Source organism: Elgaria multicarinata, chromosome 4 (genome assembly GCF_023053635.1).
Source record: "Elgaria multicarinata webbii isolate HBS135686 ecotype San Diego chromosome 4, rElgMul1.1.pri, whole genome shotgun sequence".
Lineage (NCBI taxonomy): Eukaryota > Metazoa > Chordata > Lepidosauria > Squamata > Anguidae > Elgaria > Elgaria multicarinata.
The window spans coordinates 47,859,251-48,003,429 of record NC_086174.1 but is presented as its reverse complement, the minus strand read 5'-3'; the positions used below and the strand labels follow the sequence as shown (position 1 = coordinate 48,003,429).

At 44.0% G+C, this 144,179-nt stretch overlaps 4 protein-coding genes across 4 annotated transcripts; 1 reads left to right on the top strand and 3 right to left on the bottom strand.

Moving 5' to 3' along the window:
* Positions 1–22,338: 22,338 nt before the first annotated feature.
* On the bottom strand, positions 22,339–27,335 carry TCTE1 (t-complex-associated-testis-expressed 1). Its single transcript, XM_063125617.1, has 4 exons — positions 27,051–27,335; positions 26,221–26,789; positions 24,797–25,246; positions 22,339–22,604 (listed from the first exon to the last, which is right to left on the bottom strand). Exons 1-4 carry the CDS (start codon positions 27,232–27,234, stop codon positions 22,401–22,403), a joined length of 1,407 nt encoding a protein of 468 aa, XP_062981687.1. The 5' UTR covers positions 27,235–27,335; the 3' UTR covers positions 22,339–22,400.
* Positions 27,336–67,274: 39,939 nt separating this feature from the next.
* LOC134398159 (zinc finger protein 345-like) lies at positions 67,275–74,808 on the bottom strand. Its single transcript, XM_063125405.1, has 5 exons — positions 74,389–74,808; positions 74,084–74,204; positions 73,288–73,370; positions 72,917–73,043; positions 67,275–69,001 (listed from the first exon to the last, which is right to left on the bottom strand). The coding sequence occupies exons 1-5, from the start codon at positions 74,806–74,808 to the stop codon at positions 67,275–67,277; spliced, it is 2,478 nt and encodes an 825-aa protein (XP_062981475.1).
* A 5,420-nt stretch (positions 74,809–80,228) lies between these two features.
* On the top strand, positions 80,229–107,863 carry LOC134398158 (uncharacterized). The gene is made up of 18 exons (XM_063125404.1): positions 80,229–80,338; positions 81,624–81,680; positions 83,432–83,658; positions 84,924–85,079; positions 87,786–87,906; positions 88,417–88,570; positions 89,201–89,361; positions 91,424–91,469; positions 93,076–93,209; positions 93,766–93,820; positions 94,930–95,081; positions 95,392–95,549; positions 97,702–97,870; positions 98,807–98,878; positions 99,799–100,708; positions 102,517–102,712; positions 103,289–103,446; positions 106,894–107,863. Exons 1-18 carry the CDS (start codon positions 80,229–80,231, stop codon positions 107,008–107,010), a joined length of 3,153 nt encoding a protein of 1,050 aa, XP_062981474.1. The 3' UTR covers positions 107,011–107,863.
* A 2,169-nt stretch (positions 107,864–110,032) lies between these two features.
* AARS2 (alanyl-tRNA synthetase 2, mitochondrial) lies at positions 110,033–141,660 on the bottom strand. The gene is made up of 22 exons (XM_063124201.1): positions 141,433–141,660; positions 139,711–139,899; positions 139,045–139,190; positions 138,013–138,207; positions 137,390–137,534; positions 135,807–135,952; positions 134,398–134,506; positions 133,454–133,492; positions 132,240–132,351; positions 129,472–129,599; positions 128,063–128,204; positions 126,471–126,643; positions 125,049–125,162; positions 124,548–124,688; positions 117,847–117,984; positions 117,285–117,394; positions 116,593–116,701; positions 114,400–114,522; positions 113,512–113,622; positions 112,259–112,342; positions 111,561–111,671; positions 110,033–110,721 (listed from the first exon to the last, which is right to left on the bottom strand). Exons 1-22 carry the CDS (start codon positions 141,658–141,660, stop codon positions 110,557–110,559), a joined length of 2,958 nt encoding a protein of 985 aa, XP_062980271.1. The 3' UTR covers positions 110,033–110,556.
* Positions 141,661–144,179: the final 2,519 nt, after the last annotated feature.

The window sequence follows — 144,179 nt, the reverse complement described above, 5'->3', positions numbered from 1 at the left end:
CCTCCCCTGCTGAAAAGAACCTCGTTAGGGGGAGGGAAGGATTAGGTGCGGTATGGCAGAGTACGCGCTTCCCTTCTTCCAGTTTGAAGAAAGACACAGAGTCTGCTGGTCCAATTAATCACAAAGATAGGGTGACCATATGAAAAGGAGGACAGGGCTCCTGTATCTTTAACAGTTTTATTGAAAAGGGAATTTCAGCAGGTATCATTTATATTTATGGAGAACCTTGTGAAATTTCTTCTTCATCACACCAGTTAAAGCTGCAGGTGCCCTGCCCTCTTTTAAATCTGGTCACTTATAGCTCCTGCAGCTTTAAGTGTTGTGATGAAGAGGAAATTTCACAAGGTTCTCCATAAATATAAATGACACCTGCTGAAATTCCCTTTTCAATAAAACTGTTAAAGATACAGGAGCCCTGTCCTCCTTTTCATATGGTCACCCTAACAAATATAATTTCTAACAACCATCCACCACCACCGACTTCACCAACTACCCAACAACAATATGAACATTATCTACAGAATATACACACAGGGTTTCCAGCCTGACCTGCAACATCCCAGGTGCTGCTAATCAGCACACCCTGGCTGATGCAATTAGCTCCCTTCATTTCAGGAGCTTGGTTAACCCTTACCATTCAGGTCTGTAAAATCCTTTTTATTTAGAGTGAATACACTGACATGCAAGTGCGATATGGCTGCAGGAAAGCCAAATGCTATTTTGGGCTGCATTAATAGAAGTATAGCTTCCAAATCGCGTGAGGTACTGGTTCCTCTCTATTCGCCCCTGGTTAGGCCTCATCTAGAGTATTGCATCCAGTTCTTAGCACCACAATTCAAGAAGGACGCAGACAAGCTGGAGCGTGTTCAGAGGAGGGCAACCAGAATGATCAGGGGTCTGGAAACAAAGCCCTATGAGATGAAAGAACTGGGCATGTTTAACCTGGAGAAGAGAAGATTGAGGGGAGACATGATAGCACTCTTCAAATACTTAAAAGGTTGTCACACAGAGGAGGGCCAGGATCTCTTCTCGATCCTCCCAGAGTGCAGGACACAGAATAACGGGCTCAAGTTAAAGGAAGCCAGATTCCGGCTGGACATCAGGAAAAACTTCCTGACTGTTAGAGCAGTGCGACGGTGGAATCAGTTACCTAGGGAGGTTGTGGGCTCTCCCACACTAGAGGCATTCAAGAGGCAGCTGGACAACCATCTGTCGGGGATGCTTTAGGGTGGATTCCTGCTTTGAGCAGGGGGTTGGACTCGATGGCCTTGTAGGCCCTTTCCAACTCTGCTATTCTATGATTCTATGAAATCCCCCCCTTCCCACCCGCTGCAATCCTAATAATTATCACTTGCTTCTCCCCCCACCCCCCGTGCTATTTGCATTTCTTAAAATGTGCACATTAAATTCAAAGTTTGGGCCTCGGTGCAGTCATGAATGTCTGCCTATTGCTCTCCAGATGTCACCATTATAATAAATTCAACTGAGTTAAAGTGTTCCCTCTCACTTTTCACCATCTGGCTCTTCAGCAACATTGTCACCATAACGGTACCTTTTTGCTCCTTTCTCACTAAGAATTTTCTGTGGAGTGTGTGAGGGACATAAAGCTGTTGTAGGTGATATACACTGTTAGAGATAAAGTAGACCCAAGGGGGTAGACTAACTGGGTCACAACCTCACCTTTGAGCCTTTTAGACTTCCCCAAGGTCTAAGAAACAAGGAAAGCCTTTTCGTCTTCTGTAGCTCCCATCCTCAATTAGCCCAAGTGCATCTCTTGTCTGACGGTATGAATACAAATTCTGCAGGGGCAACTATGCCAGTATGATATAGCAAAAACAGCAGAGGCACCTTAAAGACTAAAATATATTGTGGCAGACACAGTATGTGAATGCAATAAGAACACAGTGTTTAGATGAGCCAAACTTGGTAGAATAAATGTTGAACATTTATAGAGATTTAGATCTGAGATTAATGTTGGGGGAAATATTTCATTTGAAATTTGCATATTAAAATTGAGATGCCAGAACATAAATTTTACATCTTCAGCATTGGAATTCTACTGTCTGAGTGGACTTTTAATTAGGAAGGGAGTATAGTTCCAGGCTTACTTTATGTATTTCTGAATACATGGACTTTGGAATTGGGTTTCAGGCACAGGGAGTAATTTTTGGAACTCAGACTGAAAATGAAATATTTGTTGTTTTTCACATTTAAGTGAAATTCAATTTCAGTTCTAGTGTGTAGATTGTGGCATGAGGGGAGAAAGATAGTCTAGAGTGGATAGGCTCAAATGTGAGGGTCAAAGAGGATATAGCCATCCGGAGATAGAGGTGTCCAGGCTTGTAATTTTTAAAAAAGCAGCCTTTATTGCTTAAAATTCTGTTTGTTGTCCCTTCCTAAAGGTCACTGAGTTGTATGTTATATTTGGCTTCATATAGGAACCGTAGCATGAGCTTTCAGGCAATGTATGGATCACTGTAATTTAGGGGTGGACAAACTTTATGTCCCTGATAACCAGTCACACACAAGTCACACACAAGTCACACTTCACACACACACACACACACACACACACACACACACTGGTCAGTCACCCACATTCATGGGGAGAACTGGCACATACAATCAAGGAGGTGTACATTGTGCTCCTGCAAGCCCCACCAGCTGTTTGGTGGGCTGTAGGAAGAGTGACTTTGATGCCATGATTGTAATGGGGAGGACTGTGCAGAGGGATGACCTTTCCTGAACAATTGTGTCCTCAGAATCAGCCAACCAATGTGATTATGATAGGGAAGAAGGCACATGGGAATGACCCTTCCTGCCCACCATCCTCCCCATCACAATCATGGTCCCAGCTGTCTGCCAAACAGCTGGCAGAGTATAATTTACTGCAGAATTCAGCAGAGGAAAATTCAGTATGGGGGCAAAATGTGGTGGAGGCTTGAGTTTTACCCATGCAGGCCACCCAGAAGACTTCCCAAGGAGATGTGCAGTCCATGGGCTGTAGGTTGCCCACTTGTGCTCCAAGTGCACAGAGAGTCTCTATGGCTGTGCAGGGAAACACGCCTGTGATAATAGTTAGGATCAAAATGCATGAATGTAGGATTTGAAGCGAGGGCATGACGACAGCCTGTATTAAAGTCACAGCTTGCACAGGGCAGCAGCTGTTGTGTCCTGTGTGACCGAAAACATTCTTTGTGGCTCTTATGAGAGTACAGACTCAGTGTAGCATCTGAAATTGCTGGCCTCACAATGTTCCGTCCACTTTGCAGAGTATTGTCTGATTTCCAGCTTATTTATGCCTGAGATGATGATTCATTTGGCAACAGGTTTGATGGCCTGATCTGCTCCTACAGTGACAGCCTGTTCCCTTGTATCTAACCTGAGCTCTCTCAGCTGCATCTTAATCTCATTATTTCTCTTTCATTGACTAAAGAGAGAGATTGCCCCTGCTCCTCTGCTTGGCTCCTAGATCTGGCTGTGCACAATCCTTGCTTGTCTCTCCAGCCTTGTTTTCACCAAACTCAAAATAATCTCATTCTTTTTCCTCCTGCCCTTCCCTGACTTGGTTTTTAATACACCAAACTTTTTTTTCCTATCCAGAGGGTATAGTTTGGATGTTTCTGCACTATAACTTTTCCACTGTTAAATTAGTGTGGTGACCACTAGACTGACCACCTATCCCTGGAGCATTCACACTTGCACAAATACACCTCCATGAAGTTAATTGGATACATGATTTTGCTTTTATTTCTGACACCTTGCAGTGTGGAGATCAGCTGGAAATGGTTAGTGTACTTGTCTGTTTCTGAGAACACTGTGGGCCTAAAATAGCATTTTCTTTCCTTTCTCTCTTAGTTTCTATTTAATTCTTTTAAAAGTCAGTAGTTAGTGAAGGGGCAGATGGAAAAGAAATGTAATTACTGTAAATCACCCCAGAGATCTACCAGTAGATCAAGATCTACTTTCTGCATGCCTCTAATGCCATGAATATTAATTTTTGAAAAAGTATAATAACTTTTGAAAGTTTGTCTTACAGTTTTTATAAATAGATGCAGCTTCTGATGCCTTCCAAGGATTCTTAGCAGCTACTTTTTAATATCTTAGAGGCTACATTGCCTCTCCTGGCATGTGGAGTTGAGGGGTCCATATGTGGAGTCTATTAAATATTGAAGCCCAGTGCTGTAATTAGCCATTTCCAGGCCTGGGATAAGTTTCTAATCCTTCATCCCACACTTCCCAGGCCCCAACACCAAAAGGCCTGCCTTATTTGTTGGAAGGTCTCAAATATGTATAACAACTAAAGAAGTTAAAAATATAAAGCAGGAATTATGACTAGATTTACTCCCATGGGGACTTAATTGTTATTGGCTGTGATTCTTACTTATTTATAATGGGTACAGCTCAGAAACTGTGATAGCAGCTGGCTGCTGCAGTTCAGTCAGCAGAAGCTGAACAGAGTCACTTGCATCTGATTCTCTACCCACTCATCAGCCCTATTAAATAATTGACTGTGCTGTACTGTGTTTTGCGGCAGCAACCGAGCCAATGACAATCTTTGTCTGTCCCCCTACCCCCACTAAGCCACCCAGCAAGCTGGCTTTTCATCTGCCCCATGGGATGCATGTCTGAATTTTTCAACAGAAAAATATGTTACTTAAGTTAACATTATTTTAACAAATTGTAAACATATTATGTAAACTTTAGGATCTATTTTGCATCACCCCCATCCAAAGTGCACCTGCAACAGCTACCTCTGTTATCCCAGACTGTTGATGAAAGCTGCTATTTAGGTTTTATTCTTTTAAGAAATGAGCAGGAGAAGAGATATGCATTCACCTGTTCAAGAGCTATTACAACTATAGGTATTGTACCTATTCATTTCACCACATGATTTTTTTCCTATTTCCCTGCCACTATGATAACTTGAAAACAAAGATAAAATTGAGTTTATAAATTAAAATTAAAATTTGCTGCTCTTCATCCCCACAAAAGTTGAACTTTGTGTTCTACAGTGACACAAATTCTAATGTATTACAAAGTTCAGGATCTCCAGGCAAAGTCAATCAGCAAAATCTCATTTCCCCTCCCTGAAACCTGAGTTTCACCACCCCAGTCTTAAATATCACATGACATTAATTGCTGGGTGAAAACTTAATATATAAAATAATATAACTTAACACTTAATTTTAACTTAAATTTAAATTTTACACTTAAATTAACACTTAATTTTAATTTTAATTTTACTGTTCTAACTCTGTATTTTAATCTTATATCAATTTTGCTGCGTGATTTTATCCTGGTTGTGCTTTTGATACTGTATTTTGTATTTGTGTTTTTAACCTGTTGGTAGTTTTATTATGGTTTTAATTTTTGTGAACCGCCCAGAGAGCTTCGGCTATTGGGCGATATAAAAATGTAATAAATAAATAAATAAATTGACAATGTTGAAGTTAAGATAGGCACTGAATTTTATACTTCAGTGAATATTTGCTTTGATCCTACTTGGAAAAAGCATTTGAGATTCCACATTTGGAACTAGCAAACGACGCTGACATGTTGAGTATGGTTACCTGAGCAATAGTGAAATAAGAAGGGATCCTTTTGTAAAAAGTGCAACCTTATCCTGTATCACTGGGTGAACCAATTGCATGACTTCTCTCCTCTGTGCCTGGCACTCCATTTGCTGCATCAGACATTGATATTCTGAGCCTAGAAAAAGCAACGTGTTTAGGGCATCGCTGCATTTTCTTGTCACTGGATCAGCAGCAGCCCCTGCAGTAGATTAAATATTGTGCGTAGGGAAGTTATGTGAATGTGTCCCCCAGTGATTTTGCAGGCTCGGTCACTTTGTGTCACGTGGAGGCCAAAAGTGTGAAAGCAAGATGACAACGAACAGCAACCAGGCTAGAAATAGCAAAAAGGGCTTTGTGAGATCCCTTTTTGTTTTCTTAACTGCAATATCCTTTGCCAATTCAGAAGAGACTACTGTCTTAAATATAAGGTTGGTTTCAGACTGGAAATCTCTTTTAATAGCACCTAGCAGGAACTGTTCCTTGAATCTTGTTGGAATTTATTTTGAAATTTCTAGCTTGACTTTCTACCCTAGGGAACCCAAGGCTAGCTTACAAACAAACCAATAAAACAGCCCATAAAGTTAAGTTAATGGGATAGAGAGAAGAAAATCCCATAGGGTTTGTACCCAGATTAGCAATACCATTTGACTCCCTCCTTTCCGAAATAAATACATTCTCGTGTTATCTCCTGTTCCTGTCGTGATTTAACAGAACTAGCAAATATTGTCTTCATCATTTCCAATGATTTCAGATTTCCAAAATCACAATATTTTAAAAATAGTAAAAATGGGAAACCATCTAGGCTTTCAGATACTAGATGATCTCGGTCCTTTGTATTTTTTTTTATTGCTGTGTTTTTGCAGTCATAACCACAAGAAATTTGCTTTCAAGACAGTTTGAAACAGAAGTCCCACTGAGTTTAACGGAACACACTTGTTTGCAAATGCACCTAGGTATAATTTCACTAAATAATTGCTATTTACATTTGAAAATTGAGGTAGTGAAACCCCCAAATCAAATTGGTAATGCTACTTTTCCCTGGGAAAAATTGTGGTATCTATAATGGGAACATATGGCCAGACTCAGGTTTGACAGAGCTTTGGGAAAGCTGCTCTCTGCCCCCTCCCCCATGCAACCCTGGTGGGCCCTAACCTCAGGGGAATGAAGATAGCAGGGGCTGCTGCCTTAGCTGCTTCAATCAGCACTGAGTGCCAAGCTGAGCACCATTGCTTGTCCTCACCACCTGAAGATTGCTCCCCACAAAAAATAAGCTGGGCACTCATCAGAGAAGCCCCAAATGAAGTTGCTGCAGCATCCATGGCCAATATCTTTGTTACCCCAGAATGCATTGGGGCCCAGATGTATTCTGGGGAAATAAGGATGGTGGTGGGAGCTACAGTCACTTATAATTCAGTTGGCAGGTTTGGTTAACACTTTAGTGCATGATGGCTTAATAAGCGATGCACAGTAGCTCATTTTGGAAATAGTACACCATGCCCTACCACTTGACCAGGCGAATAAACAACTGTGCATAGCTTATTAAGCTTTTTCCTCCTACACTTTGTCCCGTTGCAATCCTCCCACCCAAACCGTGGCACATCACAGCAGGGGCTACAAGGAGCAAAATCCTGCTGTGTACCAAAAAGGGGGTGGCACAAAAAAACCCTTGGAATTTTGCAGGATTGGGACCAAACTTCATAGGCATCCTTACCTAGTCAGGAGGCACACGATTCATCTTCAAAACCCTGCGCAATTACACCCAGAGGAGGGTGCTGCAACTGCTTTGCTGTTTCCATTTCAGAGAGAACAGTGGCAGCAATCAGGACCACTCTTGCCATGTGACTCTCTAGGCAAGGAAATTAACCCACCGTGCCTAACAGATGGTATGATAACCCACCGTGGGTTAAATAACCCACTCTGCAGACCATGGCTTATTAGACTGGGTTATTTCAGGCAAATAAACCATCGTGGGTTAAAAAATTCCAACAAGATGACACAATAACCTATGTGGCTTATTTAACCCACCATTAATTAACCTATCGGGGGTTATCGTATTGTCCGAACCCAGTCAGTGTTATTCCTCAGAATGCCAAGCCGAAAGAAAAGAAAAGAATGTTCAAACAAGTTCTTAAAATGGGTTGACAAAGCTAACCTCCAGGACACATTGGCCTTGATTTGCCCCACTGTGGAGGGAGCTGTCACTAGACCAGATAGAAATCTACCTTTACCAAGCCAGACCATTGGTCCATCTAGCCTTACACTGCCAGGCAGTGGTTCTCTAGGGATCCAGACACAGATGTTTCCCAGCCCTCCCATTTTTTGCTACCTGTCCATCCATTGGACATGCCATTACACACTGTATTATTGGAAATAACTGGCTGAGACGGAGTTTAATCCAAGAGGCCCGGCTTGTCCAACTCTTCCAGCCCAAGTGGCTTCATTCTCCTTGGGCATGTTGCTCAGGGGAGGGGCACCTACGCATGATGATGTCATTCTCATCACCCCTTTCCCTCACCATGATCACCTTGACTGGGGAGCTTCTGCCACTTTCAGCTGAAACATCTTCTCAGCATTAAAGGAGAGAATGCATTGGAGTGGTGCACGGCCCACCTGAGTGAGAAGCTTGAGAGTAGAATGCAGCTGGGCTTGTGCTACTCTGAGGCTTCCCTTGCAGCTTGCAAGCACCCTTCCCAGTGCTGGAATGAATTAGAAGTGTCACCACTGCAGGCCTAAGTGGCACCACCGACTTAGGCCTGCAGCGGTGGGGAAGATGACCATTCCTGCAGTAGCTGGTTAGAAAAATGGAGAGATTTGCCATTAATTTCAGCTGTTGACTCCGAGATCATGAAAAGCAGCCCTTATATTTAAATTCACTTGACCATATCTTTGTAGATTAAGCCTCTATAGACCTTGTTCACAGACTCTATAGGCTTAGAGATTTGAGGGTTAGCATGAGGGTGTTCTGAAAGCCTGATGTACTGATTCAGGGCCTGTGAAGCCACATGGCACCCATATACACCTCCCTGAGGTGTCCACACAGCACACAGAGCAATCTTGAAATAATCTGCCCTGGGAAGGGCTGCATAAGACCTTGCCTGACTGTACCCATTCTTTCAGTGGGCATTGCTGATTTGACACTTTAGTGCTAAACCTGGGGCATGGGAAGACTCCTTCCAGACGCATGTCATGAGGGAGCTTGCTCACATACAGTTCCAGCATGGCTCAAAGGGACTCGTGGTTCAACTAAACACCAAAGGGCCACAAGAGCGCTCTGCCTAGTGAAGGCTTCCCCAGCCTGGTACTTTCCAGATGTGTTGAACTACAACCCCATCATCCCCCAGCCATCTATGCACTAGTGTATGCATCCGTTCATTTTCATAGACACCACCCACCTATGTAACATTTTTGGCATTCAGATTATGAATGCATTTTTACTTTTGTTGTTTAAGAGGTGTGTTTATAAAAGATAAGTAATTTTATTTATTTTTCTTTTATTGCCTGGCTTTAAGGAAATGATGGTAGAACACTGAATTATCTATTGAATTATCCTCTTGCTTGCGAAATAATAACCTTGGCCCTTCTCCTCTGGTGTTACTACCATGATGTTGCTTTTTCATTGCTCTTCACCTAATTCTTCACCGCTAAGCAGCACCTGCTACAGCATTCATTGTTTTGGTGTGTATATAGGAAAAGCTTACAAGACTGGACAGAGTTCATAGTACCACACAGAGCTCTACATTTAAATTCAGAACACATATTTGTAATTATTTGGCTTCTGTTTAAGCGATTTTTAATTGGAAAAAGAGAATGGACTTCTAACACAGTTCCATGACATTGCCAACAACAGCCCTAAAGATACCTGTGACATCAGGCCAGTATTTTATTTTATTGCAAGGGCACACATTAAGCTATAAAAATGTGCATACTTTGCATCTATTAATAATCAATAGAATTGCTACTGTTCCTTCAGTCGACAAAGTAACAAGTATTTTTGAAGAGAGAGGGGCTACGTTTCATGTGGCTTCTAATAGGCTGTATGTTGGATCCTAGTGTTATTCTACTTAAACCACGGGAAGTTCATAGTATCATGAAAACATTTCAATGTCTAAATACTTTTAACTCTGTAATAATTGATCTATTGGAACATTTGGAACATGAGGGACCTAACACCGGGATTTGCCACACGTTGTTTAAAAACTTAGAAGTGTCTGCTAAGTGTGTGAAGAAGCAGTTGCCTGTACCTCAGGGGTGGGGAACACCTTTAAGATGGGGTGTATGTGAATTGCCCCCCATAAGGTCCTCTGCAGACCAGACAATGTCAGTGTGCATGGCAATGCCCACTGACACCATGACCCCAGCCCCACCAATTTTGCCTTTGTAATTCTGAGAGAGGCATGGGTTCCATGCCTTTCTCAGCACAGATAAAGTACTGGGAAGAGAAGTCCAACTGGCCAAGTCGGGCAACTCCACATGGGAGGTGCAGGGAAAGATGACTCAGCTGGCATGGAGGAGGTTACATGTGTGCCTGCATCCCTACTGTTATCTCTTATCTGGGATTGGAGATAACAAGGATTCCCCGCATTTGCAAGGGGGATGGTGTGCAGGAGAATCAGACATAACAGTTTGGATTCCTCCAGGGGCAGGACTTAAAGGTCAAGCCCCATCCCCTGTAGGAGGACTGCCCTGGCCAGATGGGGAGCCTCGTCAGGCTGGAGATTCCCCACCCCTGCTGTATCTTCTGACCAGCATGGTAAGATAATAATTGCTCTGCATTCCTTCCAAGGTTTCCAATTGACTGCAAAGAGTAATGATAGTGCCGCTGGGATTCCTTTGTAGTTGGAGGCTAGAGATTTCCTCTCCATACAATGAGAAGAGCCATGCAGTATGCTTTTAACTGGTTAGTGTGGGTTTCCTGATTGTTTCCACTCTTGTAGCCCAATCCTATGCATGTTTATTTGGAAGTAAGTCCCACTGTGTTGAATGGTGTTTACTCAAAAGTAGGTGTTCATGGGCTTGCACTGTTAGGTGCATTTAATTACGAATGTGGCCTTCAAGCAATAGACTTTGGAGATACAATAATCTAATTCACCAACTTATTTTGTTTTCCTTCTTCCATAATGGAGTCTATGACCATACCATGAAGAAGAGGCATGCTCTGCCCAAGAGTTTAATCCTCCCAGTGCCACCTGAAAGAAAACAAGTTTGAGATGTACCATGCTAGGCTCAAGACATCTCTGAAGGATAGGTCTTCCTAGCCAAGATGTGGTTTCTCCATAGTTGAAGATCTGAGACAAATGTAAAAGAACTACTGCTTGTCATAGCTTTCTCTTCTCTTCCTCTGCTCACCTTGCCTGTCTTATGATGAAATTGCGTCACCATGGAGTCCCACAGGAAAAACAAATTCTTCTACGATCATTAAGAGTATCTTCTGACAAAACAACATTTACCCACCTAGGTCACATTTCAAGGAACTGCTGAGAATCTGTGAGTCCATTTTGCTGTTCAGTGGGCGCCTCTTTTAACAAGCACCCTTTAGCTATAAGCACAACCTTTTGCGTTTTTTGTTTTGCCTATTTTTTAAAAATAGCCACTCTAGATGTATGAGTACAGATGCCCTACCTACACATTATTGAAACTTTACAGATTTTCTGGATAACCCACTGTGATTTTATTTTTGTACACAGATTTGTAAAATTGTGGTTTGGGGTGGGGTGGGGTACCCACACATATACTTGGAAAATCTTTCACTTTTCATCAGCATGAGCTGCTGCTACTGCTGTCTTAGCCATTACTGGGGAGAAATATAACTAGAATGTGTCCAGATGATTTAGTATCTGTATCAGTTACATGGTTCAAATATTCCATAGTAGTGCCATCAGCTGATAGCTAATGAGTGCTGGTGTTGGACAGCATCCCATTAATCAATCAAGGTGAAAAATGCTTATTGGGGGGGGGGAAATGAGCCCTTAGACGCACAGACAAGTCTCCAGAGGCAAGAGCATCTTCATAGGACTAGGTGATAAAAGGTGTATTATTTCTCCTCCTAAAAATATGAGATTATTTTTGTGGTTTGCTTTTTCTTTCTCACTAAGCAACAGTGCTTCACTCATGTTGTGGGAAAATGCATAACAAGGTGTGTGAGTGATGTAAAAGAGCTTGCCTTTTATGGTTCTATAAACTGTCTTCCATGGTTTTTCTATCAGAGCTAGATGGAAAAACCAGGGCAAATGTGTGTGTGTGTGTGTGTATGTACATATATGTATGTATATACACATCAGAAACATATATCAACCCCAAAATTTAACAGGTTGAAAATGTTGGAACAAATTCCTTATAAAACATTAACTTTATCGTTTAAAAGATGTTTCCTAAAAAGCAGCATTTGGAATGTTTTGTCCAGCTCTATTAAATCACAAGATATCAACTGGAAAGGCAAGAAAATCCAGCAATTTAAATTTGCTGTCTTAGAGGCATTTCATATGGGTGCTGCAATGCAGAGTAGACATGCACAGCTGACATTTATTCTTGGTATGTGCAGAGGATAAAATATTCAGAGACACATTTGGTTTTTTAAAAAATCAACTTGTGCCTTGGTATAAGATCTTGAAGAATTGAGCCAGCTATTTCTCTTATTGCATCTGTTCATTCTTGTGAATGGAAATGCTCCCCGTTGTTTTGCTAAGGATGTGATCATTAAGATTTGCTCATACAGAGGATACTTCTGCGTTTGCTGCAAACAGGGGTGATGCTACAACAACAAAGACAAAAGATTTTTTATATATATTAGGGAATCTATAACAGTCTAAAACTGCAAAATAGTGGTTGATATTTGCCAGGATCCAATACCAAAGTTTCCTTGTCCAGTTATTTATTTATTTATTTATTTATTACATTTTTATACCGCCCAATAGCCGAAGCTCTCTGGGCGGTTCACAAAAATTAAAACCATCATAAAACAACCAACAAGTTAAAAAACACAAATACAAAATACAATATAAAAAGCACAACCAGGATAAAACCACGCAGCAAAATTGATATAAGGTTAAAATACAGAGTTAAAACAGTATAATTTAAGTTAAAATTAAGTGTTAAAATACTGAGTGAATAAAAAGGTCTTCAGCTGGCGACAAAAGGAGTACAGTGTAGGCGCCAGGCGGACCTCTCTGGGGAGCTCATTCCACAACCGGGGTGCCACAGCGGAGAAAGCCCTCCTAGTAAGAAAACATTTTCACTTTTTAAGATTCAATTTCAGGGTCATAATCCTAGAACAGTGACAAACAAGTCATAATCTAGATTGTATCTATGCATCTGTAAATTCATTGCACAAGTGTGGAATCTGTTATCTGATGTGAATGTTAGACATTCAGTGTCAGAATATGGTGATCTGCTTTCTTTTAAACTAGCAGTCTGAATCCATCATTGTTGTGAAGAAAAGCTTATACCGTATTTCTTCAATTGTAAGACGCCATCGATTGTAAGACGCACACTAATTTCAGTACCACCAACAGAAAAAAACACACACCTAAGACACACCCACGATTCTAAGATGCACACCGTTCTAAGATGCCAACTTACTTCATTTATTCTGAGAATAGAATTTTGGATTGCTTGTCCATTTGGTACACAGTATACACAAAACATAAATATTCTTTGTCAAGCTGGAGCACTACATGCTGGAAACTGTAGTCATTCCAACCTGCAGCAGCTTCTGAGGTGACACTGTCCATTCCCCCAAGTCAGCTTGCCCACAAGCTGCACTTTAACATTCTCTGATTTAAGTTGTTCTCTATTAATTTTATTATTTCTCCCATTTTTCACCTGCTCTTCCTCGAAGGATCCCAGAGTGGCATACATGGGTATTAACCAGTTTTGTCCTCACAAGAACCTTGTGAGGAACATTAGGCTGAGAGTGTGAGTGGCCTGAGGTTACCAAGTAAGTTGAAGGGTTTCAACGCCAGGTCTCCCTGGCCCAAGGCCAACATGAGCTGCACCCCATCTCTAAATCCCAGTGATGAACCTGATGGAAACATGCATGTAACTCTGCAGGAGTTACAGTTTATTTATTTAAAGCCTTTTTACCCCACTCTTCAATAAGCAAAGGCTCCCAGAGCAGCTTACATACAAGCAATAAAATAAGATAGTCCCTGCCCACACGCTTACTGTCTAAAAGACACAACACAAAAGGAAAAAGGGGAGGGGGGAAGATGGGAAAACACAGGCAACAAAGTTTAGTAGTATTTCTTACGATGACCAGCTGGAATGGAAGCAGTTCAGGAAGAGGAGGAGCCTGATGAAGAGGTGGTCTTTCAGCAGAGCTGATGGAATGGCCCTGCTTCTCTCATCTTCTGATATATCTTGATAGTATTTTGAATTCATGGCCACAGCAGAAAACGTACCATGTAAAATACCATGGTAAGATACCATGCATATGAAAAGAAAAAGGAACTGTGAAGCCATCCTTCTGAAAAGGACATTTGGTTGGCTGATGTGACGTAGAAGGGCTTCATCTTGATACTCTGCAGAAAGTACTATCACATGTTTTGCAGCCTGATTGTTTCAAGCGGAGGCTCTGCCAAGCATGACTACGGCTTCAAAAGGTTGGATTTTGTTTTTGTTTTCAAATGGTAAAAGTAGCTGCTAGAGAGAGAGGTAAGAATTGGATCAGGGCCACAGTACTGGCAGCCCAATGCTTTCTCTGTGCTATTTCCCCTATTGAAATTGCACGTTAAAGATATATGCTGTGTGCTGTATATACAAGGGAAAAAACCCATAGGTAAAGAGCTTCAGGGGACAATTAGGAGCAGCAAAATGACATGGGTGAAAAGGGTTAAATACTCTGCATTGAGCCCGAAGGCCGCAGCCCTAATCTGATCCCATGTGGGAGATCTGTCATTTCATCTAGCTTGGACCTCTATTTCCAATGAAGAAACACTCGGATAAGTAAACAGCAATTAATGGGGCCTAGAGGGCATTAAAACTAGTTACTATATTTTAGTAAAGCTGGACCCCAAGTGCAGACATGCTGGGGACCCAACCAGATAGGGCTGGTTACGAGAGAGTCTCTCATGATAGCAGAGACCCTGTATGCTTGCCAGAAAACCCCCTCCCCCAACTACTTCTGACCATGGGTGGTACATGTGTACTTCCAGTTACTGCCAGGGAACACTCCTGATAATAACAGAGTGCACAGGTACTAGCCATGTGCAAGGATGTAGCTGGTACTTGCGATGACAAGAGGGAAAGGAGCTATGCCCTCTCATCCCCTCTGAAGTGTGTGTGGGGAGTTTGTGTGCAGAAATCACCTCAAATCATTTTCCCTAGCACTCTTCAGGAAGGGCAAGAGCCCTCCCTTTCCTTCCAAAGTGGCTGAAGAAAAAAGACAACATTAGGCTGACTATATGAAAAGAAAGACAGGACTCCTGTATCTTTAACAGTTGTATTGAAAAGAGAATTTCAGCAGGTGTCATTGCGTTGCATGCAGCACCTGGTGAAATTCCCTCTTCATCACAACATTTAAAGCTGCAGGAGCTATACTAGAGTGACCAGATACAAAAGATGGCAAGGCTCCTGCAGCTTTAACTGTTTTAATGAAGAGAGAATTTCACCAGGTGCTGTATGCATACAAATGACACCTGCTGAAATTCCCATTTCAATTCAACTGTTAAAATTACAGGAGCCCTGTCCTCCTTTCCATGTGGTCACCCTAGACAACATTGAGTTCTGGAATAACTCCGAGCCCAAGTTCTCACTGGCCTGTTTTGCAGAAGCTTTGAAAAGGAAGGAATGGTTCAGCTTCCTTTTATCCCTGAAGGACTATTGGGAGGAATGATTTCTTTTGCAGTTCACCACCAAGAGAAATGTCCTTTGCCACTCTGGCCCTTTCTACACCTAAGGATTAACCCAGGAAAACGGAGGGATCATTCCTGCCTGCTCCCAGGATCCGTGTGTCATTTGCATGCACAGGGATGATCCCGGGACAATCCTGGGGGAAAAGGCAGGTGTAGAAACGGCCTCTGTTAGTTATTCCTCACCAACAAGGGTTGTACAGATGTTTCGAATCTCTCAAGAGCGGTTTCTGAGAAGCCAGATCATGAACAAGATGATAATCTTTGAACATTGTAAAGTGCTATAGAAATGGTTAATTATAGACCATATCACATGGCCTCTTGAAATTGAGGGGGGATTGTTTTATCTCTTGGGTGGTGTCAGAAGGCTTTCCCCTTCTCAACAAGGAGATATAACAATGCATACAAGGCTTGTTGTGAGGTAAATTGGCTTAGAAAAGTTGTGGATAGAAAGGGAGTAGTGGGTACTGGTAGGTGGAAGAAAGAGCGTGTGTATAGGCAATTAATAGGAAAGGATTCTGGGTCAGGGACTGGGGATGCAATCCCACAGCTAGATGCAACCCTTTTTCCTATCCAAAAATAACATGTTAGTCCTTCATCTTAAGAGCATTTCATTCCTTCACCAGTTCATTTAAATGCAGAAGCAGCATCCCTCCACTTAATTTTGTTACCATGGAAATGACTGGCAGGCCTTTGCTGTCTGTAGGTGAGCAGACAAACATAACAGGCCACTTGTCTTCCTTACCTTCCTGTGTCTGCTACTCTGTGTCACCTCCCTAGCAGAAAGGTGGGTCAAGGCACACTTATTGTTGTTGCAGCGGCAGCAGCAGAGATTCATCTTCTTCACAAGCTCTCTGCATGTAACAGAAGCATTGTGGTGCTTTTACATGCAGAGAACTTGTGAAGAAGACACCTTCCTGCAGCTGCAACATGTGTGGCCCGGTAGCGAATAGGCAGCCAGTGCAGTTCCCTCAGCAGAGGAGTTACATGCTGGAAAGGGGCAGCTCCAGACAGCAGCCGAGCTGCAGCATTCTGCACTAGCTCCAGCTTCCGGAGCAGCTTCAAGGGCAGCCCCACATAGAGCGCGTTGCAGTAATCCAATCTTGAGGTTACCAATGCCTGTACCACCGTGGTCAAGCTATCCCTGTCCAGGAGAGGCCGTAGTTGGTGAACCAACCGAAGATGGTAAAAGGCACTCCGAGCCATGGCGGCTACTTGAGCCTCCAACGACAGAAATGGCCCCAAACTACTGTTCTTTCAGAGGCAGTGCAACCCCATCCAGAACAGGCAATGAGCCTGTCTCCCGGACTTGGGAACCACTCACCCACAGGGCTTCCGTCTTGCCAGGATTCAGTCTGAGTTTATTGTCCATTACAAGCATGCTAGAGGGGCTGGGGGACACATGCAGAACGTCCTAAATGAAGTCTGCTCTTCTACAAACTAATAGCCAGCACAGGATTAAAATCAGCAACATGTGTCAGGACTTGTGCTAATATTACACTTTATACTTTGGTTGCTATATCTTGAACTAGAATTATAGAGTTGGAAAGGATCTCAAAAATCATCTAGTCCAACTCGCGGTCAGTTCAGGAAATCCACTACTAGAGCACCCTTGATTGCTGACCATCCAGTCTCTGCTAAAACCTCTTACAAGGTAGGTCCACTACTTTTTCAAGGCAGTTTGTTCCACTGTCAAATGCCATCAGAATATTCTTCCTAATATTTAGTCAAAATCCCCTTCCTTGTAACTGGACATTCTGGAGAATCTCTCTGCCGTTAGCTGGAACTTACCAGAGGATGGCTATGGGCTACTTCTAACATAATGAGCCTAACATACAACCAGTGTGCTCTGGAGAAATGTCATAATGTGTGCAGAAGCCCTTTTAACAGCACCAACCTTGCACATGCCAGATCAATGCCTGTGTTGTTTACAGGAAAAGCTAAGAGACAGAGGTAGTCATTACAGAGAAAATGGCCCTTCTATTACATGCATTCATTTCAGAAAAGTAGAGTTCACTGCTTTATATAGAATCTGCTTTCAGACCAGCAGAATCAAATGAAGGCTTGTACTTTCTGCCCTTATTTTGTTCTTCAGAATTTAAAGAAGCCACCATAGAAGATCTATAGAAGCCACTTTGTTAAGCCATCCCCTGCAGAGAAAGGATGGCAAATTGATAGCTCACTATGCCTTTGTTTCTTTGCCCTAGAGATACATAGACAAATCTAAATATTCCTGGAATGTAGAGCAGAAATACCTATTCTAGTTAGCAGTTGACAGTTATTTCTTCACCTGGCTAGTTGGCATTTTTTCAGCATTTCTTGAGGCCCACAATGTATACTGGCATCACAAAAAGCACTGGGACATTTTTTTTAAAAAAAATTCTGACAGCCATATTGTGATTTACGTTTGAAACAGACTAGCCATTTACAGATACTGCAGCTGATAGTTTTGTGATGGATGTCACAAATTCACCTGTGGCACCTCCATCATTGTTGAGCCAGAGATTCACCAATGTTTAGATTTGAGGATTGTTCAGAAGTGGTGTAAGACGTATCTATTTGGGATGGCTTTCAGGGGTTAGGACTAAGATAGGGCCTTTCAATGGTACTTATTTTATTGTTTTAAAAAGTTTTATGCTTTTAAATTTTTACTCAATATTAGCCTTCAAGATAAAGCTAGCTATAAATCTAAATAAGTACTTACATCAGCACTGTGAAGTAGGTTTTTTTTTAAATCGCATTTTATGGAGAGAGCAAATCAGGGAAGTACTGATTTCACTTGTGTCCACTAATGAATCTGTAGTGGAGTATGAATTTACATTGAGGCTCAAGCGACACTCCAGTCACAGGAAAAAACTGACTCATATTTTAAAAATGAACACAGAGGCTCAGAATAATTTAATGATACTGTATATTCTTAAAACCTGACACAAAGGTTTAGTCCAAAGCAAGCTTTCCCTTGCAACTAATGCTCACCTGCCTTTTTAAAATGTAAACTCTCTGGGTTAGGTAAATATACATGACACAGCATCAGCTCCAGGCAGTCTCAATGTTGGGAAATTTAGTGGATGATTTTGGCATGTTTCCTTTTTGTAACTATCCATCTGAAGCATATACTCTGAAATGCATAACCACACAGACCACTTCAGCCCTGTGATTTTATCTAGCTCAAATCTTCACCAGAGATGAACAAACAAGCACTGCATTTACTTGCACATTTCCTCCTCATGGTCTCAAATTTTTTTCCTCTGCACTATCCACTCTTTGGTAGCAGGTTGTTTTGTGATTGTCACTCACATTCGTTCTCAGATTCAGTCCAACCCTGAAGTAACAAGTCTCATCCACATTGCGAGGAGTTGCGCTTACCCTGCTTGAGAGCTCCGGGGTCTTGGGCCTTTCCCTGAGCGACTAAAAAACCCTCTCAATTCAGGTGTGTAATTTAAGTAATACATAATTTTGTAACTTTAATAACCCAACCTGCCTCAGCATCAAAAACTAAGTGGTTGATGACAAATCTCTGATGTTCTTAGATGTGTCTCAGGGGGATATTTTCTAGCTGCTGCTATTGGCATATTTCTTATGCTTGTGGAACCCCTGTAGTTCAAGCCACTGGAGAGTCCACACATAGGTTAGGAAGGGAGCAAACATTGATATGTAAGGACTATGGGGTGGTGCTGTCAACACCTTGAATACAGCTGCTGCTGCCACCTGAGATAACCTCACACAAGTATCCTTTCTGATCTATTATGGCTACAATATCAAGCAGCTAAAAGCCCCACTGGCCGAGGGGTATGCAGGCAGCAGAGCCATGGATGGACACTGATATCCATTGCACCGAACAAAGCAACAGTGGAAATATATCCAGTTCTGACAACCCTTTTCCGTGAGCACTGACACAGTTTTTACTTTTCAATATGTCAGTATGATCTAGCTCTGTTTGTCTGTCTCTCTATATGTACAAACAGTATATCACAATGTTGCCTTTTTGTTGGAAATATCAAAGTACAAAGATTGTAAACCAAATCGGTGTAATAAAAGTTCCAGATGATTCACAATGTCTGGTGTGTGTGTATGTCTGACTTTCTACACAGGGTTTGTAGAGGAGTCACATGAAAAGGGCAGCTAATGTGCTCTGGAAGCACGTCCACCATGCGGTCGCACATACCTAATCCTCTACAAGGCTGAGCTTGAGGGAAGCGTTCAAAGTCAGTAGATTGTGCATAGCACAGATTAGCTAATGCTTGTGACATCGCAACCACTCCTCCCTCCCCCAGAACAGTTTTACAATATTTTTACAATGTCTTCCATTTTTCAAATAAGGCAAGATTGAAGATTTTTATTTTTTTAAAAAAAAAGTTGGGGGGAGAAGACAACCATCCTAAAGCTTGGGGTTAGTGGTTGAGGCAAGACTGATAATCGAATCAGTGTTGGAACTGCTGGTAAATACATATGTCCAATATGCTGTGAAGGCCACAGGAAGCCAGATTCACAACATGGAAGGAAGAGGAAAAATGCAGCGAGTTCTATTTCAAGGTATGTTTGTAAGCAGCTATAGTTCTGGATTGGGATTGGGTTGAGAGAACAAATAAGGGGATGTTAAATGGATTGGCCATACCAATCTTTATGTTTTCAAAGAGTGTTCCGTTGACGGATCTGATACAAACGATGTATTATAGAGCTGTATGCTCGGTGGTTGTTTACCCAGAAGGTCAACAGAGGGTAAACTGAGCATTTTTTCTGTAATTATACAAGATGTTTTTATGTTGGCAGGTGCTTGGTGGATGAGGATAAGCAGAACATTACTATTTCAGCAGTTTTGTATAATTCACACATTTTTTTAATATTTCAAATAATGTAAGATACTTAGAATGTACAAAATAAACAAGGAAATAAATCTAAATATGCTCATAGTCACAAGGCAATTATACTTTATGGGAAAAGACTGATGCATTTTGAAGAATATTTGGTAAAACAATGTTACATAGAATAGCTCGCAAAAGGTGGATGGGCTTGAAATTGGTTGGCATTGTCACGTTCTTGTTTAGATAATAATTATTTAAAAAATGAATTATTAAAAATGGTGACACCAAAAATGATTAATGAGTTAATTTTTATGACAAGGAGCTTTGAAAGATAAGTGTTGTGAAGTTAAGATTTCAGTCCAAAACATTCTTACTAATGAGTAAGTCTCATTGAAGATAGTAGGACTCCCAAGTAAGCATATGTAGGATTGCATTCTTTTGAATTTTAGTGATCAAAATAAAAGCATTTTGAGTTTATAAATAGTAACCCTGACATGTAGAGCAGGACTTAAGATTGAGGAAAGACAAGGATGTGTAACAAAGAAAAGTTATGGTGTTTGGAATTGGGGACAAACTTTTTCCTAAGGAAAATTGGGATTGGTTTGGGGGAAAAGAAGTCAAGCAGATATACTAAGGAGACATACAATAAAGCACTTTCTGGAAATTTAAATGACTTCATTGCCATTTGTGCCAACTTACAGTAATAGCCAGAGAAAAAATTCTGATCATCTGCCTTGTTTTCCTGTTTAACTGATATATCTTAGTTTTCTTACCACTGTAGAGAAAAGCTTGAAAAAACAGGAGACTTTGGAGGTCAGATAGGGGACGTTTCCTTTCATGCTGAATATGAAAATCTTCCCATATCACATTATGACTGCCATTTTCAAGGGTGTTGCCTGCACTCCCCCTGACAGTCTCCACTTGACCATATTATTAAGAGACTTCTCAGGGGGTGGGGAGACAGCACTGCAAGAGACATATCTGGGGCTTAGAAGGTTTTGATGTTTATATTCAAAAGCAAATTGCATCCAGGAAACCATTTAAGTCACAGCAGATTCTGTCACTGGCTTCACAATAATCCACATTTTATAATAATCCACAGAGCGCTAGTAAAAATAAGGGGTCATCTTTCCAGTCACAAGGTTTAGTTGAGTTGTTCATTTGCTTAGAACAGTGTGTTAACTTATCAAAAGTATTTATGCTACTACAGAATTGAATGAATGGAACAAATATTCTGCTCCTCTCCTACACATTCCTGAAATAATGCCTGTTTTGTGATATATTAATAGCACATCCCCTTCCCAACTTTAGAAGTTGAGAGATATGATTGAGAGCTTCATATACATAATACATAATACATTTCACTGACCAATTTTTACAAAATAGGCTAAAATTGATATTGCAGGCTACGTTAGATTTACAGTGGGACAAAAGCCACATATCTGGTTGCCTGCAGAATTTGGGCCGGCAATAAGCTTTGAGGCTGCTGCAAGGATTCAGCACCATCAGTTGCAGGGTCAAGTGGACAGCTCCCTGCTTTCAATGACAAGGCTTGGTTGCACTGAGCAACATGAAGGCAGCAGGACTCAAACTAGGGTCAGATCAACAAGCAGGTTATAACACATTGAAAGCGGTATATGGAATGTGTCATGGGCCCCAACAGTTGTCAATACCATTATAAACAATTACAAAGCAGTAGTGTAGATCCTGCCTAAATCTTGTATCTTGATGGGGGGTATCAGATTTGAGTCTCCTTATTTAGCAACTTTCTATGTCTTGCTTATCGTCCCATTCAATAGCATTACATATCAGTTTCTAGAAAGGCAGACTGGATTATCTAGAATGGATTTTTAGAACTGCGTGTTTAGAGTACAAAGGGTTTGTAATCTAACATTTGAAACTGAGAAAGAGGTGGGAAATGGAAGCAGGACTAAATAGAGAAACAATATGTCGTTGTTTCAGTTGCACATGCTTTGACTTGCTCATAAGCTCAGTTACAGTAGGGGTTTGCATCTGGGATGTACCAAAGGCTTGACCAAAAAGTTGAGGGGGAATGAATTTGAGCCCAAGCCTAGTTAAGAAGAGATAACATCTGACCAGAACGCTCAACTAAAAAAATATGTTTAATCAGACATGGGTGAAGGTGATGACAAAAATACTGGGAATGTTAGACTAGCTCAGGATGTTTTTTCTTCCAGAGTATGTGAGCCATGTGTGGAACTTGAATGATGTATGCTTTTGAGACGAGCTAGTTCTTGGTTGGTCTTTATGGCCTGGTTAATGAGGTACTCACTCTCTTGTCCCACCTCTGCCAGTCTCAGGTCAAATTCCACTACAGTCTTGTTATCAGTCATGCCTTCCAGCAGCTGCTTTCCTCCATCCTGGAATTAATAAAGAGAGTTGGCTTAAGGCCAAACAAAGGTACACACTCACATACAACCCTCATGTTTGATCCACACAGTTCCTTGACTGGCTTTCAACTAGTCCTTAAGGAAGACAGGAGAAAGGGGCAAGTATGCTTCCTGCTCTCAAAAAATAAAACATCTGATTTCATCTTGTACAAAAATAAACGATATCAAACTGGAATGGTAAGGCTAAACTACATGTTACATATCAATGGGTAAAAAATAGCATGAAATCCCCACCTCCCCATTTTTATTTTTTGCCTTTAAAACACTTAATCCTTTTCCTAACCCACCAATTCAAATTGCTCCTGCAAGTAGCTATTCCCCCTCCCAAAGTTTCAAATGCATGTAGATTTCTCTGTTCACTAGCTAATAGGCACCCTCCATTGCAGAATTTTCCTCTTTCCAGATGTACTAAGCTGAAATCTACAGAGCTGAGTTTAAAAAAGAAAAACTCGCCCTCAAGCAGCAAGACATACATTTGTTTAAAGAGTAGCAAACCTGCCTTTGCCACTCTGAAAATATTGGCCCCATTCAGAAGACAACTTAAACCACGGCTTTAACCACAGTGAATAAGGCCATTACTTTTCTTCTCTCATACAGAAATGGTAGCCTTGGTAATGCTGCACCCATGTCAACAGCTCCCTACAATCTGGGGGTTTAAGAAAGTGCAGATCTGAGCCCCTCTCCTATATCCTATCACCTGGGGGGCCACAAGTTTGTTCCCACTTCATCTCGGACATCGGACTTAGATTGCCTCCCCAACAGTGCATGAAGGCAGCGATGAAGTCCTTGTCTGGAAGGTGGCCCTCAACTTTGTTGTTTGGAAATACCTCTGAAGCCAGGCACAGCTGCACTATATTTCAGGTTCCAAGCTCAGAAGGAACACAGTAGAGAGGACCCCTTTCGTACTGAGGTTCAGTGGTCTTCAGAGGATAGAGGGATGCTTATCATGGCAAGCAAATTTGTGTACCTCAAATGTCACTGATTCACCAACCTACTGCTGCTCAATGCCAAGTAGTCACACAATGGATGATGTGTCATGCTCTCAGTTATGAAGATGTCATTGTGACAGTGACATCTTCCTACCTCCTCATTACAATGTCAGGAGATGATAGAGTGTTTGCTTAGGAAAGACTAGATAGATGCCTCAGGCAATTCTGTAAAAATTTGGCATGCAAGGGGAAAGAGACAAAAGACCATTAACTCCCACACCCCCTGATGTTTCCATACAGTTCTAGTGGGAACAATACTGGCATGGCAAGAGGGAAGAAATGGCATCATCATGATGCATATGGTACTTGACAGATTTTTAACGTATGACATAGTCAGGAATAGTAGAGAACAAGGACTGAAGCAATAGCAAGCTAATAAATTGTGATGCTAGATGGGGATGATGGGAGTTGTATTCAAACATATGGAAGGCAGCAGGTTGGGGAAGGCTGCTCTAGAAGAGCAAGGCTTAACAGATCTTTCTAATGGTCTGAAAATCTCACATTAGCATTTAAAGTAAGTTCTGGGGGAAATTCACAGAAATTTGCCATTCTTAAGCCCATTAGTTGCATGGTGTGGTTGCCATGCTGCTGCAGAGGACTGGAAAAGATATAGTGGATATGGCAAAATGGGCTGATGAATATGCAGAAGCCCTTGAGCTTTTTAAAGCTATTCTTCAATCAGATCACAACTCTCTTTAAATATTAAAGGCTTGCATTCTCCAGAAAAGATTTTGCTTCGAGCATGCTGGGTTAAGAAAAATGAATGAAGTATGCTTGAATAACTTGTGACATAAACCAAGTAGTAAATCCTAACACCTGTAGCCCTACCTTACAGTTTCCAACTTCTCCAAAAACACAATTGAGGGAAATATTTAACTTAACTCCCAAAGGACCATTGGAGAGAGTACTGGATTTTGACCTTGGAACCTGTGTATCGTGCAACCTAAAGCAAGTTACCCACTCTCAGCGTTCCTGACCATTGGGCATTCTGGCTGGGGCCGAGGAGAAATGAAGCACTAAACATCTGGAGGGCACTATGTTGAGGAAGGCTATTGTAAGGATTACTGAGATAATGTTTGTAAGATGCTTTGAACATTCCAAAGTGCTATAAAAGTGCTCTGTACTAATCGTATGTATGTATTAAACTCCCATTTGAAAAGGGGGAATGCATACTAGCCCAATGTGATTGCAGGAGAGGTTGATGTGAGTCAGAGCTGTGTTCTGAGCCAAGACTTGAGAGAAAAGGGTGGCTGTTGGCTCCGACAACTCATTCCCACCCAAATGAAGAGTCGTCACTGTGTTGTTCACCAGGAGTGCATGGCAAATGGCTTGGCCTCCTTCATCCTCGATGCAGTTGAGACGCAGATTTAGGGATGTCAGGGTGGAATTCTTGGACAGGGCATGAGCAATAGCCTGGGCTCCTTGAACTCGGATCCTGTTATCACAAAGGTTAAGGGTTAACATCTTGCTGCGGTTAATCAGCTTGCCAACAGCTCGTGCTCCCCGGTCTGCAATCAGATTGTGGCATAAGTTTAGTTCTATCAGTGAGGGATGGTCTAATAGATGATGGATCAGCATCCGGGCTTTATCATCATCCACTTTGCTTCGGGACAGTTTGAAGACCTGCACAGAAAAATAAGATTTCATGCTTCAATAAAGAGAATCAAGGGATAGTGACTGATCAGAGCAAGAGACAACATAATTTCCATAGGGGCCACGAGCTAAGGGCTAGGGGCCATACACTACCAGGATTGTTTGTGATGTGTATGTGAGGATTTGGGGGTGCTTTCACTCATCCGATGCTATTTTTTGCAAGAACAGCAGGGCTCTACCATCAGCAAGGACCCTCACCTACCTTGCCTTTCTCATTTAGCTCTATCCCATACAGATGTCTACATCAGAAATATATATTGGGGTGGGGGGACATGTTGAAAAGGAACCTTAAGGCTGCAGTTTTAATGCAAACAACATTTAGGGCCAAACTAGACAAGTCATGGGAGAGCCATAACTGGATCTCTCATCATTTGTTTCTTCTCTTAAAAGGAAATGCGGAGGCCATTTTTTGGAGGGGGGTTGGGGCTGTGCTGCAGTGGGAAGAAGGTTGAACCCTATCTTCCATGCCATTTTCCTAATCCAGATTGCAGATCAGGATAGCAACACTGACGTATAGTTAAATCCACCCTCCCTCAGCACTGCAAACTCCATTCAATTCAGGAGGTGAAAGTGAGGGTGGGTCTCCCATGTTTTGTCTAGTTTGGCCCTTACTTTGAAGTAAGTTCCACTGAAACCCATGGGATTTAAATGCTCTTTATTCATTCCAGAAGAGGTGTAGAAGCTTATTTTCTGAGGCATCATCCCATTGTGCTGCTGTAATGTTTAAAGGCTTAGCACCATGGCATTCAACTCCAAAGAAGAGTGTTCAAAATTGGCATGCAAGCTTTCTGTAGCTATGGAAGTACTTATTTCATGTAATCAGGCTGGATATAGTTCTGAACAACTGGAATGAAATGAGAGTTAAATGTCATAGACTAGTTTAGGAACTGTAATTATACGCTTAAAGTCACAAAATATTATAAAATAATACTTGGAAAAATTACTTTTAGAGTCGGACACTTCTTAAGAGCATTGGCCAGTGAGCAGCAGTCCCTATAGGTGAACTCAAAAAGATTCCACTCAAAATTCATGCCGCAATCTTTTACACCATAAGATAGGTGCAGCTCTTCAAGTTGACAGAGTGCTGGAGTGAGCATACTCATATCAAAATGGTCCATGGAAGGTTCATCTATTCCAGCATCACTTTCATTATCAGACACATCTTCATCTTCTTTCTTCTGATCAAGTTTTACTGGTGGAAGGAACTGGTCAATCTCCAGCTTCCTCACATAGTCCTTGCAGAGTGGGATGATATTCAGGACTTCATTTGGGCTAGTGGTGTCTGGAATGTAGAACTTCAAAATTTTCTCCAAGTGACGTTCAAAAAACATTCGTTTCCAGCTGTTTCCATAACGGGACACATCACAAACTGTCCATCTCTCAGTGCAGCACCGTTTCCAATAGCCTTCATCACTAATCAGGTTAGCGGTCACAGTGAGGGGTAGACTTGTAGAGATCTTGTCCAGCACCTTCTTTTGGTGCTCAGGAAGGAGGCTATGCAAAATTGGATTCTCTAGTTGGAAAGAAGAGAAGTTAGTACTTACAGGAAAGTGTGGAGCCTGTTTGCCACCATTCGCTCCAAGACCTAGCACAGCAAAGGAATGTTGGAGACGGGCCAGAAGTTATCAAGAGTGATGGGATCCAGTGGTGGAGATGTCTGTACTTTCAAAAATGGCCTCACCACAGCTTTTAAAAGAATTGGGGCACAACCCTTCCCAAAGGAAGCAATTCCCACCTCCACAACCCAGTAGCTCCACTATGGCTGCTGACTTACTTTCAAAGTTGTTGATTATGCACTGGATGCAGAGCTCTGAGAGCTGTGGAACTATGGCAAGACTCCACTCGGGATCCTCAGCAATAATCCGTCGCATTCGCCGGGGGTTAGCTGCAGGGTTTGTTGTAGTTGCATGACTTGGGGGAGGGACTGCATTGGGGTCTCCAGAAACTGGCTCTTGCATCTTGCAATGCTAGGGTGATATTTCCCTCTCCCTTAATTAGAATGGAAGGAAGGTTCTCTGCAAGCTGGATAATCACTAAAGTTCTACAGCAACTGTTCCTAGAAAAGAAGTTTGGGGGAAAACACACGTCAGTGTCCCCTTCGGTACTAACATATTTGTTGTAAAGCAGCGATGGAGAACATCTAGTCTATGGACCTAGTGCACAAAAGCCAGGAAACCACCAAACTATCAGTGGTTATGGGAAATGGGGAGGCAGAGACAGGGGTATGGCATCTGGGGAATCCTGGAGGGCCAGACCTGAACACAATGAGGGTTGGATTTTGCCCCCAAGCTTGAGATTCCACACCCCTGATTTAAACCATGGTATAACCAATAATTAGCTCATCAATGCACAGCCAAACAATTAAGGCAGTTATCTTTTACTGGTAAGAATACTTAAGAACTAGAAATTATTTACATCAGATGTTTCCCCCCCTTTTCTTGAGTTCTTAAATATCTATTAAAGATGAAGAGGAAATGACTCACATGCAAATCATATGGATAAGCACAGTGAAGTGATGATTCTGCCTCAAAAAGCAAGTGTTTCAGTGGAGGAAGTTATATATGAAATCCAAACACATAAGAACAGAACCAGGGAGCCCTGATCCACTCTTCTTTCTCTAAACTAAACTGTTATTCTGCCCCAGCTCCCTTATTTCACTCTCAGGACCTATAGCTTCTAGGAATCATGCAGACAAGATAATCCCCAAGGTGCTGCTTGCACAGTAGCCTCCCAAATGCCAAAAGAAAGGCATAATAGCACAGTACAGTCCACGCACAGACTGGAGACGATACCTCTGATGCAGGGGATAGCCATACTGCAGAGTGCAACCGTTAAAAAAATCAGGCTAGATCTGGATGTAAATGAAGAAAATCTTTATGAGGCAAATGCAATGAACTGTAGGAGATAAATGAAACAGTCATTAAAAAATGCCCATGCTGGATCAGACCAAGGTTCACCTAATCCAGTATTCTGCTTCCAATAGCAGGCAGTCACCGCCTTCTGGGAAGCCCACAAGTGGAGTATGAAGACCTCCCCCACACCAGTAATGACTGGTACCCCTTGAGATTTCTGATGACTCCAATTCTGAATCAGAATTGAAACAGCTAGATCAGAGAATGGGGAGGGACTTCCACCAGAGCCCCAAGGTGCTAGGAAAGATTCTTCCCAAGGCCTTGACAAACACATGGGCCAGGCAGACTTGCTAACCCGCCACCATGAGAACTCTGGTTTCTGAGGAGGAGGAAGAGGGGTGTGACTTGAGGGACGCTAGAGCATGTTGCAAGTTGAAGGGGGCATAGTTAGGGATAGGGGCTAAGATGCTCTGCTAGGATAGCTACTCTTAGAAGCCAATGTAGAAAGGAGCCAACCTAAGGAAGGGGTGTGAGGCAGGTTTGACCATGAGTGTTCATGGGCAAATTGTGGGCAACTTCACTACCCTACAAATCATCTTTCCTAATAGAGATCTTAGATTAGTTGTTTAGAGCCTGGGGCAGTCTGAGAGCTTCCTTGAATCTGCATTGTAGAAAGGCTTGCCAGCATAGTAAAGCTGTAATAGCTGGAAGCTTTGAGTCTCTATGTTGTTGATTGTGAAGGTGGAGGATGATCAACTCTGACGCCTAGAACTATACTCCCTCTGAAAATAGAGGATACATTTCCACATCATGGCTAATAACTGTCAATAAAAATGAGATGGCACATTAATGTCAGTTTTTCTGCTGTTCGTGATGTGACAGTTCTGAGCATTGCCATTTTTACTAACAAGCCTCTTAGATATGTGTAGGGTAGTATGTTTGGGTTTGCTCCTATAAACTGGTACAACTGAATAGAAGGTCCAAGCCTTTCCTTTTACTGTACAGCACAGTGTGAGAACTGAGAGTGGAAATCGTTCCAGCCTCTGACCCAGCGTTCATCCTCAAGAGACCTACTGATAACCTCCTACAAAGAAACCTTCAGCTATGTAGGAGCCAGTGCCACAAACCTGCACACATCTATGGATTAGTACTTTGATCCTACACAGTACTTTCCTGTTACAAAGAGAGAAGCAGGTGGTGCTGTCGAGATCAAGCTCATTATTTCCTTCCCCTTCATGCGGCTGCTCAATTTTGCTTTTGAAGCATATATAAGCAGCAGTCCATGGTGTGCTGAAGCCCTGCTGTCTTTGAAACCTTTATAGCAGGCAGCAGGCTTTCACAATTCCCCAAGCCTACAAACTGTCTGGGGTAGTGCTGATAAAACAGTACGCTAAATTGCAAGAACGGAAATTTGCAAAATGCTAAGAAGAACTGGAGGAGCAAAGATAAATGATTCACATTGCATTGCAGATGTGTCTGCAAAAGCTTCCTTGACTGTATTCACAGCAAACTGCAAGTGCTATAGGAAAGCAATGGGCTAATATGATGATGGAGAATTGGAGTTACGGGGAGAGGCCAGAACAAATGGATACTTTGGTTTTTGCACAAATAATGAGACAAAACTGCCTAAGGGCTAACTCATATGAAATCCATCAGACTAGCTAATCCTAGAGAGAGCATGAAATCAGCTACGGTGGAGCCAAATTTCCTAGCTCCAAAAGCCACACAGAAAAACCTTCCAACAGCAAAATACAGCAGCCGTCACAACTGCAGTTTCTCCCTGCTACAACCCCTGAATCTCCCTTCCATTATCAAGGTAGCCCACTGCTGCACCTCAGTCAGTGGGGTTTCCACAGATCTGACTGCTGTAACTACAAGACACTACCACCAACTTGTCACTCCAATCTTTACCAATCCCAAAATGTGGATAAGAGAAAAGTGGTGGTGAATGAAGAATAAATGGCAGTTATCATGAAGCACTAAAACTCAAAAGCTTTCTGTGGTTCCCCAATAGTTCAATGGCTATTGGATACAAAGCTGCAGTTTCTGAGAGGCAAGAATGCAGAGTTTATTTCTGTAATGTTCCTTGAACAGTGTAACTGCATAAATTAATAATGACTAGGGTTCTAATGTTCCTTTATTGTGAGCAATTGGTTATTTCATAGTACAAATTTGCATATTCAGTGATGCATTTTCCTCAAAATAAACATTTAATGATCAAATGTTCTATAATGCAGGAATCCAGCCTTAGATAGATTTCAAGTAAATCTCTATTGAATTTAAAAAAAGAAATTAGTCTTAATAATTAAGCAACTGTGACTAAATTGCAGCTTTTACAAATGAAGAACTGTTCATTATATCCTCTAATACTTGTTGTATCTCATAGAGGCCATGACTGCAATCCAAAGAGCCATTTTAAGCTGGAAAAACATTTCAACACATGGACTGGGAAGTCTCATTTACAACTTTTCTAGGGAGCACTCTTGCAGTTTCCTTGAGTTTAAGAGTAGCTTACAGGCAGCATGGTGGGTAGCTTTCAGAAAGACACGATTTAGAAAAGTCCTGCGGTGTAGGCAGCTCACACCAAGTCCCTGTGAATTGCAAGTTATATCCTTAAATCCTGTGGATTCTGCAATTTTGTGATCACAGAAAGAAAACCCCCACATATATGGACAGCTATTGCAAAATGTGATGCTTTCCTTCAAAATTCTGACAAAATTTTATCAGTGGTGACAAAACATCAAGCTCCAGGATCCAGCAGTCACTACCAGCTACAATGGTACCCCAGAGTTGCTGAAAGGAAATATGGTTGCTGAAAGGAATCACCAGACTACATCAGGAGTAACATGAGGATAAAGACAACTGTCACTTTCTCATACAGCACCACAAACCTGAGTTAGTGTTAAGATTTCAGAATTCATGAAAACAGGAGATCTGAGCTGTGTGTACTGCAACAAGAAGAGGTAGGTTTCCACTGGCTTGGCAGAAAGCCAGAAGCCAGATCCTGAATCTTTAAAGAGGTACTTGGTAAAATTCATTTGAGAATTCCAGTGCTCTCTTTTCATCCTAGTCGAATTGGTGTGTATTTATTTGTTGGTCAGTATTAGTAATAATTATTTATGCCTTGGGGGCATGTTATAGACAAATCAGCCAAGTTATACCTTTAGTTTTATAAATACATAATAAACTTTAACAATTGCCATCTATTGCAAGTGTTTCTCTACTAGAAGCTCTTTTCAGAGTACCTATAAGCTGAATACACAGTATATGGCCACATTGAAAACTAGGGTGAAACTTGGACACACTGCTAAAACTTATTTTTGCTTTTATAAAGGATATGTGTCTTACTCTGCCCTGACTGAGAATTCAGTGTGATCACAAATGTAGCAGAACAAGGTTGCTATGGTGTGATAACTATTCCACAATGTGTTTGAGTCACCTCTATGATCAAATGTTTGGGAAGCTGTAAGGTGCCAAGTCTTGCAGTGAGTCATTTATCACACCGAATCAATTCACAGAAACTCCTGATGTGGTAATTACATATCACCATTGTTGCTCTATTTCTTGATTTTCTTATTCTGTCAGTACAGACATAAATCTCCTTATACTATGTTGGGTTCACATTCATCTATATTCATGGGTGAACAGACAACTATTTACCAAGCTATAACCTACCGCTTAGTAAACTAATTGTCTATATTGGCCTGCCAAACTGTGAAGAGCTTATCATTCCTCTGTTTCCCTAGCTTCACATATGGAAATGTAGTAAAAATTCTCATCTCACAGTAAAAATGAATAGATTACCAAATAGATGCTTACTGCAATATGTAACAATTTAAGAAGTGGCCTTCTGCATTCACTCATCATCCGTGGTGCTACTAGAGTTGAAGCCCTTGGAAAGATGCCCTCCAGGAGAGTCTTGCATACTTCTAGCTTGCTGTGCCTCCCTGGTTTCTCTCCCCCCCCCCCATGCGCAGTCTCTGTCTCTGCTCTTTTCCTTAGAATGTGTTTCTCTCATTCTCCCTCTTTCTCTCTCTGGCCTTTCTCTCCACCACCAGTGGATATGAGTTGCTGGGAAACACCTTTTCTTTTGCTCCTTTCTTTTCCTTTTTTCCTTCTTTTTTCAGAAGAGTTTGGAGCCACTACAGAGAAAAGCTGCACTCATGCTAAGGGATGGGAGAACCAGGATGTTCAAGCTTGCTAAAATTCTCTAAACTTATTTTGAAGCTTATTTTGTGAGGGCTTGTGGATTGCATTAAAAGTTCTCCATCTACTCCCCTCTCCCATTCAATCACTGAATATACAAACATACATACTATGAAAGAGAAAATGATCAAACCAAAAGAAAAAAACAGATGAAAAGAAATTCCATCACCCAATTTAGTACTATCATGTCCAGAAGAATAGACAAGCAACAGCGATTGTCATGGTGGGATATCTGCTACAACTTATGGGGCTGATGATAAAAATGCATTCTGCCTGTCTTACTATGGTTTGTCAGTAATACCTTGTTCTACTATCAGTCACTCCAGTGCAACCCTGGACACTTGCAAAGTTCTGCCTTTCCTCCATAGCATTTATACCCCAAATATCCCAGAGCAGAGGAAGCTCCCGCTCAGGTTCCCCTTTTGCAGTCTCTTGTTTCTAAAGATACTGCAAAAGCTTCCTTCAGTGGCTCCAGAGACTTTAGGACAGACTTCCCCAACTTGGTGCTCTACAGATGTGTTGGATGGCAACTCACTCATCCCCAGCCAATATGGCTATTCTACTAATTTCTCCCAAAGAGTTCGGGGGGGTGGGGGAATTTTGTTCAAAGAGGTTCTCACAGCTTCCACTCACTCCATGTATCACATTCTATTATCCAAAAGTTCTTGGCTGCCAGTGTCGTCGTCCCCAAAGTATTTCCCCTCATGCCACCTTTATTTGTTACATTTATATCCCATCTGTTCCTCCAAGGAACCCAAGGTGACATTCATGAACCACCCCCTCTCCACTTTTTCCTCACAACGACCATGTGAGGTAGGTTAGGCTGAGAGTCAGCGGCTGATCCAAAGTCACCAAGTGGGGACTTGAACCTGGTCTCCCTAGCCCCAGTCCAACACTCTAACCACTACACCACTCTTCAGTAATATTTAAAATATTTGCTGAGAAGGCTCCGCTTCCACTTTACATATGGAATAGTAATTGAACTCCAGTGATCGCAGCTATTGGGAATGATCTTCTAAAGGTACCCTTAATATACCTATAACCATCCCAGCTGGTTGGTGACTCACAGTCAGGGTGCCTAAGGATGGCATTTTCCTTCTGGAAGAAGAGGGTGTTCCAGCCGGTAGTAAATGCAGTAGAGGCTGGTGGCTTCGATGTCGGTGGGGCTATAAATCCACCCTGGGTTTCAGTCAGAAACAGTCAGAACTCTATCCTAGGTGGAAACTATTTTGGGGTTTGAGTTCAGCACCTTGAATAGCTCTGTTCTGGCTGGTTCAGACTGAAACCCAGAATGGATTCACAGCTCCACCGAAATCGGAGCCACCAGCCTCCACTGAGTAAATGTCAGCCAAAAAACTGCCGTTTCCCTTTCACGGAGGGCGCCCTTAAACTCCAACGGCTACCTACAAACATACACACTCCGCTGGCCCGAAAGTCTTACGGCTCCCGCCTCTCCCCTCACCGAGTAGACCCGACACATGGCGTCTCAGGCTGCATCCGCCCGCTTAGCAGCCCAGGCCGCAGAGTTGCTAGGGAAACGAGAAGCGTTGTCAAGGGCCGGACGAGCAGAACAGCCCTGCCCGCTTAGGGACAGGAGCTTAGCTCAGTCTCCAATCAACAGACGGGAACCGCCCATTTCCTTTTGGGGAGATGGGAGCGAGAAGAAACGCCCAAGGGCGGGGCTTAGGACCCGTATTGGTCCTTGCATTTGAGACAAACCGTCGCAGGGCAATGCAGACATAAGCTCCGCCCCTGGGGGTTTCCTCTCGCCCAATCCCATAAAAGGGAACGAGCGGCTCCTGTCTGTTGATTGGAGGCTGCGGAAAGCGCCCGCCCCTGAGAGGAGGGTGCTCTGGACACCACTTTGGGATGGTGATGCTTCCTCCATCCCAAAGGACGCGTCACCCGCGTTCGTTTGATCCTAAACAGCGCGGCAACGTCGGGCGCGAGAGCCACACAGTTTTTTGTTTCGCTCTGCAGTTTGCAAGACAGAGCCCTGCGCCCATTCATTCACCTGCTATAAATTAGGAACACTAGAAAGTTCTCATATTTCTAAGGCTGCACACCACTCAACGCACATGCTGGGAAGTAAACTTGCATAGGACTGGGCAGAGCGGAGATGTAAGTAGATAGATAGACCTTGGACTTAATGGTCTTATGTGGTTGGGTGGCGCTAAGACAGATACTTACAGTTCTGAAGAGCACCATAAACTTTTCTGTTCTCTCGCCCTCGCCCCCAACCATGCGTCTGCACCACTATTGCATGCTTTACTGCTGCTTGTACATTCCTGATATGCCAAAGTAAAAGACGGTTTGCCAACCCTGATTAAAAAATAAAAGAAAGAAATATTCTGAGCATGTGCAGTTACAGATTTATACTCATCTACACCTTAGCATGCCTAGAAAGGAAGAACTTCTCAGTGGGTGGGAAGAGAGAAGGGGCAGTCAAGTTGAAGTCCAACTACCTCCTACCATGTTCTGCCCACTAACATGATCAGATATAAGCAGGAATAAAAGCATTGAAAGGACAACGCTTTCTGCAGTGTGGAAGATGTGTCACAATTTCACATGCAGCAAAAAGTGGAGAAAGTAATCACAGGTTAGTACGAGAAAGCACTATCCTGTGTGGAAGCACCCTAGATGATGTATGTCCAATAGCTGCCAACTACCAACACTATTAATGCTCATTAAGCAAACATCAACAAGCAAAGAATGCACAACCCTACCTACCGTCATTGTGTATTTCCTCTTCACTTTTTATCCCCTTTTCTTTGTGTGTTATGTCTTTTTAGATTGTAAGTCTGCAGACAGGAACTATCTTGTTTACTGAGCCTTTTTAGCTGATGAATGGGAGGAAAAAAAACTTTAAATAAAATAAATATCCAGAGAGGATGTTTATTACAGTTTAAACTTTAATGAGAGTTTCCCTGGCTCAAGTCCATCTGAATATTATGGTTCTCTCTGACCTAGAAATTATTCCTCTAATCCCTGATATGTAATTGGCTTATTGTATTCGTGATTGCTGACAGGTATTCTGCATATCACGCCCAAAGGTATTTCATCATTATAACATCACATATTCCAAACTCGGCCTTTCAATTGAAAACCATTCCCATGTAAAAATTCCCATGTCTATTCTTATCTCTCCTCATTTAATGTTGCTTAGTATTTAGAAATGTGCACTTTAAGAGGTTAGGGGGTGTATAAAGGACTTCTATAAGGCCGTAACATTTAGCATTTGTATATTTTTGTTGTCACAATTCCTTTATTGTTTGTAGTAGCATAGATTTTCAAAAAATAAATAAAAGGTTGGAGCACTTGAATGCCTTGAATAATATGATGAACATAAATACTGCAGTTTGTGACACTCACAGCCATACACTTAATAAGCGACTCTGTTTTTTTATTCTTCCCTGCAATTTGTAAGCCTAACAGTCACCAAGAAAATTTCTTGCCTCCCTGGTTCTTCTCCCACTTCCTAAAACCTTTACATTCCACTATAGTCCGAGCTACTTCCTTCTTTCACAGCCTCACTATTGCATTCTCTCTCACCCTTAAATTCTAGGGGAAAAGAAAGAAAGAAAAGCGTGCTATTTATGTGGCCTTACAAAGGGATGGTTGAAGGAAGATCTGGATCTACTGGTAGACTTCTCAGTTACTGTTAATAGATTGACAAAGATTTTTGACTCCAGACTGCTGAGCAAGCGCAACAACAAAAAGCCTCCTTCCCACCCCAGTCTGGTACATCCGTGAATGGTGCCATGAAACCCTGGTGTTTTTGTGCAATTACGCTATACCAGACTGCCACCTAGTGGTTGTGTAGTGGAACATATAGAAAGGCAGAGAAAGAACTCCCCCAGGGGCGAAAAAAAACTGTGTGAAGGAGCTGATCATAAACCCACAAAGAATCTGGTAACAGAAGTCTTGGTACAGTAGCAAGTTAAAAGCCACATGTAGGAACGGCTTAGTCATGTAACTTGAGCCCATTATTCCATGTCTATCCCAGAGTGCAGGACGCAGAATAATGGACACAAGTTACAGGAAGCAAGATTGCGGCTGGATATCAGGAAAAGCTTCCTGACTGTTAGAGCAGTGCAACAATGGAACCAATTACCTAGGGAGGTAGTGGGCTGTCCCAAACTAGAGGCATTCAAGATGCAGCTGGACAGTCACTTGTCAGGTATGCTTTGAGGTGGAATCCTGCATTGAGCAGGGGGTTGGACTCAATGGCCTTATAGGCCCCTTCCAACTCTACTATTCTATGATTCTATGCTGAAATTAAGAAGGCATGGAGTCAGTGGGTGGGGTTTGTATGGAAGAACTGGGAGCTCTATTCAAATCTGGTATGTAAAACAAATTCCTGAGCTCAGAATGATCTAATTCTATGAATTATATCCAATATTAATTTCACTTAAATCCCATTTATTTCAGTGAATCTACTATAAGTAAGACTAACATCAGACACAATCCTATGTCTTTATCACTAGACACCAATTGATGGATCTTGGGATTCTAGTTTTAAAAAAGTAGATCTCAAAAGCCTAAAGTCTGCTCACCTCTGGCCTTACATATATAAAGGGTTTTGTGCTGCTACGTGTGTCATACACATTCAATCAGCCAGATGCCTGGGATAATCTGGGTCTGTATATTTTAAAAAAACTTTCTTTTCTCTGCCTTTCTATTTGTTCCACTACACAACCACTAGGTGGCAGTGTGGTATAGTGTAATTGCACAAAACACCAGGGTTTCATGGCACCATTCACGGATGTACCAGACTGGGGTGGGAAGGAGGCTTTTTGTTGTTGCGCTTGCTCAACAGTCTGGAGTAAAAAATCTTTGGCACAGGGAAGTGTAAACAGGCACCGGGTAGGGAGAAGCTAACAGTATAGAGTCAGAACAAACTCAATATTTGAAGGCTATAGGGAAAAGAAAAGTTTTTAGCTGAGTTTTAAAAGCAGTGATTGAGTTTGTAGTTCTCAAGTGTTCTGGAAGAGCGTTCCAGGCGTAAGGGGCAGCAGAAGAAAAAGGATGAAGCCGAGTAAGGGAAGTGGAGGTCCTTGGGCAGGCGAGAAGCATGGCATCAGAGGAGCGGAGAGCACGAGCGGGGCGATAGTGTGAGATGAGAGAGGAGAGATAGGCAGGAGCTAGACCGTGAAGAGCTTTGAAGGTCAGCAGGAGAAGTTTATATTGGATTCTGGAGTGAATTGGAAGCCAATGAAGAGATTTCAGAAGTGGAGTGACATGGTCAGAGCGGCAGGCCAAGAAGATGATCTTAGCGGCAGAGTGGTGGACAGAGACCAGCGGACTGTACAGCACCATGTACATTGATGGTGCTATATAAATAAATAATAATAATAATAATAATAATAATAATAATACTAACAGTCACTCAGAAGTCTACCAGTAGATCCAGATCTTCCTTCACCATCTCTTTATAAGCCCAAATAAATAGCATGCTTTTCTTTCTTTCTTTTCCCCTAGAATTGCTACAAACCTAAAAGCAGTGTAAAAACAGCTATTTGTTTCTGAAGCTGTCTCAGCTGATCTTAATTTATACCTGTGAAATTGACCAGGATGTTTGAATTCAGCAGGGTAATCGGGGGGAGCATAATAACTTCAGTGATGGAGCATCATCATGTATAAACAATCTTATTATCTAAGATTCATTCTGCAGAAATGAGCAGCAAGGCATTTTTAATAAGTCAGATGTATCATTGGGGGTGGGGTGGGACTTTTAAGAGAGAGAGAATGAAAGAGAAGGAGAGAGGAAGATACAAATGCCACAAGACATTCACCAGAAAAGTAGAGCATTTGGAAGGTATGGAAGGTCATATTTTTGGCCTAATCTCTTTGACAAGTTCTCCTTTAAGCAAAAAAAGGTAGCATAAGTAACAGTCAGATATACAACTTGAATAAGGAGACAGAAGAACCTGATGCAATATACCGTATCGGAATTAGGGAACATCTTTACCACCTATGTTGCTGCTGGTGCTGTGGAAAAAAAACAACAGATGGGAGGGCCATGAAGCAGCCAATACTGCATGGAAAAAATAATACTAAATTCCCCTGTCCTTGCTAGAAGCTGTCTCTGAACAAAGGAAATGCCCAGACATCTGTAGGTACCAACCTTTGCAATACTCTACATCTGAGGCTTGACTCCTGCATGACTCAGGCTTAAGAGCATGCAGGAATCACCTGGAGAATACATTATCATATAATTTGAGGCTATTGCTTGGTCAGACTGAATTTCTAATCCCTCTCTAGGAGTTGTCCATTCCCCATAAAAATACTTGCGTTGGTGAACTCTTCCTTTGTCTTTGAGGGGCTGGCAAAGACTCAAAATTAAACTCCCACATTGTGGAATCCCGAGTGTCTTCCACTTGCAACCTGTTTTGGTGACTTATTCTTAGGATTCAATTTCCAAATAAGTAAAGCCTTAGCTATTTAGTTATGTATTAAGGGCATCTATTCTAATAACAATGTTCAGGGCAGCTCTCAGCATATTGAAAGCAACCAAAATACATATCATAAAAAGTTTAAAGCACACGGTAAGAGACAGGGCATAGTAAATAAACATCTTCCAAAAAGGGTGGGGGGACGGCTCAATAACATTTCTTAACCTGGTAGGTAAACCATGGACAGAATAAAAAACAGGTGGTGGAAGAAGACTGCAAGAGATGTGACCAAACAAACCAAGAGAGTGAAGCCTCTGAAAACTCCCTGTCCAGCATCCCAACAGTCTTGCCTCTGCTTTTGGTGGGACATGGAGTAGTGCCTCCCCTGCAGATCTCAACAAAAACAGGCAGGCTCATATGAGAGCAATTAAAAATGCTTAGGATTCCATAGTTAAACTATGAACTTCACTACTACAAGATGTAGTGATGACCACCAATTTGCATAGCTTTAAAGGGGGGTTGGACAAATGTCTATGTTCACCAATTGTTGGGGGAACATGAATGGGATGTTGCGCTCATGGCCTGCTTGTGGGTTTCCTGTGGGCAGCCACTGTGTGAACAGAATGCTGGACTAGATTTACCCTTGGTCTGATCCAGCACAGCTCTTTTTATGTTCTTAGGATTGTAGCCTAACTAAACAATAATATAAGTAGGGGTGCCAGAGCAATAAAACATTTTTTAAGAAAATGTATATGGATGTGATTGTGTGGTCTGAGTCCCAGTTTTTAAGTGGCATGAAAGTAGGAAAGGGGGGTGGGGAGCTTAATATCTAGAACATGTTCCTTACACAAAACTCTAATGAATGTAAATCTGTTTGTCTCCAGAGAATGGGGAGAGCCTCATCACTTGGCATACTGGAAACGAGACTGGACACAGTCCTGGGAAGCAGACCAGAGGCAGAGTTGCATGTATAATGAGATAATGCAGCCACATAAATAGTCACAGAATGGCCTTTCACTTCGAATTTGCTACATTACCGTGCAGCATTTGATCTTGGTTTTTTTAAAAGAATATTGTCTCTTGGTTGTAAGATAACATTCCAAATATGTTGCTGATGGACAAGGATGCCTTCTTGCCCCTTCCCAAATCAGGCAGGCAAACTGAAGCAATCTCAGCTTGGACAAAGTACTGTCAATACCTGTTATCAGATGAATTAACCCTTATTTCTGATACTCAATCCTTCCTTTTCATATGGCTGTGAACGTGGGCAGCTTGTTAACTATTAAATTAGAGAATGAGAAATCAAGCAAATCTTAGATGGGGAACGTGGAGTTGCACAACTTCTGGAGGACAATTCCCATCAGCCCCAGGCAGCATGGGCACTTTTCAGGGATGATGGGAGTTGCATTCCCATAACTTATGGAGGGCCACAGTTCTTTGCCCTTGCTTTAGCCTTATTATATTGGCTATACCATAAGGCAGAGTGAGGCGTCTGCCTTACGTAGTTCATTGTAGATGTCAAGAAAGGGCAGAAAATTGTTGTTTTAAATTACTGCGTATTATTGTATGGTGTGTGTGTGTATGTGCTTTTACTATGGGTATCTTGACTTTGAGGGCGTAGGGCATTTCCTCAGGCAGCAAAAACTCTTAAATCAGCCCAGACTCTGCCCTTACCGTCATGTGAAAGTTGACCTCCTTGGATTTTAAATATACTTACAGAAGAAGGGTGTACAACCCTTTGGGCCCTGATGGCTACTGGGTTATGCTGGGGGGCAGGGGCAGCATATGTGCATGCATTTGTACATGCACATACACATGCATGCATGCACAAATGCAATTCTGAGTAATTTGGACATTTCCCCACCAATCATACAGCATATAGTTCAATTCTGTGCATGTCTGCTCAGAAGTAGGCCCCAGTGCAACAGCTTTTAGATGTGCAAAGTTCAGTTCAGGGCACACTCATATGCGATACCACAGCTAACATAGGTGACTGAAGGGATGCTGGGAGTTGTAAGAGTTTTTCTTTCTAAACATACACAGGATTGCAACATCTGTAACATCTAACATTTAAAGGGATTCAAACTCATTGAGTTTCCCTTCTTACCTCTGAAGAAAGCTTCTTTTCTCTGAACTTTCTGTGCTCATCCTTTCTGCTGCCTTTTCCCCAAAAGTCAGTGGGAGCCACACGCCCCCCCCCCCCGAGGGCAGTAGTCACTCAGTAAATATTTGTGGCTTATCTGTAAAAAATAAACGGTTTGGTGTTTTTTTGGCAGTTTTTCATTTGGATCATTTTGGTTTGTTTTTAAAGTGTGATATTGTATTTCTATTTTTAACTTTTAAAAATAGTTAATGATTTGTTATAAGGAATGGTCACATAGATACTACAGTGGTAGGGTGGCCATGCATCCTCCTTTACAGAGGGCAGTCCTCTATTTGAGGAGCTATCAGTCTTCTTTGAAAGTCCCAACTAATGGAAGGCTGTTCAGTCCAAGTCCAAATTTAAAGCTAAAGAACCAAAAGAAGGAAGAGTAGGGGCCTTGGAGTTTCCCGTCACCAGTTAGCACCAGGACAGCAGACTTAAGAGATGCACAGGTAACCTGCTCACACTCTTCCCCAATGCATAGTATTTCTATTAAAGTTATTGTAATTATTTCTAAATTTGTATGTATACATTAGGATATGGAAATATTATACAAATCTATGTCCTCTTTTCAGCAGCAGTTAAGTGGCTACCCTATACAGTGGTGACAGTGGCTTGTTCTAATATGACAACCATTATATGGCAATTGCTTGCAAGTTTTAATTGCCTTTGTATGGCAGCTGCTTTACATGGCAGGCTGTATGGAATAGTATAGCACTTGAATATTCCATCTCTCCCCGCTGTGTGATCTCCTTTCCACAAACCAGCTTCAAATATTCCTAGAAGTGGACCATTAAAAAACCCCATATACACTCTCGCTCCAGTGTAAGTTTTGCAGCTGAATGATAGATTCACATTGCTTCTGAAAATGGCTGTAAAGCTTTGATCCATTACAACTGCTGAATTCTTACAAGAATTCATATTCATTATTTCTTTTTTAAAATGCAAGGCCATAGCTGTCTATTTCTAACAATGTAAAGGGAGTTTCTGAGCATCTCTAAAAATGGCAGTAAAATAAAATGAAAAAAGCTTTTTTGAATCAGGAAAGGAGAAAATAACATGGCCTGCAAAACTGCACAGGCTTGCTGGAAGTCACACGGGGCGGCAACCGATCTTGCGCTTTGTTCCCTCCCAGTGCTTTCCATGCTGCCGGGATCCCAGCAGGATCTGTGCGTGTGCTGGTGACTATTAATAGACATGAAGGAAAATGAATCCTGTCTCCAACAGTTCGCTGGAATGAATGGTAATTAACCTTAATTAGATTGGATTTGGTTCCACCTCCCTCCTCCCCGCTCTTTAGCGAGGAAGAGAGATGATAGCACAGAAACTGTCCCATCTGCTGCTCATAATTGTTCTGCACAGAGTGGTGCCTAACAGCCAAGGAAAGGGGTTATCTCAGTGGGACCTCTTGCTAGCACTTACCTGCAGCTTCTCCTTGCAGGAAGGGACTTGGGGCTTCCCAGCTGGCAAGGTGGCCTTTAAAGGTACAGCAGCAGCTGGAGACGCAAATGAGTGCAAATAAGTCAGCAAGGACGAAAGCAGAGGGCATGCAGTACCAATTTGCACACACCTGTGGGAATCTGGGGGGGTCCTAAAAAGGTGTCCCAGGGTCCCTGTCAATCAGCACTGGATGCTCTGATTGACCAAATCTGTCGAAGCTGCAAATCTGATAATACATACTAGTTTGAAATAAATCCCTACTGACGTTTGTGAGACTTGCTTATGAATCACTAAATATGGGTAAAAAGGTGCATTGGGAAAGCATGGCCAAACCTGGCATATTTCTTTTAGCCTGGCCCTATGTATGTTCCACTGAGTTTAATGGGACTTCCTCTGAAGTAAGGTTGCTTCCAAATAAGTCTTTCAGGGTGCAAATCCTATGCATGTTTAGACAGAAAAAAGTCCTACTGGGAAATGCTGGGAGTTGTAGGATTTTTTTCTGTTTAAACATGCACCCTTATTTTATTTATTCATTTGTTTTATTTATATCCCACCTTTCCTCACAAAGTATTCAGGGCAGCTGACAACCTGTATAAAATACAGTCCACCACATAAACTCTAAAATAAAAAAGATATAAAAAAACCAATAAAACTGTCAACACAATCAATCAATTAAAAACAATAACCAAGACTACTTGCCTTATGTCCCCAAAGCCTGAAGAAATAATTAGGTCTTTAACTGGCACCTAAATGACAGACAACTCTCTACCAGGAAAGAGTTCTAGATAAGGGGTGATAGCACTGAAAAAGTCCTGTCATGTGTGGTAGCCCCATTGACTATATTATTCAAGGGCACCACAAGCAAAGTCTCTCTGGCTGATTTAAATTCCAGGTTGGTTGTCTTGTGAGGAGTACAGTCCTTCATGTACCTGGGTCCTGAGCTGTTTATGGCTTTAGTTAGACACTAAGGGTGGAATCCTATGCAAAAACCAGTTATACAGCTCCCAGCATTCCTGAGTCACAATGGCTGGCCAGGGAATGTTGGGAGTTATAGGGCCTTTTTCTGTCCAAACTTGCATAAGATTGCACTCTGTTACTAACACATTGAATTGGGAGGAGACAGTGTGATAGAACAGATACTTTGCATGCACAAGATCCCAGGTTCGATTCCCAGCTTCTCCAGGTAAGGCAAGGAAAGAATCCTGCCTGAAACCCTGGAAAGCCACAGCTGCCAGTCAGTGACCGACAATACTGGGCTAGATGGACCAATGGACTGATTCAGTATAAGACACCTTCCTATGTTCACTCGCAGCAGTGCAGAGATTTCAAATCTGGTGTGATTACGGTAGTCATGGAATTTTATTGGGGGTGGGACTCCACACAATGACTTTGTCTTGCATTAGTGAATATCCCTGATTTTCTCAAAGCTTCCTCAATGCTTTTTGGAAGTGCTATGTGTCATCCATCAGGAAGCACCTTGGTGTATATCTGCTCCTGGATTAAAAAATAACTTTGGTCATTTACTAACATTTTGCAGGTCATTCCCTAATTGCCAGGCAGCCTGAAGGAAAAAGCTTGTTGTGTTTTATCAAAACAGCAATTTAAAAATAATAATGAAAAGAAGGTTTAGACGCATTCTTCTCTAGCTTCATTCACTGTTGTATGCTACTGCCACAGCTGAGGGGGGAAATGAGAGGGGAGGGGGAGAGACAACCTCCACTGCTGTTAACAACTAGCCAATTCCACAATCCTGATGCCAAATCCCCCCAAAACTAGGAGAAATTGCTCCCTAAATTCACCACTGATAAGTGACCAGGGTTTGTCTTTTTTAACAAATTTGGAAACAATTTAGGTTCATCTCTACCCAAAAGAAATCCTGTACATATCCCAGAACAAGTGTCTTCTAGCTTGGGTAAAATTTGATTGCTTGCTGTAGATTTGGTTTATCCAACAATGATATGAGGTAGAAATAATTAGCCAGACTGCATTTCCACCCTTCTAAGGATCCAAAGCCTTCTGGGTATAGCATAGCACACAGTCTCTGCCTCTCCAGCATGTTTCACTTCAGTTCCAGTCATTCTTGGTATGACAAGTTGATACCAATGTTGACACGGGGAATCTATGATGTAATGTATGTGTCTGGCCAGCATGGGATCTTATTGACAGTGGCATAAAGCTGGAGTAACATCTTGAATGTCAATGAAGTGGATTTATCCTCTGATGAAAAGTGTGGTATTGTTGGTTGTTGCTGTTTTTTGTTTGTTTGTTTTGTTTTTTACTGCAGGCACTTGTGTTGCAAAAATAGCTCGTTCCCTGGTGTACCAAGTCCAATACAGCACACAAGGAGGAGAGGAGATGAAGTATGGGTCTAACAATGTTTATTCTGCAGAATAAGAGACACAAGGAGCTAATTGCTGCAAAGCATGTGCCTACCTCGCAAGGGAGGTAGCTAGGTTTTATACGCTATCTTCTCTGGTGTTACATACGTAGACACCATTTAACAGGAAATTTCTAGCTGGAAAAGAGAATACATTGCATTTTTCTTTTGGCAAGCCTCAATACAAAGAGATAGGTACTCACTGTTCCTTAAGAGAACATTAACTTGATTTTTGGTTATCTAGGAATGCTCCGGCCCAGATATTCCGTTAGCAACATTTCGTTAGCAACTACCATAGCAACTCTGCCTCAGAGAGGGCACTTTCCCAACATTTGAGATGGTTTCCACAATGTACTGATGGTAGCCCAGGTCAGTCCAACCTGGAGTGTAACCAGTGCTCAGTTCCAAGGACACTCAAAACCTGCCTGGAGGTTATACTCTCTGAAAAGAAAGACTTTGTTCAGTCTCCAAAAATTATTTGTTTTATTATTTATTTATTATTTGCAAATTGATGAGCTTCCTTTCAGCTCAGTTAGGGCCCCCAAAGCAGCTTATAGTTAAAACTTGCAATGAATAAAAAACTTATTTTTTAAAAAAAAAAAAACTTTAAAACAATGTAAAACTTTCAAAACTATTAAATTAAAAAACACAAGAAACGCCCAGCACCAACAGCAGAAATTCAGAGCAAATGTGTGTGTGCACCATTTGGGCATACATATATACATACATTTTATTATGCGGTCACAGACCCAATAGAAACAATACCCACAATCATTAATTTAAAACCATAAAATCACAGTCATTTGTTCATTATACGAACAGGCTAAAAGAGTTATTTAAAACATACACATGTTTAAAATATATAGGCATAGTTAGAACACCTGGTACAAAAGATAAGCAACAGCAGCATGGGATAGAAGTTACAATTAAGATGAAGTCGATTTGCGAGACCTTTGTATGGAGAAGAGGAACTTAGCCACTAACTCTGTTGTTAACTTGTTTGTACCTGCCAGAAAATATTCCAAATACTGTTTGGGTGTGCATTTTCTCATAAGAGGGCCAAGAAATCTATTTCTCTCCTCCCTGTGGAAGCTACATTGGAAAAAAACATGGTCTAGTGTTTCAACTGCTTTGTCACCACAGGGACACAAGCGGTCCTCATATGGGATGCCCTGATAACGCCCTTCCAAGATTGCAGAAGTAAGGCAGTTAAATCTAGCCCTTGTGAAAGCATGTCGGTACTTGGGGATGGTCAAATAGTCCAGATATCTAGCATATCTGGGAAATTCAAAAATTAGACCAGAGTGTATTGGAGAGCAGGATCTACGTGCCTTTCTCATAGCATATTGAAAATCTGTATCCTTAATCCGTTGTTCTACTATGGATTTTGCCAGAGTAATCTTGTGTATGTAGAAAATCCATTGATAGACCTAATATGCGCAATTTGACAGTAAAACCTTTAAACCATGAACTGGTAAAAACATCCCTTTGCAAAAGATAAAGATAGCTTTGGGATGAATTGGCATATACAACCTTTAGCCAATATCGAAAGGCAAGGGACCAAGCTCTGCCTTCTATAGATGCTAGGCCAGCCTCCAGGCGCAATCCAGCAGATGGCACACACTTCGGCATTCCAAAAAGTGAGTGCAAGAAGTTTGACAGAACACTCTCGGCAGTTGTATTAAATCCCTGGATCCATATTGGGATAGCGTACAACTGGGCCAGAATTTTAGCCTACAATACTTGTAGGGCAGCAGGAATAAATTGTCCCCCGTTGATATAAAAAAACCGAAAAACTGCCTTACTGATATTCTGGGCAGCTTGAACTGCAGACTGCCTATGGGTAGCCCAGGAAAGTGTGGAGGAAAACACAATACCCAGATACCTATACTTCTTAACTTGCTCTATGTGCTATCCCTCTATTAACCACTTTGTTGTTATACGCCTGGAAAATACCATAATTTTTGTTTTACTGAAGTTAACTGTGAGTAGATTATCCTTACAGTAAGTCATAAAAACTCGAAGTAAGCGTTTAAGGCCTATTTTGGACAATGCCATTAAAACAGTGTCATCTGCATACAACAATAAAGGGACTTTTGTCTCTGCCAGTTTTGGTGTATGAAAGTCAGATGCTAAACAGTTCCCCATCAAATCATTTAGATAAAGGTTGAACAATGTAGGGGCTAATATACAACCCTGGTGGACCCCCTTGTTGGCTAAAATAGGTTTTGTCAGGTTACCCTCCAAACCACACCTTACTTGGAGCGTGGTGCGTTGATATAAACATTTAATAAGGTGCAACAATCTTTTGTCTATGCTAGAATGTTGTAACTTAGTCCATAGTCTTTCTCTTGATATTGTATCAAAGGCAGATTTAAGATCTATAAAAGCAACAAACAGACCATTTCCATAAGAATTCATACATTTTTCTGCCAGATGCTTTAGAACTAAACAATGGTCAAGAGTTGATCTGCCCTTCCTAAAACCGGCTTGTTCTTCCCCCAGGATATTTTCCTCTTCTATCCAAGTGGTGAGCCTCATATTTAAGTAACTGGCATACAGCTTCCCCACAACTGACAGTAAACTAATAGGCCTATAATTGGATGGAACCTCCCTGTCACCTTTTTTAAATATTGGTATCACAACAGCATCCAGCCATTCTGAGGGGAACTGGCTAGAGTTGTTAATATGTGTAAAAAGATTGGCTAGAAGGGGAGCCCACCAATAGCTTGGCCTTCAGGATTTCAGAGGTTATTAAATCTAATCCTGGGGCCTTTCCTGGTTTAAGACATTTAATTAAAGCCTTTATTTCAAATAGGGAAACCGGGTCCCATTTTGGTAGGTAATTTGATTCCAGAGAAGAAAGCTTTTCAATTGACTGCTCCCTAGAGTCCATAAACATTTTGGAGAAATGGCTCTCCCAAATGTCAGCTGAAATATTACAGGTAATTGAGCCTGAAGCATCACCCAAGGCACCAGCGACCAGTGTCCAAAATAATTTGGGTTTGTTATTTAATGAGGAATCTATCAGAGCCTTCCACCCTAGTTGCACTGCTTGCCTCTTCTTTTGAGCCAGCAGTGTCTTATAGTATTTTTTGGACATCATTCAGGTTACTCAGTGGTGAGTAGAGTACACATGATACAAGGATACACAGATTATCTCATGTGTCTCCATGTGAACTGTTGTGTCCTTATTGTTTATTTGTAATATAAGGACCAGGAGTCAGGCTTGGAGCTTCAACTATACATCTTTATTACAAAGCTACTGGAACCCAACTGACAAAATGGTAAAAGGGGCTTACCTGGCAACTGCTTGCTGGCAGCCCCAAACAATCAAAACAGGAGCAATTGATAGTAGGCACAGCCAATCAATCAATCATAACAAATACATTACATGAACAAGTTATCATTGGAGTCTGAAGGTGGTTGTTCATAGATAGTAACTTCCTTGCTGAATCAGTTGGTAAGTCAGTGGCCTTTCCTCAGCATTGCTTCAACCTATACTTGCTTTGACATCAGCTCTTCTGCTTGTGAACAAGATGGCAAGTTGGGTCTCACCTGTCTCCTGTTCCCTACTGTTGATAAAGGGCTGAGTGTCAGTGAAGATAGGGTGACCATATGAAAAGGAGGACAGGGCTCCTGTATCTTGCATAGAAAAGGGAATTTCAGCAGGTGTCATTTGTATATATGGAAGACCTGGTGGAATTTCCTCTTCATCACAACAGTTAAAGTGCAGGAGCTACACTAGAGTGACCAGATTTAAAAGAGGGCAGGGCACCTGCAGCTTTAACTGTTGTGATGAAGAGGAAATTTCACCAGGTTCTCCATATATACAAATGACACCTGCTGAAATTTCCTTTTCAATACAACTGTTAAAGATACAGGAGCCCTGTCCTCCTTTTCATATGGTTGATGTCCCCAGGGAGAGGTTTCATCTCTCTAATGAATGTAATGTGCCAAGGGTTAAAGATGGCTTCTCTGCCAAAGGGTGGCTACATGTGGCTACATGCCAGATTTGCATTCCTTAATGGTGGACATCATGTCCTAGCAGACAAAGGGAAAAACTTTCGACCAATAGAGCATCCAATGTAACCTATGACTCGTTGAGATTGTGCACCTTAACTTGAAAATTGAATGTAACTCAACTTGCTAATCCAGAACTGACCAATAGAAGGGTTAGAAACAGACTAACACCCTCTTGTAGTCAGGGCTTATATATACTGTGAGATTCCTTTGTTCGGGGTGCCTCCATCTTGTGGAACCAGAGAGCACCCCCATACTGCAGTATCGGAAGTAAATGGATTAAGTGTATTCTCCAGCCTCGTGTGTTTGATTGGCTATTAACGTGCCGGGGAAGTGAGCCTTTCAATCCCTGGTTAAGGGACAACATGGTCACCCTAATGAAGATGCCACCGCTGTGCCTGCTTCTGCTGAGCAACATCCATTCAGCAGGAAGACACTCCAGCCCTTAGTGATCAGATAAGGCGGCTCTGTCCATCCACCCTGGCAAGGAGAACAGCAGCTAAGGTTGGAGTGATGAGGGCTGGATGCTGATGGGATATGACAGCCTGGGAGTTTGCGCTAAGAGTGCTGCTGAGTTGACACTGTCCTTGGTGCCCTTTTCCCTGTATCCTCAGCCCTTCCCATGGTAGCTGAGAATGATGACAGGCCCTTGGAGCCGCAAGCTACACATCACTGTCCTGACAAAGAGACTGCCTGTGACAGATCCACCTCCTGTCATTGCGTTAACCAGCTCTCTATTCCTCCACCGCCACCACTACAGAGCTAACAGGCAGTGCACAGCATTGCTCCAAGGGACTAAAGATCTGGGGAGAACCCCTCGTCCTCTCTGAGCATGGGCAGGGTGAAAGAACAAGCCCAAAGCCAGAAAAAGTCATTCTGCAAACAGTCTGTTCCTTGGCTAAGCACTCCTGATCCCATGAAGCAGATCTATTCAAACCATATAGTGTAAACATTATGGCAGGGGTGTAGAACTTCAGTCCTGGTGGGGGGCACATCCAACTCACCTGGGGTCCCACCCCAGCCCACCTGGGGTCCCATTTGGCCCTCCAGTCATCCCCAGCTAAGCAGGCCCCCATCCCTGACCCTATGCCCTTTCCCCCAAACACCAACTGTTTCGTGGTTTCCCAGCTTTTGTGCAGTTGTTTTTCCCTTCTAAAACTTTGGGATGCCTCTCTTAAGGCTTAGATATGGACAGTAAGAACTTTAAGCTAAAATATGCTGGTATTTGGGGGATTTAGCACTGCTCCCTTTGCCTTTGGCTCCGCCCACCATTGGAGCTCCATCACACCTTGGAAGAAACGCTGGCTACCATGGACACTAAGTTACTTCCTGTTTTCAAACAGGAAGTAAACAAGTTGCATGAGGGCCATCCAGTCCCTTCTTGTGAACACGCTGCTTCTCCCGCACACAGCAGGATTGAGCAGCAACTTCGGTTTAAAAAATATTTCTGAGCTTTTCTGGTTTTTCTTGCGGCACAAGGAAGACCAGAAGGGGCGGAAGGCATGCGAGAGGCAGACGACGTCATGTGAGTTATCTCCGAGGAATCTGTGAGTGCCCAGTAATTAGCGTGCAATAAAACGCTTGTCGGATGGAGCTTTTGGAATGAGGCTTCCAAGAGCTTCTCTGAAATTGAGTTCAGCCCTTGGACTGGAAGTGGTTCTGCACCCCTGTCTTAAAGTATAATTGTCTTAAGGTAAAATTGCTCATAGATGAATAAGGCAAAAACATGATGACTGGTAGAAGTGAGGTGTAGGTTGAGTTTTGTATCTTAGGTACAGAAGAATCCCTGATGTCATAAATCTATATTCTTCAGTACTATTCATATTCAGGCATTTATCATCACTTTTCTTCTTTTCCCTTTCCCTGGAGTTTGGGCTGTTTTAATAGGTATAAAGACTGTGAGTATGATCCATCAAGGACTCACAAGGTCCAGTTGCCCAGATGTTTAGGGCAGTCTCAGAGATGGAGGTTAGTATTATTCACCCTTAAATTTGCTTTTAGAGAACTTTGGCTATTGGGCTGTGTAGAAATGCAACAATAAATAAATAAATATGAAGAGTTTTAAAGTATTTTTTTAGTGTTTTTGTGTGTGTTTATTATTATTATTATTATTATTATTATTATTATTATTTATTAGTCCCTGCAATGTTGTTTATGCTGTTATCTCTGATATCATAGAATCGTAGAATCATAGAATAGCAGAGTTGGAAGGGGCCTACAAGGCCATCGAGCCCAACCCCCTGCTCAATGCCAGAATCCACCCTAAAGCATCCCTGACAGATGGTTGTCCAGCTGCCTCTTGAAGGCCTCTAGTGTGGGAGAGCCCACAACCTCCCTAGGTAACTGATTCCATTGTCATACTGCTCTAACAGGAAGTTTTTCCTGATGTCCAGCTGGAATCTGGGGGGAATCCGCATGTCGTTCCGAGATCGCTTCTAAGCGACCCCAGTGCGGCGTGAAAGCGATCGTGTAACTGGCCTTTGGAAGAGCCGACGAAGAGATGTCCTTCCCGCCGCCCCCACCGCCACCCGCAGACCTCCTCGCCGGCTGGGAAGGAGAGCTCAGGGGAAGAAGGTGGGGTGGAGAGCTTCTTCCGCTCTCAACTCCGCCTTCTTCAGCCGAGCTCTCCTCGCCGGTCGGCGAGGAAGTCTGTGGGTGGCGGCGGCGGCGGCGGCAGGAAGGACGTCTCTTCGTCAGCTCTTCCAAAGGCCAGTTACACGATCGCTTTCACGCCGCACTGGGGTCGCTTAGAAGCGATCTCGGAACGATGTGTGGATTCCCCCCTGGCTTCCTTTAACTTGAGCCCGTTATTCCCTGTCCTGCAGTCTGGGAGGATCGAGAAGAGATCCTGGCCCTCCTCTGTGTGACATAAAATTGCATTTTATGCTGTGTTGACATGTGTATTGTTGATTTTATTCTAATTTATTTTGATGATGATGATTATGTTTTAAATTGTAAAACACCTAGAGAATTTTATTTCATGGGGTGTTTAATAAATTAAATTAAATTAAATTAAGCTCCATTAATAAAGACCCCCAAACAGGCTCATTTTATTCTCACCCTTATTCTCCCATGGTTCTTTCCTATGATTATGCAATGCTTCCATTGTAATCTTCAGTGAATTGGCTTCCCCCTCCTTTGGGCATTGTCCTGTGATGATATTGCTACTTGGCTTGTTGTGGGCTTCAGCCTTCCCTTGGCCTTGCTGCCTGCTTGCTGCTGTGATGTCATGCAGGATGCCTGGAGGATGAGAGCCAATAGTCATTGTCCCTGTTGGTATAGCAGCTACTATACTATGGCTAAGTTCAGTATTTATTGTGGAATTTCCATGCTTTGCTTACGCACTCTTTACATGTCATCCCTGGGTGCTTCTAGAGGAATCCTACCACAAGCAGACGGTATTGTTCAGCTATTCTGTCTTCCCAAAAGACTTTCTATATTCAGAAAAAAGGTGGAAGAAGCCACCTTCCACTTGGGAGAATCACGAGTGGAAGACACTAAGGTCTGGACCCCACTTTGAAATTTCATGAATATGGCAGTATAAAACCTTGTCTGGAAGCACTCAATATGCCACTGTCATACAATCATGGGAGGAGACTGCGCTCTTGCTAAGAGAATAGGATCTGGCCTAGGCAGTAACTAAGCCAGAGGAGCAGGGCTGGCATCAATGATTGGAATGGTCAGGCATAGGGTGACCATGAAAAAGAGGACAGGGATCCTGCCCTCTTTTGTATCTGGTCACTCTAGTATAGCTCCTACAGCTTTAACGGTTGTGATGAAGAGGGATCACCAAGTGCTGCATACATACAAATGACACCTGCTGATACTTTAACTTTTCTATACAACTGTTAAAGATACAGGAGCCCTGTCCTCCTTTCCAGATGGTCACCCTACAGCCTAGCAGGAGCCTACTGACAAGAACCCCTGGGACTTCCTCCTCTTCTTCACCATTGCAACCAGCTTGTTCACCTGCCTCTCACACTGGCCCAGACGAGATGGTGGTGAGAAAGAGGAGCAGTAGATGCCATGGCCTACTTGCTCACTGGGTCTCCTCCTGTCAAGCAAGCAAGTGTAGTAGCAATGATGAGAAAGAGGATGCAGAACAACAACAGATGTTGACAATAGCAGTGAGAAGGAAGACTCACTGATGGAGAGGGGGCATTGAGAGCCAGCCCTGTTTAAGAATGGGGGGAAATGCATGGAAGCCAATAAACCACCAAATGTTTGGTGCTTGGGGAAAAGGTGGGGGGCCAGCAGAAGGGGTCGTGGTTTGTGGATCTCCAGAGGGCCGATCCCCATGGTCTGGGGATCTCCAGATGGGCTGAATTGGAACCGCTGATGGGCCAGGTTTGGCCATGGGGCCTGAGGTCAACACACACACACACACACACACACACACACACACACACACACACACACACACACGGCCTGTGTATGGTATATATTTTGAATAGATCTGCTTTGTGTCATCAAGAGTGCTTAGCCAAGCTAGAGGAAACAAATGCCCAATATATTCTGTCACTGCTTGGACCTTGAACTCTTCTGAACTTTCTACCTATTCATTCCTTAATTCAGAGAAAGGTGGGTCAGTGAACCAAGGAGTCTGCTCTTGCTTTCTAATTTGGCAAAAGGTGATTCTGATATTCCTAACAAGGCATAGGGAGAAAATTAAAAGCATAACTAACCAGAACAGGCAGCTCGAAATAAGGAAATGTCAGGGGCCAAGACAAGAAGCGCACATGCAGGCAGCCTCTCAATTATTGATAGTTCTTATAAATAAATGCAAGGTTACATCACAGGGAGAGAGGGAGGGAGACAGACCGAGAGCATCTTCCAGCCAAGAAAAGGAACCCGAGCGCCAAATCATTCTAAAGGTCAGACAGTTCTGCCTCTCTTTCTCCCTCATCTCTGTAAAACTCAGTGATATTTGAGTTGATGGATTGGCTTCCTTGTGTACCTGCCAGGATCCCCAGGGAGTGGAAAGAGAGGAGGGAAGGGGAGGAGGGAAAGGGATGCTTTCAGAAATGTGGGACAATGGGCAACTGAGGAGACAACAAAATTAGTGGAGCAGCAAATCCCAAACCAAGTGGAAATAATTCCTCTACATGTGAAAAGAAGATACATGTAGCACTGGATTTGTCCTATCCTTCCAGCACAGGGTCTTGGGCATAGTTTGAGGTTGGAAAAGCTAGGGTGACCATATGGAAAGGAGGACAGGGGCTCCTGTATCTTTAACAGTTATATTGAAAAGGGAATTTCAGCAGGTGCCATTTGTATGCATGCAGCATGTGGTGAAATTCCCTCTTCAATACAATGAAAGCTGCAGGAGCTATACTAGAGTGACCAGATACAAAAGAGAGCAGGGCTCCTGCAGCTTTAATTGTAGTGATGAAGAGAGAATTTCACCAGGTGCTGCATGCATATAAATGACACCTACTCAAATTCTCTTTTCAATACAAAGATACAAGAGCCCTGTCCTGCTTTTCATATGGTCACTCTAGAAAAGCAGAATGACGGATGCACAGGCTTGTAGAATCCAAAAAACATCAGATGGTATTTTTAAATGGGAAAACATGAATGCTTCAACATTAGGGTAACCATATGAAAAGGAGGACAGAGCTCCTGTATCTTTAACAGTTGCATAGAAAAGGGAATTTCAGCAGGTGTCATTTGTATATATGGAGAACCTGGTGAAATTTCCTCTTCATCACAACAGTTAAAGCTGCAGGTGCCCTGCCCTCTTTTAAATCTGGTCACTCTAGTATAGCTCCTGCACTTTAACTGTTGTGATGAAGAGGGAATTCCACCAGGTCCTCCATATATACAAATGACACCTGCTGAATTTCCCTTTTCAATACAACTGTTAAAGATATAGGAGCCCTGTCCTCCTTTTCATATGGTCATCCAAGTCATGTCTAATTTAAGTCCCATTGATTTTAGCAGATCTACATTAAGAGTGGAACCAATCCCAGCAGTATTTTAAATTGAAGAACAGATATAAAACACATGTACAACCCCAGGCAAAATGATAGGAGGACTGTAAATGAGCAATAAATAATTATATTAGGACATGGAAATTAGAATTAGATGTAGAAAACTGAAGGATGAAAACAGAAGTATAAGCACTGATGATTGAATTCAGCCAAGGCACATTACACAGGAAAGTTACCCTTCCAGAATCAAGATTCAGCAGTTCCAGGCAAAAGCAAAGAGAGGCTTCTGTCTTATTTCCAAAAACAGCACTGCTGCACTTGATTGGTGACATTTCTGCCAAACCATATTAAAGACAAAACTTGTTCTAAACAGCCTCTGCCTTAAATGCAATGAAATCAAATGGAGGAACTAGTGGTATAATGTCTAACCCACCCTAAGTCTCCTTCCCTGGAGTTCCCAGAGTCAATTAAATATTCACATTTCAAATTCTCACATGGGTTAAAAAAACACCCCCAAAATCCTCACATGGGTAAACAAAACTCCTAGCAGAATCTCACATGGGTAAAAAAAAAAAAAGAAGAAGAAGAAGTGGGAGGATGGGTGGGGTTGACAGTTCAGCAGCAGAAGGAAAAAATCATTTCTTTTGGCTTCAGAACATAAAACTGCACTTTGGTCACAAGAGCAAAACAAATGCAGTTCCCTCTTCCCCACAAAACTGTAATGGTATTGAAACAGTTATAAATACTGGGGTTTATGGCAGAATATTATCTTTCTGGTGGGAAGTGAGTAATAACATGTACACCAGCGATGGGGAGTGTGTGACTTTCCAGATGTTATTGGATTGTAACTCTGTTCCATTTTAACTCCCTCTTGTATTTCAGCAATTTTCTCTTAGAAGTTAAGGTTACAGTATAGTTAAAGCTAAGGTTCTAGGTAGGCGTAAGTATGAGCTCAGATGTCCATAGTCAAGAAAGTGCCTCTCATTGTTCCCAGGTCTGTGTTTACGTGTACAAATGTGCTCACCTGTACCTTTGTTCTTTCCTTTGAGCTGTGACTGGCATTGAAGAAGCTGCCCGTGTATACGCTGGCCAGTTGCTCCCATTCATTCTGCAAAGATGCTCTTCTGCTTGGTTCAGCTCTATAAGATCACAATGACAAGCTGTACCAATACTGTGAACTGTACCTAAGAGGATTATCCCCTCCCATCATGCCTAGTGGGGGCAAATAATAGCCATCTAGGAATCACTGCACTAGTGATTTCTGCTTTGTACTTGGTAGAAGGATGCTGCCTCATTCTCTTTCTGTGTAAATAGGACAACAGACTAATTAGACCAGGCCACAACTCACAAATTTTGTATCTGCCTCAAAGAGGTATGTGAAGATCTCTAGCACACATACAGCCAGTTTCAAGCCCAATTACAGAGGATGATGGGGTCTTTACCTAGCCAACACATGAGAACACCTGTCCCAGCCTTGTAAGATAGATAGGGAAGAAATTCATAGGATGAAAGAACGATTCCTAGCAATTGCCACCCCCTGAAATTCTCCAAGTCTTTCATGTAAAATCACTCTTCCCCAGTCTAGTGCTCTCTAGATCAGAGCTTTCCAAACTTTTCATGTTGGTGACACAGTTTTTAGACATGCATAATTTTGCAACACAGTAATTCAGTTTTACTAGCAAACCGGAGGTTAAACTAACCCCTTATAAGAGGTACGGACACATACATAAATTGTAATAACGAAATGTATGGGGACACAACATATCTCATGAAAACCTTTCATTTATATTTTTAAAAATATATGATTTGCAAGATAATAACATACATTTCCAAGACTTTTCACATTGAACCAATTTTGATAGACGGCGTTCTATCAAAAAACTGGACCCATGGAATTTCTCGAATGCGTCACTTCAGGTGCAGCCGCCTCACCGAAAGTGACGCAGAATCAGCTGTTTCGACCTGATTATGCATACTGTACATGCGTAGTACCTGTATAACCCCTCAACCGTGGTGTGCATACACAGATACAACGGAAGGGGAATATATTAGTGCACCATATTAATCGGCACCTTTGCTGCATAAAAATGCATGCAAGTTGGTATTGCTTATTTCACATATAGAGGTTTCTCGTTACGTTCGTGTGACACACCTACACACTGCAGCTGACACACTAACGAGTCGCGACACACAGTTCGGAAAGCTCTGCTCTAGATGTTGTGGACTTCAAGCCCCATTAGGCCCAGCTAGCATAGCCAGCTGTCAGGAATGCTGGGAATGGTAGTCCAAAATATCTGGGTGGCACCAGGTTGGGGAACACTTACAGTGCAATCCTATGCATGTCTACTCAGAAGTAAGTCTCATTCATTTCAATGAGGCTTACTCCCAGGAAAATGGGTTCAGGATTGCTGTGTAAGTGTACCACTGACAAGAGTCTTATCATGAGCTACCTTGTTTAGCAACAGCGTTATGTAGGATGCCACCATGCCAAGTTCTCTGTATCAAGAACTACTGATGAGGTTTCAGGTCCAGCCCCAGAAGTTTTGCTGCTTGAGGCAGAGCAGCAAATGGTGTCCCCACCCCCCTGTTAAGGTGCATTGTATCCGAAGTCTGCCAAGTTATTTTGGTACTTGAAGTAGAAAATCCCACAAGCAGCTCTTCCCATCCCTGATAGTAGAAATACAACAAAAATAACAATGATGTAAATAATTAACTTTTTGCTGCCCTTTCATAACATTTTAAATTGGCAGCCTGAGATGACTGTCCTTCTCTACGAAACAGTAGGGCCGGCCCTGTGTGGTTTGTAAAACTGAGATAGCTCTCAAGTGATTTATACCCTTTACATAAATATAAAGGCAATCCTTCTGAAACAGAGTCAGACGTGTTTTCATCTGCTGGGGTCTTCCTGCCTTTGTGAAGAGAGAATGTGTCGACTGCTGGAATTTTGTCCCCTCAGTTCTTACGCCATTTGTGAGATCCTCACAGTGTTTGTTCCCATCCCCAGGAGGCAAGTCTTTCTCAGTGCATAAGTTCCTGTGAGACTCTTCTGGTCATGCTGCCATGTGAAACAGATGGACTTCTCTCCCACTCACCTTCCCAGCATAGAGTTTTGGCTCAGTATCTAACAAGCTGTTCAGGATTGGCTGGCACTGTGGACTCAGCAACAGCTGAGCAAAGGAGGGGGGATGTTGGGATTTTGGGGTAAGGCGGTCAGTATTTCTAAGAAGATTATTTATTTAGTAGCCGAAAAGTCTGAGGAGGCTGATGTTCAGAGCAAGCCATTGAAGGACATCCTAGAATTTACCAATGGTCAAGTACTGGCATTGCTGCTAACTCCTGCCCAAAGGATGCTTTTGTGATCTTTTGTGGAAGAAGTTTAGCAGGAACAGTTTCTCCCATATTGTGGTGCTGGTGGGGAAATACAGTCAAGAAAAAACCAAAACCAAAAATAGAACACTCACCTTCTCCCAGCTAGGCAGCTATTAAGGATATAAGATTTTATTTGTAGGGTTGCCTATCTTATATTTGATTCTATCCAATGTTGTAGTTCAACAAACAATGGGGATTCTGTCTGACACAGTCTGCTGAATTATTGTCCGTTTGCCATGCCTAATGGATTGATTTTTGAGGCAGCATCACACACTACATTTTAAAGTGAACATCCAAGAGGCCCTGGGCAACTTGTGGCTCTCCAGATGTTTTGGCTGACAACTCTTATCAGTCCTAGCCAACAGAGCCAATGATGAGGGATGATCAGCATTGGAAGCCAAAATATCTGGAGGACCACAAGTTACCGACCCCTGACCTAAAATGGAACATGTGACTGTGACAACACATGTATCACGCTTATACAGTAACAAGCAGTCAGGACTGACTGCAGCTACATCTCTCATGCTCAGAGTAGCAAACCAGATTTGCAGCTATGTAACTTGTGAAATAGCCCTCAGTAGAAAGACTGATGCCTGAATCTGTGTGTTTACATTAATTGAATGCTTATCTCTAACAATTTTCCATCCAAGGATTGGGTAGTATTAGAAAGTGATGGGTTCATTTGAATTATTTTCTTATGTACTGCTAATTCACTTTAACAAATATCGGGGGTTTTCAGATGGGGGAGTCATGGTTCCTTACTGTTGCTCTGCTTCCTGCTTCTCTTCTGCAATAGGAATGAGCAGAATCACAAGGGGAAGAAAGCAGCAACCATGTGGCCCATTCTGTTTAGTGAGACAGCACCCTCTAGTGGGTGTTTTATAAGCAACTTCTCCTGCACATGGCAGGGAATAGCGACAAATATCATCATAGTTCAGAAGAGTCGGGTTTTCAGAGTCTTATTTTGTAATAAAAACACAGCAGAAGGAGTGGGAGATGCACAGGAAGATCACTGCATCATCAAAATGACCTGTGAACATCTGTGAGTGGCCAGTCATGAGTGTGCTATAAAATGCTAATCTAAGAAGCTCATTTTCTCATTTCAATCTAGAATTGGGTCTGTGTAGTGGAGACTGGAAGCTCCGATTTCGGTGGGGCTGTAATTCCATCATGGGTTTTATTCAGAACCAGCCAGAACTCTAAAGGAGCTATCCAACTGTTGAACCTATTTTGGGGATAGGGTTCAGGATATTAGATAGCTCCTTTGGAGTTCAGGATGGTTCTGACTAACACCCAGAATGGAATTACAACCCCATTGAAATTGGAGCCACCAGCCTCCACTGGGTCTGTGATTTTGGGTGGTTTGCTGCACCGCTAACTTTGACAGACATGGCTCAATTACTCTGCTAATATGTATTGTAAGGCAAACTGCCTGGTAGGGGTCACTGTGGTTGGTTGGTGGGGGGAGTCCACAGTCCTTTATGGGCATCTGGTGAACCTGTATATAAATTTGCATCTCTTCTCCAATCCATGTTTCACAGACAGCCAAATCTGCCCCAACATAAAGATAGGATGAACATCATGATATGTTCTCACAACTTTTTGCAAACTTGTGGATTTCATTGCCTGCCCCTACAGGCTCCAAAACATTATTTTAGCTTCCCCCAGCCTGCTGCCTTCCAAATGTTTTGAACTATTATGCTAGGAGTTGGCCATGCCATCTGGGTGCTGATAGCAGTTGAAGTTCAAAACACTCAGAAGTCGCCAGGTTGGGGAAGGCTTCATTACTTCTTCAATGAAGGCACAGATCCATGCCAAACTCTCATGTTCTTTGGCCAAAAGAAGAAAATTGGTTGTAGGTTTCTACCTGTTACATTATTACCATCCACTTAGCACTGCTTCTCAGCCCCACCGTCTGCTGTTGTTTTGGCTCACAGGGACCCAAAGGTCATCAGCTCTAAGGGAGCAGCACAATGCGATTGCTAGAGCTGGAAGGACTGCAGACAAAGTCATGAAAGAGACTCATATTTCCCAAGCATGTCTTTGAGAGCGACATTCCATCTTGCAAAATGCTGCAAGTAGGCATTCCTTACAGCTCTTTGTTGTTGTTGTTGTTGTTGTTGTTGTTGTTGTTGTTGTTGTTGTTGTTTTACCTTTGGCCCAAAATATTTATAAAGAGAAACGAATGAAATTGCAGGTGCACTAAATGAGAGCACCATCTCACCCAACCCAACCTGATCAGCACCACTAACTTCTGTTTTATCACATAAACAGCATGCATTATTGGGGATAGGGTGCCACAATCCTTGTCTTTACAACAATCCTGAGTGTGTGGGTAGAACATTATCATTCCCATTCTACAGATATAGAGAATAAAGGCTGAGACATAACAACTTGTACAAAATAAAAAGCCCTGAGCCAAGCATGAAGATTAACCCAGAGAACTTCCTTGAACCTACAAATTCTATTTGCTGGATTCTCCATTAACTTGGTAGCATTTTGTCCTGGCTCCGAGATACTTTCAAAATATGTTACCACTATGTAGGCAGCTCTGGGCTACCTGATTAACCATGCATATTTAAAGTCCTTCCATGTCATGTTAGAGTAAGATGAATTTTTCACTCCAGGTATAGGTCATACAGAGTTTTCTATTTCCAGAAATCACTCTTTACTATAAAAGCTTTATATATTATTTTGAGGCTGTTAAACATGTTTAGATTGTCTTTACTACATGAATTTATGTTCCATTAAACTACAATCCTTAGCTAAGATCTATTTCAATTCAACTTCTTACTGAGATATATGATTGTAACACATACGTATAAAAACAATTCCAGAATCCCATGACATGTTACAGGCATTTTTGTGACACAAAAAATATTTCTCTGACTTCATCCTGTCTTGTAAATATGTATTCTCAAAACACATCTCTTATATTTATAATGTGGTAAAGTCCCTCCTATTGCCTTATCCAATAGCATACCTAGCCTTATTATCTAGTTAATGGTTTATGATTGGCCTAATTATTTTGTATGATAGTTTTACAGTGCTGTGAGGGAGATGTTGCTATAAATCTAACATGGGCAAAACCTGGCACTTGTTGTCTGGTTTTTTTTTTTTATCAGTAAACAGTGCCAATGAGACAATAATTAATTAATAGTTGTTTGGCACTTCTGTTTCCTATGTGTAAGTCTCAAAGATAAGCCAAGTTTAATTACCCTTGCATCAAGAGATGGAGTTGAGTAGCCTTGGGCTTTGGAATTTCATATTTTAATCCAGAATTCTCTTGGAGGAATCAAATTTCCTAATGTTACAGCAGGGGCAAGGTGATACAAATATGAAAGATTTGCCTGATTTGTCATAGCTTGGATTCATAGACAAAACAGAGAGTGAATGAAAAAATGAATGGACAATGGATACTGAACGCCTTCTCATTTTGCTTTTGGGGACTGTGACACAATAGCAATTCAGTACTGAGAGGGTGTATATTAGTGGAGCCCAGAACTATTTAGTGTGGGGAAATGATCCCCACGCCCCCACTCCACACCTGCCACCACCAACACACACCTTTTGTGACACTGATATATTGGGTGGATTAAACAGTTCTGCATAAATTTTCATGTACATTATAAAACAATCCATTTGTGAACAACCAGAAAAAGTAAAAGGTTATGAGCCACTCAAGAAAAAATCCTGCCAAACAAATGTTCTTTCCTTGATTTGATAAGGTGAATGCTTTTTGGACAGAGAAGATGGAACCAGGTAGCAAAGCCATGTTTTAATAAAGGTTAGACATAACCCTAATAATCAGTTCCAAAGCAGAGTACAGTCATGACATGAGGGCTGGGTGGAGCTCACAACATTTGGGCAGTTCTACTACCGGGTAAAATTTCAATCTTTCAGAATGGAAAAAAATAAACTTGCATAAAAGCCAGGAAACTGCTAAACAATTGGTGGTTGGGGCCTTCTGGGGACTCTTGGAGGGCCACACATGGCCCCCAGTCCTGAGATTCTGCACCCCTGCCTTAAAGGACTGTATTCCACCATGCCCAGCCCCAACCCAACCCATGTTTCTCCATGTCCTTTTGGATTGTTGGGAAAGGTCCTTTTCAATGTTTTCAACATTCTGTCACTGTTAGAGATTCGGTTGGTGGAGAAACAGGAAAAGGCCTTTTCTGTAGTAGCAACCAGTTTATGAAACTCCCCACCCCAAGAGTTTAATGAAGATCTCTCCTTGGTGTTATAGGCAGACTAAATGTTTCTCTCTCCCCCCTATTTCAGTAGGGCTGGCATCTGAAACTTTTAAATGCTTCATTGCTTTGCTTCTCTGTGCTTTTGTGATGTGTGTTTTAATGTGTAATTAATTTGTTTTAAAACAACATATTGGGTAGGTCAAGAAAAATGTGATATAAATATTTTAAATCATGAGCATTGTCATCTATGGAACAGTGATATTCTGGGATAAGAGGCACCTTTCATAAAAGAGATTAGATCAGTATAAGATAGAAGACCCTTCATTAAAATATTTTGAAAAGTATTGTTACCCAACCAGGGAACAGTCCAACGGTTAAGTAGAAACCTTCCTATGGCTCCAGTCAGAAGACACCTTAAACCGCAGCTTTAACCATGGTGGTTAAGCCAGAAAGCCAGGCCGTGTTCAGAAGACACCTAAACCATGGCTTCAACCATGGTGAATAAGGCTTTTTGCTTTAATCACCATGGTTTAAGGTGTTTTCTGAATGGGGCCTGTGTGATGTATTACAGATAGTATTACATTGATATATTCCACTAACTGGTTTGCGGCAAGAAAAAAATAAAGACTGAAAATTCAAGGCTGTCACCTACTGGTAAGTTTCAGTATTGATTACACAGAAGTAGAATAGGGGGACTCTTCTTTTAGATGAGTTGACTGTATTTTTCTATTCTACCAGGCACTACTAGAGATACTCCCTTGACATGTCATGTGCACTGAAAAAAATGGAAATTAGCTGGTTACTTCACTAGAAATACTTCACCAGCTTGTGAAGAGCAAATTTCCCTTTGTCAACTCACATGGGTGGAAAAGATTACTGAAATTCACATAGATTACCAGTAGTTACACACACCTTCCTCGTCCGCTCTCCCTGATTCAAAATGGACAAAACGGCAGTGTAAACAAAACAAAAGACATTGGTGCAACTATATTGTGCTTTGGCTTTTTACAGCTGCTTAAAAAATCCTTGTTTTTGGAGAAATGTAGTATCTAAATTTGCTAACTAGATTATACTCTGTGCCAGTTCTCCAAATCCCCATAACAGAGAACAGCGTAGAAAATATTAAGTGGTAACATCTGGTAATGCAAAACTGTATTGCTTTCAGGAGAGGGTTTATTTTGAGTGCAGGGAAACTTTCTATGCAATTGTACAAAACTGCCAGTAAGCAGCTTTTCTGCACTGCAATTGCTGCATGGAATTGCACCCAGAAGCTATTTTTGACAGCATCCATGAGGCGGCTGTAATGTAGGAAGGGATTCTGAGAGGACACCAGAAACCAAACTATTCATATGCGTCTCTTGGGTCAGCTCCTGCTTCAAAATAACTGAAAGTGTACAGATACAACATCTTTTCTAACACAGGGACCTTGAAAGGAGCAGCCAGCCAGGTTGTAATTATTTTGTTACCATAAGTAGTTCAGTGAAAATTGAACCACTGAAGGCTGCCCTTCAGTGTAAATATGGCCAGAATCTCTGTAAGGTTTGGGGGGGATTAACTAGTCCTTTGCTAACACTGGAGTGGAAAAAGCCAAGTGAGGTATTAAGAGGAGCCCCAACTTGCTTTGTAAAATGAAATCTCTTCACTTAGCAACTGCTGTTTGATTGAGGGAGGTGCCTAAAACCTCACCTTAACAGCTGAGGACTGCTCAGTGCTTCACCTGTAAACTACCTATAGAGCTGTTTGCTGGGAACAAAGAGTTACCTGGTAAGATTGAGTAACCTACCTTGCCCCACCCAGTGACTCAGTTGCCACCAACTGTATATACTTTCCCAGTAAAAAGAGCTTCTGTTGTGAGAAATCAAACAGGAGAGAGAAAGAAAACACAGCCAGGAGACTTCTCCACAAAACATCTCCCTTGAAATGAACACATCAGGAGAAAGGCCCAGAACTAAGTCTCCAGGGACAGGTTAGTATAATTTCTTCCAGATAATGGTGAGATTTAGGGATAAGCAGATGGGTTTGAGATGTACTTCGTAATTGGGGAGGGGGGAGGAGAGGGAGAAAAAGAGCTCAAATGGAACTTGGACATAGAATAGTGTTATGGAATAACAGTTTCCTTTTTCAGTATCCTCTCATATGTGCCTCTGCTCTGGGCTTGGCTCACCTCAAAACTGATGCTCCACTGGAAAAATACTTGATTCTAAAGAGAACAGTGAGTGGTTGTTAGGCGACTGCCTTCTTTCCCTCTCAGAATCCCAAAAAACAGCTGGCCTGCTAACTTTCACATTGATGCAGAGGAAGAGAACCATTCCAAACCCTCTAACTTACCCTACATGAAAACAGGGACACTCTTGGGTACTTTATTCAGACTTTATTTTTTGTAATTTAAAATATATAAACATCAATAAACAAACCCCATATTGACACCAAAATCAATATCACTATTAAATCTTTCATTTTGTCTCACCAAAAAGAAGGTTAATTATCATCATTAAGGTTCAGTAACAGATACGTATGGCAATATCAAGTGACTAATAATACAGTGAACCCTTTGCCCAAACCTCTAAGAACATCATGTAGATACTTCAGCTGATATATAAAAATATTACTATGTTGGAGTCAAGATGTTGCCAGCCATCTCTCTGCACAGCAAGTAATAGAAATCATTATTCTAAGAATTTGTGTGAACTTTGCCAACCAGACTACATTCTGATCTTCTGGTGATTTTTTTCCCAGAACACCAATATCCCAAATGTCATTCCTCTGTAAAATTGCCATTGACTGCTAGCTACCGTACGTAGGTAAGAAAGAAGGAATTTACAAACACAAGAGTTTCCTCAAAACCAAATAAGTTAAGGGCACAATCCTGTTGAATGCAGCCTCACTGCTCAGAAGTCTGTGGACTCTGAGGCAGGATGGACAAAAGGAGGTACATCTTTCCATAATGCATCAGCAACATATGGTATTCATGTCCAAAAGATATGGGAATGACCAATGGCTTAGAGGCCTTTAAAAATCAGATGCATTCATGATGGAAAGCTCTATCCAGTTATTAGCCATGAGAGGTAAATGGAACCTCCACATTCAGCAGCAGTGAATCCCTCATATAGATCACCAGGATGCAAGTTTTTTGCACCAAAAGGTGACTTAGGGCACAATCCTATCCAGATGCTCATCAGCCATTGAACTTGTAGGCCGATGGGTATCCTATGCAGAACAGGAGCAGCATGGAGGTGATCTTCACCTCTGCGCTTCTCCTGCGCTGCATTTTTGCTAGACAGGAAAAAGGAGGCATGGGATAGCCCACATCCTCCCTTCCCCAGCCATAGAACCTCTCCAACTTCTGTCCTTTCACTTTTGTGAGCTTGGACAAGCAGCTGTTAAGAACATAAGTGCCATACTGGACCAGTCCAATGGTCCACCTAGTCCAGCACTCTGTTCACACAGTGTCCAACCAGCCATTGGCCAGGGATGAACAAGCAGGACATGGTACAACGCCCACCCATGTCCCCCAGCAACTGGTGCACACAGGTTTACTGCCTCGAATACTGGAGATAGCACACAACCATCAGGGCTAGTAGCCATTGATAGCCTTCACCTCCAGGAATTTATCCAACCCCCTTTTAAAGCCATCCAAATTGGTGGCCATCACATCTTGTGGCAGTGAGTTCCATAATTTAACTATGGGCTGTGTGAAGAAGTACTTCCTCTTATTTGTCCTGGATCTCCCACCAATCAGTTTCATGGGATGGCCCCGGGTTCTAGTATTTTGAGAGAGGGAGAAAAATGTCTCCCTATCCACATTCTCCATACCATGCATAATTTTTTTCACCTCTATCTTGTCTCTCCTTAGCCTCCTTTTTTCCAAGCTAAACAATCCCAGTTAATGTAACCTTTCCTCATAGGGGAAATGCTCCAGTCCCTTAATCATTTTAGTTGCTATTTTCTGCACTTTTCCCAGTCTTTTCCTTTTGTAGGTGTGGTGACCAGAACTGTACACAGTATTCTAAGTGTGGTCACACCATAGATTTGTATAAGGGCAGTAGGATACTGGGCGTTTTATTCTCAGCTCCTTTTCTTATAATGTCTAACATGGAGTTTGCCTTCTTTACAGTGCATGCACACTGGGTGGACATTTTCATCAAGATGTCCACCACAATCCCAAGATCTCTTTCTTGTTCGGTCACCGCGAGCTCAGATTCCATTAGGTTATACTTGAAGTTGGGGTTTTTTGCCCCAACGTGCATCACCTTACACTTGCTTACATTGAACTACATCTGCCATTTGGATGCCCACTCTGTCAGCTTGGAGAGATCTCTTTGGAGCTCTTCACAATCCCTTTGTGTTTTAACAACCTTAAATAATTTGGTGTCATCAGCAAATTTGGCCAGCCTTTGCAGTTCTTTCCGTGTGGGCTGTGAGGAGGGGAGCTCAGACTCCCGGGCTCGCGCTCTGTCTCCGATCTAGGAATTCAAACTACCCAATGGCCCCTCAGGATTGCTCTCTTAATAAATCCCTTATCCTTAGACTGGCATCTTGTAAGAGTGGAATGTCTCTAACTGTAATTTGTTTCCCACTCACTTATTCTCTTATGCATAATGCAATAGACAGGTTCATAAACAATGATGCCACAGTCTGAGCATTGATAATCTTTTTCCTACGTAGATTTTGTGGTAATTAAGAGAAGATTGTTCAGAAAAGCTCTTGCCTATTTATTTATATGCTTTCACACAAGCCTTTTGTGACGAATTATGCTCCACTTGAATTTTTCTGAGCATTTCTAGGATTCACAGGCTTCTCCTATGTGTGCCTTCTTTAATGTGAAGGTAGATGTTGGCTCAGCCTGAAGCTTTTTCCACACTTTTAAGCATCTGTAGGGCTTCCTTGCTGTGTGAACACTATAACACTGTTAATGCTCTGATGTCTTTTTAATGTAATGATATATCACAAAAACTCATGCTTTGAACATTTATATGGTAGATTTATCTGGTGTCTGAGCATTTATATGGTGTCTCCTCTGTGTGGAATCTTTCATAGACACATTCCTGTGTCTCCTGTGTGCATTCTTTAATGTCCATTAAGACCTATGTGGAGACTGAATCTCTGTTCATACTCCAAGCATTTATACTTTAATTCTTCTGTGTGCTGTCTTTGATGTAAAGTGAGAGCTGCTCCCTTACTGAAGATCTTTCCACACTCCAAACATGTATAGTCTCTCCCTTCTGTATGAACTTTATAATGTTTTTTAAGGTATGATATATCACAAAAACGCATATTACAATCAGAGCATTTATATGGCTTTTCTCCTGTGTGAATTCTTTGATGTCTTGTAAAGGCTGTGTTCTGAATGAACTTCTTTCCACACTCCAAGCATTCATATGGTCTTTCCCGTGTATGAATTCTTTGATGTTTAGTAAGGGCTTCACTCTGAGTGAAGCTCCTTCCACACTCCAAGCACTTAAAGGCTCTCTCTTCTGTATGAATTTTATAATGTTTTTTAAGGTACGATATATCACAAAAACTCATATTGCAATCAGAGCATTTATATGGCTTTTCTCCTGTGTGAATACTCTGATGTCTTGTAAAGGTTATGTTCTGACTGAAGCTCTTTCCACACTCCAAGCACTCATATGGCTTCTCCCCAGTGTGAATTCTTTGATGGATAGTTAGGCCTGACCTCAGAGAGAAGCTCTTTCCACATTCCAAGCATTCATATGGTCTCTCCCCTGTGTGAATTCTTTGATGTCTAGTAAGGGTTCCGCTCCGAGTGAAGCTCTTTCCGCACTCCAAGCATTTATATGGATTCTCCCCTGTGTGAACTCTATGATGATCTTTAAGGGATTCTAAATTAGGAAAACTCATGCTACAGTCTGAGCATTTATATGGTTTTTCTCCTGTGTGGATTCTTCGATGTCTTATAAAAGATGCACTTAAACTGAAGCTCTTTCCGCACTCCAAGCATTCATATGGTTTCTCACCTGTGTGAATTCTTTGATGTATAGCAAGGGTTGTGCTCCGAGTGAAGCTCTTCCCACAGTCCAAGCATTTATGTGGATTTTCTCCCGTGTGAACTCTATGATGTGTAGTGAGGCTTGTCCTCTGACGGAACCTCTTTCCACACTCCAAGCATTCATATGGTCTCTCCCCTGTGTGAATTCTTTGATGGATAGTGAGGCCTGATCTCTGAAGGAAGCTCTTTCCACACTCTAAACATACATATGGTCTTTCCCCTGTATGAATTCTCTGATGTCTAGTGAGGGTTGTGCTCAGATTGAAGTTCTTTCCACACTCCAAGCATTTATATGGATTCTCCTCTGTGTGAATTCTATCATGTTGTTTAAGTTGTTCTATATTACATCCTGCATCTGAGCAATTATTTCCTTCGTGAATTCTTTGATCTCTTGTAAAGGATGTACTTAGACTGAAGCTCTTTCCAAACTCCAAGCATTCATAAGGATTCTCTGAAGTGCTCATTCTTTGATGTGCAGTAAGGGCTATCCACTGATTGAAGCTTTTTCTACATTCAGAACCTGTATTGGGTTTCACTCCAGTGTGAATTCTCCAGCGAGCATTAAGTCTTGATTTCCATCTGAAGCTTTTCCCATACACAGAGGACTTAGTCCTTTTCTTGATCTTCTTTGCTTTTTCTTTGATTTGAATAGTATGGAAATCACCACCCTGAAAGGGAATAGATTTTTGATTCCACTTTTGTTTAACATCAGTTTTCCTTCTCTTTAGTGTTCCTTCTTTACATCTGTCTCTTTCTGACAGAACTTCTTTGGCCTGTTTATTGCCTGTTGGAATATAGAGAGAAAACTTGTAAAAGTGTGACTGAGAAAAGGAGCCCCGGAAATCAAGGAATACACCCGTTTACATGACATTAACACTGAAAGAATAAATGGTTGGTTCTCGTAATGGAGAGTTGTATACCCCACTCCAGTATGGGGACCTGTGCTTTTTAACTTGTTCATAACTGATCTGGAGTTAGGGGTGAGCAGTGAGGTAGCCAAGTTTGCTGATGACAAAAGTAATTCAGGGTGGTTAAAACCAAAAGAGATTGCAAAGAGTTCCATAAAAGTCTCTCCAAACTGGGGGAATGGGCATTAAAATGGCAAACGTGGTTAAATATAAACAAGTGTAAAGTGATCCACATTTGGGGGGGAAATCCAAACTTCATGTATATGCTGATGGGATCTGAGCTTGCGGTGACTGGCCAAGAAAGAGATCTTGAGGTCATGATAGATTTGGAGCTAAATGCCATCAATACGCTGATGACACGCAGCTCTATCTCCCTGTGACAACTGAATCAGGTGAGGCTGTGCAAGTCCTGGACCAGTGCCTAGACTCAGTAATGGGCTGGATGAGGGCCAATAAACTGAGACTAAATCCTGGCAAGATGGAAGCCCTGTGGGTGAGTGGTTCCCAAGTCCGGGAGACAGGCTCATTGCCTGTTCTGGATGGGGTTGCACTGCCTCTGAAAGAACAGGTTCGTAGTTTGGGGGTACTCTTAGATCCATTTCTGTCGTTGGAGGCTCAAGTAGCCGCCACGGCTTGGAGTGCCTTTTACCATCTTCGGTTGGTTCGCCAACTACGGCCTCTCCTGGACAGGGATAGCTTGACCACGGTGGTACAGGCATTGGTAACCTCAAGATTGGATTACTGCAACGCGCTCTATGTGGGGCTGCCCTTGAAGCTGCTCTGGAAGTTGGAGCTAGTGCAGAATGCTGCAGCTCGGCTGTTGTCTGGAGCTGCCCCTTTCCAGCATGTAACTCCTCTGCTGAGGGAACTGCAATGGCTGCTTATTCGCTACCGGGCCAGGTTTAAGGTTCTTGTACTTGTGTACAAAGCCCTAAACAACTTGGGACCAGGATACCTGAGAGAGCGCCTTCTCCCTTACCAACCTGCCCGGTCACTGAGGTCATCCGAGGGCCTGCTCCTGGTGGTTCCACCTAGATCCATCCTCCGATTGGAATCCACCAGGGGAAGAGCCTTCAGCGTGGTGCGCCCCTCCTGTGGAATTCCCTGCCTCTGGAGGTCAGGCAGGCTCCGACCTTGTACTCCTTTCGGCGCCTCCTGAAAACATCTTTATTCCAAGAAGCCTTTCTTTAACATGCAGCCTTGGATTTCTGTGTTGTTGTTGTTTTGCTTCTTTTTAAATTTTGTTTTAACTGTTTTATTCTGTTTTTATTTTCATTTTACCTTGTACACCGCTCCGAAATATTTTTTCAATGAGGAGCGGTATATAAATATTCTAAATAAATAAATAAATAAATAAATAAATAAATGATAGATAGCTCAATAAAAATGTACAGCTGCCATGAAAACAGCAAATTGGGCATAATTAGAAAAGGAATCTAAAATAAAACTGCTAATATCATAATGCCCTTATACAAATTTACAGTATGACCACACTTGGAATACTGTGTACAGTTCAGGTCACCACCCTAAAAGGGGATATTGTAGAGTTAGAAAAAGTGCAGGAAAGGGCAAATAAAATGCTTAAGGGGCTGCAGCAACTCCCCAATGAGGAAAGGTTACAACATCTGGACAATTTAACTTAGAAAAACAGTGAGTGAAGTGAGACTTGACAGAGGTGTATAAATTCATGCATAGCATAAATTTAGGGTTTACGCTAATACTCAGAATACTAGAACCGAGGATCAATCAATAAAGTTGAATGGTGGGAGATCCAGGACAGACAGAAGGAGTTATGTTTTCACACAATGCACAGTTAAACATGGAATTCACCACCACAACATGTAGCAATGGCACCAACTTAGGCAGTTTTAAGAGGGGATTAGATACATTAATGGAGGATAAGGCTGTCAATGGCTACTAATCATATGTTATTTCCAGGATCTGAAGCAGTACGCCTAGGTATACCAGTTGCTGGGAAACACAAATGGGAGAATGTGGTTGCACTAATGTCCTGTTTGTGAATTTCCTTTGGTCAGATCCAGCATGGCTTATGTTCATAAAGACAGAGCAATGATTTCCAATTGCAGAAATGTTCAGACACATTCTAAACCTGCTATCTTTGTGCTTCCCCACCATGTCCCCAAAGGCTAGATGAGGGATGACAAGATATTATAACGCTTACACATGAGAATACAATTAATGTATGTATGTTGGGTACTACCGGTTGGACATGGAAGCATTGTTGTGGCACTGAAGGCTGTATTTTGCTGGGCTAGGCTCGAAGTGACATTGAAGCAGTCATAGAGAAGAAGCTTGTAGCCTAGGTTCAAACTACAAGTGATGTAGGAGTCTATTTAGTATGTTTACATCCCGCCTTTCTTCTGCCTTGGACTCAAAGTGGTCTATAAGAACATAAGAAAAGCCATGCTGGATCAGATGAAGATCCATCTAGTCTAGCATTCTGTTCACACAGTGGCCAGTCTGCTGTCAACAGGAAACCCACAAGCAGGGCACGAGAGCCATAGCACCCTCCCGCCTATGTTCCTGGTGTACGTAGGCATACTGCCTCTGATACTGGAGGTAGCATGTAGCCATCAAGGTTAGCAGCCATTGAAAGCTTTATTCTCCATGTATTTGTCCCATCCCCTTTTAAAGCCGTTCAAATTGGTGGCCATCACTACATCTTGTGGTAGCCAATTCCATAGTTTAGCTATGTGCTTTTTGACAAGTACTTTCTTCTATCTGTCCTGAATCTCCCCACTCATTCATGGGATGACTCCAGGTTCTAGTATTATAGGAGAAGGAGAAAAATATCTCTCTATCCACATTCTCCATACCAGGCATAATTCCGTACACCTCTATCATGTCTCCCCTTAGCCTCCTTTTTTTCCAAGCTAAACAATCCCAGTGCATGTGGCATTCTCAGGCAGAGAGGTCCCAGACTTAGACCTGCATAACTTCAAGGTGGTTGCATCAAGTGCTCTATGGCCTTGCCCTTAGACTACGGATTCTCCTGATGTATTCTTATTTTACAAAAAGCAGTCATTCCACCCTATCCCCAATTTGGATTATGGCTGCAGTACAACAGCAGGAGAGTTCTAACTCACTGCCTTCTGCTGTAGTCCCAATCAAAATCCTCCCCAGCTGCTACTGCCCACTGATGGAAAAACATATGGGCTTAACTGGTTAGCTAATGTGGGGGTGGGGGGAGGGAGAGAAAAGGCAATTTAAGTTGGGAATCGGCATAGAAGCAAAGGATTATACACACACACACCCGTCACCCTGATCCAAATCTCCCTGCCCTGTCCATTCCCTGGTTGCTCTTTTATAAAATAAAAATATGCAGGGAGATCCAATCACCAGACTCTTACAACATGTACAGAGTGACCCTTAGCTGTGAACCAGCACAAGGAAATGAAGCCCCAAGACAGTTGAAAGCACTCTCCCAGAGTACCTCACTTCCCCTGAATGTAAGTTAGGAGTCACCCAACCCTGATGCCATCTGAAGCGGCTCTGGCCAAGGGCCACCAATCATGCCTTTGTCTCCCTCCAATGAGATTCCATAATCCTACACAGCTGGACAAAGAGAACCTGGGCTGCTGAAATGTACCCAGTGTTCAAACTATGTTAACACTTCCCTTGCAAAGTTTGATTTCATCAACTAAGAGAGGGATATTGGGGTGGGGGCGGGGAGAGAGATAGGGAACCTGGGCAGTTCATTTTTGTGAACCGCCGAGACAGCTTCGGCTATTGGGCGGTATAAAAATGTAATAAATAAATAAATAAATTACCCAGGGAGGCCACATTCTGAAAATTCTCCACCATGACTCCCCTGTGCAGGGCTCTTTGGTCTGGACGTAAGAGAGCCCATTCCTCCTCGGTGAAATACACAGCCACCTGCTCAAAGAACAGCAGACCCTGAAACAACAAGAAAATGTGTTCTCCTTGCAGATATTGCAATGGTTCTTCACCTTTGAGCACAACGCAAAAGGACCTGGGTGTCATCCGGTAGTATTTAAATCTTCACGTGAGGCACTCATAGCCTGACTGGTGGCCATTTTGACATAAGCAAAGAGAAAGAAACCAATTCTCTTCTATCCAGGGAGACGTGCCAAGGACTATCCCACGCCCATGCCCATCTCTCCAATGATTCCTCTCTTACCTGATCAGGCTGCACAGAAGCCATTTCCACTCCACTACAAGGGGGAGGCAACTTGGAACGTATTGCCAGTGTCATTGCACCACCTGTAAGGGGGACAAAGATGGTGGGAAAATACTTTATCCACCCAAAATTCGGCATAGAGCATCTACACGATGAGCGTCGTAAGCTGACCAAATTTCAGATCTGTTGAGAAATGCCCAAGGCACAATGGTTTTAAGCACTTCTCTTCTGCTGCACGTTTCTTCTGTTTGCGACCACTTTTTGCCCACCCATAACACGCCTTCCATTTTCACCCCTTGCCCCTTTAAATGCATGCAAACATTTGAAGAAAATGCTCCCTTCCTATTTTTGTGAAAACCTTTTGTGACTTCATGATGATATTGGCTTCTGAAGTCTCCGCTGAAGAAAAACACTTAAGTAAAGAACAAGTTGTTCTGCAATACATGCTGTGCCTAATTTGGTTCTTCTCAGGAGCCTCTGGCCTAACAAAAAATAGCTGAAGCTGGATTAAGACTTAAGGCATGAACAAATTCATTCAGGATCCAAAACATGTGGGAATTCTAAGTTGAGGGCTTCCACTTTTACATCTGTACTAAATAAGCAATAAACACATTCTACAGGCTGGCATACAACTTTGCTTTCATGCATGCAGTTTAGAACGTGATGAGGGCAAATGTCTGAATAGGGGTTTCGTGTCTTCCTTGCACAGACTTAGGGCAACGTAAAATCAGCCTACAGGCTTGAGATATACACAAGGGAGAGAGATCCACATTGAAATATCCCTCTTAATCCTTACCAAGAAAGCTGGTACCACTATCCCCCTCTTTGGAGATTCCCTTGCACAGCGCCCTCTGCTCGATGTCCGATGGAGTTTTCTCCAATTCAGGGAAATCCACTTCTGCTAACAGGCCTCGTGCCTGAAACAGAATTTTTTAGAAAAATGGGGGGAAGTTTTTAGGATAGGTGTGGTGGAGTCAAAGGTATGGGAGGGGAAGTTAGAACATTCCTGCCTTGGAAGATTTCCAGAAAAAAGGTGGGATGCTTAGGATATCCCTGCTCTCTAACTTGGCCCTTTGGAACTACCAGGATGAATGCTCTCACCTGTTCTGCCTGTGTCTTGTTCCCTGGCTGAGTCAGCAGGAAGCCTTCTGCCAAGGCCACTGCCTGGGAACTGGTCTCTGGTCCACATTCTCTAACCCAGCTCTCAATCTCCAAGGGCAGGATAGTCAGGAACTGTTCCAGGATCACCAGGTCCAGGATCTGATATTTTGTGTTTTGGTCTGGCTTCAGCCACTGACAGCAAAGATGGCGAAGTCGGTTGCAAACCTCTCGCGGGCTCTCAGCTTCCTGGTAGCTGAACTGCCTAAAGGCCTTGCACCGTATCTCAGAAGTGATGGTTTCCTCTTCACCGAGGATCTTGTGTACTGTTCTTTCCCAGAATTTGCAGTTGCTCCCAGCCTCCATAGCATCAGGGGATTTTCCAGCTTCAGGGCCTGTTAAATTTTGCTCTCCCATCTTCATGCCCAAAGGTTCTTGCTCTTCTGCTCTTTCTTTCTTGTCAAGGACTGCTGAAATTAGCGGAATTAATAAGTGATGTTGCTCTATGGGTGAACTATGATTTTCTCAAACTATGAGGATGCTTCCAGATGAGGCTTTTGTGCCATGATTGCCCTGCCTCATTCATGGAATTCTGCAGTGGGTTCAGATGTTGTCTTCCACTCATAACCCTCCTACATTTTCTCACTGCTTCTTCCATCTTTTGACTTTCCATGGAAAAAAAGACAGAATAGCTCTACAATGGCTTTTGATTGGTAGCACTAGGAGCCCTCTGTCTGGAAGCACCCCTAAAATCAAGACAAATGTTTTATAAGAAAAAGTGGGTATTTCCAGCTAGCAACCAGGCTTTCTCTCTGTCAGAAAAACAGGCAAATGCCCCAAAACAAACAACCTACTGACTACGGGGATGTTTCTTTACCTGGGTTTACAGATTAAAGATGCAATCCTATGCATGTTTAGACAGGAAAAAGTCCTACAACTCCCAGCATTCCCAGGCCAGTTTCTGCACCATGAGGAAGGGGCGTCATCTTCCTGAACCTCCCCCTCTAGCCAAGCCTTTAATTCCAGAATGGATTTTTAAATAATGACCTCAATAGCTGTCATGATCTCATTCTGGACCTAGGTGTAAGCGTCCCTTCTTCTGCATCAGCCTCCAACCCTCCTTTGTGTGGGGCATCTGAGGGGCTGTCACTTCCCCTCTTCTGTTCAATTCCCACCCCACTTCCTGGGTGTCTTGAAGGAGGGTCAAATCATGGTGTGCTCCATCGCTTTCTAAAACAACAAAGGTGCAATCCTATGTTTATTTAGATGGGAAAAAGTCGTACAACTCCCAGCATACCCCTTGCTGGGAGTTGTAGGGCTTCTTTTCTGTCTAAACATGTATAGGATTACGACCTAAGGACCCTCACAAAAGTCAGGGCATCAGATTGCAATCTCCCTGCAATCCCACAATGCAGGGCAGAAACGTAAATCCGTTTGAAACGGATCCCAGTGTATTGACATCAAAGGGCAGGGTTTTGAGCAGAGTTCTCCGGAAGAAGGCGTCGAGACCTCGTAGCTTAGGGCAGAATCCAACATAAATTCTAGTTAGGGTAAATCCATTGAAATGAATGGGACTTCAATTAGTCATGGCTAAAGTCTCGTTCATTTTAATGGGTCTACTTTGAGTAGGATTTATGTTGGATTTTACCCTCAATCCGGAAAGGCTCCCCGGTGTGGGCTGTGGAAGAACCGCAGGCGGATCCGTTTTGCATAGACCAGGTCCCTTTGGGGTGAAACAGAGGCGCGGGTAGTTCTCGCTTCCTCTTAGCCTGCCGCCCACCTGCCTTCGCTCTCCTTATTGCGCATTGAGGCTGCGCTTTTCCCTCCGGGGTCCTGCCACCCACTCCTCACTTACCTGCCGGACATTTTGCGCCCTAGTACGTGCGTAAGCTCGCTTTGAACTCCACGGATCCTACGTAGGGAAAGCCGAGGCGCCCCCACCCCCCACACGGAAGGGGGCCGGACGGAAAACGGCCTCTCTAGGCTTCGTAGGCCGACTCTCGTAAGGAAACAAAAGGCGCCGTCGGCTGCAGGAGAGAAAGTGGCGCAGCGCAGGCACGGAGGTGTCGCCTCTCGAGCGCCCGCTCCGGAGTCACTCTGTCGGCTTAACCCTTCGAAGCTTCGCAAAGGTTTGCCCGTAGGACGCGGGAGGCAAGTTAGCCCGTTGCTTCTTCATGCGTAAAGTGTAGCGGTGCTTAGTTGGAGGGTTGGACTAGGATCAGGGAGCCTCAGGTTCAGATCCCTGTGCTCATCCTTGAAGTTCACTTGGTGACCTTGGGCCAGTCAGCATCTCTCTCAGCCTAGCCTACTGCACAGGGTTGTTGTGACGCAAAAATGGAGCGGGCAGAATCATGTAGGACACGATCTACCTGAAAGGAAGGTAGGATATAAATATACCCAACAAGGATGCAATCCTTTGCATTTTTAGACAGGAAAAAAGGCCCACAACTCCCAGGATTCCCCACTTTTTCTGTCTAAGCACAGGGCCGGTGCTACCCTTAGGTCAACTAGGCAGCTGTCTAGGGCACAAACCTCAGAGAGGTGCAGTACTGCCCTTTAAGGGCCACGGTTTTACACAAATTAGCTGTTTTAAAAAAAACATAAGGAAAATATAATTGTTCAGAAGCTCTTCTTGAACAGCTGAATCGAAGCTGGCAATTGTTTCTGGGAGGGGGTGCAAGCAGCTCGCCTTGCCTAGAGCGCAAAATAGTCTGGCAACTGCCCTGTCTAAGCATGTATAGGATTGGGCCCTAAATTCTGTTTGCTATTGCTCCATCCTTAGAAACAGACTAGTCTTGTTGCTATGGAGTGAATGCATTAATTCTTATGAGCTGCATTGTTGCAGTGTTTTGCCATTACTTCCTAGATCCTTGTTTACCAAAATACATGGCTCCTCTGCTCTCATCTTTTTATACTGGTTAGGGCTGCTGCTGGTTGAGGCTACTGGGAGCTGCAATCCAACAACTTCTGAGGGCCACAAATTGCCCACCTCTGCTCTAAGTCTTCCATGACACCAACTGAATATCACCTGCCAATAAATGATCATCCAGCCGTGACAGAAATGTGGGCAAACCTAACTACTTGGTACAGTGCCTGATCTTTATGAGTACACCTTATAATATATAGCAAAAAAGAAAATCTTACCAGTTTGCATTAATACAGCCTAAGAACCCTACCATGCTAAGACGGTTGTCTGTATTGGCTCCAAGAAAAATAAACTTTACAGGAAGACTGCATACATTATTTTTAAAGACCCCCACCCCATAGGAACACACAAAGTTGAAGAATAGGGGTTAAAGTCTAATTTTTACCCCCATTCCTATTATTTTTTAGTAGGAATGTGAGCAAAGTGCAAGCATTTTCTGAAGCATCATTCTTGTGGATAAGGATTAAGGGGTTAGACCAAAGGTTCCCCTAGAACAGTGAAAGGTGAGTTTATTGTTGCCATCTAGGGAGCATTTGACTGACATGTCCATAATTCTATCAGTTGCTAGAAGAGGAGAATATAAAACTAGGGTTGAGAGGAGAGATGTGTGGTCCAAGCCTTTTCATTAGGTGGTTTCTGTAAGATGCGGTGTTTCAGCATATTTTTCTCCTACCCCACAGTGGAAGAAGATTTGGGGTGGAAGATCAAGGAAAAATGTGGGTGCCTGGAGGCTAAGAGAACATTAATTTATAGGGCAGATTAGAAATGTATTAACTAAATAACAAAACCGTGGGACAGTGGCGAGCCGCATCAGGACCACAGAATGCAGGGACGGGGTTTGAACTCTCTCCTTCCCACTGTGGTCCCTTTGAAAATCCCCACACCCCAAAGCTGTTATTAGTCCTGGGAGGGATGTTTTCATTGGCACCGATAAGGAGCAAGCTTCCTAATCTTCTATGTCAGGAGTTGGGCAACTTCTGGCCTTCCAGATGTTGTTGGACTAACTCCCGTCAGTCCTAGCCAACATAGCCAATGGTGATGGATGAAGGGAGTTGCATTCCAACAACACCTGGAGGGGCATAAATGCCCACCCCTGTTCTGCAACATTAACACTTTCAGTGACAGGAAAGAGGCTAGCAAAACCTGACATCTAAAACTGAACAGCAATATTGAGTCTCCTCCTAGGTGTGGTCCTGTACTTCAGCATGTGGTGCAGCGGTTGGAGTTCTGACTAGGACAGGTTCAAATCCTCACATGGCCATGAAGCTCACTAAATGACTTTAGGCCAATAACTAACTCTCAGCCTAACCTACTTTCACAGGGTTGGTGTGAGGATAAAATAGAGAGGAAGAGGATCATGTTCGCTGCTTGGAGAAAAGGCAGGATATAAATGTAACAAATAAATAAATTATATAGTCTTAATTGAGATGCTTTGAGCTCTGTCTGCAATGAGCATCTCTAGAACTCTTCAGATGGGGTTCTCCTTCTGGAATCCAAAGATATCTTGCTCCTGGAAGCTGCAGAAGTCATTGGGGCTTGTAAACCAAACTGTTTTATTTACACCACACTTCAAGAAGGGTGCAGACAAGCTGGAGGGGGTTCAGAGGAGGCCAACGAGGATGATCAGGGATCTGGAAACAAAGCCCTATGAGGAGAGACTGAAATAACTGGGTATGTGTAGCCTTGAGAAGATGAGGGGAGACATGATAGCACTCTTCAAATGCTTGAAAGGTTGTCACACAGAGGAGGACCAGGAACTCTTCTCGACCATCCCAGAGCACAGGACATGGAATAGTGGGCTCAAGTTACAGGGAGCCAGATTCCAGCTGGACATCAGGAAAAACTTCCTAACTGTTAGAGCAGTATGACAATAGAACCAATTACATATGCAGGTAATGTGCTCTCCAACACGAGAGGCATTCAAGATGTAGCTGGACAGCCATCTGTCAGGGATGCTTTAAGGTGGATTCCTGCACTTAGCAGAGGGTTGGACACAATGGCCTTGTGGGCTCCTTCCAACTCTACTATTCTATGATTCTATGATACCATTTTATTTTATTTTATTTTATTTTATTGCTTTAGAGCATGAGCTTCTAGAGGACCTGTTGACCTATGATGACCTATTTCTGGAAACATTCAATGCTTTTCTAGCTCTGCCTGTGAGTAGTACTCATATCTTTGCTTGTTATTCAGACTTGGGCTATTGACTGGGTCCAAAGAATAATTTCAAAGTTGTGGGTTGTTGTTTTTCAGAGTAGCCTTCCCCAACATGTTGCCCTCAGATGTTTGGGGCTTCAACTCCTATCAGCACCAGCCAGCATACCCAATGGTCGATAAATGCTGGGAGTTATAGGTCAAAATATCTGGACGATACCATGTCATGAAAAGCTATCCCAGAGAGAGACAGACAGACTTGGTCATGTACACAAAGCAAAAGAAGCTGTGATGGTCCATAAGAAAAAATCCAAAATCCACAGTCAGCAGCATCTTTACTGGGACCAACTAAAACATCACAAAATATTGAGCAAGCTTTTGAGTTCTCCAGTGGCTTTCATGAGACTGGATATTACAGAAAGCTGAAGGTTGAAGGGAGAGAGAAAAACTTCTTGTAGCCACAAAGTCTGCAAAATACAACATCAAATCAGGTTTTTCTTTTTCCCCATTACCCTCCACTTTACCTGATGAAGAGTTCTGGAGAAGTCAAAAGTTTGCTCACTATTTTTTTGACATTTTGGCCAAGCCTCTCCCCGCTGGAGGAATCCTGGAAGGCTTTGCGGGATTGTCAGATGGGCAATCTCCATGAGCCTAATTAGGCCCATGGGCTAGAGAGTGCCCTCAAATTGAACATGATGTGAATTATGTGAAAGTAATTAATGCACCCAGTTTTTTTAAATGTAAATAAAGGGGAATAGGGGAAATGGACGAGGACTGGACAGGGATGGTTAATCTTTTGCCGCCGCCCCACACCCCTGATAAAAATCCTCCCCCACCCCCCGCAGATGCCAATTCAAGCCTTTTCACTGGGATGTATGTGTGGGGAAGGATTCAACCTCTCCTCCCAACATGCCACAGTCTCAGTTGTGCTCAGACTCCATCACAACTGCTGTTTACACTGGAAGATTTAGATCAGTTTTGCCCAACCTGGTGCTGGACTACAATTCCCAGACCCCCCCCCCCTTCAGCCATGCTGGCTGGTAATACTGGGACTTGTAGTCTAACACCTCTTGGGGTGGGCAGGTTGGGGAAGGATGATTTAGATAGATAACTGTATATTAACACAATTCGCATTACATCTTGTTAGGCTCCTTAAAACATTCAAATGGAAGCAAATTTCAGCTTGCCTATCCAATAATACTGAGATTCAAGAATCAGATGGTAGGATATAATAAAGAGCTCACCCAACTGGCCGTTTCTCCCTTCCCATCCCCAGAGAAGTGTTTTTTTTTAAAAAAAAAAAAATCAAGATGAAGCATCCATTAATATTTGAATAATGTTATACGCACCTCTTAAAAAAAAAAAAAGGAGATGTCTCACTTGCTGCACAAGTAGATGGCCAAGGCTAAAAGCTTATTCACTTGCCAGTCTGGCATTCCACTTTCTGATGTATAAATCATGGTATTTATTTCTGGTGTACCCCGAGTTGCAAAGAGAGAGAGAGAGAGAGCGCCAGAGTGGTGGTGTAGTGGTTAGAGTGTTGGACTGGGAGTCAAGAGATCCGGGTTCTAGTCCCCACTCAGCCATGGAAACCCACTGGGTGACCTTGGGCCAGTCACAGACTCTGAGCTCAAGCTACCTCACAGAGTTGTTGTTGTGAAGATAAAATATAGAGGAGGAGGAGGATTCTGTATGCCACCTTCAGTTCTTTGGAGGAAAAAAGGTGGGATATAAATGCAGTAAATAAATAATAAAGCTAGGTTTACACTACTACTGATTGACCTGCTGCGACTGCTCAAAAAAATACTATGTTTGTCTTCCCCATATGCTCCTCAGAACTCAACAGTAACCTCTGCAGACTGCTCTGCCTGTCCCCCATGTAATTTGTCCCTCCTTCGCCTAAAGGGAAGCTTTTTGTCTCTCAAGTAGGCTTTCCCCCTTAGACTGTGTTACGACCGACTCACAGGACGGCTGCAGGAACTGGATGGCTTCTTCTTGGAGTCTCCCAGCCAAGTGGAGGTTGGGCCAAGCTCTCCTTGCTATGGAGCGACTGATGCAGAGAGGGAAAGAGCCCTCCGCTGGTTAGCACAGGAACGATTCCTCCCCTTCCAAAGGTTGAGTATTGAATCTGTGTGCATTTCTCTGTCTTCTACGCCAGGGGCAAGAAACGTGTGGCCTTCCAGATGTTCCTGCCTACAACTCCCATCACTCCTAGGTAACATAGTCAATCGTGAGCGATGATGGGAGCTGTAGGACAAAACATACAAGTTGCTCACCCCTGTTCTATGCAATGGTCTGTGCTGTTTACCATCTTTTCACTGAATTGCCAAGTTGCGAATATTCTCCATGCTTAGGTTTCTGCCTTGTGAAGTAGGATCTGAGTTCAGCTCCTGCTGCAATGAAGTTCTGAATGTCCATAGTTGTTGTTTGGGTGGGAATGCTTACATATAACAAAGAGGGGGCTAGAAGAAAGGAAACCTTGAGGCCACTGAATGTCACCTAGGGTGTAATCTACCTATTTTACAGGTCAGTCGCTTCCCAAGGAAACAATATGCACTGCTAATTTCTGTGTCCAAATCACATCCAACGCTTGAACAACATCTCTGCTTAATTTCATCCCATGTTGTATTGGACCCCAAAACTGGTTTCAGAAGCAGCATTGGGCCCTGGACCCCAAATGTTCCCTATAGTATGTTTGTAGGACATGCAGGCTACCAAAGAGGATAATAATGTCTCTGAGCATTCTTTCCTTTGGGAGTAACAGCAGCTTGTCATCAAACATCTGGGAATAAAGGGCAGGGATTATAGTTTAAAGGAAAGCATGGGAAAATACTCTCTGTATCATAGCACATCTCATGTATCATGTGGTTACTTGGGAGTAAGACCCCATTAACTACAGTAGACTGTGGAATAATTGTGCATAGGATCCAGATGGATCTCAAGAAATCCACTGCTTGGGCATCCACAAACGCAAGCGAAATCTTTTCCAAGTGGAAGGAATCCCGCAGATACATTTTAGTGCTAAATGTAGAACTAAGCACCACTAACACCCCGCCCCCCCATGTAAGCAACTTTCTTTGTCCCCATCATAAATGAAAGCGTGGATCACCTTTGTGAAGGTGGGGAATACAAGCTACATCCCACGAGCGTTTTATTGCATGCTTGTTACTGGGCACTCATGGAGTTTGCTCATGTCCCTCACATGATGTCCCCTGCCTCCTGTGCGCCTTTCGACCCTTCTGGCCTTCCTTGTGCAACAAAAAAAAACCCTCATTAAGTCTAATTTTTTAAAGACACATTAAGTCTAATTTTTTTGTGAGCCGCCCAGAGAGCTTTGGCTATTATTGGGTGGTATAAAAATGTAATAAATAAATAAATAAATAAAACTCGGAATCGCTCCTCTCTCCTGCTGTGTGCAGGAGAAGCAGCACCATTAGAGCAGTGGACTCAATGGGCTTCGTGCTCATTGTGTACTTCCTCTTCTTGAAAGAGGAAGTAACTTGAGGAAGGAAAACACTGGCAGAGAAGCAAGGTAGGTAACCCCCGGTGTGATGGAGCTTACTGTGAATTGAGTTAGGAACCTAGGTAGCAGCTCATACAGTGTCGGGCCATGGGTCCACCTTGCCCAGTATTGTCGGAGGGGCCATGGTTCTCCGGGGTTTCAGGCAGGATTCCTTCCCAGCCCTACCTAGAGATGCCAAGAATGAAACCTGCATGCAAAGCGTGTGCTCTACCATTGAGCCACAGTCCCTCCCTTATCTTCATTTTGTAAAAAAAAAAAGCCAATAGTTTAAATGTGAATATGGTGAGTGCATAGGCTGAACCAGTTTGTTGGGTTTTTTAGAAAATGTAGGAGAAATACTTATGGTTTAGAATTATGCTTTTGTTCCCTTCCTGTGGCTGATTGCCCTGAACTGCTTTCTATCACTATTTCTGGAACTCCCATTTTTGCCTGTCTCCTGCTAGGACTGTCTTTTATTTGGAGTACAAGCTGGCAAAGCTGCTTCTCTGCCCGCTGGATGAGAAGTACCCAGCCAGCCGCTATGCAATTCGTGGGTACAGTCGTCAGTCTGATAGCGCTGGTGTTTCCAGCATTCCCAGTCGTTCATCAACACGGCGGCAGTCCACTGGGATGCCAAGCCACGAGCTGCTACGACTTCCTAGCCAAACACGGAGCACCCCAGCCTGCCTAGGTGAGTCTCTCCCACAGCCGCTGTCTGCTATTCCTGCTCCCTTCAGGAAGGGATCTCTCCAGAGTATCCCAATCCCCTTTTTCTGCCTGGGAGTTACCTGTAAGTCTCTTTGCCTGCATGGGCACTAGCGTTGCTATTTCGCCATAAGGAAACCTGAAAAATACATCTGTCCTGTTGACCCCAACAGGACTGAGATATTCTTAGCACTGATTTTATTATGAATTGCACACATGAAAGATAGTTGGAGGTGGGTCTGGCTGTTGTCTGCCAACAACAGTGCAGATTTCTCCATTCCTGGTCTAATTGTGGTAGGCAGTTGCATTCTGTAGGAACAGGGTGCAGAATTGGTTAATACATCTGCACAGCCAGTCTCCGATGCTGATGCCTCATCAGTGGGCAGGTCAACAGGTTTCCCTGCATCCTGTGTACAGCAACACTGCCCCCTTGCTGTTCTGTAAAATCTGTATACTAGTGCAGACGGGCCCAAGGATTGTCTCAATTTATCTAGCAACCTCTTTATTTTCTATTTCATGAGATGGTGGCGGTGGGAGAAGATAGAGATTTCTCCCTTGCAACCAATTGTGTAATGGGAACATAGGGGGATGCAAGACCTCTGGCAAGTGAATGAGGTGATAAAGAGGCTTTCAAGTTCTATTGTTTGTGCCGGGTTAGCTCAAATCCAAAAGGTAATCAGAAACAGAGGAAAATAATCAAGAAGAGGCTGGATTTTCCTTTCTTTTCCTTTGATGGGGTTCTTACTTTCACACTAGCAGTTTAAATGGTAACCCTTTCTTGAATGATCATTTGCATTTCTAATTAAAAGCTAAAGTTTGCATTTCAACTGGCTGAAGATCTTTTGTTAAAGATTTTACCATGTGAAACGGACATGGCAAAGTAATTGATTATTTAATACTGAAACCAACTGACATTGTTGGCCAGATCCAGTTTATAAGCCGTCTCTGGACACTAGCGTCAGTTGATTTCAGCATTAAAAAATCCTAGCGGAATTATATAAATATATGCTATATTTCAGTGATGTACTGTCATCATTAATTAAAGAAGTGATTCTGCCTTGACCACTTAAAAAAACCGAATTAGGAAAAAACCACAGGCGCGCCCTTGGGAGGTGTAGGAGGCTGTCCTACTGTCTCATGACCTCATTGCGCTCTTTTCTATTCCATACTCACTAGGGGAAAACAGGCCTTGCCACAGAGCAGCACATCGTTACAAGATTTTTCTAACTTTCAATCTATGCTTTCCTGCAGGCCGTTTTGCAAGCTTGTCTGGCCAAATTTCCATCGAAGCCTCCTTGGAGTTCCCAGGTGTCTTGAGCTTGGGCCAGTCTCCAGTGACAGATCATCCGAGAAGCAGCCTTCAGCTCCAGAGGCTTTTGTCTGACTCCAGCACAGAAAGGACAAATGGTGAGAAAAAGCTGCAGCTAGTTTGAAGGGACTTGGAGGCATTTATTCAAGCAGAAATTATTATTATTATTATTATTATTATTTATTTATTTATTTATTTATTTATATAGCACCATCAATGTACATGGTGCTGTACAGATTACACAGTAAATAGCAAGACCCTGCCGCATAGGCTTACAATCTAATAAAGTTGTAGTAAACAATAAGGAGGGAAAGAGAATGCAAACAGGCACAGGGAAGTGAAATATCATATTAAGGCCCAATCCATATTGCTATGCGCTCTCTGCTTTCCTGATCAGTGAGAGGTTCCAGGGACAGTACCAACCAGACTTGATTTCCTTTGGAAGGAGGAACCGTCGGAGATTCAAGGTTTCTGTAATATCTAGGGATATTTACGAACATACAAGCAGAGCTTTTTCCAACCTGCTGCCCCCTAGATATTTTGGATTTCACCTCTCATCAGCTCCAGCCGGCATAGCTGAGGGTAAGGAATTTTGGGAGTTGCAGTCCAGAACATCTGGAGAGCACCAGGTTGGGGAGGGAGGGCCTAGGGAGGGAGACATAGCTTAACATTCCTGCAAACAACAAAATCAGCTATATTACAGCAAGTCTCTGGAGACGCACCCCTAAAGATATCTTTAGCCTTCTGTTGTTGTTTTTTAAAAAAATATTTTTATTTGCAACAAAACAGCAACAGACAAATAAAAAAGCAAAAAAGGGGGGAATTCACATCATGAAACATATCAGTATACAGTAATCATTTACATCTCCCTTGATCTAAGGAAAAAATGGGGATGACGACATTATCTATGTTAATAAAAGCGGTCGAAATTTTTCAATAATTATCCAAACGACTTTGACAGTCAAAGGTAGCAAAAGGTGTAGGATTTTCAGTCCATTGAGTGATAGGTGGCAGGAGTTTTTCCTTCCAAGCTTGGAGTATTAAGCTCTTTGCTCTTTGTAAAAGCTCTCAGTATCCATTTTTGTCGTCCATCTCTTAATCCCCACATCGCAGGGATCCTTAGACTTTTAGAGTTCAAAGCTCATCCATTGTCTCTTTCTCAGTCTGTCTTGAACTGCAGCCACCCTTTTGTTCCTCTACACAGACACACCGACAGACCTGGATTGTGTCATTCTTGGGAGGAGGGGAGTGGTAGTTATGCCTTTGCCAGAATGGCCCTTGTCTTCCAGAGGTGTTTCCAGCTATTTACTAATCATTGTGGACAGTTCACCTGTAATTTCTCTAAGAAAAGTTGTGCCTGGCATGCTTGACCTCTTTCCATTAAGGAACTTTAAGCAGACCTTCTGGGCCATGTACCCTTCCCTCTCCAATCCCCACATTCTCACAACACAATGCTACTTTTGTAGCAGCAGTGGCACCATGAGGGCAGGTCTTTGGGGCAGATGTCCAGGGCCCCACTCAGCAGAATGTTCAGGAGGGCCCCAAAATGAAACAGGGCTGGCCTACCACATTTTGCAGTAAGTGAAATAATGTACATCATCATCTAAGGAAGATCCCCTTCTAAGGCTGTTAAGTCCAGAATCTAAAATTGCCCCCACTGTATAGCAGCAGTAAGACGGCACAAGGGATGTATGGATTGAGTCTAGGGTGTTTACCAATATGAGTACTGAAGAACATGAAACAATTTGGCAAAGTGTTGCAAGGTGGAATGTTCCTAATTATTGGCCTTTCCTTCTCTGAAATGCCATCAATGTTTCATTTAAACTTCTTATCTCTTTGTACGTTTAATATCTGCTGTACTGCACTCCCAGAGGTGGCTTCCAAGCTTAAAACAACAGCAACAACAAAACCCTCTTCTGTCTAGATGAAGCTGATGAAATCTATCTTCAGCCACTGTCAAACTTGCTGGCAGGAGGAGCAATCCCCAAGCACAGCTCTCTTAAATACATTTTTGCTCAGATGCATTCATAGCTTGGGTCGGAGCTAGCTGGGAACGGGTGCTGTTGCCTAGGCTGCTGAAAGGAAGTGTGGAGAAAGTAGATAGACATTTTCCTCCCTCTCTCATAATTCTAGAGTCCAATGGGGTCATCCCATGAAGCCGATTAGTGGGAGAGTCAGAACAGATAAAAGGAAATACTTCTTCACGCAGCACATAGTCAAACCATGGAATTGGCTACCACAAGATGTAGTGATGGCCACCAGTTTGGATGGCCTTAAAAGAGGGTTGGATAAATTCCTGGAGAAGGCTATCAATGGCTATTAGTCTTGCTAGCCATGTGCTACCTCCAGTAGCAGGGGTAGTAAGCCTATGTACACCAGTTACTGGGGAGCATGAGTGGGAGGGTGCAGTTGCACTCATGTCCTGCTTGTGGGAGCAGAATGCCTGACTAGATGGACCCTTGGTCTGATCCAGCAGAGCTCCTCTTATGTTCTTAGATAGAAGGAAGTTCTTCTTCACAGAGCGCATAGTCAAACTATGGCATTCGCTACCACAAGATGTAGTGATGGGTGCCATTTTGGATGGCTTTAAAAGGGGATGGGACACATTCACGGAGGATAATGCTATCAGTGGCTACTAGTCCTAGAGGTTGTATGCTACCTCCAGTATCAGAGGCAGTATATGCCTGTGCATACCAGTTGCTTGGGAACATGGGCAGGAGGGCGCTGTTACACTTATGTACTGCTTGCGTGTTTCCTGAGGCTCAGTTATTTGGTCTTAGTCCTGATTGGTGTCCTCCTTACAGGAAGGCTCATGAGTGGCTGTACCAGTCCTGGTGAGCCGGAGGTATCTCCTGTCCATCTGAGCAGAGCTGCTGCTCCTACTTCCTCACCCGATCCAGAGTTCACTGAGCGTTGCATGGCTGGGTAGGTCTGGCTGCTGGGAGTGCCATGATAAGGATATATCAAATTACCTTGAACCTTGGGGTGGCTGCTTAAAACTTAACCCATGGTGATGTGGTCACACAGAGATCATCTTCAGTTTGCTTAGATTTCCATGTGGTTGTAGGAATATAGCAATGGTCAGTTTGCTGTGTGGCCAAATGTTACAGTCTACTGCTTTTCTACATATGGCATGGCTAGTGGTCATCAGACACCCACCCCCTCCAAGTTTCTCTCACCGTCTGCATAAAATGGTATTTTACTCTCATGTGATGTTCTCATGCCAAACACAATGGACCTTGAAAAAAATGGTATCTGTTGTTCATTGTATATGATGCAGGTCACGTTGAATGGTGAATATACATGTCAGTTTTCCATGTTTGGAAGCCATCTTATGCCACATTGTTCCAAGACTGGAAGGGAAAATAGAAACGTTGTGGTCTGCAAAAAGGCAATTACCTCTTTTTGACATGCTGTTATATCTCATCCTTTCAGGAGTTACAGGAAGCCATTCTCAGGACCCAGGAAGGTTTTGCAGTTTGACCTGAATGAGACAAGCTCCACTAAGGAAGAGCTGCAGGACTCACCTTTTTCTCCTGGCTTTGGAAATGCTGCTCTGCAACAGCTGAAAGAAGACATCCTGGGGACTGTGAGTAATGTGGGCATCCGGCTGAGCAGTTTGGGTTGCAGATGAACAGCTTGTGATCTTTCCTTGCTTCTTCCTGGTTATAAGGATCCCACCAGTGGAGGCTGGTAGCTCCGACGACAGTGGGGCAGTGAATCCTCTCTGGGTTTCAGTCAGAACGAGTTGCTTGTATACGCTTTCTCTCACTGCGTTCTAGAGGTGCCCCTGGACCACCAAGAAATTCTTCAGAGTTATGGTTATTCTGTTCTAACACTGCTTTGGATTTGGTCCCAGTAAATCTTGCAAGATCTGAACAAGCAGAGACTGGGGAATAAGTTTGCACAAAACCTCTTGATCTACATTTTAGCCCCATTTCCCCCCTCATGGTAATGGGCTTGCGTCCTGCACTGGTAAGCTCTACCCTCCCCCTCCCCCACCCCCATTCTTGGGCCCTATCCAGTGTTTCCATGATGGAGACTTCCAAAGGTGGTGCCAGAAGAGGTTTTTTTTAAGCCGTTTTTAAGCTTTCCTTTCCTCTTTTACGAGTTAGCTATGGAGTGGGCCCTCAGCTGTGTACCTGTTGGAAGATGATATTCCCGTCTTGTACCTACAGATGTACTAGCTCTCTTCCCTTCCCTCTTCCTTGTGTTGCAGAGAGCTGGGATGGATAACTTCCGGGAGTTCCTCCATGGCACGCTGGGGATCTACCTCCTAGACTTCTGGATTGACTGTGAAGATTTCATGGCACACACCAGGCACTTGGAGGCCAGAGCTACACCCCAGGAGACCCAGCTGTTCTTTTGCAGTGCTCTCCGGTAAAACTGCCAGTGAACTTCTCAAACTAGGGATGGAGAGGAATGTCAAAACTGATATCATGTTGGTGATTGGATCTCCTGACCTTTGTAAAAAAAACACCAACCCAAACAGCAACACTTTACAGCTGCTGCATGGAGAACTCCAATGTCTGTCTGAGATTTGGCACTGTTGGGGAAGTGTGTAATTCCCCCCGCCCTGGTATTTCTTTTTCCAGTTCCGAATTGCCTCTGAAGCTGCTCTGGAGCAGGGGGAAATAGGTACCCTATATGGTGTCTGTCTCCCCTTCTCTCAGTGGGGCTTATAGCCATTTTTAGGTGGTACTTTAGAACACAGAATTCAAACTGGTAGAGGGTTACCCCTCCCCCTTACAGGGATACTTCTTAAATCAGATTCTTTCACAACAACTTAAAAAGAAAGAAAGAAAGAAAGAAAGAAAGAAAGAAAAAGAAAGAGCCTTCACTATGCATATCCCATTTCTCAGACATTGACCTGGTTCGCATGTAACAACCACCCATCAGTTTAAAAACTGATGAGTTGTGTCGGAGCAGGGGGAGAGCCCGCCTATTCCACTTTTACTCAGCAATCCATGGTCGGCTCTACAAGCCACGATTGGCTCCTGCTGAGTGTGATGTCTGAATCCAGAGCACTGTTTAAGGGCTTAACAACCCAGTGGATTTTTGTTTACATTCAAACCAGGTCACTAAGCAATGGTAGAAAGTGTGTTAAATTATTGCATGGCAAACTGCAAATTGCCTTATGCCGGAGCTGTGTAAGAACATAAGAAGAGCCCTAATGCTGGATCAGACCAAGAGTCCATCTAGTCCAGCACTGTGTTCACACAGTGGCCAACCAGCCATCAGCCAGGGAACAACAAAGCAGGACATGGTGCAACAGCACCCTCCCACCCATGTTCCCCAGCAACTGGTGCACACAGGCTTACTACCTTGAATACTGGAAATAGCACACAACCATCAGGGCTAGTAGCAATTGATAGCCTTTGCCTCCAGGAATTTATCCAACCCCCTTTTAAAGCCATCCAAATTGGTGGCCATCACTACATCTTGTGGTAGTGAGTTCCATAATTTAACTATGCACTGTGAGAAGATGTACTTCCTTTTATTTGTCCTGAATCTCTCACCAATCAGTTTCATGGGATGACTCCGGGTTCTAGTATTTTGAGAGAGGGAGAAAAACGTCTTCCTATCCACATTTTCCAAGAAAAGTTAAATTCTGCAACCTGTATAAATTATATAAAATAAACCTGTTTGCATAATTCCATCTGCTTCTAGTACGAGGGTCAAAGAGGTATGCATAGCACTGAAGACCCCAAATTGTGACCACTGGAAATTGTTCTTAGCTCCACTTTCAAGACCTCACCGGGCATTGCTTACATTTTTTCATACCTTTCTCAACTGTCTTAAGAACTAGACACTTGAGTTTGAGATAAACGCTCAGGTTCTCAGGATGGGGAATTGCCAGCCCCAGTTTCTGCATTGGAGTTGGTGTCACAGGTTGGTATTGATGGGCATCTTCCAAGGGCCACACCCCAGCAGTGGGCCCATTGCTGACTCCCAGAGCACCTGGCCTTGCTCCTCCTCCTTGCTGTTGCTTCCTGTTCACTGGCCAAGCGTACAAGCAAGGACAAGAGCAGGGAGAAGGAACAGTGGACTCCAATCACTGTGCCCTTTCTTTCTAAGCAGTGGTGGACCCCAAGGTAGAGCGCAACCAATTGGGCACTGTTGCCATTCTCACAGAATGAGGACATTTTGCTCAAGCCCCCTCCCCCTATCTAGAGGCAACACTCTTTCGCACCTGTGTGATGCACTGCTCTGCCTTATGCAGCTTGATTCAAGGCACCCAGGCTGAGCTTTTTATGACAAACCAAACCAGGAGACGTTCCTATACAGAGACTATCTGGTGTCATGATGTGTTAGCAGCAAACTTGGCTCGGGATTTATTCCCTCCTGCCCCTGCCCAGTTGAGGGTTCAGACGTTGCTGATTGAGCTCAAACCTTCTAGCTTTCCCCCGGGTTGGTGATGCGACTTTTCTTTTGTCGGCAGGAGCATTCAAGCCAAGTACCAGCTGACAATTCCACCTGCCGCTCAAGTGAGTAATGCTGCTGGGGTCCAGATGACCCCGGCTTTATGCCGTTCACAGCTTCAGCACACAGAATCCTTGTTTTCCCGGCCAGGGTGGTGGTGGGGAGCACAGATCAATCTGCCAAATGCGTAAGCCAGCCCAGAGACTCTTCTCTGCTTCTTCCCACCTCCTTTGACCAGAAATGCTTTGCTCAATTAATTGCAGTCTCAGTCCAGTGGTGCTTTTTATTTATTTATCTATTTATTTTATTTATTTATTACATTTATATCCCATCTTTTTTCCTCCAAGGAACCCAAGGCAGCGTACATAATCCTCCTCTCCATTTTATCCTCACAACATCAACCCTGTGGGGTAAGTTGGACTGAGAGTCTGTGACTGGCCCAAAGTCACCCAGTGGGTTTCCATGGCCGAGTGGGGACTAGAACCCAGATGTCCCAACTCCCAGTCCAACACCTTAGCCAATACACCACACTGGCTCTGCATTGGAGCAACCAATCTTCCATTGCACCTTCTTAAGCTCTGACCTATGTTCAGCTTCTTTTGATTGTGTCCCACCTTTGCACTGGGACTAGATACCGAAATGTTTGTTTTTCCCTCTGCTTCGCCTTGCAATAGAGCAGCCTTCCCGAAACTTTTGCCCTTTGGATGTTTTGGACTACAACTCCCAGCATTCCTGGCCACTGGCCATACTGGCTAGGGGTGATGGGGTGGTGATGTTTGAAGTCCCAAACGTCCAGAGAACACCAAGTTGGAGAAGGCTGTGATGAATTGGTGACTACTAAATGTGGACAGGGTGAATAAGTCTAAGGATAAAACCAATGGAATATACAATGCATAAAAGAAGGATGTGGAGAAAGAAAGGATATTTGGGAAATTTGTAGAGGAAAATAATTTAGGACAGGATTAAAATGAGCTCAAGACTTTTCATTATTAATAAATATTTATTAATGCAATATTACTAATTTTACCTTGGCTGCCTCAAGCAGAAATAACATATAAACAACATCTGAATTTACATTCAACATGTTTTTATTCAAGAGGTAAAATAAATTTATCATATCCGTTCAGAAAACAAAGGAGATAAACCAGAAATTAAAATTGGAGCGTAAAGGGCTCTCACTTCCATCGGCTTTGTACAGCAGTGGTAAAATCTACATTGACAAGAATGCTCATTCGCATTACGAATGCCTCTCCTTTGCTTTCTCTTCCTTATGAACAACGATCAAACATCAATCGAAAACAGTGTGGACTGCTGATTTGAGCCTCATCAAGAAGTGTGGAAAAGGACTTGTTTATATGTCCATTTCTCTTGTGATCTATGTCAAGCACGGGTGCTGAGCCTCTTTTAGGCCGGGAGCTGAAATCCAGTGGAGGGTGGTCCCAAAGGCAAAAGGGGGCAGGACCAAAATACCAGCATATTTTAGCTTAAAGCTCTTACTGCCAGTAACTAAGCCTTAGGAGAGGCATTTCAAGCTTTTAGTACCGGGAGTGGGTGGGTGGGGAATCATTGGGAGGGGCAGTGGCAATCACAACCATCATGATACATGTAAAGCAGGTTTGATGCAAAGTCTGTGCAATAGCATGACTGCCTTGCTGCACCCTCTGCTGGCAGGAGGAGCTTGGTGCAGGCGCAGAGGAGACCGCTTTTGCTGCTGTGAGCAGGAAGCAGTATGATGCCCTGAGGCGCCTGCGCTGCTACTGGGTCCCCCGATTCCTCATTCACCACCAGAGGACCCGGCAGCTCAGGTTGGTGCTATGTGAGCCCGCCCCACCGTGGCCAATCACTCTCTTTGGACTTTTGCTGCAGGTGTGCTGAGCGTTTCCTAATTTACGTGGTGAGCTGCCACTACGCGTGCACGTGGAACCTTTTAAAGGGACCTGCATGTGGCAACCATAACGTCTAAGTTGGCCGTTATTGCTGGGGTCGCATGGATACCTTTCTTGGTGTCTGCCAGGCTCCATGTAAATTGTGGGACATCGTGTAAATTGTATTATTGTATAGTGTGTAAATTGGCCCTTATTGAAAACAATAGAATTGTATTGTATTTCTTGCTCAAGCTGAAAAGGAGTTAACGTCCTGCCTTCTCCTTCTCCCTCCCTCTCTCTCTCTCTGTTTCCTTCTCTTTCAATTGGAAAATTGAAATACTGGACTGTGTGTGTGTGTGTGTGTGTTGCAGTGATCTCACCTATTTTAACTCTTATAGGCTTGAAACCTGTTCAAGATTCCAGATGGAGGAAGAGCTCTTCCTGCACGCTGGCTTCCTGTCTTCTCATAACATGGCAGCTTCACTTCCTGTTACAGGTGGCCAAAGGGACACGATGAGCTATATAAAAAGAAACAAAGACTGGAGAATGGTGTGCGTACCAATGGTTAAAAACACAGAATGTTTGTTTTGTTTTATTTCTGACCTCTGCTGTTATCCTTCCGTAATCATAAACAAAGCCTAAGAGGCACTGATGGACTCCCCGCCCCTCCCTGCTCCCAAGATGCTTGATCAGTTCATGGTCCTAACTTCCCAGGACCCATGATCTAAGCTTGTTTATTTGATGATTAGGAGGATTTATATCCCACCTTTCTACTACATGTGTATTACTAAAGGTGGCTCACAATAATTAAAATCAACAGTAAAACACAACAACCATAAAACATAACCAAGACAGGCATGGCAGATAAATCACAGTCTTCAATATAATCAATTCAACCTTGAAATTAAATGCCCACCAAAACATTTTTTTAAAAGTCTTCACAAGCTGGTAATCAAAGAGGAGGGAGCCTTAACTTTACAGTATGGGGCAAGCTGTTCCACCATAGTGATGTAGTGTACTGATAAAGATCTACCGCCTGTCCAGGGCCGGCATCAAGGGTAAGCAAGGTCAGGAATCTGCCGAGGGTCCACGCTCCCTCAGGGCCCTACTGGCAAGAACCCAAGGCAACCTGCTTGTTCACCTGCCTCTTGCTCTGACCCAGTCGACGGTGGTGGTGAGAAGGATGGGCAGGAGATGCCATGGCCTACTTGCTCCCTGGCTCTCTGCCTGTCAATCATGCCAGTGATAGCAATGAAAAGGGTTGAGAAGCAATAGCAGCTGCTGAAAATGGCAATGAGAGGGTCGGCTCGCTGAGGCTGTCCTGTCCAAGGGCCTTCAGAAACTTGAAGCTGACACTGCTTGTCTCACCCAACCATGCTCCTACCATGGATGGAACAGAGAGAAGGACTTCCCCACCTGGTCTTAACGGGTGGGCAGGCTGGAAAGGTGGGAGTTTTAGTCCCACACAACTGGAGGGTGTCATGCGGGGAAAGGGTGATTTAGGGTAACTCTGCTGTACATGCCATGAGATGAGTCTGAAAATGGCTTTGGAGTATTTGGATACTGTTCTGATCCTAACTCCACCGTATGTAGCAGCAAGGGCATGAACAATTATGTAACTATTCACCACTCCTGAGATATCTGTCCATCTTGGCTTCAGCAATTTAGGAAGGATGGAATAAGTGAGATTAGTTCAACTGAGCAGTTGGACCTCCCAGAAGATCCCTTTGAAACATTGACGACCACCCGATTTCTCCAGATACTGATGTGTGATCTGGGGGATGGTGACAGCTTCCTTCACTACTTGACTCGGTGAGTTGGGACCTTCTCAGGTGCCTGAGAGTTTACTGTGCCACATCTGGGGTGGTTGTGCTTTGCCTCTTAGAATCATAGAATCATAGAATAGCAGAGTTGGAAGGGACCTACAAGGCCATTGAGTCCAACCCCCTCTTCTCTGTGACGCAGAGGAGAATATCCATGTGCAGGGATCTTTGTTAAAACCAGGGGAGACCAAGGCAGCCTTGATCAGATCTTCTGCCTGCCTGAATCCCGTGTTTTATTGGCAGCATTTTTCCAGTCCACCATTCAGCTGAAGTAAGCTCCTTTCCTGGTTGCCCTCCAGGTTTGAGGATCCACAGGAGATCCATAACTTGTGGTTGTGGAGGAAGCTAAAGCTCTATGAAATGGCCTGGGAGCACCAGGCAAGCCCATCGGAAGTCCACCAGATTGCCTTGGAGATTTTTCACACGTTTCTGGCATCTTATGCAACATGTAGCACAGGTGAGCAGGGGGGAAATCCGACTCCTTCACCCAAGCCCAGCATGGCAGAAGAACCACCAACCTGGAGCAGGTACAACACACAGCATGATGCTGGGCGCCTTAGGAAACCTAGAACCTTTTGTTTCTAACAGCAATACATGTTCTCGTGCTACCTTCAGGGTTAGGGTGGGAACAAGTGGATAGACCAAACTAAGCATGCAGTTTCTGACTTGGATTAGAATTCTGAAACTTTGAGCATCCTGTTGTCTGAGGCCTTAGCTAGACCTAAGGTTTATCCTGGGATCGTCCCAGGGTCATCCCTGTTCATTTAAATGACACACAGGATATCCCGGGAGCAGGCAGGGACGACCCTGGGATAAACCTTAAGCCTAGCTAAGGCCTGGGTAACAGAAGTTATTGTTTCAGGAAGCTTTCCTTGAGTGACTTGCTGTGGTTTTACCAGAACTTGGGGTTTAACAGAACTCAGTTTCTTTTAAAAAATAGTATTTTTTTAATACAGTGTTTTTATTCTTGTTTTGTTCACTGTTCTGAAATCTTTGGATGTGGAGCAGCATATAAATATAAATAAATAAATGAATGAATAATAAATAAGATCCAAAATGCTATCAATACCTTAATGGACAGAGAAAGTAAGAGAAATAGATCATCTTTCTAGAACAGGGGTATTGAACCCCTTTCAGCCTGAGGTTTGAATTCAATTTCAGAGAAGCTTTTGCAGGCTGCGTTCCAGTGATGGGCGGGGCTGAAGGCAAAAGGGGTGGAGCCAGAATAACAAAAAATGCCCGCCTATTTTAGCTTAAAGCTGCTTACTGCCAGTAACTCAGCCTTAGGGGAGGCATTTCAACCTTTTGAAATGGGAGGAAAATCTGCACTGCGCAACTTACTGCCTTCCGGTTACGGAACACATTTGTTCTGGAGGCAGACAGTAGTTCTTAAGGGAGTTGAAAGAGCCTTTTTCGCTCACTGTGTGTGCACTTATTTATTCTTTCCAATAGTACCCCTGATCAAACAGGCTGCGTAGGTTTTGGAAACATTATAAAAGCTTACTTGACTAGAAACAATAGTGGAACAGAAAGAAAAAATGCCGGTGTGTTCACACTACAGGCAATGATGGTCCTATCATATGACTTTAACTCAGGAGTTAGGGGGAAACCAAATTGTCTATTTATAGCCTTGGAGTTACTGTGGTGTTTATTTATTTATTTATTTATTTATTACATTTTTATACCGCCCAATAGCCGAAGCTCTCTGGGCAGTTCACAAAAATTAAAACCACAATAAAACAACCAACAGGTTAAAAGCACAATTACAAAATACACTATGAAAAGCATAACCAGGATAAAACCACACAGCAAAATTGATATAAGATTAAAATACAGAGTTAGAACAGTAAAATTTAAATTTAAGTTAAAATTAAGTGTTAAAATACTGAGAGAATAAAAAGGTCTTCAGCTGGCGACGAAAGCAGTACAGTGTAGGCGCCAGGCAGACCTCTCTGGGGAGCTCATTCCACAACCGGGATGCCACAGCGGAGAAAGCCCTCCTCCTAGTAGCCACCTGCCTCACTTCCTTTGGCAGGGGCTCACGGAGAAGGGCCCCTGTAGATGATCTTAAGGTCCAAGCAGGTACATATGGGAGGAGGCGTTCCTTCAAATAACCTGGCCCCAAACCGTTTAGGGCTTTAAATGTCAATACCAGCACTTTGAATTGGGCCCGGACCTGGACTGGCAGCCAATGAAGCTGGAAAAGGACTGGCATAATGTGATCTCGCTGGCCAGTCCCTGTTAGTAAACGGGCTGCCCTGTTTTGTACCAGCTGAAGCTTCCGGAATGTTTTCAAAGGCAGCCCCACGTATAACGCATTGCAGTAATCCAAGCGAGAGGTTATCAGAGCATGGATAACTTTAGCTAGGCTATCTGTTTTGTGGGGGATGGTATGTAGGGTGTGAGGAAAAGTTCCTCACAGACATACATGGGTGGTTCTGTTAGTTCCTTCTATGTCAAATTCTCCTGTGGATTCATGGACTGGCTCTTTTGGGACAGTGGCTGCCTAGATGTCATTATCTCAGGAGAGCTGTCATGGCCTGACAAATGTGCCCTTTGACACTGGAGCCCTAAGCCAACCATGTGCTCCGTTTCTCCTTTCCTTGCAGGGCTTAGCTCCAGTCTCCTAGAATACATCCATCGTCTTGAGAGGATGCTTTCCATTGGCAGTGGAGACTTGAAGCCTTCTACTTTTGAACCCGTGATTCGTTATGTGCTGGCTGTTCTGGGTAGGGCATGGCTCCACTACCTTCACCATGAGGTCACAACATTCCTTGAGTGAGTCCTACAATGTCCTCCTCTAGGTTGCCAAAAAGAAAAAGAATTCCAATGTACTTTCAGCTGGAAGGAGCTTCCAAGGTCATGCCATCCAACACCGTGCATCAACCTTCCCCAACCTGTGCCCTCCAGATGTGTTGGACTCCAGGTGTGTTGGACTCTGCCTTCCATCATGCTGTGCTGGCTGGAATTGATGGGAGTTGCAGTCCAACACCTCTGGAGGCATCAGGTTGAGGAAGGCTGCTTTACGCTGATGAGGCATGACCCACTGGCCCCATTCAGAAGACACCTTAAACCGTGGCTTTAACTGTGCTGGTTAAGCCAGAAAGCCAGGCTGTGTTTAGAAGACACCTTAAACCACAGCTTTAACCATGGTGAATAAAGCAAAAAGCCTTATTACTGTGGTTAAAGCCGTGGTTTAAGGGTGTCTTCTGACCTTCGGCACCTCCTGAAAACATCTTTATTCCAAGAAGCCTTTCTTCAACATGCAGCCTTGGATTTCTGTTTTTGCTTCTTTTAAATTTTGTTTTAACTGTTTTATTCTGTTTTTATTTTCATTTTACCTTGTACACCGCTCTGAAATTTTTCAATGGGGAGCGGTATATAAATATTATAAATAAATAAATAAATAAATAGACAAACCACGATGGTTAAAGCCATGGTTTAAGGTGTCTTCTGAACAGGCCCACTGTGTCCTGCATCCCAAACATTGACTGGCGATAGTGGAAGGTGGTGCTGCTGCTGTCCAAGGGGACAGATCTAGTTGTTGCGGTTTTAGTTTTATCAGCAAAGAGGGTTTGAAGAGTGGATAAAGATAACAAAGGGCTTGAGACACTATCAATGCCTTTTCTGAAGAGCCAACATCCCTTGCAAATGATATTTAAACTCTATGATTGTAGGAAAAATATATATTCTCATCCACTTTTTTTCTTGCAGACATTGTGTATCAGCCTCTCACTTGGATGCTCAAAGTATTGGGAGCAAAGGCCACAGAGTAAAGCAGGAGAGGTAGGCAAAAGTGTTGTGGAGACCAAGGATTGACTTAGGTGGTGAATGACATTACTGGAGTTTCTAAGCCCTCATTGATATAGAGGAAAAGTTGAAAATATGTGTACGTAACGTGCAGGTGTAGCTTGGCCTCCAGTGATACGCAAGTAGGGCTTATGTTCCCTGCCCAGCGCCTGTCTCCCTAGCCAGAGGGCTTTCCTCAGTGCTTTCATCCTTTGCCTTATGTTTGCCAAGATATTCCATGAAGCGCAAAGGACGGCAGTCAGTATACATTTTGCAAATCAATACATCATTATTTGGTGCTTTGCAGAATTCATTCTTAATACAGAATGTGGATTTCTTTTGTACATTTATTTATGTTCTTACACCTACAGATTCCCCAATAAAAAGAGTTCTTTGGGCAGTGTACATAAAATACAAAACAATAGACATCACTAGAACAGTGTTTTCCTAAAGTTCCCTGAATAATATTTATATTTATTTATTTATTATTTACGTGTTACACTTATATACCGCCCCCATAGCTAGAGCTCTCTGGGTGGTTTACAGAAATTCTAAAATTGAGATAAAAACGAGTATACAAAATTTAAAATTCTAAAACGCAGAACGTACATAAAGCATTAAAAACCGTTAAAAATAAACATGTGGGTGATTAAGATGTGCTGCTATATGCTTGGGCAAAGAGGAAAGTCTTAACCTGGCACCAGAAAGATAGCAGTGTTGGTGCCAGGCGAGCCTCGTCAGGGAGATCGTTCCATAGTCTGGGGGCCACCACCGAAAAGGCCCAGTAGAAATAATAAATTTTTCTACTGAACTCTTAGCTAGAGGGGAGCTTTCTATCTAAATCATGGGAGGCCATGATTCTTGGGTCCTGTTTCAGGGATGTAGTTTTCCTCATTTGTGTCACCCACGTTTTACAGGATTAAGAAGCAAAAGCAGAATTTCTGGTTTTATGGTCTGGAAGTCAGAGGAAGGCACAGGAAAAGGGGCAGAAAGAAGGCGGCTCCCATGTCTCACCGTAAAGGCAGTGCCGATCAAGGGTCTCAAGACGCCCCCACCCCTCCAAATGTACCAGACTTGCTCAGCAATCCCATTGTGTTCAATGTATATAGAAAAGCAGCCCAGAAAATGCGAGATGTGGAACTGCAAAGGGTTCTGGGACTGCTACAGGAAGTGGAGGCTTGCCAGGAAGCCACAGAGAGCAAAAAGCGTCTGGGCTGTGTGATGAAACTTCTAGATATGTGGGGGAAGCTAGGGACTGTGGGATTAAGTGTCTGTCTTCCCAAAGAGCTGAAGATGAGGTTGGAGGAAGAGGTGGCCCAGGGAGAAATAAGTGACTTCAGCTGGAACGAAATCCGACTTGCCTTGCGCTCCTTCGTGGCGCCTGCTTTTGAGCGGTTTTGGGACGAGGTGGGCGAGGGGCTGAAGAAACATGGGGTGCAGCCCTCCCAAATCCCAGAGGAGTCCTGGAGCAAGCTGGAACCATTCCTACACACGATAGCTGCCAAAGTGGCTCTGCGGCGTTTAAGGAGCCGGAAAGCCCGAGTTGGTTCTGCGGCCACCGCTCAGCCTACCCAGGAAGACAAGGCCTCTTTCCTGCAGTCCTTAAGGAAAGCTGCAGAGGGCTGGCCCACCATTGAGATGCTCCATTTCCTTAAACACCTCCAGGTGCACGGCCCACCTGTGCTGGAGAGCGGCCTGCATTTTCTCTTGGAGGTGCAGAAATTCAAGAACGCCCACCACCCCTGGCCTGACATGGCCCTGCTGAAGACAAAGGTCCTAGTGATACGGGACTGTTTCCTCGCCTCTCCCATTGAGCCACAGCTACAGGTACGATTCAGACACCTTTCCTTGATATGGGACAGACCTTCGAATGGCAGGGGCAGGATCTGAGGTCCACTGGATTCTTCCATGACCCTGGGTACGTTTCTAAAGGAGCAAATCGGGTGGGCCGGGGGTTTATAGCTCTATCTACTGTGTAATTGCCTATTTGTGGGCTTCTGGGAGGTATGTGGCTGGCTACCATTGGAAAAAGGATGCTCTATTACGTCATGGTTGGCAAGACGCAGACTGTGGGCTGCATGCCTCCCTCAGACTTGTCATTTTTGCAGCGGGGGAGGGCTGCTTGTGCCGTTGCTGCATTTGCCACAGCGGCAGCAAAGCCCCCAGTGATTTTCCTTGCAGGCAAGGCATGCAGAGAGTGTATGGTGTTTGCAAGAAAAATGGCTGCTTTTTTGCCACTGCGGCAAATTTCGAAGTGAGGCTGGAGCATTGTCTCCATTGGGTTCCAGGGGAGGAATGCCCCCCCCCCCGTCGCCGCCGCACGCTCAGACATTGCTCATCTCTGGATTACATGAAGCGTTGGTCTGATCCAGTGGGCCTTGTTGGACAGGGAGTCGAGAGATTTGGGTGCTAGTCCCCAGTCAGCCATGGAGGGCCCTGTCACAGACCCTCAGCCCAAATTACCTCACAAGGTTGTTAGGATAAAATGAAGAGGGGGAGGATTATGTCTACTGCCTTGGGTTCCTTGGAGGAAAAAAGGTGAGATATAAATGCATTAAATAAATAAATAAAGTTCTTATGAATACTATGAATAATATACCGAGTCTTAAAATTTGCACAGCTTTGCTGAGGGTGTTTCCACCTCTGGATGAGGCTTTTTATTGTGTCATTCATGGAATTTTACAGGGGGTCCAAATGGCACCGTCAGTGTCTTATAACTCTCCTGCGTTTTCCCACGGCCTCTTTGGCCTTTTTTTCTCATGGTGGAAAATCCTTTCAGCCCTCTGTCTGGAACCATTGCCATCCTTTCCTCTGATACCTGAGATTTCACTAGGCCTTGTCTATATTTTCAAGCTTAACTTTACAGCCATAAGGGTAGAAATTTGCTGTTAAAGAGAGAAAGCTGTGACCACCACTATCATATTTTGTACAATGCCACCACAGAAGTGTAGACTATGGACACACCTGCACACATGTGCTGAAGCACAATATTCTGTTACCACTGTGAAATAGTGCTGTCCTGTATCCTGTTTTAACGAAGAGCATGTAGTTATGTATACTCTTGTAGAAGCAGCAAACAGCTCTGATTTTATAACGACTGCCCCGAATGTTTAAATAAGCACCAAAGGGCCAGGAGGAGGGAGTCAGACCTATAGCAATAGAGATTTTCAGGGGAAGTGGAAAGTAGTCGCTGGCATTTCCTTCAGAATAACAGTTCCAAAATAAAAAAAATGCCGTCCCCCACCTCCTGTAACAGAATTTTTTTAAAGCTTATTATTATTTATTTATATAGCACCATCAATGTACATGGTGCTGTACAGAGTAAAACAGTAAATAGCGAGACCCTGCCACATAGGCTTACATTTCTCACATAGTTTCTGACTCATTTTATCTAGGGAATGCCCTTCCTCAGCACAGCTGCTGTCTCTCCGTGCTCGGGCAGAGAAACCAGATTCTGCCCAAACGGTGGCCAAAGTAGCATGAAAATCATGCGAGTGAGAGCGCACGCTTGACCTCCAATGAATGTCTCCCCTTTATTGCGCTGTCGGACGAGGGCGGGGTGGGGTGGCGAGGCCATGTTTCCCACGGGTCCTCTTGACATCCCGGATGCTGACTCTGTCTGGTTTGCCCTCCAGGTGGCTGTGGATGCTCAGCGGCTGGGCAGAGTTATCCGGGCAGCTGAGCAGGCCCTCCAGAAGGAGATTCCAGCGCCCCCTCCAAACCTGTTTGACGAGCTGAGAGATTCGGTCTTCAGCATTCTGCTGCCGTACTGGGCTGGCTTCCAGAAACACTGGCTCAAGCGGTCCCCTGCGAGCGCACAAAAAGCCCCAGGTGGGTCTACTGTCGCTAGAAGAACTGAGGAAAGGAAACGGCAAATGTCCACTCGGGAGAGGAGGTGTGCGTGTGCATCTTGACGTCTGAGTTCCCTGTGGCAGAACAGCAATGTTTGCATATCTGCTTATGGCATGGGTAAGCTATGGCTTACCCATTAGGCAAAAGAAACTCTCTGGACCTCTGCTATACTCCACAGCTCCAATCCAGCCTGCCTGGGGTTCCCAAATGACCATGCCCCCTCCCAATCATTGGGCAATTTTCCCCCATTCCAAAAAGGTTGGCATGCCTCTGCTAAGGCTTAGGTACGGCAGTGAGAGCTTGAAGCGAAAATACGCAGGCCTCTGACATTTTAGCTCCATCCGTTCCTCCCCCCCCCCCCCCCAAGTTTCCCTGATATGGAATTTGGCTCTTGGCTTGGAAGAGATTCAACTACCCGGCTTTAACCCGAGATGCTGCCCCTTTAAATGCTGGCAGCCACCATGCAGAGCATGCGCTCTGCCACTGAGGTACAAAACCTCCGATAAGAGAGAAGCAATTGCTTGGGTAAACGAAAGAAACCCTCCCTCTCCGCAGTGTTGAGAAATCAGCTGCTCCTACAGAAGAGACGGGTCAAGCTCGAAGGGCCCCGCGCTCCCCCGCAGCCTCTCCGCCTGCCCAGGAGAGTGCAGGGAAGCAGGTGTCAGGATGCTTTGACGTACACCTTCTCCATCAGCGAAGGCCTGACGCTACAGGTCAGTATGTGGTGCTGCGCTCTTTACCTTGACGTAGGATTCAGTCGTTTGGGATCTGTAGTGAGAGTATGACACCGGGCTGGGGAAGCTGTGGCCCTCAGGTGAGCTCTGACTCCTGCATGGGCAGGGATGATGGGAGTTGCAGTCCACCATAGAACAATACTGGCAAGAGCCTTGCATTTTCCCTAGTAAGTGACTTGGGGTGTGTGTGTGTTCCCAGGGACAGTCCCCAAGCTGCTTGTTGTCGAAGGAACCATCTTCTCCTCCGCAGCCACTCAGTGTATGACAAGAAGAAACTGTCACCGAGATTGGTGTAGCCAATTGTTATGAGAACAGCTCCGGGGAACTGCACAAACAAACTAACCCGATCTGTTGCTGGTGCAGAAAAGGGCAACTAAAATGATCAAGAGGCTGAAGCATCTCCCCTGTGAAGATTACAACAGCTGGGATTGTTTAGCTTGGAAAAAATGATAGAGGTGTACATAATTATGCATAGTGTGGAGAATGTGGATAGGGAGACATTTTTCTCCCTCTCTCAAAATACTAGAACCCAATGGGCTCATCCCATGAATCTGCTTGGTGGGATTCACAACAGATAGAAGGAAAGACTTCTTCACACAGCGCATAGTTAAATTATGGAATTGGCTACCACAAGATGTAGTGACGGCCACCCATTCCGATGGCTTTAAAAGGGGGTTAGCCTTCTCCTCCAGGAATTTATCTATCAATGGCTACTAGTCGTGATAGCCATGTGCTACCTCCAGCACCAGAGGCAGTAAGCTGATGTACACCAGTTGCTGAGGAACATGGGTGGGAGGGTGCTGTTGCACCTGTGTCCTGCTTGTTGTTCCTGGTCAGCAGTTGGTTGGCCACGGTGTGATCAGAGTGCTGGAATAGATAGATCCTTGGTCTAATCCAGCAGGGCTCTTCTCATGGTGCTGAGGGTTATGCTGCCACCAACTTGGGTTTTTCTTTTAGATGCTGTTGGCTCCAGTGATCTGTTGCAAATGCGCAGTCTCTGGCTTATTCCAAACATGTTCATGGGGCAAATACACATGCAAATATTATTATTATTATTATTATTATTATTATTATTATTATTATTTATTTATATAGCACCATCAATGTACATGGTGCTGTACAGAGTAAAACAGTAAATAGCAAGGCCCTGCCGCATAGGCTTACATTCTAATAAAATCATAGTAAAGCAATAAGGAGGGGAAGAGAATGCAAACAGGCACAGGGTAGGGTAAGCAGGCACAGGGTAGGGTAAAACTAACAGTATAAAGTCTGCACAACATCAAGTTTTAAAAGCTTTAGGAAAAAGAAAAGTTTTTAGTTGAGCTTTAAAAGCTGCGATTGAACTTGTAGTTCTCAAATGTTCTGGAAGAGCGTTCCAGGCATAAGGGGCAGCAGAAGAAAATGGACGGAGCCGAGCAAGGGAAGTAGAGGCCCTTGGGCAGGCGAGAAACATGGCATCAGAGGAGCGAAGAGCACGAGCGGGGCAATAGTGTGAGATGAGAGAGGAGAGATAGGAAGGAGCTAGACCGTGAAAAGCTTTGAAGGTTAACAGGAGAAGTTTATATTGGATTCTGAAGTGAATTGGAAGCCAATGAAGAGATTTCAGAAGCGGAGTAACATGGTCAGAGCGGCGAGCCAAGAATATTACCAATATATTACCAACAGTATTTCCTTCCATGCAGCAAAGGTGTATGTATAATAGCCAGAAATGGAAACAGTTTGGTAGAGCAAAATAATAATAAGAGCAAGAAATAATAATAATCTTTCTTAGAAATAACATAGGATCCCAGGGTATAAATGAAAAATGTCACTAACGCTATCCATGTCTGATCCAGTGCATGGGATAAATCTATTTAAATAAGACAGCAGTTATGCGAAACACTTACTTGAAGAAGTCCTGAAATCTATAGAATCTTTAGGAAAGTTTGGGATGCTGCTGTAATGACAGCAGAGAGATGTGCCCTATCACAGAAGGTGCTGGGATCATGTGGCACCGCTTTTTGGAGTGGGTGGGTGGGAATTGAAGTTGAAACGGTGCCTGGCTGCGACAATGGACTGGATGAGGGCTAATAAACTGAGACTCAATCCAGACAAGACTGAGATGCTGTTAGTAGGTGATTCCGCTGACAGGATGGGGGGTGTTCTACCAGTTCTGGATGGGATTGCACTCACCCTGAAGGAGCAGGTTCGTAGCTCGGGGGTTCTTTTAGACCCATCATTGTCACTTGAGGCTCAGGTGACCTCAGTGGCACGGAGTGCCTTCTACAAACTCCGGTTGGTGGCCCAGCTACGCCCCTATCTAGACAGGGATAACCTGGCTTCAGTTGTCCATTCTCTGGTAACCTCCGAGTTAGATTACTGCAATGCACTCTACGTAGAGCTGCCTTTAAAGACGGTTCAGAAGCTGCAGCTCGTGCAAAATGCAGCGGCTAGATTGATTTCGGGAACCAGAAGGTTTGACCATATAACACCTGCTCTGGTCTGCTTGCACTGGCTGCCTGTATGTTTCCGAGCCCAATTCAAGGTGCTGGTTTTGACCTATAAAGCCTTACACAGCTTGGGACCACAATACCTGACGTGAATATACCTGGTCACTACATTCAACATCTAAGGTTGTCCTCCGGGTGCCTACTCCAAGAGAGGCTCGGAATGTGGCAACAAGGGATAGGGCCTTTTCGGTGGTGGCCCCCAGACTATGGAATGATCTCCCTGATGAGGCTCGCCTGGCACCAACGCTGCTATCTTTCCGGCGCCAGGTTAAGACTTTCCTCTTTGCCCAGGCATATGGCGGCACATCTTAATTACCCACATGTTTAGTTTTTAATCGGTTTTTTTAATGTTCTGTGTTTTAGAGTTTTTAATTTTGTATACTTGTTTTTACCTCAATTTTAGAATTTCTGTAAACCGCCCAGAGAGCCCTGGCTATGGGAGCGGTAAATAGTTGGGTAAGGCTGTCATACACAGTATTAATAATGTCTAGTGGGTGTTTGTAGTTCTGCAGAGAATACCGTGTCCTGTAAATAATTCAGGAACGCAGTGACAAGGTATAGCCAAAATATCCTGGACTTCCTTGTTGTAGCGAGAATTATTACGATGGGGGTAATGGCGTGGAAGGCAAAAGGAAGAGGGGCTGACCAAGGGCAAGATGGATGGATGATATTTTGGAGGTGACAGACTTGAACTTGGGGGAGCTAGGGGTGGCAACGGCCGACGGAAAGCTCTGGCGTGGGCTGGTCCATGAAGTCATGAAGAGTCGGAAATGACTGAACGAATAAACAACAACAAAATGGCTTCTCAGTTTTGCCTGTGTATTGCATGCAAGGCTCACACTGTTCCACTGCAGTTCTTTCACAGGCCGTGAAGCACACTACAGCATGAACGTCTGCTCGAAAATGATACTAACGCAGAAACCTCTTTTCTTCTTAGGACACTAGCAAAGAAGGCACGAGCTCCATCAAAAACAGCTCTTCTGTGTTTGGAAAAAGGAAGAAGTCAACTGGATTTCAGTTTCCCTCACTTCCCAATGTACCAGTGCAGACCTGAACCAGATGAAAGGAGTTGCCAATATGCAGATCCAAAGACTTTGCAGTAACACCAGGCAGCAGCCAGAAGCGACCTTTGAAGTGTTTTACAATCGTGCTTTGGGAAAGCAGCCGTGCTGCCTAGATTTAACAGAGGGGCCCACAGGAGCAAGCTCAGAGCCAGGAAGCGATCCAGTGGAGAAAATGCACACACTCACTCTCTCTGCTGTTGGTCAGGCTGGAAGAACAAAGAACTTAACACCCAGCTGAGAATGCCCCTAACCCTTTGGTAGCCAAAGCGTCATCAGGGACATCTCCGGGCCCCCGATCTAAATGCAAGTTTGCTGTGTAAGTGCCCAGGATTAATATTAGTCCCTGCCAAACAGAATTGGGACGCCTTCTTCTGACACAGGGGTAGCTCTAGGGAGCAGAGGATCTCAAAAGAGCAGCTTGCTCTTCCTCCAGGGAAGGGTCACTGGCCTCTGCTAAGGCTTTCCAGCTCCTGCCCTAACCTATTAAAGTCACTTGGCGGCAGCAGCCGGCCCCTTAGTCCTGGCAAAAGCCAAACAGCTGGAAGCTGCCATCAAATCGCACAAGGTTAGTTCTGCTAATGAGGTCTGTGAGTGGCAGAGCAGCTGCTGTCAACATGGCATTTTCATCCTCAGCTTTTACAGCCTACAGCTGGGGAGACCCACATTTGCTATAACTGCCCCCTTTCCCACACAGCTCCATAGATTGTTTGGCCTGCATCTTTTGGGGGAATCATAATGGGGACCCCCTTCTCCTACCCAACGAGCACCATCTTGGAAGGGCTTCTGCCTTGAAAGGCGGCCAAGAAATATTTTAAATAAATAAATAAAAATTATCAGGTGTGTGTGGGGGAGTTAGAGGACACTTAAAACATGTGGGATGTGGCCTTAGAAGTGCTATCGATGCAATATGCTCCTGGCTTGTGGTCATATAAATAGGAACTAGTTATGGTAGAAATTTAATTGAACCAATGATAGATGTCGTCAGGTTAAAACCCAGCCACACATCATGCGAGGTACTGGTTCCCCTCTATTCAGCTCTGGTTAGGCCTCATCTTGAGTATTGCATGCAGTTCTGGGCTCCACACTTCAAGAAGGATGCAGACAAGCTGGAGCGTGTTCAGAGAAGGGCAACCAGGATGAACAGGGGTCTGGAAACAAAGCCCTATAAAGAGAGACTGAAAGAACTGGGCATGTTTAGCCTGGAGAAGAGAAGATTGAAGGGAGACACGATAGCACTCTTCAAATACTTGAAAGGTTGTCACACAGAAGAGGGCCAGGATCTCTTCTCGATCCTCCCAGAGTACAGGACATGGAATAATGGGCTCAAGTTACAGGAAGCCAGATTCCGGCTGGACATCAGGAAAAACTTCCTGACTGTTAGAGCAGTATGACAATGGAACCAATTACCTAGGGAGGCCGTGGCCTCTCCCACTAGAGGCATTCAAGAGGCAGCTGGACAGCCATCTGTCAGGTATGCCTTAAGGTAGATTCCAGGTGGTTGGACTCAATGGCCTTGTAGTCCCTTCCAACTCTACTATTCTATGATTCTATCTTGTAAGATAACCTACAAGCAGGTGGATGTTCAGTTCTGATTGCCATATGCAATTATATCATGTTTTTATCCTTACCCACTCTTATAATTTATCTACTTCTTCCACATTTCCTCCTAAAATAAAATTCACAAAACTCTTTTGAGGCTTCAGCATTCAGAACAGTGTGCTATAATAATTAATAGAGATTCCAAATCCTTCAGCCAGTGAAATTGTTCCCTTTGCATTACATTGAGCACCAAGTGCACACCGTTGGGACAAAATAAAGGTTAAGTAGTAGCAACACACCTCATTTTAATTGTGTAATGTTGTGCTACTGCTCACATGCCTGCCACGGGGCTTCAGATTCTTTGTTTTATCGTCATAGCAAGGAAAAAATAATAAAAAGCCCCGACCCCGTTCCTTCCCTCTGCTAATCCTCAATACTTGCAGAGAGGAGGGAAGAAGCCAGGATGATCCCAAGAACAGGGAAGAATCAGGTTTTCCCGGGGATTATCCCCGCTTGCCCCAGGGAGTCCCTATGTGTCATTTGGATTTTCGGGCTGGTATAGAAACGGCCAATAATAGAATCATAGAATCATAGAAGAGCAGAGTTGGAAGGGGCCTACAAGGCCATCGAGTCCAACCCCCTGCTCAATGCAGGAATCCACCCTAAAGCATCCCTGACAGATGGTTGTCCAGCTGCCTCTTGAATGCCTCTAGTGTGGGAGAGCCCACAACCTCCCTAGGTAGCTGATTCCATTGTCGCACTGCTCTAACAGTCAGGAAGTTTTTCCTGATGTCCAGCCGGAATCTGGCTTCCTTTAACTTGAGCCCGTTATTCCGTGAGGATTGGGCAAAGAAAAGGCTGTTGCTGATGATCCTTGCTAACCATTTTTTTAAAAATTAAAGCCATCCCAATGAAAAACTTGAGTGCTCACTTCGTGATGGCCTTTTAGTATGTCCTAACAGAGGCATGAGCCTACACTTTGTTTTCTTCTAATGGACCTACACTGCTAATTGCAATTCATATCTAGAGCAGAAGAACCACACACAAAAAAGAACATTAGTGGTGAGCAAAGGGAAACTATGGTCACAGCTAGACCTAAGGTTTATCCTGGGATCATCCAGGGTTCGCCCTTGCCTGAGCACTGGATCCCCTGTGTATCACCTAGATGAACAGGTTTGACACCTGGACGATCCAGGGGTAAACCTTAGGTCTAGCTATGGCCTATGTCTTTTGGAGAAATTCTAATAGAATTCATAATTTCAAAGGTAAATTACAGAATCAAAGATAATCTAGGCCCATCATCTAGGAAGAAGGATTTGTGGAAAGCAGCCTTCCATAACAGAAACTGAATATACAGAGGCATTCCTGGTAGCGAAATCTGTGCAGTCAAATAGCGAGGGGGTGAAAGCTCTGTTGCTCAAATTTTGTAGAAAGATGGTGTAAGACTATAGTTATATGCATACTTATTGGGGAGTGAGTTCCGTTGAACTCATTATGCCTTAGAGAACAGGTCTGCTGCTCCTCTGGACAGGAAAAATAACCCCAGGCTCAGACATAAAGCATACCACTCTGTTATTCTTTATTATTCACACTGTAGTACTGCAGAGTTCTTCCTCTTCCCAAGGTGTCCACGGCTACCCTGAGTGGCGGATTCATTATGCCAGTATCCATTACTTTCGTCTGTGCTTCTGGGACTGGGCAAATAACCAGTCTTGCTCTTCTCACACCATTTTCCTCAAAGGCACAGGTCATGTGTCATTAAGGACCCCACTCTCTCTGTACACATGAGTCAGAGTAATCTGGACTCTCCAGCCACCTAGATATTCCAGGAGAAACTGCTGTCTATGGTAGATCGCCTGTACAAACTATAGCAGCATCCTGCAACAGGTGCAGCTGAGCCGTTGTGTACAGATCTCAGTAGGAATCTCAGCCAAGTGACTGTCCATCCTCAGTGTCCTTCGAGAGGCAAAATGGCACATGGGCCTCGCAAACAGGCATCAGAGTTTCTTCTTCGCATAGTCCAGAGCTGCTGTCAGGACACTTTGCAAGTTCCTGGTGCTCCCCATGCCCTTGGCTACAATTCCAGAACCACCGGATTTGCCTCCCATTTGGGTACAGACAGCCAGGGCCCAGTCAGCAGCAGAAAACACAGGCAAGGAACTCTGTGGGAAGAGAGAGAAAAGTTAGTTGAATTGCCATGAATGGGACAGTGGAGCGAATGTGGGCTTCCCCCCCCCCAAAAAAGCAGAATGACTGGCAATATCACGGGTGCAAAGCATTATACAGCCATGAGATAAGCACATTATGCACACTTGGAAGGATTCATTGCATAAATACAGAATTTGTATTTGACACAGAAATCTGCATCCAGGAAGCTGTTACTTTCTTTTTCTTTTAACAAGGCGTGTTTCTAGTCCTTATGACTCTAGTGATACAAGAATATAGAAGTAAAAAAAAAGATCAAAAAGAAGGCTAAGAAGGGCATACAGTGGTCAGACCATGAGGCTTCAATTTGTTCTGCATAGGTCATGGCTATATGTTGTCCCTCTGTAGTTGTCGGATTCAAGCCTCTATGCACCTTTTTGCAATATCCACCATTTATGCTATATACAGAATTTGGATTCCCTTGGTGAAAAACTAGTCCATCAGAGGCTTTAGGTGCAGCCCTGTGGCTCAGCGGCTGGTGTTCTTTTTCAACATGAAAGTCTGGAAGGAGAAAAGCCTCAGTCCTAGATCCTGCCCTGTAAAACAGCCAAGCAGCTGGCTCCGTGTATTCTATCAGTTCTTCCAAACAGTATTGGAAGTGACATTTCACAGTTTTTTTTGGGGGGGGGGGGCACTCAATAAAGACACAAGTGTCCAAACCCAAATCTGTGTTCTCCAGTGGGTGATGGATGCAATCACTCCTCATAGAACATGAAGATTCTGCATTCTATCCTCCACAGAAAAATGGGGGCTATTAGCACCTTGGCAAATAAAGAAGAGGCTGGTTCCTGCTTACCTTGGAAACTTGGCAAGCGCAGAATACCTGGCCAGAAGCTTGGGGGCTCAGCAACATTACCGATGCCCCTGGTACCATGTCACACAGCTGGTTGACCACTTTCATCAGGATCTAGAAAAAGCGCAGAGAGATCAAAATAAAATGGTTGTGTTTGCTACACTAAAACACACTCCCTCAAGAATTTGCAACATTACTCATAATTTTGATTAAGAAATTTTAGCATTTGAACAATGTCTGACATTTTAAAGGCTGTTTTATGTCCTGAGATGTTTATGGGACATGATGGTAAGAACTGGGTGATAATGGTTATGTCTAAAGTCAGCAAAAAAGCAGTTGTATTGGTTACAAGGCGAGTAGTGGGAAGGGACGTGAGAAAATAATAAAAATTAAAAAGGATGTTGTATTGGTTACATGGAAGAAATGGGAAATAGAGGAGGAAAATAACCCTCAGTATAAAATATACTCTTCAGGAAAGGATTCAGAGCCAGCCAGCCCACTTTCAAAGGATGCTCAATCTGCTGAGCAGCTCAGATTGATCTTTTCTCAGCTCCAACCTTCCAAAATTCTTGCCTTCTCAGCAACTGAGAAAGGTCAGCTCAATCCACTATCTTCCACAATGGGACAACTGAACCTGTGAACAGGTAGCTGTTGGTTGTGATTTGGTCTTCAATGAAAATACATAGGTGGTAGAAACTCACGGAGGGCGACTCCACAGGAATGGTATCAATGATGACCGTTTGGTTGGAATACTTTGCTAGTAGGTCATGCGCTTTCTCTGCAGCCTGGAGGAAGAAAAATAAACAGGGCATTGGCAACTGCAGTGAAACTGATAACAAACTGCTTTAAGGTGGATTCCTGCACTGAGCAGGGGGTTGGACTTGATGGCCTTATAGGCCCCTTCCAACTCTACAATTCTATACTATTCTATGAAAACTTGTGCCAAACAGAAGGAAATGCTACCAAGGGAAGACTGCACATACACCTTTGCCAAATGCCATTGCACGCATGACAGAGAAGCTTAGGGATGGAAAAAACCCTTTTTTGTCCATAGGATCTATGTGTAGAAGGAATCTACCAAGAGCTCAGAATTCAGCGTCTAGGACCCATTTACAGCTTGGCTTTTTCAATGAGGCTGCAATTATTTCAACACAATCATAGTCAAGTTGGTTGTTTGCTTAGGTCTGCTCACCGTTTGCAATATTGTGCATATTTAGGATCTTCCTAAAATCTAATTTGTTCTTTTTAACAAGCACTTTTTAACCACCATGACTGTGAGGTTGGGTTGAAGGTAGCATCTTGTAAAAGGTTCCAGTGTTTGGGGGAAATAGAATACTCTATAGCCACCAATTTGCCTTTAAGGGTGGAACTTAATTAGGGCAGAATCCTATGCATGTTTGGACATAAAAATACCCCTATAATTCCCAGCCAACCACTCTGGCCGGGAAATGCTGAGAGTTGTAGGACTTTTTTCTCACTAAATGTGCGTAGGACTGCAACCTTAACAGTCTTAGTTTTTGAAAAGGACCAACCACTATACTTTTTTAATATTTCCATTTACTGAAAAAATTTTTTTTTCAACACATACATATGTGGTTTAATTAAAATATTTTGGTGCTCTAGAATCAGCAAACACCATCTGCAGTTCTGGGTTCATCACACAAAGAGTGTAATAATCTTAATGTGGGTGGAGGGTTTTTAATGGAAATTGTTTTATGTTTTATTGTAAAGCGCTACGATGCCAGAAATGGCAAGGTGGCACTATAAAAATGTTTTAAAATAAAATAAATAAAAATAGTAATAGCAATAATTCCCTATTTAGAGCACTGGGTCACATAGTTGGTTACAGCTATTCTTCTGCACAGATAAGCTCAACAAAAAATCCACTCTTTCAATTCATTATTTTCTCATGCTCCTTTCATGCCTGCAGAACAGCCTGCTGCTGGATCCTTACCAGTTTGGTCTCCAGTTTCCGAATTGCAGTATTGGTTGTTCGCTGCAGAGCTTTGAGAGTGTTCTGTAGGTCCCTTTTCTGCCACTGAGGCATCACAGTATTGTCAACTATCTGTAAAACAAAGTGACGCCGTAAGTGCCCTGGTTCCCGTGTACGTCCCGGCATTTCAAGTCTGCAGGAGATCATGGAATTCTTGTTCAGGAGGGAGAAGGAAAACAGAAAAGAAATGCCAGCAATGCAACTGAAGGGCAGGATTTTAACTTCTATGGCCAAAAGGACAAAGCCAGTCTCCTACGGAGCGAAACCTGAACGGCACCCTTTGGACGTGATGGGCACTCATGGAAAGCGTCAAACCTGTAGTGGGGGTTGTAATGGTGCCAGCTGCCCCTGCCAACACTCCCCAACACTGGGGCCAAACTTCGGCTGTTGGCCATCCCTTTTGTTGAAATCAAGGGAAGGGAGACAGGGTGATGGCAGAGGTTCAGTCAGAGCAAAAGGGGAGGAACAGAAAGATAAAGCTCAGTACTGTTACATGTGATCTGATTAGCCAGCCAGCAAATGGGGTGGTGGTGGTGGTGGTATGCAGCGTTCTATTGGTACTGATCAGGCCAGCGTGATATAGGGTGATGATGGAACGGAGCTCAGCAAATGCTTCATTATAAATTAAATTATCAAAGCTCCCAGACCCCAAACCAATCACCCCACCCTCTTTATACTATGTGGGAGCTCACTAGTAGGTGAAATAAATGTCTTCTTGGGGCAAATTTGTCAGGTCATGCAAGAACATAAGGTGGCTTTTGTAGAGCAGTAGAAACAGGCAGAGAACAAGGTCATGCAGAAGCAAAACGGTTGACGGGCCCATTTGGTGAAAAGGCAGATGGTACTCACCCAAGTCAGGTTGCCGACTTCTTTGGAGAGTCTCTGTGCCTCATCAAGCGAGGCTGCTTTCAGTTTCACTCTCACGGCGAGGGAATCCACTTCTTTAGCCAAGGACTGGCCAGCTTCCCGAGCCTACGGGAGTAATAAATAGCTGACACTTTTCAAGAGAAACCATCTATACAAGGAGTGGTGGATGCACAAAGGGCAAGAGGTTATATTCATAACTCAGGGGATTAAACGTTTAAGAAAACCAAGCAGTTTTCAGTTGCAAGAGACATAGAAAGCGGTTGTTTCAGGCCCTAATATGATCCTTCGAATAGGTTTCACTGATCAACGACGAGGCACTGGGATCTCAAAGGCAAACGATCCTGGGTATTTCTCACCACAGGCAGAAAAATGATTTCTAAATACTTTCCGTAAATAAATAAAAATGCATGGCCTAGAGAGAATTTTCTTTTGAGCAGTTGCACTGACAATTCACTCTGTATTGTTCAGGTTTGTAGCGGTATCATTATCTGTGCCTCCTGGGTGCAGCCCCTGGGAAAAGGATGCAAATTCCTCCCTACAACAACCAAATGGCTGCCTGGATCAGAGCAACACAACCATGAAGCTCCAGCCGCAGAAATGCAGCAGATTTAACAGCAGAGCCAGTACGGCAGACCGCCATCGTCTCTGGCTTCTTGCTTGCGAGACATGTTTCTAGAGACATGGTTGCACTTGATCTTTCATCTGCTTTGCAAACAGTCGTGAAAGTGAGCAGTTCCCCTTTGGAGCGCAACATAAAAGGAAACTGCAGGTGAACATGAATCAATGACACAAAGAGGCTTTGGGTCAGCGCTTTCAGCCATCTGGGAAAGCTCGCCCCAGAACCTTCCCTCCTTCGTGGCAGGCGAGGCCTTGTCAGAAACATGATGGCGCAGTAGATAACTAGACAAGCAGCACAAGTGCCAGAGCAAAAAAGAACGCCATGTTTCGCTGCCAAGAAGCGATACTGGCCCCGTTCAGAAGACACCTTAAACCATTTCTTTAACCATGGTGGTTAAGCCAGAAAGCCGGGCTGTGTTCCGAAAACACTGTAAACCATGGCTTTAACCATGGAGAATAAAGCAAAAAGCCTTAACTGTGGTTAAAGCCATGGTTTAAGGTATCTTCTGAATGGACCCAATGTTAGTTCCCTGTCCGACAGGGACCAAGGAGCAGGGGACCTTTTGGTTCAAGCAGTAGGGCATAGACCTTGGGAAGCAGATGGATGGGATTGTTACTTGGCAAAATCCAGAGCAAAAGACTGGTCACAGAAGGCTGGGGTGGAGAGGAAGAGAGGACAAGGAGATCGGAGTCATAGAAGAGCAAGGGACCACTATGGAAAAGGCAGGGCGTCTGGAGCTAGTGCTAAGTGCTCTGACCCAATTTCGAAAGAGATGCAGAACACTGGGAAGACCATCAGAAGACAAAACGAAGCCTATGGAAAGAGCTCTGTTGGGGCTCCACTGTGCCCTTGCCCAAGAGGATGGAGAAGCACAGAAGCCCATCTTGGAAGATGTTGAGATTAAGTCCGAACGGTCAGGAGCTGAGAGGCCTGCATGGCACTTCCAATCATCGGGCAGTGGAGCTTCTACAACAGCCTTCCCCAACCTTGTTCCTACTACATGTGTTGGACTACAACCCCCAGCATGCCCCAGCCAGTCCAATGCACCTGCTGGGACATGCTGGGTGTTGTAGTCCTACACGCCTGGAGGGCATGAGGGTTGGGGGAGGCTGTTCTAGACCCGGCACCACTCCTTGCTTGCCTTCACCCTCCTCTCTCTGCTACCGCGGCCCTCGGGCTTGCCTCCCCCCACCCCACTTCCCTTCACAAGTGCAACCCCTAACACAATGAATGATTATGCAAACCATTGCAGAATTGATACCGAGGTGCAGGATTTCAAGGGCTGGGGAAGAGAAGGGGCCTAGGGGGGTTCCGGCTTCCTTGGTGTACCAGATCAGGAGTGAAAGGCAGCCAGTGCATCTGCTTGTGAGGAGGAGAAAGGAGGCGACAGGTGAGGAAAAGGAGCTGCGGTCATTGGGGCCGGCAGGTGGGTGAAGCAGCCAGAGCCCTCTGCGGACCACGCAGTGCAGCAAGGCACGAGCGCCCCAGAGGCCATGCCCACAAAGCATCTCCCTCATCGGATAAAAAGCAAACCAGGCTTCTCACGATGGACTTACGTGCTTGGCTTGCTCGCCCGTCACTGCAACGATATGGCTGATCCCTTTAACCAGCTGCCGCTCAGAGATAATAGTGAGGTCCTGTATAGCTCCTGTTTGCAGAAGGTGCCTGGGCAGGAATAGAAGAAGCAGCAGCATAGTGAGGTGTTCTAGACTAGAGAACGTGAAAGCTTGCACACTCCTTTGTGGCATTTGGATCAGTCCAACGAAAAGGGACTGCCCAGCTGTTTTTGTGTCCTCTGCTGCCACCGCCGCCAAACTTGCTGTTGTGATGGCAACCCCTCTCCCACCCCCGATCAATTTCTCATGCAAACAGGATACACGGGGAGCGCTCCTTGTTTGCATGGAAAATTGCGGCAAGGATGGGGGCTTTGCCACTATCATGCTTAATGTGGCAATGACAAATTCAATAGTGGGGAGGGTGTGCGGCCCACTGAACCCTGGATCTTACCTGCAAAGAAATGGGAAGAGCCTCACCACAAAAATGGATGTGGTAACTGCTAGGCAAGTCTCTCCAATCTGACTTATAATGAGGTAGAGAGTGGTATACTATACTGTATAGAAACGATGCAGTCTCTGGCTTTCCCCTTGAATCTGGGGGGCAGAATTGGCTTTTTCTTTTAAATCAAAGAAAACCAGTTTGCAGGCATCTTTCAAGGCCCGTGTAAAACAAAGAGGAAGGTAACACTTACGTTCCACAGCAGAGCTCCACGGAGGCATGCAGGGCATCTTTAGACCCCTGAGCCAACGCTCTCTCCACTGGAGCTCCCACAGACACCACTCGCACCACGTCTGGATACACCTGGGTTGCGGGGAGAACGCCTGGATCAGCTGAAGAGGCTTAGACTGTTCTAAGCACTCAGTTCAGAGAGCTGTGGTGAACCGGACAGAAGGAACGCCCACGCTTACGCTGTTCCTGAGCAGCCCACGATCAGCTCTGTCGTAGGCGGCTTAGCATGCCGTCTGAACCGGGAGCTAAACAACTCAGCGATTACCCGACAGCAAGGCTTTCTCATTTGTCTACCTGTTTCCCATCTTTTAGTCATTTAGGTATCACATTTTCAGATCCATCATCCCAATAATCACACGGACGAGCAATTTACATGAAAACAAATTTCAGGAACGTAAAGGTTTGCCTGAGAACCACACAGAAGTGTTTCAGGAGTCATATTGCCCACTCCCTGCTGAGTCCTTTTTGGAGATGGCTTCAGTTAATAAGGACACTTCCATCAGTGGTTGCCCTCCCCAACTTACTTCATCTAGTTTCCGGAGTCCCAGCACATCACTTGTCCGCTCGAGGGGGACTTCGTCTGTGTAGACAATGTCATTCCTTTTGATCATCTCCTGGATCACGGCTTCTATGTCTTGCAAATGCTGTGTCTTTAGAGGGGCCTGGTGAAGGAGATTGATTATTTATTTGTTTATTTATTTATTGGGTTTTTATACTGCCCAATAGCTAAGGATCTCTGGGCAGTTCACAATTAAAAACAATAAAATCCAACATGGCAAGACACAATATAAAACTTTTAAAGGTTTAAGAGTACCAGGTAAAACCAAAGTAAAACCCAACAGCAGTTACAGCCCAGGGAAAGCCGGTGTGAAAAGGTGTGTTTTCTGGAGACGTTTAAAAGATGCAATATTTTCTGCCTCCCAAACAGCACAAGGGAGGGTTTTCCAGCAGGTAGGTGCCGCTACAGAGAAATTTAGGCTTTTAGGAAATTAGGAAAGGTGCAACGTTATGCAACATTTAGAATTCAGTATTGTACAGTGGACAAAGGGCCAGAAGAGCATATGTCCAGTCTCGAAGATTCTATTTTGGGTTTTAATACTGGCTATACTTTTTTTTAAAAAAAGAATGAGACAAGGTTTCTTAATGCTGACATGCTGAACTAAGGTGTGTCAAGATCCATTTGCCAACGCTCATAATAATCTTTGGGCCAGAGAACCTTAGTCCAACCTTTATCTGCTTTAATAAAAGCACAGGATATCCACCTGTGAGTGTGATGGAAGTCTGAGTTAATCAGTCCTTCCTCAGGGTCTCTTCCCCGCTTGCCCCCACCCAAAGAACCAGTACTTCCTTGGAATAAAACACACCAACACCCGAAGTAACCAAAATAAAAGGTTTATTTTTAAAAAGACAGCTATTAGATAGGCACTTGGTCAGTAACAGATATAAACAAGTACATAGAACAGAACATAAGAGGGAATGGGGGTAGGGAATGGATAAAACAAATACAAGTCAGGCAAAACCACCCATAAATCCATTCATACAAGAACCGACAGTCAGTCCATTAAATTTCCCTTTCCCTGGTCAAACCGACCAACTTGCCTTTAGAGAAACCAGCTCACAGCCAAAGTACGGCTTCCTAACGTTCTCCCAGTCCCCTAACCGGGCAACCGTAGACATCCATAGCCTCGGGGCTAAAGACGAACCCCCAGCTTAATCCTATCAGCTTTTATCTGTTTGTCTCCTAATAAGGGAGTCAGTTCTTTCTTCTCACACAAAGCCCAATTAGCCTAGGCAGGAGATAACCTCCAGGTGTAAAGCCTCAGCCTGACCTCAGCAAGTTTAACTCCCACTTTCCCACATACCAAAAGCTGGGTCCTGGCGCCGGTTTCCCCCATAAACATATCAAATTAATCTTTCCTCTATCTATCACCACTATGGTATACTGCCTAACAGGAAAACAAGGTTTAATACCTGGAAAAAAAACACAAATTACTTCGGGAACAACTATATTTTAGGACCTAATACATTTTATAACTTTCCCAGTCCTTCACACGCCCTCCTTTGAAAGATGAGACTTGAGGGTGAATCCCTCAAGATCTCTATCTCAAAAAAAAAGAAAAGAAAAAAGAAAGGAAATTCACTTAACCAGACTCTCTTTCCCTTAGGTAACAGCTCTTTTCTCAAATACACCACAGGGTGCAACTGCTGATCTAACCCCTCCTGCAACAGCACAGCCCCAATCCCGGTGTCTGAGGCATCAGTCTGCAACACTAGCACCGGATGGAAATCAGGGGTCAGCAAAATAGGCGCAGACATCGGCTTCTCTTTTAACAGATCAAAAACCTGCTGCCGAACAGGAGTCTACCGTACTTGTACGGGTCTCCATTTCGGACACCAATCAGTAAGAGGGGTAGCTACAGCACTAAACTGGGGCACACACTTACGGTAGTACCCCGCAAACCTCAAAAGGGACTGAACTTGTTTCTTAGTCCGGGGAATGGGCCAATCCTGAATCGGTTGAATCTTAGCCTCTAAGGGTTTGATGTTCGTTACCCTAAAAGGCAAAACTGTAAATTCAAACAACCTCTGGTGAGTCACAACGACCGATTTTTTCCTTGCCCCTTCATCCGTTCGGGGCATGGGATAGGGATCCAACTGCATTAGCTGATTGATCTTTCTGTAGTCTATCTCTTGCAGCTCCTTTTCTAGGTCGAGAGCATGCAATCTTGCTGCCCGGTAGGGCAGGAACCGGATGGGGGGATGATCCCCCATATAAATCAGATGCTTGGCCAAAGAAGTCCGCCCTGGGCGGTTTGAAAACAGAACCCGAGATTCCCCCAACACCTGCCTCAGCCCCGTTTGCTGTGCAGCTGAAAGAGAGGGGAATAAGACCACACATTTCACTTCTTCAAGCCTCGGATCTTCTTCTAACAAATCCCCAGGTCTCTCTACCTCCCCCTTTAAGCCAAATACAAAATCTTGTTGGTCAACATACAACTTTAACATATTTACATGAAACTCTTGAGGTTGTCGAGTTGTTCTCGGGCAAGTCAACAAATAATTCACATCTTCCCACTGCGGTTTGATCATTAAAGGACCTTCCCCTTTCACCGACAGTTGGTCCGGTTTCATGGGCTTGAGAACTAAAACCTGGTCACCGGGCTGGGAGGTACGGGTTCGGGCAGCCCGATCACACCACGCTTTCTGGTTCTGTTGGGCACCCTCCAAGTTCTTCCGTGCCACCTCCCAAATAGTTTGCAGTAGGCTCTGAAGCTGTTGCATAAAACCCACCACCAACCAAGGGCTGCCTTCCACCTTCCCCTCCCATTCCTCCCATAGGAGGGTAAGAGGGCTCCGTACCCGCCTCCCGAACATTAACTCATTCAGGACAAACCCAACACTCCCCGGGATCACATTGTTGTATGCAAAAATTAGCATCAGGAGTCTTTGGTCCCAATCCGTAAGATGTTCTATAGTAGACGCCCTCACCATCTTCCCCAAAATCGGATTGAACCTCTCCACCGACCCATCAGTTTGGTGATGGTAAGGGACAGAAAAAACATGCTCCACACCGCCCAAGTCCTTCGTCCCTTGCAATAGCTGGAAAACAAATCCAGGCCCTCTTTCCAACGAAAGAGCCGGGCACATTCTCTGTCCAGCCTTCTCTTGACACTTCGTGTCTGTCGTTGGCTGTCGGAGGGGCTCGGGTTTGTTGGAGAAGGAGGCAGCTATATCCATATCTGCCACACTAATCAATCCTGCCCCTTCCTCCTCCTGCGCCTGCTGGATCTCTGGGCCCTCAGGGGTTTCCTGTCCTTTCTGCTCCAAAGGCTGGGGTTGCATCTGGCTCCAGGTTGCTACCCCCACCTCAGCCGCCAAATAAGCCAAATCGTTCCCTAATATAACAGGCCACGGGGAATTCCTGTGCACTAAAAAAGTCATCTCCCCTTTCCACCCTTCGTACTCCACAGGAATTTTAGCTAGAGGTAGAGCAACTGGGGGGGAACTATAGGGAATGACGGTGTACTTCTGCCCCGAGAGCATCTGATCCGGTCGAACATATTTTTGGTCAATAGCAGACAGGGATGCGCCAGTATCACGCCAACCCCTCCACGTAGTCCCATTAATTTTAATGGACCTACAGAAGTGTAACTGACTCCACTCTATTTGTCCGGGCTGGACCAGAGGCCTCGCTGCTTCATTCCCTTGCCCGGGCTGGATCAAGGCCATCGTCGCCGCATCTGAACCGGGTCGCCCCATCCTCGGGTGGGGAGGTCCAGCCGCCTCCTTCCCTTGCTCGGCTTCCCAATCGGATCCGTCATTTCCTCCCTCATCTGGGGAAGCATAAACTCTGCCCATCTTAGACGCAGCCGGGTGTTCTCTAAGCTTCCTGGCTGCTAGCTTGGGGCAGTCCTTCTTCAGGTGACCTTCTTCTTTACAGTAGAAGCACCCCGACGTGATAGGAGTAGATGTCGCTCGCGAGGGGTCCACCCTTTCTCGCCGCTCGCCCCGGGGCGGCCAACCCGGATTAGCAGCTCTACTCTTCCCTCCACTCGCCGCTGGCGCCGCTGGCACGGCTCCGCTTCCCCCTCGCTTGGGCAGACTGGCTCGACCCGCCTCCTTTCGCCGATACACCCCCATCTGATCCGCTAGCAGGGCAGCATCCCGTAAAGTAGTGGGACGATGATCACTCACCAGCGCAGCCAGATCTTCTGGAAGGGCGGCATAAAATTGTTCCATGTTCAGTACCTCCGCCATAGGAGCGAGAGGAACAAACTTCGCAGCCGCCGCCCATTGTTCCATCGCTCTTGTAATCCGATCCGCCAGTGAAACACAAGTCTCTTTCGACTCCAATCTAATAGCTCGATATTTCTGGCGGCAGCTCTCCGCCGAGAGGGCAAAACGTTGGCGGACAGTTTCCTTAAACTTCTCATAGTCCTGAGCGTCCTGCTTCGGGATGGTGCCCATCACGTCCGCCAGTTCCCCACTCACTTGGGCCCGCAACACCGCCATCCGTTGCGTCAGCGGCACCCTCTGATCATCACACGCCGTCTCGAACAAGGAAAAGAAAGCAAACATATCTTGCCCGGATTGGAAAGTGGGGAACAGCTTTCGATTAACCGCCACGGCACCCCGGCTCCTCTCACTTTCCTCCAACTGGAGCTGCAATGCCCTCATTTGCAACTGCATAGCCACCATTTGTTGGTGCTGGAACTCCTCCTGCCGTCGTTGTCTCCTCCGTTCCCGGCGGCGATATTCCGCGGCCCTCCGCGACTCCTCCAGGTCGCTTCCGCTATCCGTGTCCAAGAGGCTCTGCTCCATATTCAGGTCGGCAGCCTCCGCTCGCCTCAACCCTTGCTCCGCCGCACCAGCCTCTTCCCCGGCCTCGGACGGCAGCACCGACGACGGCGGGCTCCCTGCCGTGTCCACCAGCGTCACCAGCAAGCCTTCTGGTGCGCTTAAACTCGCAGCCGGAACAAGCCTCCCTATATTCCCAGGCTCACTCATGGCAGCCTGCTTTTTAGCCAACTTTAACTGCGTCTGGTTTTCCAAAATTTCCTATTCCCCCACACACACACCACTTTTATTCCAAAAAATACTGGCTCTTTTATCCCACAGCTTGCCACCATGTGATGGAAGTCTGAGTTAATCAGTCCTTCCTCAGGGTCTCTTCCCCGCTTGCCCCCACCCAAAGAACCAGTACTTCCTTGGAATAAAACACACCAACACCCGAAGTAACCAAAATAAAAGGTTTATTTTTAAAAAGACAGCTATTAGATAGGCACTTGGTCAGTAACAGATATAAACAAGTACATAGAACAGAACATAAGAGGGAATGGGGGTAGGGAATGGATAAAACAAATACAAGTCAGGCAAAACCACCCATAAATCCATTCATACAAGAACCGACAGTCAGTCCATTAAATTTCCCTTTCCCTGGTCAAACCGACCAACTTGCCTTTAGAGAAACCAGCTCACAGCCAAAGTACGGCTTCCTAACGTTCTCCCAGTCCCCTAACCGGGCAACCGTAGACATCCATAGCCTCGGGGCTAAAGACGAACCCCCAGCTTAATCCTATCAGCTTTTATCTGTTTGTCTCCTAATAAGGGAGTCAGTTCTTTCTTCTCACACAAAGCCCAATTAGCCTAGGCAGGAGATAACCTCCAGGTGTAAAGCCTCAGCCTGACCTCAGCAAGTTTAACTCCCACTTTCCCACATACCAAAAGCTGGGTCCTGGCGCCGGTTTCCCCCATAAACATATCAAATTAATCTTTCCTCTATCTATCACCACTATGGTATACTGCCTAACAGGAAAACAAGGTTTAATACCTGGAAAAAAAACACAAATTACTTCGGGAACAACTATATTTTAGGACCTAATACATTTTATAACTTTCCCAGTCCTTCACAGTGAGTAGTTAAGGTTTGGCAGTTATTCAAAGCCTTCCTCTCTCCCTGGATCAATCTTCTGCTGCCTGGCACCCTCCAGATGTGTTGGACTATGCCAGCTGGGGGATGCTGGAAGTTGTAGTCAACACATGTGGAGGATGCAGGGTTGTGGAAAGCCGCTCTGGATTATCAGCTGCTGCATTATTGCACGTATTTCAAATTCAGACCCTCCTCTACAGTTCCATATTTCCAAACTCTATTATTTATTTATTTATTTATTTATTACATTTATATCCCGCCTTTTTTCCTCCAAGGAACCCAAGGCGGCGTACATAATCCTCCTCCTCTCCATGTTATCTTCACAACAACAACCCTGTGAGGTAGGTTGGGCTGAGAGTCTGACTGGCCTAAAGTCACCCAGTGGGTTTTCATGGCCGAGTGGGGACTAGAACCCGGATCTCCTGACTCCCAGTCCAACACCTTAGCCACTACACCACACTGGCTATTTCTGCACTATCCCTAACTCTATCCCTGCACTGCAGCTCCTCCCTCCCTCCAGTCCCTCTGTTAATCCAGCAGAATGGAGCATGGCCAAGCTTACAAGCAATTATACACTTCCCCACAACCGAAAATGTTTCCAAGGCTGGGGGGAGATTAAAAGGATCTCATTCACTGCACGCAACTGCTCTCAGGTCAATGGCAAGGGCCCCATACCACCAATGAAGGAACAAGTGGCCAGCTGAAGAGAGGAAGCGTTGGTCCCGACTTCGCGGATGCTCCACGTGACCATGCCTCACTGCTCTAGCATGGGAGGGTTCTGGAGATCCTGCTCACCTTGGTGCTGACATCGAATCGCAGGTGCTCAGCAGTCACACGGGAGCCCCGCTGCTCTGTGCCGTCTCCCAGGACCTGGCGGAGCGCAAAGTTGAGCAGGTGGGTGGCCGTGTGGTTTGCCATGCAGGCCAGCCTCTGTGCCTGAAACCAAAAGTAATGCTCTGGGTAAGTGAGGAGTGCTGGAGGGCTCTGTAGTGTTTTCCAGTCAAAGCGAAGAAGCGAAAAAACTTGTATTTCTAGAGTGAAAGTTATCGTATTCTGCCCATACGCTGCAATGCTTGATAGAAAGGAAATCAGCGTAAGAGAGAACAAAGTCAACAGAGGTAAAATATGAATCTAGGACACCCAATATCCTGGTCCCCCACATCTTCTTTTGTGGCTATGGTGTAATATGCTTCCACTGCCCTCTCACTAATATGATCTGTTTATGGTTGAATTTACAAATCACAAAGCACAGCACAGGCCTAGCAATCTCATTGCTTCATCCACAAGAACTATTACCTCATCCACAAAGAGCTGCACTTGGTCCCCAGCCTTCAGGGGCTCAGAAACAATCACTTCGTGGACCACATAGCCACCAGATACTTGTACTGACACCACGGGGAAAAGCACATCCTCAAAAGCAAGAAGAGACAAATGGGAGGGTTAGAACGAAATGGGTCGCAAAAGGACTATAGATCATACAGCTTAGCAGTTTTTAAAAAGTATCCATCTGCAAATCCTGGGGGCATCTACATTACTCCCAGGACACAGTACAAAATGGGATGCAGAAGAGTCAGCTCTCCTGTGCTCAGCATGAATGCTGCAGTAGTCCGTCTGTCTCAGCTCTACCAAGGAACACGCATCCACGTCCAATGAATTCTGCATCCTCTTTGCTAACAATGGCATGTTGTGAGGATCAATAATAACCTTGTATAACCTGTGCTCAAGAGTGACCTGCCTGGGTTGTTGGGGCCAGAACTTTTCCTTGGGAATTCTGTTTGTGCTCAGAAACACAGCTCACAATGCAGCTCTTACTTAGCAGAGTAAGTTTATTAGCTTCAGACTTCTTTACAGTTCCGTGTCATTGTGCAGAGTAACAAAAGCTATACACATATACATATATACACAGTTTTTTATCTATATTACAACAGCTGTGATTAGGCTAACCCAGCCACAAGGATCTTTGGTATATTCATATCATTAACACCATGATATCTTAGAGAATCCTGGCAAGGTTCCCAGTACAGCTTCTATCTCAAGGTAATTGCTCACAGATAGTCTTCCTCTGTTTAGCCTTGAGATAGCCACACACACAATTTTAATGACTACGCAAGCCTTTTACTTTCTTAAACTTAACATGGGTCACTAGGGCATGAGGTTGATGAACATACAAAAGGAATTCCAGGCAATTCTCGGCCAGAACAGCAGCACCTATATGCCTGGGCTGGCTAAGGGAAAGGAATAAGTGTTTCGCTCCATTACTGAAGCGATGATGATACATCAGCCTAATGACTACGTTGTGGATCCATTACCTACCTCTGCCAAACAACTTCAACCCCCACTTTTACTTATATCTGGCATGGTGGCTGAGACACAGACAAGGAGTCCTCAACCATCCTTCCCCAACCTGGTGCTGCCAGATGTTTTGGACTTCAACCCCCATCAGCCCAAGCCAGCATGGCCAGGGATCAGAAAGGCTGGGAGGTGGTGTCCAAAACATCTGAAGGGCATGAGGTTGGGCGAGGCTGGCTTAGACAATTACAAGATTGGCAACGCTGCCCCATTATTATTATTTCTTACATTTATATACTGCCCCATAGCCGAAGCTCTCTGGGCAGAACATAGATGGATCATCCAGTTGAGGGAGGTCATGCCCAGCCTGAGAGCACTGGCAGGGGTCAGAAAAGGTCCATTCCAGGTCTGGGCAGTGAAGAAGCTTACCTGCTGCCCCACAAGTACCATGTAGCCTTGATCAGGTGCCTGGCCACCTTGCTCAGCATAGAAGCAGGTCCTGTCCAGGAGGATCACACAGCGTTGCCCTTGGCCAACAACTTCCGTTTGGAGAGACCCATCTTTGTACAGCATTAGGACAGTGGCTTGACATGGCCTAAAGACTGAGGAGGAGAAGGAGATCATGCTTCATATTTCAATGAGGTGGCCAATTTCACAAATGTAGCCCAAATATCCTCAAATACAACTTATCAAAAATAACTGTTGTGTTACTTTTCCTGACAATAACTTGAATACTTTTGAGAGGCAGGGCCAGCCCCACACATTTTGCTGCATCAGGCAGAGCAGCAAATGGGGCCCATGCCATCGCAAGGTAAGGTGCATAGTACCTATGAAGCAGAATATGCATTGTATGTGAATTGATAAGAATTTATTGTACCATGTAAGTGTGACTAGTTCTGTATGCATGTGTTCTGAGATAATATGAGTAATGGACTATATTATTGGAAATGGATGGAGGCTGCCACAAATTGGTCGGTCAAGTGCTGGAAGCAGCACATAGCTTAACTTAGCAGTGATGCCTTCATCTGGGGGTTACTGGTCTCAGTGGTAGAACTGGTTGCACTGAGAAAAATGGGGATGGTGGTATGACCAGGTCCGAAACAAGGGATGAGGTCATCAGCATCGTGGAGGTTATAAAAGGCCAGGGTTTGATCAGTTAAGAGAGAGAGAGAGAGAGAGAGATCCTGGAAGAACAAGAAACCTGCCATACGTGCTTAGGCTGGCTTCGCCCTCCATGCCTTCCATTAGGTGAATATGAACCTTTGCTACCGATTGTTAGATATTCATTGTACTTTTAGTAATTATAAAGTATGAGTATTTAGAGATGTTTGTGATCTGCCTCAGCTTTGCTAAAGCTTGTTATTCACTTAGACTCTTTGAGCAATAAATATATCTTCTTTAAAACCATATTTGTGATGTCTGGCTTAAGGTAAGTTTCAGGGACCACTACCCACACATTAATTCTTGAAGCACAAAACACTTGGCTATCAAGGACAGACCCCACTCAGTGATAGATTTGCAAATCTATCGTTGAGTGACATCTGTCCTTGAAAGCTGTTGTGTTCTCACTTGTTCTGGTCAGTCTCAGATACACCCGTTCAAGTTTCGGAAACAAGCTAGTCGGATGGAGCGAGAAGCAGTTACTAGTCTCACCCAAAGCCTGCCAAGAACATCCCATAAGCAACTTTCCCCATCCCTGGTAGTAGAAAGGCAATGATGATGGTGGCGGTGGCGAGAATAATAATAATAATAATAATAATAAGAAGAAGAAGAAGAAGAAGAAGAAGAAGAAGAAGAAGAAGAAGAAGAAGAAGAAGAAGAAGCAACTAACTGCCAATGCAGCTCCAAGAGCTTCTCTAAAATTCAATTCAGCCCTCAGGCTAAAAGAAGTTTGACACTTCTGCTGGGCAACCCATGGCAGACATGTCCAGACTCCCAGAGGTCCCTGGGGTGGAAATCCAAATCTGCTTTTCTCCTGCGTGCCTCTCTAGGCATACCTTCAGGCACGGCTTGGTCCTTACCATATCTCCCATCTGCCCTGAGTTCATAGGCAAACTTGAGTGTGTCGTCAGTGGCAGGCACGCCATCCTGCCGTAACTTGGCCAACGAATGCACATCCAGATGCATCCTGGGGCTCTCCTCCTGTTGCGGCTGAGCTTTGCGCTGCACATGTGTGGGAAAAGAGATGGAGGCATTGACAGCCCAAGCATACCGGGTTTGTAAAAACTTTGCATAGAGTTTCTTTGGCACCTCCACGAGGAATTTGGCATTAGGGCTGAATTTGGATTCCTGAGAATCTCAGCTCCCTTTAAATGAAGCTTGTGGAGATTCGGCCCCTTCCTATAATCCTCATTCCAACTTTAGCCTACTGCTGCAGAACTTTATGGGCCTGTTTGCACCACATGGCAGCCCACCGTGGGTTAATTTACCCGTGGGGACTCTTGTGTTGTGCCAAGTGCCCCTGTGTGTCATTTTTGCATGGCACCAAAGGGCCTCGGGATTATCGCAGGTAGTTGTGTCATGCAAACCCAGGTGTCAGGGATTGAATGTTAGGCAACCCTCAAATGATCTTAAAACAAGCCATGTGTTATTTGAGGGTTAGACAACCCTCAAACAACCGCTGCTGCCTGAGTTCGCATGACATGACAAGCTGAGCAACAATGTGACAGCCCACACAGGTAAATTAACTTATGGTGGGCTGTGTCATGTGAACCTGCCCTACGGGGATAATTGTGAATGGCTGATGCATTTGAAAAAAGAAAGGTATTTATTTTTTAAAGGAGGTATAGGACAGTGTCCAATATTACCACTGTGCTCCCAGTCAAGTGAACCTGCCCTATGGGGATAATTGTGAATGGCTGCTGCATTTGAAAGAAGAGTTATTTATTTATTAAAGCAGATATAAGGCAATATCCAATACTAGCACTGCGCTCCCAGTCAATCTGAATCTACCATTTGCGCAAAAGAAACTTAGCGGTTCAAACAGCAACCCTGGAACCAAGAGGAAATGCTTGTTTCAGGGTCAAGACAGGTCAGCAGTGCTTTCTTGTGGAAGCTCCGCTGATCTGCCTCATTCTGGAAAGGAGTGTTTTCACTCATTTCAAGTTTATTTTAGAGCTGCTAGCTCCCCATTGCACCAGCGGTGAGCCCCTTTGGCAAACAGGCAGGCTTGGATACTGCCCTGAATATTTTGCACTGTTGATCAAACTGATTGCTGAATTTGATTTGCTTTGGGATGGAATTTAAATTTTGTAATGAACTTCAAAGCTAGTTTTCAATGTGATTTTCAGATTTGGGACCACTAAAGCAGACAGAGGGGTTTCTTTGCTGGAGGACTTACACTACAGCACCCTAAAATGAATGCTTCTAAGGTCAATGGTCAGACGAATTAAAGTTTCAGGCATATTAATGTGGGTCACAATTGACTTACTTCAGCATCTTCCTGAACCAGGTGGTCCAGAGCAGCAACATTCAGCTGGATCCCCTTTTCTTCAAGCATCAATCCAATCAGATCCCGGGGGAATCCCAAATTGCTATAGAGGGACCAAGCTATCTCTACTGCAGGCAGGAAAAAGATCAAAAGAGGAACGTGAGGAAAGAGTAAAGTTAAATTATCAAGTTTTATTGGCGAGCATAGCCTATGGTGAAACATGATGGGAGTTGCAGTCCAACAACATTTGGAGGGCCACATGTTCCCCATTCCTGATCTGTAGAGGAAATTAGCAAAGAAGAGCTTCAGTTCAGACTGAGAATCTCCCAACAGGTAGAAACGGCAGCTTTGATTTGCTTAATTAAAAGAAGAAGTTTGCCTCAATTGATACTACTCTCCCAAATTGCTATAGAGAGATCAAGCTACCTCTACTACAGGCAGGAGAAAGATCAACAGAGGAGCATGGGGAAAGAGTTTTATTTGTGATTGTAAGCCACCTTGAGTGCCATTTCTTTTAGTAGAAAGGCAGGGTAAATAAATAAATACTGGAGATGGTATGATTACCCAGTTGGATTCTCAGTATATCCTCACCTATAAGAAACAAGTGGTAGCAGCCTATAAGGCCATCGAGTCCAACCCCCTGCTCAATGCAGGAATCCACCTTAAAGCATTCCTGACAGATGGTTGTTCAGCTGCCTCTTGAATGCCTCTAGTGTGGGAGAGCCCACAACCTCCCTAGGCAATTGGTTTCGTTGCCGTACCGCTCTAACAGTCAGGAAGTTTTTCCTGATGTCCAGATGGAATCTGGCTTCCTGTAACTTGAGCCCATTATTGGAGAAGCTTTTGTCCTGTGCTCTGGGATGATCGAGAAGAGATCTTGGCCCTCCTCTGTGTGACAACCTTTCAAATATTTGAAGAGTGCTATCATGTCTCCCCTCAACCTTCTCTTCTCTGGGCTAATCCTTACCAGTAGTTTAAGATACGTTTCGGAACAGGCTTTGAGTCAATGTTTCCTTTCATGATGATGCATCTCACAGGCTCCAAAGGGAGCAGAATATCCTTTAGAGTGGTGATGGCCAACCTTTGAGGCATGTGTGCCAAATAGTGCCATTCTAGGATACACTATAATATCGTTTTGCCTCTAGTCTATTGAGCAGAGAGCAGCAGAACTGTGCAGAAACAGGCAGGATGGAGGTCTGTTTCTAGGCCAACCGTCCCCAACATGGTGCCCTCCAGAGGTGTTGGACTGGAACCGCCCAGAGAGCTTCAGCTATTGGGCGGTATAGAAATGTAATAAATAAATAAAAAAATAAAAAATCATTCCCAGCCAGCCTGGCCAATAGCTGGGATCGGCCACTGAAAGAGAGGGAAGGAAAAGACTGACTTTCAAGCCTGGAACGAAGTGGATCCTTTAAACCAGGGATGCAGAACCTCTGGCCCACGGGCCAAATCTAGCCTGCTTGAGGTCCCCATATGGACACACACCCCTTCCCCTGGTCCCACTCCTTTCTCTTGACTGCTGACTGTTTGGTGGTTTCCTAGCTTTTGTACCCACCCACCCCTATCTCTATAATGTCGAAATGCTGCTCCTAAGGTTCAGTTAGCAGCAGGGAGAGCTTTAAACTAAAATATGCTGGTATTTCAGAAATTTTTACCCCCACTCTATTTTGCCTTCCTGAGGCCTCCAAGGGCTTCTCCAAATTTGAATTTTGCTCTTGGGCTGAAAAAAAATCATCTTCCCTGCTTCAAATAATCATTAAAAAATGGGTATCAAAATTCTATTACTTACTCATCCACATAGCTGTTAAATTTGGGTTGAATCTGCCAACAGCAGCTTGGATGAACTCTGCAACTCTTTTCATATGCAAACGTGGTACTTGGAATAAGAATTCTAAGTTATCAACCCTCTTGACAAAACAGCTGAGGTCTGGGCAGATGAGTTTCATCAAGGGAAACAGGCAATGATTCCCATAGATTTCGGACGTGGGGAAATAATTTTCAATGTTCAAGAGAGAAAGTGAACTAGTAATGAAGTGCTGTCAATCAGAGGCGTCGAGTACTCCTTGTTTGCAAATCGTAAGAATGTAAAACCTGCCTCACTGGATCTGGCTAAGGACTAGTAACCAGGACAAGAAATGGATGGGATGGGTGGATCCCTTGCTGCAGGTATGGGGAACCTGTACCCCTCCAGATGTAGCTGCAATTCCCATTATCCCTGATAATCAGCCACACTGTCTGGGGCTAATGGGAGTCCAACAACATTATTATTATTATTATTTATTTATTTATTTATTTATTTATTTATATATATATATAGCACCATCAATGTACATGGTGCTGTACATCTGGGCAGACACCAGTTTCCTACTCTTGCCCTATTGTTTGCCCTTAACCATAATGGTATTCAGAGGTAGAGTGGCTCCGCATAAAAAATGTTTCATTGGGCTAACATGGCTCATAAGCCATCAACAGATCCATCCTTGAAGAGCCATCTAGGCTAGTGGCTTAATAAAATCAGGATGAGATGGGACAAGCCGGCATCCTAGTAGGTAATCAGGAGACAGGGAGGAATGGGCTTGAGTCCTTGTGGGAATCAGAAGGTCAGCAGAAATCAATGCCACTGATCAGCTAGGAATGTTAGACCTTCAATTGTATCCACTTACTATTTCCAAATGTACTTTCTTTGCTCTCTCCAGAGGCAAAAAGGAAAGGGCAACTTAAAGTTGGGCAGACGGCATCCTATATTTTAGGAAAAACAAAATCCTTGCCTGGGAAGACGGTGGAGCCATCCATCTCCTGCAGCGTTCGGTTTATAATGCGGCGCCCTCTCAAGAGGGAAGAGAGAAATGCAGCCTCATTCTCATTGATGATATTCATAACCTGAAGGGAGATCAGAGCTAGATTCAGGAGGGACGGAGGGTCATTAAATGAATTTTTCACGCGGAGAACTACAACAGGTCCTGAAGTAGGTCACAAACGTCAGAAAAGAAAAAAGAAAGGCAAGTCCAAAACGTTGCCAAACTATCCAACAGATTTCACCCTGTTGCGTAGAATGTGCAATCAAAGCAGCATTCGTGATTGAAGTGCAGTCATGGGAAGTGAGTGAACCAAGTCACTTGCTAAACCATTTCTCTTTACACAGCCTTATGATCCAAGTGGGTTGGAAAAGGGCAGAGTAGGGAATAAGGTGGACGCTGCCGTTCTCTTTCTCTACATGGATGCATTTAACAAAAATGGGGGCAGAAATCCAAACTGGTAACTCACAGAACTTGTGCGTTGGAGAAATCCAGCACATGAACAACAGGGAACAACAAATCAGGATGGGTACATGGACAGGTTGGAACAGAATTAGGGCAGCTGCACAGCCAGGGTAGAAGGGTTTTTAGGAGTGCTGCGAAGGGGGAAGCATGTTTGAAATGCAGCTGTACTCACTGAGTCTGTGAATAACGTGGTTGCAGTTCATTATATGAATGCTAGGGATTTTGGAGAAATTCGCCACAGAATCAAATGTTCAGATTTCTACGAATCTAACCCAATGGACCAGCTTTTCCCAAGTCGCAATAATTCCACGGACCTCCCAGCGATCCGGGAGGGAGGGGGGACGATCTCGCGATATGATATTATCGCGAGATCCTCCCCCTGCATTCACACGCAGCGTGCAACGTCCAGGGAGGAAGGAGGACGTCGCACCCGCCATTTTTTTTTAAAGATAGGAGCTGGAGCACACCTGCGCTCCAGCACAAAAGTAAGTAAAAAAGGAAAAGAAAAGCCCTCCCACTCCACCCCTGATGGCCCTGAACTCTTCCCGTCCTGGCTCCTTCCTTCAGATGACCCCCGCTACTCGCGGGAAGAGGGAAGAAGCCGGGACAGCCGGCCACACCACCCGCGGTCCTTGGGATCATCCTGGGACCGCGGGGAAAACCGAGAAAAAAGGGTATAGCGAAATCCCGGGGAAATGGAGGGATCATCCCTCCCTGCTCACCTTGTCTGTATCCCTCATAAGCTCCGGATAGGCATCTCCCTTGAAAAGACAGAATCAGAGATCAGATTACACTACTGCGCAGAACTTCCAGCGCCAGCCACACGCACATCCCACTCTTTCCACGGCAGAACACAGCTTGACTCCTTGCATCCGGGTTGTTGTTTGTTGTTTGCATTGGTCTCATGTCAGGAACTGTTCAGCACATATAGGGACTTCTCGAAGTGGCCATTTAAACTTGAACAGGTACAGCAATCACCCATATGCTTCTATGCCTGCCTTTTCCCATTTGACAGAGGGCAAACTTGCTTCAGGAGAGGGTGACTATCATTCAGTCAAGAAAGAAATGGAGTCCCACAAACACAGCCCTTTCCTTATCCCAAGTTCCCTGACTTCAGCACCTCCCATTTATACTTCCAAGGCATGCAGCATGTGCACAAACCTTCACGAATTCTGCAGTGACTCTAAACAGCAGATGCTCCATAATAAGCCTCAATGGAATAGCAGGAGAACTCCTGTCCCAACTGATGTTTTTCATTATTTGGAAGCTATACCTTGGGCTGCCTTTGAGATAGCTCTTGTTTTGCTATGCCTTTAACATGTTCTGCAACTACTGAAGGATTAACATTTGGAAAACAGTAATGGCATAAATTTAAGGGGGTTGGTTGGTTTTTGATAGGATTGTGGTGTTAAAAAGCAATACTAGGGAGCTCAGCAATATTTCATCAGCATAGATCAGGACTGACGAAGCAGAAAGCTTCCCCACCTCACCAATGTGAAGTCAATAAAACGAGGCTATGACAGGTACTAGATCATCATCCCAAAGGACCAGACTGTTCCTCTGAGGTCACCAGATATGGACATCTGGTAGGAAAACTGTGACAAAGTTCGTAAGAGATCCAGGCTATAAGCGTCCTCTCCCCCTAGGAAAATACATTCTCAGTTACCAGAATTTCCACTACAACAGGAACCAAGCTGGCCAGGAATCCAGGTGGAGCATGGAGAACCTCGGAGCAAAATCGCACCGCCCTGCGCAAGATGTGACGCAGAACAAGCCTGCAGACCAGAGACATTTTCCACACACACACACAAAGGGTTAGCTTGCAGACCAAGAATGCTATTTCACTTTTTCCAAACAGCCTCCCACTGTCCACAAAGCCCCTAAGATTCCTTCAGCACTGATCCTGCCAGTTTCTCACCCATATAGTTAAGATTGCTCTGACCCCATCAGCCATAATCTCCCTACACGCATCTCATACCTGTCACATATACAGTTAACGCCTCCGTCTTGCTTCCAAAGCACGTCACAAAGCATGTATGTAAGGGTAAGTTTGAGAAGAATTTGTTGTATTTTATAGGAGTGATTAGTCCTATATATGCTATGAGCTAGATCGGAGTACAGTTCTCAGTACTGGAGCAAGGGAGGTGGGTTGCTTAGTCCTTGGAAACGGGGTGGGGGGAAACCTTGGCTCAGAAGGAGATGGGCCTTCACAAGGATGCTCCTGCAGTTAGCTGCAAGCCTGGCTACGTTAGGAGGAAGTCCTCCTGAAGCTGGGTGCAGAAGTTGTGGTCTAAAGCACCTACTTGAATCAAGCTGCCCAGATGTTTAAGATAAAGGATCTGAGCTAATGTTAGGGCGATGGCTATAAATGGTTAGATTTTAGGGTGGTCAAGCAGAGAGAACGAGAAACTTGCTAGGTATGATTCCTTAAGTGCTGCTAAGCATGCCTGCTTATTAGGTAACTATGAAATTGTGGTAATAAACGTCTTGTTGACTGGAATATTACTAAGAGAGGAACATTCACTGTAATCTTTTTTATCAAGAAATATGCTAGCCACTTTTCCTATTTTAATTATCCTAATTGTGGTCTACATAGTGATGTGCCTTGCTTGTTTTATCATTGAAAAAATGTTATTCTCTAAGATTGCTTACGCAAGTAAAAGTATATATTTTAGGGTACCACTTTGTGTTGTCTGGCTTCAGAGGTGCCTCGGGGAACATGAACTCAATAATCCTTGAAGCTGAGAACACTCAGCTGTGTCTGAGTGGGGACTATCCATATAGCTGCAGTTTCTCTCCTGGCCAGGTGAACCACAGGTATACTTATCTCAGGTGAGGGAAATCTGTTAGCTGAATGGAATGGATGCAATTACCCATCTCAGCCAGTTGCCTAACCCCACCCAAGATTGTGGTCTCTATACCTATCTCAAGACCCTGCTTCTTCCCTCCAAATATCCTTCTCCTTAAAAATTTTCCCAGATCTTCCCAAACCTTCTCAAGCTTCCTTAAGCTCCCCTAAGGTCAGAGTCACCTCTCTTGTCCCAACAATCCCCAGTTATTGTGCTTCTTCCTTACTCGGCACCAGACATGCCTGGATAAACACCATCGGCAATGCACACAGACAAGGTGCGCGCATGATCTGCTATCACTCTGTAGGCCGTGTTCACACCCCCAGTGTCAGCCTGTCCAACCAAGCCCTGGTAGCGTGGCCCGCCACAGCCCTGCAAGAGAAATATAGACATGTTTTAGCTACTGGAGGAGTTCCCAATTCATGAATATTGCAGATGTTTCCTTCAAATGACCCCAACAGTCTCTTTTTTCTCTAGAGAACAGGACTAGAACCAACAGATAGCAATTGCAGAGAGGCAGATTTCAACTCAACATCAGGAGAAGCCTCCCAACGGTAAGAGATGTACGACGGTGGGACAGACTGCTGTGGGAGGTGTTGGGCTCTTCCTTGCTGGACGTATCTGAGCAGAGGCTAGACGGCCATCTGCCAAGGATGCCGTAGTTGCAAGAATCCTCCACTGAACAGGAGCTCGGACTAAATAACCTCAAAGATCCTTTTCTAACCCTAAAATTCTACGATCCTCTCTATCCTTCTTTCCTCTTTGTACACAGCTCCACTTACCTCTCTGAAAAGAACTCTGGGGGACTGTCAGGGCTGTGTTGTCTGGCCCTTTAAGGCTGCAACCCTATATCCACTTACCTGGGTGTATTCCCCCTGAACATAATAGGACTTACTTCCCAGTATATGAACAGGATTATGCTGCAAAGCTTGGAGAGATAGCTCACAGATTGCGAGGAAACTCATTCCCTGGCACAGAAGGATCACCAAGTTTAATTGCAACTCTACCTTTCAGTCCTTAAAAAGTTGTGCTTTGCCATCCAGGAAAGACATAGCTGCCCCAATCCATTTAAGGGACCAGCAAACTGTAGTAGCTGTCTGTCTTGGCTCTTTGAAGGCTTATGTTCTTCTCCCTTGAGGATGAGCACTCTGGTGTACTCAGCTACTCACACTGGGCAACCTGTGGCTCTCCAGATGCTCCCAACACATCAGCCCTAGCCAATGCTGGCAGCTGTAATCTAACATCATCTGGAGGGCCATAAATTATTTATTATTATATCCCACCTTTTTTCCTCCAAGAAACCCAAGGCAGCATACATAATCCTCTTCCTCTCCATGTTATCCTCACAACAACCCTGTGAGGTAGGTTGGGCGGAGAGTCTGTGACTGGCCCAAAGTCATCCAGTGGGTTTCATGGCCAAGTGGGGACTAGAACCCAGATCTCCTGACTCCCAATCCAACACCTTAGCCACAGCGCCACACTGGCTCTCACATGTTCCCACTCCTGCTCTAAAGAGGCACAGGTGTGTAGCTGTCATTCTGCCACATCAGTCTTTCCCCAGGCTGGATGCTCTTTCCAGCCAAATGAAAAATCAATAAGGCTGCTAGGAGCTGTCAATTCTCTACCTACCCCCAAACAGTAGTTCTTCTCCCTTGGTGCGCAGTGAAAATTGCTCCTTATGTCTCTCAAGAGAAAATTTACTGCATACTGCCAGCCATTGGGGTCTAATGGGTGGGCATGTCACTGTTAGATATAACACACACACACTCGAAGTCTCAGCTGAGGTTCCCCTGGCAGCATGATCATCACCTTGTGGATGGCATCCAGGATCGGGGTGAAGAGGTCTGTGTCATAATTGGAGCGCTTGTTCTGTAGGACCGTCATCAACCTTTCCAGGCCCATTCCCGTGTCCACGTGATGCTGAGGCAGCTGACGCAGGCTCCCATCAGCCTCTCTGGCAACACACCAGTCGCCAACCAAAGGAGGAAAAAAGAAGACACGTATGAGCTGGAAGCCAAGGGCTTAATATTCGCTCTGCTCAAGGTGCAGGGTGGGAGTGCAACACAGGGAGAGAGGAGAAAAGCACCAGGAAACCTGGTGAGAAAAGGATAGTAGAAGCATAATCAAAAGGTTGCAATGGAGGATTGAAAAGGGATCAACAGACTCTAAAAGTGAGGCATCACGAGTCTCTCTTTGCTCTGAAGAAGGCAGGCTGCTGGGAATGCAGTACAGATTACAGTCGGGCTGCCTTCCCCAACCTGGTGCTCTCCAGATGTGTCGGACAAGAGCTCCCATCATTCCCAGCCAGCATGGATGATAGGAGTTGTAGTCTGAGACACCTCGAGGGCATCAGGTTGGGGAAGGCTACTGTAGAGTCTGTGAACGTGCGGTGGCACAAACCTAGAACCCAAGCAATTCCGTCCTTTTTGTACCTGTTGTACTGCATGAAAACCAGATTCCAGATCTCCACCACGTCAGGATTGCCCTGATTCACCAGTGTTGCTGCATTCCTCCCGCCACCTATGTGATCATAGTGGATCTCTGTGCAGGGCCCACAGGGACCAGTATCACCCATCTCCCAGAAGTTCTCTTGCAGTTGGAAAGGAAGCACGTGGTCAGGGGGCATGCTGGAAAGCAAAGCAGAACCGTTACTAAAGCTAGGACAATAAATCCACACACTCCTCCCCATAGGTGAAAACAGGAAAGTTCTCTCTGGCCTTGGTATCACTTTTTTGTGTATGCAGTGATAATTTGTGCCTCCTTGTGCTGCCGCTCCTCCACAAATGCAGCCTCTAGCAGTGAAAGCTAACGAGGAAGAACAAGAGCACTATGGAATATAACACGTTTCATTTCCAAAACTTGGCCAATAGCTGGTTGTAACTCACTTACAAAGGATTGTATCCAATCTGCATGTACTGTGTTCTTTTTCAAACCCTTCTAACCCTTCCTATCATGTCAGTACTTAGATTTTGTTAGCCTCTGGACAGCATCTTCTTGTTTTTTAAAAAAATATTTGTGTGGTGCTTCATTTATTTTAAATTTTGGACAAACAAACTCAAGAAATCCAAGTCCAGGCACAATTTGCATAAAGAATCTGAACAGTAGAATTAATTTTTTTTTGTACATTTCAGAATATATCGGAAAGGAGAGGAAGGCGTTAGGGTGGCATCAAAGAGCGATACATAGTATGGATCCCCAACTGCATTTAGTGGAGATTCCATTTAAGATCCTTATTGATTTCCAAGCTTTTTGCTTCCTGTTCACATATTTTCAAGATCTTCTCCTGCAAAAGCTAGAAATCTTTTTTAAAAAATAAAGAAATAAATGATGGTATTTTGGATGGTGAACTTCATGCCAGAACACATGCCATTTGGGATATAAAGTAGGAGTACAAACAGCTCGGACAACACACAAATCCTACTTCTTGTAATTTGCTTTTTCACCTTCTTTTCTCATTTACTTACCCCAGGCTGAGCCATATTTGCCTGCTCTCTTCATCTGCACTTAGGCCAAGTGAGGAATCTCCTCCAAAATAGGTGACATAAAGACGGTCTTTGGGGATTTCATATACTTCTGTTAGGAGCTCCCATGCCATCTTACAAGCTTCCTCCTAACCATGAAGATAATGAAAAATAATAGTAAGCAATAGCCAAATGTTTGCGTAAGAAAGAATCTTCCTTAATAACCCGTGGGGTGGGGTGGGGTTTGAATTTTTAGTTCCAGAGGGATAGCCATATTAGTTTGTTGCAGCAAAAACAAGAACAGTCTTGCATCACATTAAAGACTAACAAATTTATTTTGGCATAAGCTTTGTGGACACTGTTCTCTTCATCAGATGCATGAAATGAGGCTAACATTTCAGGCATCTAATGAAGTGGACAGAAATCATGAAAATTTATGACTTTAAATAGGGGAGGATTAAACATGCAATCCCACACCTGCTCTAGTCCAGGAAGGGCTTTACTGCTTCCTACTTCTGCATGTTTAAAACAGCTCTAAACAATTTGTGACAAAACATTATCACAAAGAGACCTTAGAAGCACACATTTGTCTCTACAGTATGACAACACATTACACACAAACAGGAAAACCCAAAATGTTCTTTAAGAGAGCATTGCCTGTTCTCTTACTTTGAAGTAATCTCCAAAGGACCAGTTCCCCAGCATTTCAAAGAATGTATGATGATAAACGTCTTGGCCTACATCTTCCAAATCATTGTGCTTCCCACCTGCTCGGACACACTTCTGGCTGTTCACCACTCGCCGGTAACGTGTCAGCTCGCTCCGGGGGTCTGCTGTGCCCAGGAAAATGGGCTTGAACTGGAAATTTAAAGAGAAGCACAAAGAAAATTTCACATACACCTAGATCATACATGACACCCCGCCCATTCTGAACATACATATTTATTTATTTAAAACATTTATATCCCGCCCTATATCATTAAGATCTCAGAGCGGCATACAGATAAAAACATACAGTATAAAACAATAAATATGCACAGTTAAAAACAAATTAAACCATGATCCAAGTTAAAACAATATATAGTTTAAAAGCAGTAAAAGCAGCTAAAACAGTTCAAACAATGTGCCAGTGAGTTTAACCATCAAAGGCTTTGTTAAAAAGCCATGTTTTTACTTGGCGTCAAAATGAAATCAATGTTGGAGCCAATTGGGCCTCTAAGGGGAGGGCATTCCAGTCGGGGTGCCACAACAAAGAAAGCACTCTCCCTTATCCCATCATAGCGTATATGTTGCATTGGTGGGATGTGGAGAAGGGCTCCTCCAACAGATCTAAGGTCTGGGGCAGGCATATATAAGGAGAGGCGCTCTCTCGAGTATCGAGGTCCCAAGCCATTTAGGGCTTTAAACGTCATTACCAACACCTTGAATTCCGACTGGAAGCGTATAGGCAGCCAGTGCAGTTCCTTTAAGACTGGTGTTATGTGGTCTCTGTAAGATGTACCCACCAGCAGTCTAGCTGCTGGATTTTGCACTAGCTGCAACTTCCGCATCATCTTCCGCGTTGTCTACATTCACTGGGGTTTGAATGCACAGTCAACTGCAGCTTCCAATAATGTGTGCATGTAACAAAATGTGTGCATTTGGTCATGTGATGCTCTATATGCAGACTGCTTGGTAATTTTTACACAAGGGTGGGGGGGAGCTAGTTTATTATGGCAGAATAAAATGTTTATTATGGCAGAATAAAAAGCATCTGGAGCCCAGTACATTTTGATTTTAAACCTCTGGACAATTCGATTTTTTAAATAGAAAACTTGCTAGATAAAATGCTAAGAATTGATGCCTGCATTTGCTTTTTTCCTCTTCCTTCCCCATTCCTGTTGTGCTAGGTCTTTTAGATTGTAAACCTGCAGGCAAGTACCGGCTTGTTATTATTAACTGTATACAAGCTGCTCTAGGATCCTTTTCATCCGAAATCTTTGATTAAATAATAAATAAATGGCAAATTGATCCCAGAAGATTTCCCTTAGAATTTCCCGAGGTAGATTCTTTTTATTCTGCCTTCATGTTTCCCCTAGTTTAAGACTTGACTCTTCTTTCCTCTTCTCTTCCTTCCCTCCTCTTTTTCGCTCTTTATTTCTATATATAAGTGTAAGAATTTTGCAATATGTGATATGATTTTAGTAGCTGGAGGACAGCATCTTCCGTCAGCAGACTAAAGGGAGCGCCTGAAACGGTTCAGAATCAGGCTCAATAAATCAGAATAAGGCTCTGAGAAAAGGGGAAGGGAATAACATATATCCACATCAGCATCTTCTCAAGCAGTCAGGGCAGCAGGAGGAACCATTCAACGGAGTCTGTTTCTCCACCGAACACTTTTCGGAAACGTACCTGGTTCATACCCGCGTTCACGAAGAGCAGCCCGGCATCACCTCGCGGTCGCACAGGGGCCGACGGCACCACTTGATGACCATACCGCTCCTGGAAGAACTGGAGGAAAGCCTGACGCGCTCGCACGGATGACGGGCACGCGGTAGAGCGACCTCGGCAGGAGCTGCAATACCAAGCGGGAGACACTCGAAGAAGGCGCCCCACGGAGCCCTTGACTGCCGCCGCCATCTTAATTGTGGGCGGAACTTTGGGAGTCGCGGCTTCAGGGTTAGAATGGGGAACGGTGAAGCGAGGTTGCGAGAGAGTCTTCCTTGTTACAGGGGATGGTGGGATTGTGGCGGACCACCTGGGAAGTGGAGGGCAGTTCCTCCTCATCGGATTTATTCTCGTCTGAGCCGTATAATCGGGACGTTTTTATTATATATCGCCTTGGGAAGAAAGGTGATTTATAAGTATTTTAATTAATAAAGAAAAAGAAAATAAAGCTTCAAGTCCAGGGCAAGGGTAGAAACTAGTTTTGCCCTCTACTATTACAGCAGAAGAGGCAGCCGACGTCTATGGGGGCTCTATGTTAGGGTTTGAATTCCGACCGAAGCCATCAGCCTCACCTGCCACCCCTGGAACTTGTCTGTGCTCAGGGAAATGGGAAGGATGTCACACCATTCATCCCCCATCCCTAACCCGCATTACTCACATTTGGAACACCCACTTTCGAGGTAAAATCTGCCAGCCGAATGGCAGACAAGCTCGATACATACTACTAATCTGTCTGCAGTGAAAAAGCAAGCACAGGACTTAGAAACGGACAATGGGAGGAGTTTTAATGGTGTATATTTCTTTACAAATATAGAATAATAGCAATGTAATACTGGAGCTTTTGCTATAATTAGTATCACATTCCAATAAACCCAAGAGTGTTGGAACAGGATAAAAGCCAACCTATGTCTTACTTAGAGTAACCCCATTGAAATGAGTGGGGCTTGTTAGTCATCACCTACTTAAGTCCTATTCATTTCAATGGTTCTATTCTGAGTAACACATAGGTTGGATTTTACCCATGCTCAGTAGGGGGTGGACTTGACAAGCCTAGGGTAGCCCATGCTCACTCCAGTCATGTAACTCTATCGATTCCGCCTCACAGCAGCGATCCTGCGGGGTTTGGGGGGAATCAGCTGGCAAAGCAGAAACCACATTATTTTATGGGTGGCCCCATTTCACTAGGCATGGGACTACCCAAGTTCAGTATCAAAGAGAATTATGATGTTCTATAAATGGGTTGTAGGTCTCCATTAATTGTAAGTGGCTTCACAGTTGGTGCCATAGCAGGTGACAGTAGAAGCAGGATAGCAGAAATAGTTGCGATGGTAATAGTAATAATAGTACAAGTGGTCTTTGTGTTTTGGAATGGGGGTTGAATAGATCAGATCACCCATAACTGATGAACTTTGTCTTTAATGATGGACTAGGAAATACTTATTTTACAAAAGCATAAGCAAGATATACTCTATGCAACCACAATAACATAATATGTAACACACATATCTTATACAAGTTTATACATATTATTGTACAGTTGCATATACAAACAATTCAGAAATTTCTGAGTTGAAATCTTTTGGTTTCAAAGCATGCTTGTGGGTGGCACATATGGCAGGCAACAGAGGTGTTTGAACTGTAGCAGCCTTTCATTTGGCAATTGCTTGACAAAAATGTTTGGGGGAGATGGAAAATGCCTTCGTTGCTCAACCTTGGCTTTTTTTACTTCTTCACGCAGCACATAGTTAAACTCCGGTATTCACTACCACAAGATGTGGTGATGGCCACTAATTTGGACAGCTTTAAAAGGGGGTTGGATAAATTCCTGGAGAAGGCTACCAATGGGTACTAGTTTTGATGGCTATGTGCTATCCCTAGTATTCGAGGCTAAGCCTGTGTGTACCAGTTGCAGGGGAACATGGGTTGGAGGAGGATGCTGCACCATGTCTTGCCTTGTTAGTTCCTGGCTGACAGCTGGTTGGCCACTGTATGAACAGAGTGCTGGACTAGATGGATCCTCAGTCTGATCCAGCATGACACTTCTTATGTTCTTATATGGTAGGGGAGAACTCTTGAGGGGGCAATTATTAGGATTACATATGCCCACAAGGTATGTTTTGTGCCAAGGTTTTTTTTTGCATTCTGAAGGGACTACTGACAGGAAGTAATCGGTGTGTGTGTGAGGGAATGCCTTCTACCACAACATTTTACAACATCTATTAACAACCCTAAAATCCTGTATATTGCAGAATATATATATATATATATATATATATATATCTTCTACTAATTTATTAAAAAAAATTGTACCATTATCAATATAAACAATACTGTCTTGCTCCTCCCAATGCTTCTTGGGCTATCATTTAATGGCAAACACAGTAGAAGTTTGGATATTGAAACATAAAATTTAAGTATGAATATAGAAATATTCATAAAAACTGAGTGTACCAAAAAGGTCAGACAGTGCCTGTGGGAGTCAAACTAGCAACATTGCAAATGCGAATGTAATTTGAAGGAACTGCTAAGCTAAGTTGGCCCAAGAAAATGGGGTTGGTTGGGAGACTGGAGGCTGCTAAGCAAGGGACGAAAGGAAGGCTCCTCCTCCACCACAACCCCTCCCTTGTGTGCCCAATTGTCCGCAGTCTACATTTTCTGCATCTATGCCAGAATCTACATCAGCGTTGGGAGAAGGTAATGGAGCTGTTTGC

Coding starts and splice junctions, on each gene's coding strand:
- TCTE1 (XM_063125617.1), bottom strand. CDS start 27,234: ATGCAAGAGCCAGTTTCTGGAGACCCCAATGCAGTCCCTCCCCCAAGT. Junction 25,247..26,220: donor AGAAGTGTCCGACTCTAAAA/GTAATTTTTCCA, acceptor TTTTCTGTGCAG/GTCTTCAAACTGTCCCGAAG. Junction 22,605..24,796: donor CCTGCAATCACATTGGGCTA/GTATGCATTCCC, acceptor TATTAATTCCAG/GATGGAGGAAAGCAGCTGCT.
- LOC134398159 (XM_063125405.1), bottom strand. CDS start 74,808: ATGAAGATGGGAGAGCAAAATTTAACAGGCCCTGAAGCTGGAAAATCC. Junction 73,371..74,083: donor TAGTGGTACCAGCTTTCTTG/GTAAGGATTAAG, acceptor TCCCCCTTACAG/GTGGTGCAATGACACTGGCA. Junction 69,002..72,916: donor TCAGAATGTGGCCTCCCTGG/GTAATTTATTTA, acceptor ATATTCCAACAG/GCAATAAACAGGCCAAAGAA.
- LOC134398158 (XM_063125404.1), top strand. CDS start 80,229: ATGGACGAGGACTGGACAGGGATGGTTAATCTTTTGCCGCCGCCCCAC. Junction 97,871..98,806: donor GAGGTCACAACATTCCTTGA/GTGAGTCCTACA, acceptor TTTTTCTTGCAG/ACATTGTGTATCAGCCTCTC. Junction 103,447..106,893: donor GCGAAGGCCTGACGCTACAG/GTCAGTATGTGG, acceptor TTTTCTTCTTAG/GACACTAGCAAAGAAGGCAC.
- AARS2 (XM_063124201.1), bottom strand. CDS start 141,660: ATGGCGGCGGCAGTCAAGGGCTCCGTGGGGCGCCTTCTTCGAGTGTCT. Junction 139,900..141,432: donor TGAACGCGGGTATGAACCAG/GTACGTTTCCGA, acceptor TTAAATTTCCAG/TTCAAGCCCATTTTCCTGGG. Junction 138,208..139,044: donor CAAATATGGCTCAGCCTGGG/GTAAGTAAATGA, acceptor TTTGCTTTCCAG/CATGCCCCCTGACCACGTGC.